Raw genomic sequence first — 121,896 nt, 5'->3', positions numbered from 1 at the left:
TTGCATCTTCACGTAGTGGTTCTGCTGTTCTTTGTGGGGATTAATTAATAAGCTAAGCGCAAGCGAAGGACCCACCCGGTACCATTTTAAAGCTCTGTTCACTATTTAGAAGCTCCACAGGGTTAATGAGATTCATGCGTAACAAGTGAGGACAACGGCAAAGCTTGCGCACACGATTCTTCATAAGCTTTACATGTTAGAGACGAAAGAGGTAATGTTTCTCTAATTTTCTCGCATAACAATAATTGCGAACCTGAAGCAATTAAGCAAATATTTTTTTAATAATAATAGTAATTTCTAAGCAAATTACAAAATCTGACAAAACATACTTATTGTTCGCGTTGATATAATTTCGCGATTTTCTATTGTAATGTTCTTCCAGGGACTGCATACCGGCGTATTTCCACAATGTCTGAAATAGAATATGTAAGATGAGCAGACCTTTGAATTTGTTTTAAATAATATGATAACCCTATTAACAATGTTTTTTGACACCACATTATATAGCTAGTAAGTAAGTTTAAGGCATATAATAGCAATGGCTATAACAGTATAGGTACTTAATAGGAGACTGTTGTGATTGCACAATGAATGAATGATGATGAATGCACACATCAGACTTCTTTAGTATACGTTTATCTGCTTGGCTTTTTGTTTTATTATATACTGAGCGTAGAGAACTTTCCATAACTTCTTCTCTTGCTTTCATTTTTCAACCGACTTCAAAAAAAAGGAGGAGGTTCTCAATTCGGCTGTATTTTTTTTGTTTGTTACTCGATTTCTCAAAGACGCCTGGACCGATTTCAAAAATTCTTTTTTATTTGAAAGGGTATGCTTGTCATTTGGTCCCATTGTCATCAGATCAGGATCTGATGGTGGAAACCCTGAGAAATCGAGGGCATCTCTTGAAAATTGTAGGCGAGCATGGGGTACAAACTTTATATTTATGTGTTTATCTGATGAGACTACAATACTATGGAGGTTTAGGGCAGATCTGATGATGGAGACGACAGAGGATCGAGGGAACTCCTAAACGGCACATCTTAACTACCTCGTGTTTGGGCTTATTTTATTAGTGTTGACAAGATCTTTACACCGAAATGAGTAATGACCAGTGGTCGGAATAGGTAGAGCTATTTTGGCTACTTGCGACATGAGGACATAACATGGATATGCCAAATATTTCCCGGAATCCCGGGAATTCTTGGAATTAAAAAAACATTGTTCAAGTAGTTTTTATAGGAATAAGTAGAAGTATTTTTGTTATTTGCTACATGCGGACATAACATAGATATGCCAAATATTTCCAAAAATTCCGGGAATTATCGAAATTAAAAAAAAAACAACTAAGTACTTTCTTTTGTCAGTGCTTAATTAGAACATTATATTTAAATGGATAATCCACTTTTATTAGTTTACTATAGTAAATAGGAGACATGGAATATAAATAAAATGCGATGATCGAGTTAGATATATTATTTAATTTTCAAAACAGTTGACATTACTGGTTGGTCTGTCTACAACGATATATAAATATACTTAACTAAAGTAGTAAGTAGCAAATAAATTACAAAAATATGCATAAAGAACTTTGTACTATATCATTCGTAAAAATGTAATTATGACATTTTCAGCATTAATAACGCCGTCGTATTGAAAACATTGATAGAGAGTAGGTATTTTCACGACTCGCAGTGACGTGAAGCCGTTTCCTTATGTTAATCTTTAACGATTAGTAACAAAACTTTACGATACACTTTCTATTCCTAGAAGCTCTTGACATGCTCGTAAATGAAAGACTTCACGCTACTGCGCGTGATGAAAATAATTAACTATTTTTTTATTAATTTAATCTTTTTATTAAATTATTCTAAACCGGTAGACGATGATGTTTCATCGTCTACCAATTCTTCGCTGAAAAACCCATCACCATCTACGGAATTGAAATAAATGACCATCAGTTTTTCTATATTATCCATTTTTAATGTATTTCTTTTTACATCCATAATCCATTTATATATGGAAAATGAACGTTCGACATCTGTTGAGGTCATTGGAGCAAATTTGCATTTCAATAAAATTTGGTCATCTGTTTCATTTCTTACAATTTTTTCACTCCATTCTCGTAATATATCTATATCCGGATTTCTTTCTATAACTTTTTCAATTTTATTTTTAATATTTTCTGATGCACACTCATTTATACAAGTTCTGACTGTATCTAATATTAAAAATGAATCACTTAGCGTCAAGTGGTGCTTTTGTAATTCTTTTAAAGCAAACGGTATAACTGAAAAATATTCATCTATATATTGTAACTCGTTTTGTATGTTTTCTTTTTGTAATATGTTTTTCGCGTTTCGGATAGCTATTGCATCAGAGCTGCATAAATGAGACAAAACATCTTTTATTGCATCAAAATGTTTTGCGTAGTATGATGCTGCCTCCAACCAAGTACCCCACCTTGTAATAATTGGTTGTGGAGGTAGTGGTAAGTCAGGGTATTTTCTTTTAAAAATGCGAACACGGCTTGGCGCTTTTAGAAATATTTTTTTTACATTTGATATCAAAATATCCACATCATTATATTCCATTCGAATTTGCTCAGAAACACGATGAAGTGCGTGAGCAAAACATGTTACATGTTTTAATTGTGGTAAATAGCATTTCAATTTTTGCCCTGCAGATATCATATATGCTACACTATCAGTACATAGTATTAAAATATTATCAACTTTTTCTTCAAACGAGTTTTGCCATAGATTTTCAAGACACTGTATTACAAAGTTGGCAATGGTTTGTCCATTAACCACCTCTAACATCTTGCAGGCAATTAAATATGGCCGATTTGAGATATTCTCATGCAATGGTTTTATCAAAAAATGTACAATATTTCTACCTAAAAAATCTGTTGTCTCGTCTAATGATATCCACAATTTTTCAGTTTGATTTTTTTCATAAATTGTTTTGATTTTGTTAGTAAAAACTTTATCTAAATATACTTTTCGTAACAGCGACTCATCGGGTACTTTACGACTAGTACAAGTACAACAACAAACAGTACAGATATATTTCTGAAAAAACTCCTTGAATGCTGGATTTTTCATCTGCGACCAGGGAATATTGCACAGAACCAGAAACTTGATCAGGTCGGAATAAAATTCCTCCGGAGGCCGTTTAAACGTTCCCTTGTGCACGGCTCCTTCGACATGTCTATTGATGTTACATTTTTTCGCCGTTATATGGCTCTCGCACTTCGAGCAATATATTGAACGACTAGCGTGGTCGTATAACAGCTCTGGATATTCGGATATCCACTTTTGTACTGTTTCTTCCTTGATATTTGGCATTTTTGGCTTTTCTTGTTTATCGCCCTAAAACAATAGTAAACAGTTAAAATCTTTCCAATAAATAGTCGAAATAAAAACGGTGTGAAAAATTCACGAAAAATTGTTCCACACACAGTTGCACAATTGCACAGTAAGTATGAGATACATAATTCAAATGCATTTTGTTAGCCGATTAAGACAATCAGATAGAACACTGTCAAGCTCATGTCCGAAAATATTTAGGTAAGAGCAGTCAATAGCCAATGAAAATGGTTATTGTGGGAAAACGCGGTACTTGAAGGGGTGTGCGAGGGGGAGGACTTAGTCCACCTTGTATTGTAATTGACTTAGCTTTTAACACAAGATTATATTAGAAAAAAGCGGTCAGGTGCGTGTCGGATCACCTACAAGGTGTAGGGTAGCGGAAGAGCACAATTTACGTAAACAAGTTCCCTGCTACTCAGGTCACTAACGAAAAATTCCACTTCAAACTTTTGTATATCAAAATTGGCTGTGACAAACAGACGGACAAGGCAAAACTATAAAGCTTCCTTTGGAACTTCGGAAGCCTGAAAAAATATGTATTTAGCAGAGGACAATTACTTTACTTTTTCACTAAATGTCCTTTGTAGATATTATAAAAATAAAAAACACTTACCCAAATGTGGTAGGTAAATCAAATAAACAGTTTCAAATGTATCCAGTCCGCAAAAAACAAATCAAAATTCGTAAATCCAAGCCAAAGTATTCGTGTTAGTAAGATTCCAGAAACCAGTTAACAAGCCAACGTCAAATAAAATAAGGAACACAATAAATCACACGTGCGCACTCTACAAGCCGAAACAAAAGAGTGAGTGAAGCCCGCTGTACCTGTATTTGTATAAGTGAGACAGCTAATACTTTAGACGTTTTAAGATAGAAAGAGACAAAAAATAAGCGACGAAAACAGCGCTTACGACGGGTTGGCAACATGGAGCATAAACATATAATAATAAAAGAGAGATAAATTGGTTTGTTCTTGATGTATCGATAACTTAGTGTAGCAGGAGCTGGTCAGGAAAACTCGTAGACTGATTTGACAATTGTGTATTACATTAATTACAATAAATACGAAATAACAAAATGCGGCGTCACCGCCGTGGTAAAATGAGAAGCGCCGTCTCGCTCGCAGCGGCGCAGGCGAGCGCTCGTGCCCGCCGATCCCGCGCCCCTCCCGCTGCCCGCGTAAACCCGGCGCTAGCACTCCCCTCGCGCTCCCCCTCAGCCGTCGCGTACCTCCAGCCGGTGGCAGCGATATTATCTTTTTCTATTCTGTATTGTGTAGGCATTTAATATTTCCTTGTGCAGTAAAGTATATTTAGTATCGTTTCTAACAGTTTTACTTAATTAATTCATATTTCACGAAGCTACCTCTAACAACGTTCCAGGATCCCTGTGTGTGTTTATAAGTAAGTATATACTGTTTGGGTGCTCACCTACTACCTGCTCATAACTGCCCACTTACCCATATTAACTCACTTAAATCAATCGACAATTTCAAAATCCCGGGATTTCAGAGGCATGTCCATGTTAATATCAATGTTTGCGGTCATTCACCCCAAATAGCTCTACCTATTCCGACCACTGGTAATGACTGCCACTGCAAGGTCCGAGATGCAGATGCAGTACAGTTTAGGGAACTCCTTAATGGTTGATAGCAGCTACATAATGTTTGGGTTTATTTTATTCGTGGTGACAAGAACTTTAAGCTGAGATGGGTTATGACTGCCACAGCAAGGTCAGTGATGCAGGTGCAGTACAGTTTAGGGAACTCCTTAATGGTCGATAGCAGCTACATAGTGTTTAGGCGTATTTTATTCGTATTGATGTACACTTTAAGCTGAGATGGGTAATATTGCAGATTCGACAGTGAAGACGAAAAACAGTTTAAGGATATTCTAAATGGAAATGTTTACCGACGTTTAAGTATTGGAAGGAAGATCTCTTAACCTCGTTATTTCTGCCAACGCCCTGCCGTCGTGTGGTCGATTAAGTAACTTGTTGGCATCCAAATCTGACAAAACTATACCTTCTATACTTCTGACACGACTTAGCGCAAAATACCTCGTATTTGGGCTTATATTCTTTGTATTGATAAGAACTTTCCACTTATATGGATAGTGACAACTATTCGTATCACTAAAAAGCTGTAAATAAAAAACTTTTTACAAAAAAATTAAACCGACTTCCAAAAACACTAAAAAAAAAAAAAAATTTTAGGTGCATCGGCCTAGAAGTCGGTGGCAAAATTAACTTAGTAACATCCATTAGACACCGACTTCTAGGCCGATGCACCTAAAATTATTTTTTTTTTTGCTTTTTAGTGTTTTTGGAAGTCGGTTTAATTTTATTATTTTATCATTAAAATTTTCGATCGTTTTTCTATTTGCAACCTTTAAACGGTATATTTGTTTTCTTGTTTTTTGAATAATTTTACACAACTTTTTATTATTATTGATAGCATTTTCGTACATACGCCGCAACCTTCTAATAGTTAATGCATGCTTTTTGTTCATACATATATTAATAGGTGTTTTAGAGGATGTAGGTTCATTATTCTTAGTTTTGTCCTCTTCAAGGTCAGTCTTTTTCGCTTTCTGTCTTTTTTTCTGTTCTCTCCATTTTTGCCTCTGGTTTACCTTTTCATTTTCTGATAACTCTGTTATTTTTTTATTCTTTAATTTAATTATAGTTAAATCTTTCTTTTTATACTCTTCATACCTTTCGGGGTTTTTTTTAAGTTTTTCCCGATATCTTCTCATTTTTTTCAGCTGGCGTAAGTGGCATCTTTATAGTAAAACATATAATATATGTATACTTGAATATTATGTATTAGTATGATATAATATACAAATACGACGTGAAATACTGACTAATGAGCCTACATCCCAGCAAAATGACAACCACATTATATTACTATAGGTAGAGACTCTTAAAAGCTCGTTTTGTTAAGAATTGTTTATTCATAATAATCGCATTCATCTTCACAATAATGATCATATATTATTGCATATAATGTGCATTGCTGACACCAAAAAAAGTCAACATTTATTAAATTCTTCACTTTAGTGTTATCGTGTATAATAAAGTGGTATGGTTTATGGACCAAAGTTGTAGGAAATCCACAACCAAAACATTTTTCTGCAGTTCGAAAATGAGTGATTACCCACGGCCATAATGACCCTTGCAATAATATAATATCATTTTTAGTTAGGTATTTATCAACGTTTGCAAAAATAACCAGTTTTGTTAAGTACCTGAAAAAAAAATTTTGGATAGGTACTCATGTCAATATTATTGAAATGCATACATTTTTCTAGAACTTGGGTCATTTGAATTATTTCTGAATATATTAGAATTCTTATTCAGAGATACAAAGTGACATGAATATAATGTACCATCTTCCTAAGAATTCCATTCCGAAACTTTTTACTTCCAATTCTACGTTACCTGCGTTTTGGAACAGAAGTATCGGAATTCTACTAGCTAGACTCCATTTTTACAAATTATAAATACAACGGTTTTATTACAAATTGAACAAAATTTTTATTCCGAGATAATTCTTAAAAGACAAATACGCAATTGAATTAGCAACAATAAACTTAGAAAACAATCATTAACAAGTGCTAAGCAAATGTGCACTCACTAATCAATTATTTATCTATTCAAGTTTTCATAACTTCACGCCGAAACGCAAATAAATTACAAGTGTATTAAAATCTAAGAAACATCGGACATAGTCACAAGTCCCAATTATATAAACATTAACTTTTGCCAAACAAACAAAAAATAATAATAATTTACAAGTGTTTGAAATAGACTTTTAGAAAATTGGGCATAGGTTCCCCGAAGTCCTATAATTGTAAACTCTAACTTTTTCCAAAACAAAATACAAAATAATCACAAATGTTTGAAACAAAATTTAAAGGACATCAACCATAAGCCTAAGTGTTTGGGCTTGAACATGAACATAACAATATTGCACTATTTTTGACTTTATTGAGTAGCTTACAGTACATAGAAAACATATATATAGGAAGTTTTGTATCAAATTGTTTAATTAAATAATAAAAAATAAAACTTCAACACTTTAAAATAAATGATTTACTTTTATTCATTTTCATACGTTATTAAAACGTGGTCTAAAAACTGGGCCGGTGGAGTTATATTTTCATACCTGGCCCAGCTTAAATACCATATCACAGACATGATGTGAGCGCAGCAACCTACAGTCCTTCGGCCGACTATGCAATTGCAGCAATAATGCTTGATAGCTTGTATGCCTTGATATTGATCATTATATAATATATATACAAAATATATTTTACGGTCTATATGTCGGCTTTGTAGTTTCCCTCGCAATAATGTGCAATTCTCGACCGAAGGAAATCCTTGTAAAAGGTCACTGGCTCTATCGATGCACACTTCAATGGTATAGGAACCATCATTTCTTATGTGCTCCCCATAATAAGACTTTGCCTGTTTAATCTGATATGTTCCACATGCTAATAACACAAGTTCATCAAATGTTAATCTAGGAAATTGAACAATTTCAATAGTAGCGTTTAAGTTGTAGAATTGTGTCCGTCTTCGATTTAAATTATTTATTTATTTATTTTGCAAAAAATGTATACAGATGCATCCTTAGCCTAGGTATACATTACCCTGTTAGGGCGCAGCAAATTAACTTAAAACTAAATAATTGTATTACAATATTTTCAAAAATAATACTATTTAATTTAATTCTATTAGACTAACATAAAAATACAAATTCCAATATAGATATTTATATATTATAATTATGACTTAAAAATAAATTAGTTACAAGAAATTTATAAGATTATAAGAAATTAACAATGTCTAGAAATCTACTACTTATTGCACAATTTTTATAGGAACGACATAATACTGTTTTGTTTTTAGTCACACTTACATTTAAAACAACAATATTTATTTTCAATTACATAATTACAACAATATTTATTTTCAATTACATAATTTAAAACAACAATATTTATTTTCAATTAAATACATTTAAAACAACAATAATTATTTGCAATTACGTATTCAGCTAATATATTGTTTGTATGCAATTTTTCATTTACCAGATTTACAATTTGTCCTGCATCTGGTCTATCTGATACCCTTTGGTGGAACTTGTTTATCAAGGCGGCAGCTATTTTAAAATCTGTCATAGCATGAGTGGATGCAGTATTAAAAAATTCACTCCTAAATATTTTATAGGACATTTTAAAAATTCCATTTACTGCTTCAACTATCCATCTGCACATTGTCACCGTTCTTGACTTATTAGCTGCCGCTGTTGATAGTTGAGTTTCACCTTGTTGTAGGGATAAGGGAAAGTGAACAGTATAGTTGCACTGTTGCAGTAAAGGGACACAATTCCTGAAACCCCTATCCAGCAAAAAAACATCCCCAGGTTGAAAATAACTTCGTAAAGTACTGTTTTCACTCTGGCCCAAACCTTGTAACCTCGTTTGACTGGTTTCATGGGCATGTACTGTTTGAGTGATGACCTGCCCTTAAATTTGACCATACATTCGTCGATGCTTTGGGATTTTGAAACTGAACATTCCCTCATAAAACGTTCTATCAGAGGGCGTAACTTGAACAATTTATCATATCCTGGTTCACCTCGCATTGCCATTTTAGAATTATCATTTATGTGCAGGCACTCCATCAATTTTTTGTACCTTTTCAATGGCATTACATCAGCTATCGGTTGGACATGATAGAGTGGGTTGGAGGACCAGTATTGAGTTTCATCATGTAAAGGATGTAATGACATCAACATATGTATACCAAGTAGTGCCTTTATTTCGGCTGGAGTTGTATCAGTCCAGTGTTTTGTCTGTTTTTGGTGAGCATATAAATTTGTTTGTTCTGTAATTGTATTTATCACGTCTTTGTCAAAAAATCTTTCAAAATATTCTATGGGTGGTGTGACAATAGAGAAAAAATAATTTGGAGAAATATTCACATCAAACCCATCTTCTTCATATATTTTAGTAATTTCGTTCAGCTGTTCTAAATTCATTTTCTTCCAATCCGTTTCATCACAATCAGAATTATTATCCACGTCATCCATTTCCTCACCATGATCATCATCACTAACGCAAAGTTCCGAGTCATCACGTACAATATCTTGATTTTGTGTTTCTGTAGTGTTCGCCTTCTTACGAAGTTATATTCTTGTATATTCTTGTAATGGTTCTTCATCGCTAGAAGACCAATCTTGATCATCTTCATCGGTGAAAAGCCTATCTATAACAATGGGGTTTTTTTGGTGGGTAACAGTGACAGTTTGTTGATGACTGTTAGTGTTAAGATTAGGACGACTAGCTGATGAGTTCAAAGAGGATTTCGAAGCCGATGATAGTGAAGTTCGGGTGTTATCTTCTTCAGATTCAGACATTTCCAAGTCATCTTCTGACTCAGGTCCATCAGGTATGTTTATCAACTCTACTAAATCGGCGTATTTTAGTGGTGCTGCCCGTTTACGTTTTCGTGGTGACATCTGAAAAAAAAAACAATGAAACGGGCATTGGCAACTATGTGTCCAAGATAAAATAATTCATGGTCATAGGCAACTATTTTGCCACCGGTAGCAGGCAGTGGCAAAGTCAAACATTTGGGTTCCTAAATGGTAGGTCTCTATACAAATTGACAAAATATTATCGTAATAAGTTAAATTAGACTATAAACAAAAGAAATATATAAAAGTACTTACTTTTTACACGGCTAATTTCTAGATTAATTCAGATTTATGTAAAATAACCTAAAAATCGGCCTTATATTTCACGTGCTAGCCAACAAGTGTCAAATATTGTTCCTGTCATTTGCCGGAAGGCCATAAAACTGTTGTCACACATTGCTAAGAGATGGCGTTAGCTGTATTCAATTGCACGTTGCCAACACACTAAAATTATTTTGCTAGAATTTAAAAATATCGCGGTGGCAACTATTTTGCCCGTGCTCGCGAAAGGGTTAAAAAAATATTCAATGTACAGTTTTGACTTCCTATCATTTTATTATATGTATAGATTTCTTTTTCCCCTATACAGCTGTTCACCGGTTAGCCCATTTTGGTTGATGTCCTTTGGACATTGGTTCCCCGAAATATCACTTTTTGTAAAATTATTCTAAGTCTTAGAATTATTTAAAACTAAAAGTCAATGTTCAAAATATCACAAAATTTCTTCTATGTTACTAACTCACTATATTAAAGTTCACTTTTCTTTGAATTTCTAGCAAACGAATAAAAGAAATATAAAAGTTCACTTTTCTTTGGATTTCTTGTAAACAAATAAAAGAAATACGCAACTCACAGTTTATCCGGACACTTCACCGTTTACTTCCTGCACATCACCAAGTTCCTCCAGGGGGTGTTCAACTCCTGGCTCCTCCACGGGCTTCCAATGCCCGGGCACCTCCAGAGAGATAATATCTCCCGGCTCCTGCTGTGACCGCGCCTCTCCTCCAGGGACTTTCAGCTCCCCGGTTCCTCACGGCTCCAACAATGCTGCTGGGCTGTAGGGATGCTCTGGACAGCAATCCACTGTCCAGTAGAGTGTGCAGCTCCGCACAGGCTGTTATAACAGCACACGACGACCACACCGGTGACACCACAATAAGGGTGCTTACATAAAGAAACAGGTTTCCGGTACTGACAAACCTGTACGGGTGGGTACCGATCAGTGCAGGTATAATATTTCAATACAATCCTATTCCCTCACTTACAAAGAAACAGGAAATGGAGAATATAGAAAAAGGTAAGTCGAAAAAATGGTGAATATGGAACAGGTAAGTTAAAAAATTGGTCTCGGTGGGGTGTCATCAAATGACCCGCTGTGGGTGTCAGACAGTCTGAGTGTCAGACTGACGCTCTCCCGTCGCAATGACAGCGTGAAGGAAACCCGACAGTCGTGCTCCGCCGTGCGAGAGCTAGCCGCCTCCTCACACCATTCACTTTCCGCACAGAGGACTGAATTGCTTAGGCAGTTGCATCAGATATTCTATATAGAACAGGTAAGTCACAATTTTTCAAATAATATTAATATTGCACGAAAATAAATTAAAATCTCCTAAAATTACTAATAATTACTAATATTACTTATAATTACTAAGTCAAAAAATTGGAGAATATAAAACAGGTAAGTCAAAAAAATGGTGAAAGTTGAAACAGGTAAACAACCTGTTTCTTTGTCTGTACCGGAAACCTGTTTCTTTATGTAAGCACCCTAACCGACGAACGGTTCACTTCCGACGCGAAGGACCACAATGTATTTGTACTGAGTACCAAGTCACAGTGCGATCGCGGGGATTAGTAGGGAGTAATGATACTGCCAACTACTTAATCTATACTAATATTATAAAGCTGAAGAGTTTGTTTGTTTGTTTGAACGCGCTAATCTCAGGAACTACTGGTCCGATTTAAACAATTATTTCGGTGTTAGATAGCCCATTTATCGAGGAAGGCTATAGGCTACTTTTTATCCGGGTTCGTGCAGAGGTTCCCACGGGATGCGGGTGAAACCGCTGGCAGAAACTAGTCAAATTATATATTTGGTGAACACAAAAAATTATAAATTCCCAACTAGGGTCGTTAAATCGCGGAGAATCTCAACACCGCGATTCAGGATTTGCATAAAAATGCACAACGCCATCTATGTTGACATAATGGAACTAAAATACTTAAACTAACATAGAATCTTGTACAACATGAATCATCTTAAAATTCTTCAAAATTTATTTCTCTTGAACTGGTGGCCGGTTGCAATTCTGATTGTGTCTCAGAAGGTGACAGGGCTATGGACTGTACAGAATTGCCGATTTTTTGCGCAGGTGATGGCATCGTTGGAGAGTCCACATAATTAAAATTTTCATTTTCCTTGTCATCTTGTAAGGTTAACATCCTTATTGGCATTCTACGTGCATGTCTACTGTCCACAATTTCCGGTAATAAACACTTCATGTAAAATTTGACCAGCTTTGACTCCATTTGTGTCTTCCAGAAATTATCGTCCCTTTCGATACGTTCTGTAAGCAAGGGTTCATTTTCTCCACCCCAGATGCCGAGCAGACAAAATCGTCTTTCAGTAACGTGAAGCTGTCCTTGTATTTGATAAAACTAGTTAGATTTTTTATTTATTGTGCTGGTGCAAGTCTTTTTGTCGTATTTTAAAATTTGTATCTTGTTTTGCTGTACTGCACTAGTTAGAATTTTTTTTACGGCAGTTATCATCGCCTACTAATCCGTCTGGAGTGGCTCCAATAAATGGATAACTCCTATCAATGAACAAACCGCAAGGCATAATATATTACTCATATTTTCTTGCTTTTCAAGTTGTTGAAGTGCTTGCCTTTCGTTAAGTATAATTGTGGATCAGTAATCTTCTTTGATTCCCAATAATTTAAAATATTTGTATTAGAAGGAAGCAACGGTCCATTAAGAAAAGCAAGCAAACTAATTTGCAAATTGTCATTATGATTTAAATGTGTAAATCTTGATATCGTTGCCTGAACTGCGTTTACAAAAAAAAATTCAAGGATGGAGGATGAAGTTGATGGTATGGGATCATCTGGAGTTTCGTTTTCTGTTTCTCTTACACTAACGGTCGAGTTTAACCTTGTTTATATTTTCTACTAGCTTCTGCCCGCGACTTCGTCCGCGTAGGGTAGTGACTTCCGGCAGAAAAGTATAGATAGCTATGTCTCGGTCAGCTTTTAACTCCTTTTGTTATTAAGTTAATATATAAGAAGGTAATATTGTTTAGATCACGTTCACATGAGGCTTAAGTACCTGTAGAACGAAAATACTTCAGCGCAAAGCTTCCGGGTAAACTATATTGAAAGTTGACCCGTCCGGCACGTGGACATAAACATTTCTAGAACTGCTAACCCGGGAAAGAGCAACGTATAACTGACCATGCGAGAAACAACTGACACCGAGATCTACTCCAGCAACACGAAAAGTCTGCCCTTGAGCCTTATTAATTGTCATCGCATAACATACCGATACTGGGAATTGCGTCCTTTTAAATTGAAATGGAAAATTATTTGGTATTATGGGTATTCTGGGAATGAAAACGATTTCTCCTGCACCGCAACCTGTTAAAATTTGAGCCTCGATTATATTTTGTTGCAACTGGGTTACTTTTAGTCGAGTTCCATTGCAAAGTTTTGGCGGTCTTAAATTTCGGAGCAGAATAATGGGAATGCCAATTTTCAAACATATTTCATGAGAAGGAAGTCCGGGGATATTTAAAGAATTTAAAAATTCTATCCGGTAATTAGTGGCTTCTTGTTCATCGACCATTCTAATTATTGATCGGTAAACTTTGCTTTGCCCCTGTATATGCGACAGTATCTCGTTATTAATCTCAGATGCCTGGTCATTGCGCGGAGTTAAAATAGATCTTTCTCATAGCCAAGAATTGTCCCTATTTAATATATTTGTTACGTCACCGTAAACCGATGATATAAGATGTGATTGAGATTGCACTATACAACATAGTTCAGGCGTCAGAATAAGTTTTCCTTGGTGTTGTGGATATGTACCTTCACCAATCTTTAATAATGTATCAGAAAATTGACTATCATCCGGGTTATCTCCAGTTCTCACTCGCATGTTTGTAGTTAAATGCAGCGATTGTATATCACGCCACAAATAAGAGCTTTTCAGACATGCTCTAACCTCATCAGCTCGGGTTCCCCGTGGTATTACCGGTAAGATTTGTCGGAAATCACCACAAAATAAAACCGTGACACCGCCCATTGGTCGATCATTTTGTCTTATATCCCTTAAAGTTCTGTCTACCGCTTCTACTCCTTTTCGATGGGCCATCGTACATTCATCCCATATGATTAAATTACACTCGCGTAATACCTTAGCTTTGTCGCTATTTCTTGAAACACTACAGGTTGGACTTTCCGTGCGATCTAAATCAATTGGTATTTTAAACATAGTGTGAGCGGTTTTCCTGGTAGCAATGTTGCAGCTATCCCTGATGAAGCCACTGCAAGAGCAATTTTATGCTGATTTCGAACATAAGCCAATATTAATTTAGTCAAAAAAGTTTTCCCAGTTCCTCCAGGTGCATCTAAAAACCAAATTGTTCCCAAATTATTTTGAACACTCTCGCACACGCGATCATAAACTAAACGTCGTTCTGCAGTCATCATTGGGACACCGTTTTCTAATGTTGTCAGCAGTTCCATTGAGTTGTAACCCATCTCTGCAGAATATTCCCTATTAGTAACCTCTCTGACTGAGGTTGGTGTTGGCAAACCATATTCACAGAGTGATTTACCGCCTACAGCTGCTAAGTCATCCTGAAGAGCTAATAAGCACTGATTTATGGCAAGATCACGGAAATTATCATTAGTTGTGCCTTCATTATTGTTAGATATATTTCTTAGAAAGTCTTCTGCAAATTTTTCTTTATATTTTTCCCATAATTGTGCAGCGTCTGACAAATTACAAAATGTGAGTAATGTTACAAATAAATGACGTAACCGTCGTGGATTATCACTAACACAGGATTCTGCTAAAGCGTCATCCCAATGCTGATCATTTTCAAGCAAATGACGCGCTTGGCAAGCTGCATGATTAGTTGGATAGACAACATCGTCTACTTTTCTCAAATCTATAAATGAGGTTGGTCCTCGCACTGTATGTAGTAATAATCGCAAATAGAAACACTCAGCGTTGTTAGGATGAACGGTATACACTCTACCAAGAACATGTTCTTTGAAAATACCTGACTCGCCACCTACAGGCCTGCCACGGCGTTTTCGATTAAAGACACCTCGTTGCTTATTGTAGGTATAATACGATGGAACTTCCTCATACAATAGAGATTTTGCAAAATCATCGGTTTGGCAAAGTCGAAAGAATGCTAATAAAGTTGTTTGTCTAGGATTCTCTAATCGTTCTGTAACATTTTCGGTGTTGAAATATATACGTTGACCGCCTTCAAGATGAACATCCAGATGGGTCACAGGTGGATATCTTTCGTGAATGTTGAAACTTAAGATTCGCCACACAGCTTCCGAAGAACTTATATATCTGCCTGACTGAAATCTTGTAACTTCATCGTGTTCATCTCTCAACGCAAATGTAGCTTGGTCACTGCCCTTATTAATGTATTTACAAATATATTTTATTGACTCTACACTATTACACATTTCAACATTTATGTGAGCTTGAAATGCTCTAGACAACACAGGCGAATATGGAACGACCCACCTATTATCTAAAATAACCTGTTGTCCAAACACTCGCTTTTCAACAGTAAAACCACCATTGTCTCTTGAACGGCGACGATATGATGGGTATCCATCATGTCCTGTTACAGTTTCATCCACTAAGGCTTTTGGAAATCTTTTAGTACAACGACCGTCTTGCATACATGGAGAATTCCCGTTAAATGCACCACATGGACCATGTATCATATGAGTTTTAATAATTTCGTGTAACTCGGGATCTGTAATCGGATTTGGAATTTCAGCACTGATTAAACTATCTACATCATTAGGTCGAACCTTATCTTTTAACCAAAGCAGGATATGTGCATGAGGTAAACCGCGTTTTTGCCATTCAACACTATACATATAACACAATATTTCTCCAAAAATATCATCTTTGGTGAGTAGATCTATCATTAATTTTAATTTCAAATGAAAAACTCTTGCGATGATATCATGGCGGTCATGCGGTGCCTGACCCTCAAGAAGCTCCCGAGTGATTTCATCCCACTTAGGATTGGTAGTTACAGTAATAAAAAGGTCGAGACGTCCATATTTTCTAACGTAACAAAAAGCATCTTGAGTACGTTCGTGCATGTATCGTGGACCACCAGTAAAAGAAGAGGGTAAAATAACTAAACGGCCCATATTCACTGTATCATTATCTTGCTGCATGGCGTCGCGAAGGTGCACGTATTCTTCAGCGCGCAGCTGCCTTTGATTAGATCGTATATAAACTAATCTTTCGGTTTCAATTTTTGCGTACGTGTCAACAATAAACTGATTGAATAAGCCACGGAAACGTTGAAAGTATACAAACCTATTCCGTCTCACTTGCAAGTGGTAACAATAAAATTGAAGGCATGAAATCTTTTTATTATAATTAGGTTCGCCTGTACGCGGATCAGTTTGGTATAAAGCAAAATTATAACCATCTTCCCCTCGACAGTATATCAAAGGATATTGCAAACTGTCGTAAGCCCTGTGGGTTTCGTAAATGCGTTGCAAACGATTGTCTCTGGTACGGATAACGATATCACGCTTATCACATTCCTGGTCGACCAATACCACAGCAACTTCATTCGTTGATGGAGCATTATAACGCCCAGGGTGTTCCTGAGTTGGACGCCTATCGGCATTTATAACAATTTTATAATTGTTAGCATCATCTCGAGGAAGAACTTCTAATGCCGATTTAAAACTGCATACGTACGAATTAACCTGATGCAACATGTTCTGAAGTTGTGAAATGAGTTCAGTATTTAAATTCGGGAAATATTGATTTCTTACATTCGACTGTTCGTTGTAGTCGGATACAAAATATATTTGAAGGAACTTAGGTTGGTCTTCAGGCAAAAGGGATCCTATCAAATGGTAAACCTGACCTTGTATCTTAAAAGTAGGCATGAAAGGACCTTCTGAAATTTGTTGAGCACCAAAAGATGTCATTTGAAACGCACTATTATAAGTGCGAATATTGTCTAAGAACTGTTTAGATAGCACATGTTCCCCTAAAAGTAGTGATTTCAAAGGTTCCGGTGGGTCTTCAAATGAAGGCAAATTTATTTTACCTCCAGAACAACAGAAACCAGCCGACTCCTTACTCCATTTTGAAGCATTACAAAAAGAACATACTACGTTCATATCGCCTATTACAGAAAATGATCTGTAATCAATTGTGAGGTTATAAGCAAAACCACTTTTATATTTGTCGGACCACGCCACCGAATTTCTAGATTGATCTTCTATGTGTACATCTAAGTTATTAAGACTATGTCGAAATCTATCCGCAGTAAGACGGACCTGTCGCTGTTCATCCGTTTCAAGAGACCGAATATTTTCGATCCTTAATCATTCATTAGACAAATTTATAAATCGTTCTTGTCTCAAAGAATTATAACGTTCGCGTACCGACTCTAGTCGTTGTTCATGCTCATGTTCATCTTCAAGAGATCGAATAATATTATGGTCCACCCTATCATTTGTCAAACGATCTTCATATTGAGTAAAAGTTTCAGATTCTCGAGATAAAATATGACGTTCGCGATCAGCTGAAAGCCGTAATTCCCTCTCAGTGAATGTTTCTGACTCGCGAGACAATGTATGTCGTTCGCGATCAGCTGTAAGCCTTAATTCCCTGTCAGTGAAGGTTTCTGACTCGCGAGACAATGTATGACGTTCGCGGTCAGCTGTAAGACGTAATTCTCGCTCAGTGAAGGTTTCTGACTCGCGAGATAATGTATGTCGTTCGCGATCAGCTGTGAGCCTTAATTCCCTGTGAGTGACAGTTTCTGACTCGCGAGACAGTGTATGACGTTCGCGGTCAGCTGTAAGCCTTAATTCCCTGTCAGTGACGGTTTCCGACTCGCGAGATAATGTATGTCGTTTGCGGTCAGCTGTAAGACGTAATTCTCTGTCAGTAAATGTTTCTGACTCGCGAGGTAATGTATGTCGTTCGCGGTCAGCTGTAAGCCTTAATTCCCTGTCAGTGAAGGTTTCTGACTCGCGAGACAATGTATGACGTTCGCGGTCAGCTGTAAGACGCAATTCTCTGTCAATAAATGTTTCTGACTCGCGAGATAATGTATGTCGTTCGCGGTCAGCTGTGAGCCGCAATTCTCGTTGTGAAGCAGTTTCAGCTTGTCGGATTAACACATGTTGCTCTCGATCGATGGTAAGCCTCAACTCTCGTTGAGAAAGGCTTTGAGACGCCCGTGATGTAGCTCGTCTTGCTCTGTCAGCTGCTAATCGCATCTCTCTCTCTGGAGAGCTTTCATTGGCTCGAGAAGTTGAGGCACTAACTCTCATAGAGTTTAACCGATGAGCTCTTTCCTCTGTCGATTCCTGAGAACGCGCATTTCTCATCCTCTTAGCATCTCTCGAGTTTCGAGATAAAGATGGTCGTTTTTTAGGTGGCATTGTGTATTTTTAATCAACTGCAACTAAAGCTACCTTACACTTACGAAATCTAAGTACCTAGGTACTCAAATAATAAAACTAATCCAAAATAAATCCAAAACTAAAATCTAAAAAAATATATAAATAGTTACCTGAACTAAGTCTAATAGAATGAAATTACCTATCTACTATTTACTTCAACTACTTATAAAAAAAATAAAAATAAACTATTAATAAAATTTTACACTACCAAAATAACTAATATTCGTACCTACTTACTAATTACTTCAACTATAAAGAAATAAACTATTAATAAAATTAAACACTACCGAAATAACTAATATTCGTACCTACTATTTACTTCAACTATAAAGAAATAAAAATTAACTATTAATAAAATTAAACACTACCAAAATAACTAATATTCGTACCTACTATTTACTTCAACTACTTATAAAGAAATAAAAATAAACTATTAATTAATTTTTCAATGGTCAGATAAAGGGACAGATAAGGTTTATTCCACAGTTAGCGAGAATCTCAATTTTTCAATTGACAGATAGGCCCTAACGGTCAGGTAAACTCTCTATCCAGCCGATAAATTTATCTGGCCCTTTACGGGCCAGGTAGCGCGCTAACGGTCAGATAACTCAGATATTTTGTCATTTCTGCAATCACGCGCGTTCGTTTTTGTAGGTTATACTTGTGTTCTTGCTTCCTAAATTATAAAATAATGGATATTTTTGATTCTATCGACGACGAAACAATCGAGGAAGATGATATAGTGCTAAATTATTTAGAGTCAGAGAGAAGAGAAAGAGTTATTAGAGAGAGACCTGATAATATGTCTCTATGGGATGATAAGAAATTTCATAGGAGATTTCGTCTCGAAAAAAGTACTGTGCAATTTTTATTAACCCTCATTGAAAGTAAAATCGCCAACGTAACAAACAGGTAAGAATTATTTTCTATATAAATAATAAAAACGAGATTTTTGTATATTGACTACGATCTAGGTAACATTGAAAGATACCTATATATTATTTTTTTATTTTTCAGAAACAATTCTGTTCCAGCTTTACAACAATTACTTCTGACTTTGCGGTTCTATGCGTGTGGTAGTTTCTACATTACGATAGGTGATTTTGCTGGAATACACAACTCAACTGCGAGCAAAATTATAAGAAAAGTTACTGAAGCAATTGCCTCTCTTCGCCAGGAATTTGTTACATTGCCAGCTAACAGAGAAGAAATATTATTAGTACAGGAAGGATTTTTTAATATTGCCCGATTTCCGAGGGTTATAGCGGCATTGGATTGTACTCACATCAAGATAATTTCACCAGGTGGCAATACTGCAGAAGACTACAGAAATCGAAAAGGTTTCTTCTCATTGAATGTGCAAGCTATGTGTACTAGCGACTTAAAATTTGAAGATATAGTAACACGATGGCCAGGTTCAACACATGACAGTTTGATATTCTCAAACTCTGCAGCAAAGTTTCAGTTTGATACTAATAGATTTCAGAATGGACTGGTCCTAGGTGACAGTGGTTATTTCTTAAATCATTATTTACTAACTCCGTTAAGTGATCCTCGAACAGAAGCCGAAAGACTATATAATGAGTCTCATATTCGTACTCGAAATGTAATTGAGAGATGTTTCGGGGTTTGGAAAAGGAGATTTCCTGTGTTAAGTATAGGAATGCGGTGCCGAATCCCTCTCGCTCAAGACATTATTGTAGCAACAGCAATTTTACATAATCTTGCAAGAATTAGAAATGAAAGCGAACCACCTGTGGATCCTGAAGTCCACATACCACAACAACCACAATTTGAAACTCTCATTGCTGACCAGCCAGGGCCTGCAGTCTCGACAAAGATAGCGATCGCTTAACGACAAAATTCGGTCGATAAGTCCTAACGATCCGATCGTAACGATTTTTGGTAGTCTCTACTGCCAAAACTATCGAGTGTCATCGCAAAGTTACCGAATATTTTCGGTAAGATAACGATTTATCGTTATGTCATAGAATTTCCTTGCGACAGTTTTTGACAGCCCGCTAAGTGATAGCTACTATCGATATCGTTCCTATATTTGTTTATTTTACGTCAGAAAATATTAAATAAATAGTAATTTAATAAATAATGGCTTCTGAATATTTAGCATGGGACTTAGTTGTGCTCGAGCACAGACGCGATGTGCTTATGGGTCGACAAATAGCACGAAACAAGCGAAACGATGAAAATCCCTTGGATTTGGAGGATGGCCAATTTCTTCAAATGTATAGAATTTCAAAGGAAATGTTTCACAGGCTACTAAGTGAACTGCGTCCATCTCTCCAAAGACGACGGCCTTACGGACTTTCTGTGGAGTCCCAAGTAAGTGTCTTTGCGACCTACCGTGCATAAATAATATTTCTATAATATATTTTTTCTTATAACTAAGGTTGAACTTTTTTTAAATTTTCTTCTTATTAGATACTGACGGCACTCCGATTTTACGCATGTGGGTGCTACCAACAACCTGTTGGCTTGCAGTGGGGTTGTAGCATGAGCCAAAAATCTGTTAGCCGAGTCATCCGGGCTGTAACTTCGGCAATAAATGAAAAACTTTTAAGAAAATATATTAAATTTCCAATGACTCAAGGAGAACGCCATGCGGCAAAACAGAAATTTAGAAATGCCCCACAGCCATTCCCAGGGGTAATTGGAGCCATTGATTGCACCCATATAAAAATTTTAGCTCCTAAGACCAATGAGGAGTCTTATGTGAGTGGTCACCATGAGGGCCATTCATTAAATGTGCAAGCTGTAAGTTGACCTTCAGTTCTATAATATCTAAAAATATTGTTTGAAAAATATGTACTTACATATTTAATATATTACAGGTGTGTGACCCTGATCTTATTATTTTAAATATTAATGCTCGATGGCCAGGAGCGAGACATGATGCTCACATATGGGCAAATTCACCGGTGCGCTCAACAATGAAGCGACATTTTGAAAATGGGGACCGCCGTGCTTGGCTGCTTGGTAAATAAATGAACATTATAAATCTGCCTCGAAGAGGTTGCCCATTCGACTTCTGAAATTACTTTGTATTTTTAATCTTTTAGGTGATGATGGATATCCTCTGGAACCGTGGTTAATGACTCCCATAAAACATCAACAGCCTGGCACACCGGAATATAAATATACCGAAGCACACTGCTCAGCTAGGAACATCATAGAAAGATGCTTCGGTGTGCTAAAATCTGTGTTTAGATGTCTATCACACCAACGCCAGTTAATGTACGAACCCTATATGGCTGGCCTAATAATTAACGCATGTGCAGTGCTCCACAATATGCGGATAACATATAAATTACCGGAACCAGAGTCCACCACATCCATGCAGCTGGTGGATAATAGTAGATTCCATGATGATATGTTAGAAGTTACAGGTAACTTATGAACTGATTTTTTATTTTACTATGTATGTATACCTAACACCAATACATTTTATTTTTGTTATGCAGGTTCTGGGCGAGCTGTTGCAGAGCGCATAAGAAGAAGGCTAATTAACACTAGTTTCACATAATTATTATACTTTTTTTCATTTATGTACTGTTTCAAATAAAAAACATTTTATATCATTTATTATTTTTATTTATGTAATTATTTATTGCGTCAGCTATTTTGTTTCCGACTTTTACCAATTGCAGCGTCGCCTCGGCTTGTACCTTGGCTGCCTCAGCCTGCATCTTGGCAGCATCTGCTTGCGCTTGAGCAGCAGTTGCCAGCATCTAAAAAACGTTGGATTTACTGAATGTGTCTTAATGTTCTCTAGCATGCTAGTGTGTATAATAATTAAGAGGAAATTTACACTATAACACACCTTCATTGTAGCAGCATTTGCTTCTGCAACTGCTAGAAATTCTCGTCGAGCTGCACTATATTGCTCAGAAACACTTTGGCGAGGATTCAGATCTGAAAATACCCAAAATTATTGGTATTGTAGGAATTATTGGCTGACCCACCTGCAGAACTAATGTTTTTATTATAAATAAAATTTAAGCTTACTCCTCTTTCTTCTGGGTCTCTGTCGCAGTGGTGGTGTTGATGATGCAACAGTTTCTGTCCTTCTGCCACGTACTGCTGGAATTATCAATTATAACACATTAAATAAAAATCAATGAAAATAAACATAGGTGAGCAAAATAACTGCAACTTACTCATTTGTAGTACTGGCGACTGAGGGGCATCTTGCACTTGTTCTTGGATGGGTGGTGGTGAAGAACCAGCCGTTGCTCTGCTGTCATTGATTGCTAAAATATTTTGTTAATTAATATTTTGGTAACATTAGTGTACAGATGTATACACATAATAAAATATATTATAGCAGTAACCAACTAGTTACTAAAAACTCCAACTTACTTGTTTCAGTCGGTAACAATTCCACAAAATCTCTAGCTGTAATAAAATAAATAGTAACATTAAAATTAAAATAATTATATTTTGAATTGAGTACCTATTAATTTAAAAACTTACCCTGAGAATGAGGTAAGGTGAGAACCTCAGAGATTACCACCCCAGCCTCCATCTCATGTTGTAATAACTGTAAATAACAATAAAAGTATTTTTAGTGTTATCAACATTCAAAGATTGAGAATATTAAATTGTATTGAATACAATAATCACAACTTACATCTTCCTCTGGCATAGCGTCCGGGCAGTCTGTCCCAAAGGAATAATCTGCCCCAACTATTGAAATTATCCGGCTCTCGGCCTCGGTCAGGGGAGCAGTGCTGACGCCTCGGTTGCCGGTACGTTTTTGTTCTTTTTTTAATTTTGCCGCCTTACTGCAAGCGCGGCTTTTTAAGTCTCTCCAAACCTACAATTAGAATAATTAACTCAAGTAAATAATAAAAAAAAACTGACGTGGCATGTACATGCTTATAATTAAAACCAATTCAATCTTTGAAAAAGACTTACCGTCATCCACTGCTCTGGTGTCTTTCTAGACCCGTTAGGGAGATTATTGAGCTCCTCGGCAACCTCCCTCCAGCCCGTTTCGAAATTTTCCCGGCCCTGCAAGCCGGTAAATTTCCGCGTGTGCAAATATGGACGCGCTTCTAATATTGATAGTAGTGCATCAATTTGAGCGGGTGTAACACGAGGGCTACGCAGACGCTTACGCCTGAAACATTAAAGTAGTCATTATGTAAACACAGAATACTTCGGATGTATACAAAGTATTCAATTTAGTAAGTACCAAGAATAGGAATAAAAAATTCTCGTTGTAGATGTACTTACCTGACGCTCAAGCTGCTGGCACCCGGCAGGCCTGCGCCTGTTTCAATGACTTCACCGTCCATGAATAGTAATGAATACACCGTTCTCCTTTATTATTATTATAAATCAAACCAATGTTCAAGTGCACAAACAAACTTGACATTGACAGTTTGTTTATGTTCTATGTCTGTATTGCAAGTACGCAAACTATTAAGATCTTTAATATGTGTTTTCTTAAAAAACGGTATGTTTTACTTACACGGTTCGATGCAAAAAGTTTTAATATGATAAGGTTCATCTATTTTCTTTATAATTGTCAAAGGAAACAAAATTGGTTGTGCAAATCTTGTCTACCATTTCTCCCTATAATACAAGGATTTTTTTTACATGCAACATTTTAATACAAATTCACCGCACTATGAATACGGTTTTCGCTATCGTACCGACACGAATATGTCATGATAATTAGCGATGTTGCCCGCTATCTCGGCTGTCGAGACTTGCGTTTATCGTTACTGTCGTTATGGCAAGCGAATATTTTCGTTAATATTTAGCGACTGTCAGTTTGCGATCGAATCGCTATCTTATGTCGAGACTGCAGGCCCAGGACACCAACACAATAGTACAAGGGACTCTATGTTAGAATATTTTGAAAGTCTAATCAACTAGTAATGATATATTAATAAACACAATTTTATAACTACAATGTGTTCTTTTTATTATACCTCCACTTTACAGTAATCATATTGTTATAATCAAATAATTTGTGGTGAGGTATTCACTGCTTTTGAATAGGATTATTAGAATTTAACAGTCTGGGTTTGTAGTGATAAAAAATGGTCAAAGACTAAAGAGATCCTTGTTTTGTTGAATAGGTAAATGAAAAAAAAAAAACATTTTATAAATCTTTATTTATTATTTCTAAAGGACTTGTTCCATAATTTACACCAGTACGGAGCTTACTTAATAGTACTTCATGCATTTCCTGCTTCCTTCTTTCATCATTATGCAGGTTCTGCATTTTTAATAAGTGTGCCTGTTTGACAAACTCATGCTCTTTTATGGCAATTTCCTTCTGGAGCTTCACTAGCTCTAAGCGAGATTCAGTTAAATGGTCCAGTTTTGCAGTCACTCCAACTTTAGTAATTTTTTGATTACTTTTCAAGTATGGACTAATCTTAGTTTTTAAAGCCTTTGGCTTCCATGAAGACCACTTATTCTCTGAAAATAATGATAAGTTTTAATTAATGTTATTTTATACAATGTAAATAAATGAACTGGAAAATTGATAAAGACATACCTTTTTCAGTTTGATCCACTTCCATATCCTGTATCTCTATAGATTGAAAGTCATCAAAGGCCTTGTCTGAAAACAAATTAATTTACTATTATATTTTATTACACTATTATACTATGTACTTTTTTTTCAATAAATTAAAATACCATTTCCAATTTCACTGTTAACTTTCTCCTTTAAATCCTGTTGCGGGCAAAACTCTTCTTGATCTAAAACAAAAAAATATATTCAGGTCCTTGTTTTTCATTTTACATTAAATAAATATATATAGGTTGAACATTCTGTAAAAAAATCAGTGGCCATCATGTGATCATAAATCTATCAAGGATATGAGTAAAAATCAAACATTTATTCTTTTCCATTCTGCAGCCAGAGATTAATTACAGCACATGTTTAGTTATTTTCTAAAGTTATTTATTATTATTGAATTAGATATTTTACCTAAAGTACACGGAATATCGTCATCACATGGTACAATTACTAAATTATTTTCTAATGATTGCAGTGGCAACGATAGCGGGTCAACTTTAGCAGTCTCTTCCAGTTCTAAAGGTTCTGAAAAAAAAAAACAACAATACACAAACTGCTTAGAAAGATGCTAAAGATAAATGTAGTGCGTTATTACTTTTGTTTTCATAAACACTATATCAATTCCCATGGTAACATCAACAAAAAATATTTTAAAATATTTGACTTCATACCTGGAATTTTGTCGCTGTCATTTCGAGCATCCAGCCCATTGATATTCGAACATATCGCGATAACCCTCTCCTGTATATCTGTAACCTCTGGGGCTGAAGAGGGCCCGCCACCAGTTTTGTACAGCTCTTGCCGATGTTTGGCCAATGTTTTTTTGGTTTCCTTTTTTATGCCTTCATATTTAAGCTTCAGGCTCTTGGTACTCCTCGCTGTAAATCCCGTAGCCGCATTAAATAATGAACTGATTTTTATCCACGCTGCTTCCTTTTCTTTATTGGTTACGGCGTCTGTCTGCTTATTTTCAATTATAGTACGGTGTTTTGCCACCAATTCAGTCAATAATCTTATTTCGCTTTTGTTAAAATTCGTGGAACGTTCACGTTTTACGATATTTTCCATGATTACACACAACACACAAACAGCAAACAATAAATTCGAACGGAAAATAAATATTAACACGAAGACGAGTCGTCAAAGTTTAAGGTTATGTTATGATTCCCTCTAAAATGTGACAACCGCTGTCATTAAGTTGAAAATTGTTTGTCTCTTTCTTAGATCTGTAAATGTTCATAAGCGCGTCTCGCTCACACAGATGTAGTGTGAAGCTAGTCACAAAAAAAGGTCAGGTAGTAAACTGACTGGTAACTATGCTTTGAAAAATTGAAACTCTTTATTGGTTCGTTAAAGAATCAGATAAAGTTATTGATCAGTTAGCTACTTGACGTTTTATCTGGCTCTTGAAAAATCAGCCCTAATAAAATTTTACACTACCAAAATAGAAAATCAAACGAACTTACCTGTAAGTGACGTTCGATGACTATTAAACGATGTGATTCGCCCGAAGAGATTACACTTATTTACTTGTAGTAGCACGGATATGTGCTGCCATCTTACACTACTTTAGAGCAACCATATTTAAAAAAATAATTATGCGCGCTCTAATGTGGGTATCTCATACACGTTTGCCCCTTTGGCCATCGTTAGCCACTATTTCGTGAAAATTTGGGAAGGATCTAAAGGTATTTTGATCAGGGACAGGGAGGGAGTGTAATCTCTTCGGGCGAATCACATCGTTTAATAGTCATCGAACGTCACTTACAGGTAAGTTCGTTTGATTTTCTATTAAACTTCAGTGATTCGCCCTTCGAGATTACACTTATTTACTTGTAGATGTTTAAAGTCTCACGAAATAGGTAAAAAGAGAGGAAACGTTTGGATAGAAAAGTGATAGAAACTACAAAATACATAATCAGATAATGTATTATTGTAATTTAAAAACTTATTTATCAGCATGTAAAGGAAAACAAAGTCATCTTCATTATACGTCGTTGACCGAGGCCATCCTACAAATAGAACGAGCAAAGACATCAGAGGTATCTGCGATCACTTCTCTATTGTAGAACTTTGCGAAGGTTTCAGATCTACCGGTCCAACCTGCGGTTCTTTTTATTATATCTAAGCTCACTCCGAACCTATTGGCGGCAGACGTTGCTGCATGTCTTGTGCTATGTGCACAAAAAATAGACGTGTCTATGCCACTTTCACGAAGGGTGACCTTGATCCAACGACTTAAAGATTGTGAAGTTACATTATTAAACGGTTTCTTAAAACTAATCAATAAGGAATCACAGTTAGATTTTCTCTTTGTTGCTGATACACTTAAATAATGTTCTAAAGTCCTAGCAGGACATATGGAAGGTCTTTCATCGAAATAAGGAAGAATCAATGTTGGCGGCGTACGATTCACCGCCGAGGTTTTGATTTGATCTGTGATGTTAATTACGAACTTTTCATTGTATTTTTTAATGTTAGACAATTTAATTAACGACAATGTCTGTACCCGATGTGCAGTTATTAAGGCCAAAAGTGTTGTCAATTTCTTGGACAGTCTCTCAAACGAAAGGTCTGAATTAGGGTACCAAGCACTTAAGTAATCTAAGACAATAGCCGGATCCCATGTAAAAGTATATCTTGGTTGTGGGGTTCGCAATTTGTATACTCCCTTCATAAACCTCGTTACTTGAGGGTCATTCATAATCACTGCATTTAACACAAGTGACAGTGCTGCTTTATTACTATTAATTGAACCATATTTTTGACCCTCTTGAAAAAGAATAACAAAAAAATCTACCCTCCAGTTTAAAGCCCTTGGAGTTGATCCTTTCGGTTGCAAATTTTTGGGTGGTAACTTCGGCTTAGCAGCCGAAGATTTTAACTCGGAACCTGTTTTTATAATAGCTTTCATAGATTTTAAATTATCTTGAAGATCAGTACCAAATAACATGTGATCACGTTTAAGGTCCTTAACACTATCTTTGATCTCTTTGTTAAGGCACGACAGCAAAAAATTCCTTCTAGTTTGTGTCTCATCATAATGTGCATGACACAAGAGTCTACCGGCATCACTAAGGCATTTTAACATCTGACACTTGAACGTCTCGTCGATGGAAGTAGTTGTCAAAACAGACGTGATTGTATTTGCCAAACTTGTTATGACAACAGACAAAATCTTCTGTTTATCAATCAGAATATCGTCTCTCTTCAAGGCACTTTCATTCACCGCCGCTCTTATTTCAGGATTAAGTGTCGGAGCCTGAGCAACTCTAAGATTATCAGGTACATTATAGGCCTTCAATATCTCATTTTTAGTTTGATCCTTAATACCATTAACTAATATATCAGACCAGCGGCTAGCAATGTCTTTGTGAACATTCACACCGAACTTCTCTTCCCTCACAGGCTCTTCTCCGAGTAAACACAAAATATCAGGTTGTAGGTCTAATTCCTGTATACCTTCCGTAGGCGCATTTTCTAGCGGCGGCGGTATATTTGGCGTGGACGTGGCCACGGGTATAACAACAGAAGTAGGATCAGGTGCGGGAGCAAAAGTTGCCGTCGGTGCGGGCACGGATATACTATTGGTAGCCGAGACGTTTGAATGTGAAGTTTGATTTAATGTAAAATTTACTTCATAAGGGGCTCCTGAAACAATAGTAACAAATTCATGATACAAACTCACGGTTTGTACTCTAGAATTAGGTAGTTATCCGTGTCATCCACATAACTGTAAACATAACTCACGACATAGCCTCCCGGACTATGTTCTAGAGTTTCTGTGCTACCACATATACAGCGATTAACCTTACAGGTTAAACTGAAGTATACTATTGGTTGGTATTAGCCTTGCAGACTAAACTCATAGCACTAGACGGTAAACAAACAAAAAAAAAAAAAAAAAAAAAAAAAAAAAAAACGATTTGTTTGAAAAGTAGGTCAAGGTCACGCTGTCGAAGAGTGTCGTTCGAAATTTAAATATCCATGTATGTACAAACCTCCGTTTTGTGGAGTCTCCTGCGGCGACCCGGGGTATTCGTTATCCGAATATCGATCACGTTCTAAACTTGAAATGGATGCACTGCGGTAACTCCTTTGTTTACGGCGAACTCGAGACATCTTTTTCTCGTATTTTCTGATTTTTCGAGCCAAATACTCTTCTTCGTCGTGGTGTTTTCGTTTTCCCATGATTTAAACACAAAAAACCCACTAAAATATCCAAATAACTAATAACGATAAAAAAATACGTGCGCGATGGCAGCCACACAAAACGTGTATGAGATACCCACATTAGAGCGCGCATAATTATTTTTTTAAATATGGTTGCTCTAAAGTAGTGTAAGATGGCAGCACATATCCGTGCTACTACAAGTAAATAAGTGTAATCTCTTCGGGCGAATCACTGAAGTTTAATAACTAATATTCGTACCTACTTACTAATTACTTCAACTATAAAGAAATAAACTATTAATAAAATTAAACACTACCGAAATAACTAATATTCGTACCTAGTATTTAGGTACTTCAACTACTTATAAAGAAATAAAAATAAACTATTAATAAAATTAAACACTACCAAAATAACAAATATTCGTACCTACTATTTACCTACTTCAACTATAAAGAAATAAAAATAAACTAAGTATTAATAAAATTAAGCACTACCAAAATAACTAATATGCGTACCTACTACTACTTTACTTATAAAGAAATAAAATCTATACTATTAATAATATTTAAACACTACCAAAACCTAATACTACTACCTATTTCATAAAATAACAACAAAACAAATCTAATCTAAAAGTAAACTACATATAAAGACTAAAAGTCGCGCTGATAAGCACGGTTCGTTTATAACAATTATTGTCTGTCAATAAGGTCGAACAGTCCGCACGTCTATTCGCATCAACAGCCAAATATTGTATGAAGCTCGAGCGTTTTTTTTTTTTGGTATGGCATCTCGCAGTTCAGCCTAGGAGGCCGTGTACTGCTTAACCGGACTTTTCCCTGTGGATGCCTAGAATTTAAGGCCTCCAGCCAGGGGCGTAAAACAACTTATAAACTAAGCGACTGCGCTAAGGGTACCCCCTGTGGGGTCGGACCTCGGCTTAGGGCGTCGCTGGGGAGGCAGCAAAGGGACAGGCTGGATCATATGGTCATTATTATTAAATGGGGAATTTAAAGCTACTGGCTCAGCTCGCGGGCTGGCTCGATGAGCAAGGGTCGGGAGGACAGAGAACGGGACGTCGCGGCGGACCTCGGCGGCGAGGTTTGTACGAACGCGGTTTGTGTTTGTGTAGGGTGCTAGTGAGTTTACTACTCTCTTGGAGGACAGTTATCTCATCGTCAGGTTCTAGAAGGGCATGCCTAGGGCGGCGAATCCTACTGATGCGGAAGGGAGTGTAATTACTGGCTGACACGATAAGTGAGTTATCGTGTTTCTCAGCGCGTTCGAAGTACCGTATGGCGGCACGCTTCATATACTGGCGGATGGTGGGGATTTTTAAGTCGAGATGAAGAATCTCATTTCGAACATAATAGGGAGCTCCTGTGATTTTCCGTAAAGCACGGTTTTGAAGGGCCTACATTGTGTGAAGGCGGCGATGGCTTGCCTGTGCGAACACAGGGCAAGCATACATCATGACGGGGCGTATGCACGATACGTAGAGGCGTAACCTGCATTTAAGAGATAATTTGCTCTTTGAATTGAGCAAGAAGTGCAATCTGCCGTACACAAAGGCTGCTCTAGAGCGCACCTTACGTATGTGCTCGGCGAATGAGAGGCGCTGGTCTAAGATTACACCTAGATATTTGGCATGCTCCTTCCAAGGAATCGGCCTACCAAACATGGTGACTGACGGGGGCGCGGGAGGAAGCCTACGGCGAGGGCTCGAAAAGAGTATGGCCTGGCTTTTGTCGGGGTGGAGTTCGATTCTCCATAGCCTAGTCCAGACACCTAGGGTGTTGCAATAGGCTTGGAGACGTCTCACTATGGCGGCTGGGCTGCGGCCTGAGCAGTAGATTGCCGTGTCGTCGGCGAATAGGGCTAATTGAACATGCTTGTTCTTAGGAATATCGCTAGTGTATAGCGTGAAGAGGATGGGGGAGAGTACCGAGCCTTGTGGGACGCCAGCTTTTATAGGGTGGGCCGAAGAAAGAGTGCCGTCTATGCGATAGCGAAAGGTGCGATTCGACAAAAAGTCTCGTAAGATGACGACGAGACGGTCTGGGACACCGAGTTGGTAAAGCTTGTAAATCAAGCCTTTGTGCCAGACTTTGTCGAATGCCTTTGCTATATCGAAGAGAATCGTACCGGTGAGTTGGCCACGTTGGAATCCGTGGCTCACACCTTCCACGATGCGGTGGACTTGTTGGACACAAGAGTGATGGGTTCGAAAACCAAACTGTTCTAATGGAATAAGACTCTTTGCTTCGACGTAATCTTTGAGACGCTTATAGATAAGTATCTCGTAGATCTTGCCGAACACATAGAGTAAACTGATAGGGCGATAGCTGGACGGGTCTGATTTTGGTTTACCGGGTTTGGGAATACCGATTACGGTTGCCTCTTTCCATGCCTGTGGGAACAGGTTATGGGTCATGGCGCAATTGAAGATCGCGGTCATGAGCATTACGAGGGAAGCGGGTAGGATTTTGAAAACTTTATTGGTTATTCTATCTGGGCCCGGAGCTTTACGGGGTTTGAGACGTTTGATGATCTCTGCCACTTCGTCTGGAGTGACGGGAGGCAAGGGATCGTCGGGGTCTTCTTGCGGTGGTAGAAGCTCGCGCGCGGACCCCCCGCCTTTTTATACCTACGCCGCGAAGGACGTCGAGCGCGGCGACCGATACACAAAAATAATCCTTATAGCATGCTCCAGTATTCAAGCGCGATGGCTTAGTAGCGTATTTTAGGCATAACTTTGGCGTTTCTTTACCGATTTACATGATTCTTTTTTTATTGAATAGGGAATAATGTTAACTGTTTTTAATTAGGGGTGAGTGAGAGTGTTGTAAACGTAAGAGCAGACAAATATAATCAGAAAGCTCCGAACTGCTATGCTATCGGGAGTTACACGTGTTATTGTGAGTCAACCATAAAATATAGACATATGCTGTCAAGGAATATTTTTTGTATAATTTTAAGGAGAACATTTCCGTCATACATGATTTCAGTGTAGCTTTAACCATTAAGACTGTACATGCGACGGAAGCTTAAAAAATGGAGAAACTTCTCCCGTTTTCCCAACATTTCCCTTCACTGCTCTGCTCCTATTGATTGTAGCGTGATGAAAAGTATCCTATAACCTGCCCAGGAGTATGAAGAATAAATGTGCCAAGTTTCATTAAAATCCGTCGAGTAGTTTTTGTTTCCATAACGAACATACAGACAGACAGACAGACAAAAATTTTACTGATTGCATTTTTGGCATTAGTATCGATCCCTAATCACCCCCCGATAGTTATTTTTTAATTATATTTCATGTACAGAATTGACCTCTCTACAGATTTATTATAAGTATAGATAGGTACAAGAGTACACAGCAACAATAATTATTTGGGTTCCGTACCCAAAGGGTAAAAACGTAACCCTACTAGCTTTGCTGTCTGTCTGTCCGTCCGTCTGTCACCATGTCCCATGAATCGTAAAAGTCAGATAGTATTAGTAATAGTCAGATTGAAATTTTCACAGGTGTATTTCTGTTGCCTCTATAACAGCAAATACTAAAAACCAAAATAAAATAAAATACAAATTTAAGGGGGCTCCCATACAACAAACGTAATAATTATTGTAGATTACAATTAATATTTTCTCATCAATACTGATAATATTATAACCTCCTCCTTTTTTGATGTCGGTTAATTAAGTAGTCGTCGATTACCGTAATTAATATTTCTTAAAACAGAAAATTGGAATTGTCTACTTATTTTTTTACCTATATTAGCAAATAATAGAGGTTTATTAAATATTTTATGCAAAGTACTTATATGATCTTTATAGCAACAAGTAAAACCTAGTCAATAAAGTATGAATAAATGAATATGTAGTTTTAATTTACTTACCAGTCCTTCATTAAGTCCTTCTTCGGTATTGATTGTGGTATGGCATTTGTAAATAGATGCTAGAAATGCCTCCATGGTATCATAATACAGCCATCCTGGTTTATAAACATCATCCTCTCCTGCACCAGATGTCAATGATTGTTTCTTGCGCCGCAAATGCTGACGAAATGTTGCCATGAGGGAATTTTTCTTACTTTTCAAGTCACTTGAAGGTCTACCCATTTGTACACTTAACCTTTCCCAAGCATCATTCACTTTTTGACTGTTTTTATGATATTTGTCTTTGGGATCCCAAATAATGTTTTCTTTTTGGAAAAGTTCCAAAAATCTAAACGTTTCTTCTTGCGACCACTCCATTTCGGTAATATGCAAGCCACAACCTGCGCGGCACAAGGTTGAAACTCGAATGGAGCGAGCGCGCGAATGTAAAGGCCCCAGTACACGTTGGCCTGTGTTGGGCCAAGCTGTGCAATGCACAAATGTAGGCCACGATCAAATGGTGTTTACACATTTGCGCATGGCTCATTGCTGCCTGGCAAGCCAAATGCGATGGACGTCGAAGTAATTAAGGCTTCGGTTATTTATTTGTACACTACTATACATATTTTTATTATACTACACTACTATATATATTTATATTATACTACACTGCTATATTTACTACTATATTTATTTTTACACGCAACACAAAAGTGTACAATCCTCAGCGGTCGGTGACGAACTAAACATTGGCCGAATGTGTAAACACCACACGCCAAGCTGGGCCAAGATTCCTTTGATGTGTGCCCAAAAAACCGACAACTCGCCGAATGCGCGCCAACCTTGACAAATGTCCGCCAACCTGCACCAATACCCCGTGTACACATTGGTGATGGCGTGTATTGGCCGCACTTGGGCCAACGTGTACTGGGGCCTTAAACACTGCGCTCGCGTACGTTGCGAGGTCCTTTGACTCGTGCCCAAAAAACCGCCTCGGACGCGAGCGCTGCGAGGCGCTAGACGAGACGCGAGGCGAGCCGCAAGTGTCTATTCACACTCTCGTCTCGTGCTTCGGCTCGCGACTCGTCTCGCGACTCGCGCGCGAGTGTAAATGCGGCATAATAATACGACGCTAGAGCATAGTCGAAAAACATCTTAATTACAATACTTTTCATTACCTATCAAGAAGAAGTATTATTTGTCTCCGACAGGAATCACATCCAGCATTGAAGACACCATATTCCGCAGCAAAGTTAAATAACTTTCGCCAGTAAGGCGCCCTTCTATGAAATACGGGCCAACAATGTTGTCGTTGAGAATTCCTGCCCCGACGTTAATGGAAAAGCTGTGTTGGAAAGAGTTCTCCCTAGTTAACATTGGATTGCGTATTGACCACCAGTTAGGGTTGCCAACATTTCATCAGCGAAATCCTAACTAATATTATAAATGTGAAAGTAACTCTGTCTGTCTGTCTGTCTGTCTTTTCTTCACGCCTAAACTAATGGACTGATTTGTGTGAAATTTGGTACAGACGTAGTCTGGAACTTGAGAAAGGACATAGGATAGTTTTTATTACAAAGAAATACAAAAATAAAATTTATTCCGGACATATACCGCCATCTATTGGTCAAACCATAAATCTGCCGCAAGTCACTATTCCACTATTCTATATTGATATTACTTTAAATAAATTTGGTAAGTCATTTTCAGTTTTTTTTTTAAATATACTGCCTTTTTTGGCGTGTGCGTTCGCGCAGCGGAATGTTGTTGAATTTAAAGATTTTAATTATGCAGATAATTAGTGTAAGACGTTCTATAATTGTGTATGGTAAATAAAAATTTGTGTATGCAGCCATTGTGGAGAAATTCACCAAAAACAGATTCCGCTGGGCGACCGTTATCCTGGCGGAACTTTTTTTAATCTATAGACTTTAGAAGAAAAGAGATGTGTCCGAAAATTAGTGTGTATTTGTGTATAATTGATTATGTATGAATGAAATCAGTGCATGCATAAACTTCGGAGAAATTCAAGCTTCCGCTACGCGAACGTTTGGTCATTAGCTAGTTTTCATATAAAGCGCTTACATAGAGAGCTGTAGATTTTTACATACGTTGTTTTGAATTTGTTTATATTTGTTTAAAAACAGATTTAGAAAAAGTCGTAGGGTTTAAAAGATAAAAATATAAACGTAAAATACACTTATTAGGTCTTAGTTCTTAAAGTATGCAGTTTGGGGTCTAGATTTTCACGTTTACACAAACCTTGTAAGAGTCTCCAACATGTTGCCAAGTATCAATGACGTTCCGTTAGTAATTAAAAAGTTATAGGATATTTTATCATGAATAGATCACTGTTTACAAAGCAGTCGATTATCACGACGTTCTAAGGGAATTGCATGGTAAAATGTATGCCAATAATTAGTTTAATCATTCAACTATTCACTTGCAAAATTTCATGTCATTAAATTCAGTAATTAAAGAAAGACAATTATAATACTGACGGAGCATCGAAAACCTACATAATCCGACCAAGTTCGGATAGCTACAAAAAAGCGGCCGTGCCGTATGTCTAAGAAACGTTCTTAACTTGGAAGGTTAGTATATTTATTAATATGGTACAGTTGCGTACACAAGCGTTAGGAAAAAATAAAACAATTGCATTTCTTGAATGAAAAATATTTTTTTAATAATAACGCCACTATCTACGACATTTTAGTTAAAATACGTAACGTTTATTAACGTTATTTTTAATCACGTAGTTAAGTAATTTATGTAAGTAATAATAATAAAAATATTTTTGTACACGGATATTTAAATAGAGAAGTACTTGTTAATTGAAGATTTATTTTTATCGTAGATAGTGGCATTATTATTAAAAAAATATTTTTCAATCAAAAAATACAATTGTTTTATTTTTTCCTAACGCTTGTGTACGCAACTGTACCATATTAATAAATACTAACCTACCAAGTTAAGAACGTTGCTTAGACATATGGCACGGCCGCTTTTTTGTAGCTATCCGAACTTGGTCGGATTATGTAGGGTTTCGATGCTCCGTCAGTATTATAATTGTCTTTCTTTAATTACTGAATTTAATGACATGAAATTTTGCAAGTGAATAGTTGAATGATTAAACTAATTATTGGCATACATTTTACCATGCAATTCCTTTAGAACGTCGTGATAATCGACTGCTTTGTAAACAGTGATCTATTCATGGTAAAATATCCTATAACTTTTTAATTACTAACGGAACATCATTGATACTTGGCAACATGTTGGAGACACTTACAAGGTTTGTGTAAACGTGAAAATCTAGACCCCAAACTGCATACTTTAAGAACTAAGACCTAATAAGTGTATTTTACGTTTATATTTTTATCTTTTAAACCCTACGACTTTTTCTAAATCTGTTTTTTAAACAAATATAAACAAATTCAAAACAACGTATGTAAAAATCTACAGCTCTCTATGTAAGCGCTTTATATGAAAACTAGCTAATGGCCAAACGTTCGCGTAGCGGAAGCTTGAATTTCTCCGAAGTTTATGCATGCACTGATTTCATTCATACATAATCAATTATACACAAATACACACTAATTTTCGGACACATCTCTTTTCTTCTAAAGTCTATGGATTAAAAAAAGTTCCGCCAGGACAACGTTCGCCAACGTTCGCCCAGCGGAATCTGTTTTTGGTGAATTTCTCCACAATGGCTGCATACACAAATTTTTATTTACCATACACAATTATAGGACGTCTTACACTAATTATCTGCATAATTAAAATCTTTAAATTCAACAACATTCCGCTGCGCGAACGCACACACTTTTGGCCTGTAGTTTTGTCAGTAAAGTCATTACAGTCTTTTACTTTAGCAAAGATTTCATTCAATATCGTTATTTCAGAGTACAGGTCGTCCATTTTGATACATAATTTTTCTTGTAAATTTAGAACTTCTAATATTGTCTCAGTCATTAAATGAAACCTCCTTTTTTAAATTTAATTTTTGGATTTTACATAACCAATTGCTATCACCAAAATCAAACCATTTATTAAGATAGTCTAAACATTTATCAATAAATAACAAAAAATTCTTTTGAATTGCATAACTTTCTGTAGGGGATTTTGCTTCTAATGATTGCAACATTTTTTTGGTTTCGTAACCAAAAAAAAATATCTTTTTTACGTTGTTCTAGCGCCGATTTTAAAATTGACATAATATGATACACATCTATGACTGTGATGTTATTGCCTTCAAGTTGTTTATCAGCTTTATGAAAGTTATGTAAAAAATGACTCGCGAAATGCAAAAAGATTAGAACTTTACTGTTTCCATTACTTTTGTTCATCATCAAAATATTTTGAATATGTGTAGGACATTCTTCACCTAAACTAAAAAAATAATCACTCAAAGCCTTCCAATTCAAAAGTATGTTGTCCACGCAAGGAAGCAATGAAAGCCACCTAGTACCAACATGTCGTTTCAGCTCATGCCATTCACCTTCAACAGCAGCAACAAATTTTTTAAGCTCTTCTCTACGGACTGCAGAAATGGAGAAATGGCTGTAGATTTTTAAAATAATATTTTCAATATCAATGCTTAAAAAATTCATTGCATGCTTCACTGTGTTGTGAACTATATGTGCATGACAATTACCTATAACCAAATTAGGAACTACTTGTTCAATATTTTTATAAAGAGAATGGTGAATACCAAAGTCAATTTGGACTGCGTACCCGTTGGACCTCCAAGTTTGGACCTCACTGACTATCATGACCCTTTGGACCTCCTTGTGCCGTTTCGACCTTAAAACTTGGATTTTGCCTATACTTTAGTGCCCATTGGACCCCCTATTAAACAACGTGTTCCGTTGGACCCATTTTTTTACATCTTCGTATGAAAAGCTAAAGTACACAAAAGTGAGACACTTTATCAAAAATAAAACACGATGCAATAAATAAATCAATATGTTTATTCAAAGATATAAAAGCAACAACGTCAGCTTTATAGGTTCAGGGGTTTGGGCCCTGCGTTGGTGACTTAGTGAATGAGTCAGGACTTTGATTTTTATATGTATAGATAAAATCACCTATTCCAATTAGATCACGTATTTACCCGATTATAAATCTTTAAGTTGGTATATTCCTACAGGTTGTACCAGAAGGGTGTGGATAATTGTTAATATAAAATAATGTGTATTATAAGTAAAATATAAATCACAGATCAAATATTAAAATCAGTTTTATCCTAAAGTTAACAGACTGAAGATATAAAAATAATAATTATTATATTATAAATGGTTTAAGATCACAAATTCTAATTACAATTAAATAACAATATTGCCATAAGGTGAGTTTACAAAAATAACATTAAATAAATGTTTAAAAAAAAAAAACATTAAATCACAGATCAATTTATAATCACAGTATGTCTTTAGAATTTACTTAGACTAAATTTGGACCTAAATTAACCTAAGTATGGAAGCTTAGTTAGCCTCCATACTTAGGTTTTACACATAAAAAATAACATCATCAATCTCAAGTCAAGCTCAAGTAACAGAATTTTCAAATAATTTTTTGGAATGACATTAAGTATTGTCAAATGACAAACTTAAAATACATAATATGTAAGCAGCTTCTCTAAGCAATGACCTACATTAATATAATTGTTATCTAATTGCTCTAGAATATAAGCGATTTTTTCATCTTTTTCTATGTACTCTTTGCGCTTATTTAGTATTTGGTGTCCATTTTCTAGTTTTGCTATAGTTAAACTTGTCATTGATGCGTCTGTTTTAATTATGCTCAAAAATTGTAAAATATTTGGCTTTGTATTACCACACAACTTTTTATTAATACTCGAGTGCCATGCTTCCACACTATTAGTTGTACGATGTCTTTCAGAGTTGAAACACCAGATTCTTCGCATGTCTTCTTTTTGCAGCCATTGTTTTGTAAAATAGTCATTAAATTTAACTAAATTTTCATTTTCTTCGGACCAGTCCTCCATAATATAAAACCAACCTTCATCTGTGGCTTGTTCTGGTAATAATGCTAAAGCGGCACATAAAGCAACATGTCGCTTACACGCGCGATTTTTTAAGATGTGCAGACTCTTTGCTTTTTTACTTAAAGCCTGAGTAAAATGAAAAAAACATCCCTTAATGTCCACTTCAGGAAAAACTGACTGAATAGCATTCATTTGCGCAGTTTCAAAATCTGTAGTAAATTTTTCTGGCTTCCAAGATGGATTTTGCGATAGTAATAATTGAAAAATAATTTGATAAGTTTCTTCTTTTTTATCAGTAACCAAAGCATATATCAATGGTTTAATATTTGTGCTTTTTTCGGTGCTACCGAGATCTCCGTGAATACTGTACATTTGTACAAACGGCGGTACTACGCATTTAAACGTCCCATCTGCAAAAAAATGTTTCACCGTTTTCAATTTTTCTCTTGCTTCTTTTGATGAAAATATTAAAATTCTTCGAGCACCTTCTTGATAGTCAGCCATTAAAAAGTCGTTGTATTTTACAGGAACTTTGACATCTGTAACTGTTTTTGGCTTAATATTATCGATGCCAAATTCTTTTCTGCGACTGTTATAGAGTCCATGCTTCACATTATTAAAATTAGGTATCCGAGTCAATAGGTTAAGACCTCTATCCTTCAACCGGTTAACGCCTTCATTATATATTGTTTGCAGAGGAAGAACTCCTTGTCCAGATTCAACTTTCCATGTACTTATTTCTTTCTTTATTTCATTGCCAGCGTGATCACGTACACAATTTTTACTGTGACTGACTTTGTTCATAATCGTATTTCCTTTAATTGTTATAGTGCCGCGACACTTCGATTTATATTTGCAATTCCACCGTGAGGACCCATTTTTATTATCTTTTTTTTTATAGTACTGGTAACCATCATTTAGCAGAATCTCACCACCTCTTTTAGATGTCACGAAACAAAGTTCTTGTGTTTTATCTATATTATTATGTCGACTTGTTGAAGGGACTACTTCTATTTGAGACATTATTCATTAACAATGATTCTTCTTTAATCTGAAACAGGCCATTAAATATTCGTTTTATTTAAGTTATTATTTTACACGAAATAAGTAGTGAGTAAATTTACCACACCATAAAAGACAACTAATTGAGTAAACTCAGCTATAAGAAAAAGAAATAAGACATTAAAAATAAGAAAAACAATTGGACTAAAATCTATAACAATAATTAGGTAACTTCTGAAGAGTGTCCATAAAACAAAGTTCCAAAGAAGACTAAAGTGTATTATTATGATTTTTTTTATTTTAATCATAACCAATGTTACTAATAATGACACATTTTGCACCGGCTAGTCGACGGTCGGCTGGTCGACTAATGCCCGGTTCCTATAAACAGAAAACGATTCGTTTTGCTTACGGACGGTTGTTTTTTGACATAAGCCCCATACATTAAACGTCAAAAGTAACCGTCCGTAAGCAAAACGAATCGTTTTCTGTTTATAGGAACCGGGCATAAGTCGTGTGTGTATGAACAAATTAATTAATGTATAATAATTTGGTGGAATGCTAGCATGACTAATTTTACAAATTCACAGTATGGTAAGTAATAATTGTTCAATAATTAGCAGAGACAAATTAAATATAGAAATAATAGTGACAAAATTATCAGAAAAGAAAACCACGGAAGATTTGAAATATACATCCAAATAAAATCACTTAAACATGCAACAGATAAAGTAATTTAATACTTACCAGGTACTTAATTAAACGTTTCCTTGTTTTCTTATTACTTGTGATTATCACCTTTTACCACACGGAACTTTATTGCGCAAATGCACACACGTCAACAACTTAAAGCTCCAACTAATTGTAATGTAATGCAAAATGTCACTGTTTTGTTTTTGCTGGCCTGCGATCCCTCTAATACTCACCCCGCACCATACTCCCTGCGCCCGTGCGCCGAAGAGAGCGAGGAAAGGTCTAGCTTAGACGCGAGTTTGCCTTGCGTATGTCCAAAAAATGATAATGTTCGATTGTCTATTTTACTTATAAAACATATTACACTTTATATACATAAGTTTCATTGGTGTTTCTACATGAAGGTTACCAACATAATAATAATAGTAATACCGTGTATTTGCTTAGGTACTTGTTTCGTCAATTTTTTTGATTTCCATTTAACAATTTTCAACATAACTGTACCCCTTTCCCAACTAAATAACATTGAACGAACAACAAATGAACACATATTTTTTGAAGGTCCAAAGGGTACTAAAAAAGAGGTCCAACGTTTACTTTTTTACTTGTTTTAATTTTGAAGGTCCAACGGGTACTACAAATGAGGTCCAATAGGCACATTGATTATTTTATTTTGAAGAGGGTCCAAAGGGACCTAAAAATTAGGTCGAACGGGTAACATTTGTAATAGGGTCTAATCTTTGAGGTCCAACGGGTACGCAGTCAAAATTTGCATTGGTATTATCCGCACTCAGACCAGACACTGTATCAAAGGAAAGGTTGTGGTAGGATAGTGAACTGTTTATAGCATCAAACATACCGTTTGCAGATTCATCACAATTTTCGTAAAAGTCTAATAACTTGTTTTGTATCCTATTCTCAATATCAAAATATTGTACAACTAAAGGAAATAATTTAATATTTTTTCTATTACTTGCATCAGTTTGCAAACAAAAATATAAAATTAGGAGCATTTAAGTCATTCAATAAAGTTTGTAATGCATAAGGTCCCAAAACCTCATTAACCAGTGCTTCCATTTTAGTGCGTCCTAATTTTATGTTCAAAGCGGTTTTAGAATCAGCATAAATGATTTTGTTTAATTTTACAGTACAGTCCATGCTGTTATAAGAAAGATTGTGTTTTACAATATGGTAGGTTAAAGCAAGTTCACTGGCTGAAATCTTATCATCACAAGTAAGAGAGGTAGATGAAGAGCCCGTCGAACCAAAAAACCTGTCTAATGTAGAAGTTTTCTTGTAAAGTTCAGTTTTAAGTTTGTGGTGCTTTGTTTCACTATGTTGTTTAATCTGCAATGAATTGTAAGTAAACATTTTAAGTACCACTTATCATGCAAATCAAATCAGTTGGCAATTTCATTGAAAAAAATAAAACAACAGAAGATGCAAGAATTTAACATAACCTAAAAGATCTAACCTGGCCAATGCCACTTTTCCCCACAGAAAATGTTATATTACAATGTTTACATTTCGCATTATAAATATTTTGGGAATCTTCAGTAATCCAGCCATACTCTCTTTCCCACTCCGGTTTAAATTTTTGGAGTCCTTTTGTAATTTTTCGCTTTTTAATTGGCGTTAGCGGCGCACTAGAATTTGACGCACTTTCGTTGTCACTACTACCACTTTCCATACTTAATTTATTTAGGATTTCAACTTTTTAAATGAAATAACAACTCTAAACAATTCTGCCGATATATATGTATAGCAGTCGTTCGTTTGCAGTGTTGCCAGTATGATTTCCCAAAAAAGGATGGTTGGCTTTCTAAAAAGGTACGGTTTTTAACTTCAAGGTACGGTTAGGTCGGGATACTTCTGCAAGAACTAGATCAGTTTTATTTTTCTTCGAGTTGGCTGTCTGCGACCATAGGTTGGAAAAAAAGCGATAGGGAATCGAATGTTCAGAACGATATGGTAAAGTAGAACATTATTACCGATTGCCAATATCGAACAAATTCATTCGTAAATCAATTAGAGAAATGAGGTTATAAATCAATATAGAGTTACGGAAAGGAGTAAAGTCATTATATTCGTTAATGATGCAGTGAATTAAAAATTTTTTTGATAATAATTTATCATAGTAGTACGGTTTTGCTAAAATGTTGAAAAATGCTATAGTCTACTCATATCCTACAGCGAAAACAAGTTGTTTGTCAAAAAAATTATGAAAATAATGTTTTAGGAACTAAGAAAATCCCATCTAAATAATTTGTGTCCATATTTTAGTGTCAAATGTGACAGAAAGTCGAAGAAAGTATGAGTCTCATTATTTTCTATTAGTTTCTCAACAGACTGTAATTGTAAAATAATAATTTGACTTACCACGAGTTTATAAATAAATAACTTGCTAATACATGCTTGAAGCTCCAATAGTTTGGATATGTGTCATTCCGTTTGTAGATATGCTTTGCTTCATTCCAAAATACTTAATACTTAGCCTGCACCCATGCTCAATGCAAGTTAATAGTTTTCATTTCAATCTACAAAATTAGTAATATTTCTCTACAGATAAATATTTATTCATCTCGAAATCATTAGTTTTCAAAATTTACAAAAAAGGTAATTTGATGTTGTATTTAGGTGTTTACTTTATCAGCGAAATCCGTCACTACTGAATCAAATTAATTTTAGTACTTTATCTTCTTATTTAACATAGAAGAGCTGGGTTCAAAATTGTGTATACCACCTTGTTGCTGTATAGATGAACTAATAGCCATTAATGCAGCAATAGTTTCGGTATTGAGACGATTCCGATGTTCAGTCTTTATCAGCTTTAGTTTGCTAAATACTCTTTCCACTGAGGCATTAGAAAAAGGCAGAATTAATAGAAATCCTATCAGGATTTTCAAATTTTTGAATTTTTCTGTACCAGCTATGTCCTTTAATTTAAATACTTTTGTCCAAAAATCAGCAGCTTTCATTTGAATCGATATACTGTCGTCCACACTTGCCAGATCTAATAAACAGTACTCCCGCCATTCGTTTATTAATGCACTTTTATTCAGATATGTGGGGGCTAAAAAAGGAAATCTGTTTAAAATTGAAGTTATCATTTGTGGATCAAACGATTTTATAATTTTTGGTTCGACTATTTGGATTATGTCATATATTGGGTCTGTAAATATAAATCTTTGTTTTATTTGTTCTATTACTTCAACATAAAATGCCAGGCAATCTAGTTTGAATCTTTCCAGGTCCTCTTTTCTAACATCATTTTGAACCTCCTTGAGGCTTGAGTCCACAGAAACACCAAGGTACAAATTTTCCAAAGGCAAGTACAACCTTGGGTTTTTATGTTCGATCTCTAGAGGAGGCGTGTTTTTGACGTGATGTAAATCAATGAAGTTACTTGCAATTGTGCGGATGAGCCCTTCTACGGCAGGTTTCAGTTTATGAAGTAATGGCGATTCAGACTGAAAAGTAATATTGAAGTCATTTAGCAGGTCTAGCACATATGCCATGAACTCGAGATAAAATTTTGTAAACTGGTTACGCAAACTGAAAATGATACTTTCAGTTATTCTGGACGGATCTTCCACTATTTCAAGTCTGAAATAGGCTTCCAGTGCAGGATACTGTTCCAGCGTTCGGTCGACACATGCCTTTAAAGAAAGCCACCGGGTTGTTGCCGGCAAAAGAATCTGATGAATTTGTGTTTGGTAGAAGCGTTGCATTTCTGCAAGCTTCTGTTGTCGGTTGTGGCTGCGGCTGAAATGGGAGCCAATGTTCCGTAACATATCTTCTACTGATTTTGGCAGTTGTAGACAAGCTTTGGAGGCAGCCAAATGAATCATATGGCAAGAGCAGCGGACACACACTATGTTAGGAAGTCTTTCTTTCAATTTGGCGAACACAGAATTATATTCGCCGACCATCACGTTCGTCGTGTCTGAAGAAAATCCCACTAAGTTTTCTAGTGGGATATTTTTAGTTTCAACGCTCTGTATTAATGCGTTATACAAGTCATCAGCCGTACCTGAGGCCATTTCCAGCAAATCGAAGAATTCTGTTTTTATTTTAAATTCTTTGTCACAATATATCACTGTCATCGCACATTGTTTTTTTGTGCCAACATCAGTTGTTTCGTCCATTATTAGGCAAAAGAAATTACCGGGTTGTTTTAAATAATCATGCAAAGTACTTTGAAGACTGGGCCCTAAAATTTGTGTTACAACTGCTGTTGCTTTCGTACGACCCATCTTCATCTTCTGAGCAATTTTCGAATCGGGGCAAATGTCCGCTATTAAGCTAACTAGAGTGTCTGATAAGAGGAATGGTAAATTATTTGTAGCCAGCATTGCAGCAATTTTAAGCTCACCTCTTTTTACTGAGAGATCTTCATCTGATGGTTTTAATGATTCTTTAATATTTGATGTGGATTTAATGGCTTTCATTATTGATTTGTGTTTATCAGTTTCAGAGTGTCGTATCAAGTGCGGCTTGTGGTTGGGTAACGTAGTTTGACAGTATTTGCATTTTGCACTGATTGTGCCTTTAACTGTGTCTGAAACTAGCCACTCTGAAAGTTCTTTAATTTCTAACCATTTCTCGCTAAAAACATATAAATGTTTTTCAGTCTTATCCGATGCTTTTTTAGATTTGGTTGGAATATTTTTTTTATGCTCTTCATTACTTGTTGCTATCTGGATTTCTTCATTTTCGTTACAAGTATCAAGTAAGGCTTGTGGTTTTTTTTTGTTAGATAGATTTGATTCGTCTAGCAAACTGAAGTCGTTGGAAGGATTTGATTCTTGTGGCTGGGTAGGTTTTATTATTATTAGTGCATCAGTACATGAAGGGCCAGGGATACTAGGACTTAAACATTTCTTCTTAGTTGAATGACCAGGTTTAGTAGGCTGGTTACTATTTTGAGAGCTATTATTATCAGGAGGGTCACGTTTTCGCTTCGTTATAAATCTGTCCATTTCCCAACACCTGCGTTTGGACAAAAAACATGCCATCCATCACACACAGCACCATGCAAAGGTACGGTAAGGTACGGATAGTTTAGTTTGAAAGGGAAGGTAAGTTTGCGTAATTCACTAAATAGAAACAATATAATATATAAGCATGTGACGGGTGGCGCCATCTGTTCATGAAAGTTTCTAGGCCAACTAACAATTTAAATAACTAAGATTTTCAATTGTCTTCATTTCTATCTGATACATTGTGCTCTGTGCATTCCGCAAACTTTTACTTCGACCGTTCACGGAGTATATACGTACACCATAATACAATATTAACAATTTTCTTATTAAAAATGTAGGTAAGTATAGGTAGAAAAAAAAGTTATGAAACAAAAAATATTAAAACGAAGTATAATTTATTATTTAATATAATAAGTTCAAATATTAGAATCACATGCATACATACAATTGGCTACTTGACAGCCTTCGAAAAAATATTTAAAAACTTACGTACGTTTATAATAAACCTCTTACAATTATGCTTTTACGAAAAAAAGCGTTATTTAATAGTAAAAAAAGTATTTATTAATTTAAAATTTACGCGAAAACAGCTGGTCACGTGACATTTGATGACGTCGCATTTCAAAAACGTCAATTTCTCGCCAATCAGTGAACGTTGTTTCAAACTAACAGATGACGTTTTGCTTGACATTTTCTGTGAGATGTGACGTCACAAGATGGCCGACCACGTTTCGAATCTTATAATCCACAGATAAAAAGGCAAATCTATTTTGCAAAAATAAAATATTTAAAATTTCTTTTGAAGCGAAATACCTATTGTGTAATTATATTATTTGGTTACAAGCTATCATATTGAACATATTTCATCGTTACAACTGTCAAATAGCCAATTACTTGAATGAATTTATGTGATATACGTAAATGCTCCGAAATTATCCAAATTTGGTTGTTATTTCACAAGATGGCAACCTCAATAAAACATTAAAAAAACAGGACGTACATTTTTCAACATCAAACTTATCTGTTTCGTTTTGACGCTAGTGGTGATTATTATTTTTAAATAATTTATTTAGATGTCAAACATTCGAGGCGATTAAATAAAGTTCTACCTTTGACCATCAGATCGGAACAGATAGTTCATAAAATTTTAAGTTTGTCAGTATCTATTTAATAATAATGGATAAAAGGCAATGAACCACACCTTGGCAGTGGTGATAAGAAAAGAAGTAGGATAATAGCATTGTCATCTAGTCATACAACTTTGCCTTCTTGCAGTGCAAACAAAAAACATGAAAAATGCAAACCATCATCAACATCAACTTACCTTGACTTAACTTTTCTTCCGTCTATAGATTCGTATTGTTTCGTCACACGTCGTACATACTTGTGAGAATGAGTTATCTTTAGTTCGATCTCGGTTCCAGACTGACTATAGACATCGGCGAACGGCGATAGTCCCGCAGACTATATTCTGTTTGCTCTGTTTTTTTTTTTAATTCATCGCTCCTGAGGAAGGAAGGCAAGGAATGTAATCCAAACAGCCAAGTCTTATTTGGATGGAAGAAAAAAGTTTTTTAAACGCAAATTCATAATGTTGACAAAACAGGAGAAGGCGATTTTTTTTTTACCCTTTGTAGTTTGCAGTAAAAAATAAATCACTAATATAGAAAAGGTACGAAAAAGGTACGGTCTACACTGAGGTACGGTTGTGGTACGGTTGTGTGATGAATAGTACGGAAAACCGTACTTTTTGGTACGGTCTGGCAACGCTGTTCGTTTGACGACGTCAAAATTGACGTCAATTTGACATTGACAAGTTCGTTACGGAAGCGTTCGGATACATGGTATCGCCTATCGGGTACTTACTTTAAAGGCGCGTTCTTATTTTTTTTTTTATGAAGGATTTGGTTGTTAGTTTTTTCGGTGTTGAAAATATAGTATTTTTACGTACTATATATTTTTTCAACAGTATATAGTACGCAGACCCGAAATATAGTACAATACCGTAAAATGGGGTGAATAGACACAACTTTCAACTTCTACACTGATTTTCTTACATATTTTGTATGACAGCTGTTATCAAAGAATTGTCAAATTGCGAGTCTCGTTTTAATTTATCAAATAGTTATTCTTTAATCATGTATAAATTTGAGAATTATTCGTGAAATAGGAAAAAGTAGACGGTTTCTATTTACCTTGTAACTGGGGTCAAAAGATACGACAGAGGGGTGAATAGAGAAAAAACGTTAGGGTTGTCAAAATCAACTTTTATTGTACCTATGTAAATACTTATTTAATTTTCAGTAAATAACGATCAATAATAATTGAAGAGTTTAATTTTTGTAATTATAATCATAAGATAGCATTAGCAACATTACAAAAGATTATAAATCTTTATTGTCTGTATCATTTACCTTGTATTATATATTGTTTCAACGGTTTTAGCCAAAGTATTTGCCTAAAACCGGTTGTTTTTCAGTAAATAACGATCAATAATAACTGAAGAGTTTAATTTTTGTAATTATAATCATAAGATAGCATTAGCAACATTACAAAAGATTATAAATCTTTATTGTCTGTATCATTTACCTTGTATTATATATTGTTTCAACGGTTTTAGCCAAAGTATTTGCCTAATCCAGAAATAAAATCATCCTAGAGAGCTAGATAGAACAAGTAAAATAAAATAATAACAATAGGTATTTAAAAGTATGATCCATATTCTAACATAAACAATTAAATGCTTTAATTATAATATATTTGGCAAACAATCTTAGGTTTAACCGTCAAATCCGTAGCGGACCCCGATTGGGGTCTGAACATCAATGTCACCGTAAGCTCGGTTTAGACCCCAATCGGGGTCTGCGAATGAGTCATACACTTTCCTAATTATTTACGCTCATATTTATTTTCTTTCCAATCAAACCGTATTTGTGAGTACTAAATAAAATAACTATATAAATAAATTTAAACTATTTTGACGCATTCAAACCTTTCATATTTAGCATCCCTTTAGTAATATACCTTTTGAAAATCCAATCGTAATTACCGGGAATTCTGATCGAACTCGCCATGTTTGTTTACATTTGTTGTTTTTTTTTAAATTTGAAGACGCATAGACAAGATGGCGACGGTGATAGAAGTTTTGCATCGAATGATCCGATTCGTTAAAATAAAGAATCGATTTAATAATTTTATATTATTTGATATTATAATATTACTAAATTGCACTTTTGTATACTATAATCTGAAAATAAATTAGGAAAAGTAAAATGACTTAATTTATTTTGAAAAAATGCTAGAAAATCAGTGGTAGAAAATACGTTGTAGCCGGAATATTTTTTTTTTCGGTTTTTAGGATTTCTGAAGACCGCAAATTTTGAAGACTTATTTATTTTTTCGGGTGTTTTATGTACAGAATTCCTGTAGTCCTGCCAAACTTAATGGCGGTTCGTTACTTCCGACTTTTTAACTGAGCGGCAAAGCTATTTGACGAGAGCTGTAGTTAGGTGTAGTTATCGCAAAATTTTATGACGATTTTATTGTTTGAAAGGGCAAATAGGTAGTCGGAACTGCTACTCGCTGTTCATCGAAAGCTGGTCCAAGATGGAAGAAAGATGGCCGCCGCTGACTTATTTTTCTTTTCACAAATCTGTCAATACGGGTATCAAATAAATTGCATTGACTAGTAGAACAAGAAAGATTATTTTTGACCGACAAGCTATAAAGAAGCGCGGGGTCGCTACTCCCCGTCATCCGCCTCAGATCCTCAGAAGTCCTGCGGGATCATTAGGATCAAAAATATTAAGTCGATGCCTAGAGGAATGAAGCAATTTTTTTTCGCCACCAAAGGACAATGAGCGTTTTGATCTGCCTCTCCTCTAGCATTAAGTAATACATCAATAGAAAGCTTATGTTATATAAAGTATTTTCTTGTACGGCGGCGATTGTCATTTGTTAGTATTTAGGGAGTTGGACCATGTTTAGTGAAATAATAACTATGTCTAAAATCTACTGTAGCTTCTTAGGTACTGACAATTTGTTAGAGGTATTTAAGTACGAAATGTTCGATTTAAAAAGGCCTTTCCAGTGATATATAATTAATTACTGGAGAAGGAATCTAAGGACTTGAAACTAACTATCGATAAAAAACCTTAAACATGTTCTAACATCTAAAGTACTAAGAATTGGTAAGTAGTATGTAAGTACAAAATGTAACGCTTAAAAAGACCTTTCAAATGATGTATGACTATGCCCAATGTCCTTTACGCCGCGCAATGGTGGCCGAATCATTGTTGTGACTCACGCACACAAAAACCACGGTCTGCTCCGATAAAACTTTCCTGAAAGACCGTTGATGCTATCCCCGCACCCCGCGCGCCATTCCGGCGCGCCATCTGAATTTTATTCGAAATTTAAAATTCAAAGGACTTATGGGACACCCAGTATAAAAATTTTACCTATGCTAAAAACATTCATAAAACTTTAATATTTTTTCTACACAACAAAAACAAATTGAACCTATAATTTAAAATTAAGAAATAAAATTGAAATAAGTTTCTATTAAAAAATATATATAAAATTGGTATTCGATTATTATTAATAATAAACATCCGATTTAGGTATCGAATGCACACCGCTGATTGAAAAAAAAAATGTACTCTGTTCCAAACTCTACTTGACTTTGATCTTGTAAATTGTTCATTTTTATTGTGTATTTTATGTGCTGATTTTTTAGTTATGAATCATAAATAAGTGCACGAAATGTATTGCAACGGATTGAAAATGTTATAAATATGACGTTTGTGTTGTGTTTGAGAAAGTGATGCGATTATTTATTGGTAAGTTTTCACCAAATTTGAAATGCCTAACTTTTCGATAGACTTAGAAACACCGTAATTATTATCTATTTCTGAATTAACTGACCCCATTTGACCTTCGCACGTTGTTGTCAAATAAGTGAGCTCTAAAGTTATAGTTAAAATACTTCTGATCAGGCATTACGGACTTAGAATTTATGTGTTGAAAGTTAGTACAAATTTTTGAGTTCCATGTCGCGATTCAAAATATCCCGCCGAATCAACGGTAAAGTCATATGTCAAAACCTTGTCGAGCAGAGGGGTTAATGCAATCAGTACCTATTTGAGATCAAAAATAACTAATAGGGTAGATGACAGTAAGAAAATATTTGGAAAATTTATGTTTTTTATGGTAGCTAAATATCTAAAAATCTTAAAATTTAATTAAATTGAATAAATAAATCACGATTATTTAATATTTTTTAACTTTAAAATTCCTAAAATACAGTCCTCAGTCACGTGACAACGAACGCCAATGAGAGAGCGTGACGTCATATGTTGCAATACAAAACAACTTGACATTATAGCCCGGTCAAAATAGACATAAAAGTAGTGGTCAAATAACAAAAATTCCCACAGAGCTGATTTTTGGTGGAGAGCTAGATTTGATCATTATAAATAAAATACTAAAAGTCCCCATCGATCCCATGTGTGCGTCAAAAGTTATTCGAGATCAAATGTTAAAATTTTTGGTTTTTTGTGTTTTTTTCGAAAACGGTAAGTTTTATCAAAAAAATACATTAGACCAAAATTGTAGATTATAAAATTTTATACAAAAATGGCATTGACAGTTTTCTCCTAAATGTTACCATTCCTGAGATATCGCGCTTCAAAGTATATTCCACACATGACATGCACACATTTCCACGCCACCTGTGAGGTAGTATACTCGGCGCGTTTTTTTTATCGTGGTTTCCCCTGTAGACCTACTCCACTAACTGTCATGACAATTTTAGGATAGTTTAAGGGAATAATTGCCGTCAAGTTCTAATATGATGTCATTATGGATATTAACTATTGGGTTAACTATTATTGTGATTGTTTTAGATTTATCAGATTCATACAAAAACTCGTGGTGGCCTAGTGGGTAAAGAACCAACCTCTCAAGTATGAGTGGGTTCGATTCCAGGTCAGACAAGTACCAATGCAACTTTTCTAAGTTTGTATGTACTTTCTAATCATATCTTGGACACTAATTACTGTGTTTCTGATGGCATGTTAAACTGTAGGTTCTGGCTGTCATTGAACATTCTTGGCAGTCGTTATGGGTAGTCAGAAGTCAGTAAGTCTGACACCAGTCTAACCAAGGGGTATTGTTACCCGGGTTGCCCGGGTAACTGGGTTAAGGGGGTCAGATAGGGCAGTCGCTCCTTGTAAAGGACTGGTACTTAGCTACATCCGGTTAAACTGGAAGCCGACCTCAACATAGTTGGGAAAAGGGCTCGGAGGATGATTTGATACTACAATCATTTTTGCAATTGCAAAAAATAATGTCAGGAGTTTTTCTGGAGCAAGTGGGAGTAAAGTTTTAATAGGGTCCAGATATTATGTATCAATTTCCAACCCCAGTCTTCTGGATAAAAATGGAAATGTCGAAGGAAAATTAGCATGCGATAATTTTCTACACTTTAAAAGCGGATTGTGCGCGACTTCAGCGGTTGAAAAAATTTTGTTCTGTGTTTAGTAATGCAGAACCATGCCTTAGGACTGCAGTACGCTGATATTTAGGATTTAAAAGTGGGCAATCTAGCCTTAGCGACAAGCCACGTGAAGGTAATTCAAAACCCCATATGACCCAAGATAATATCGAGGCTATGCGGCAGTTAATTGTCGCAGACCAACATGTAACATACCGTAACATGGATCCGTGGGCATTACGATTGTTTTACATTCCCCAAAATTAAGTAAAGTCTTCGTGGTAAACGTTTCAGCACACCTGAAAAAGCTGTTGACTCATACCAATCGGCCAATTTGACTACCCCCACTTCAGAATGGAATAAATATTTCAAGAACTGGGTTTAATGCATGCAAAAGTGCATTAAATATTGCGGAGAATTCTCTGAAAAACAATAAATGGAATTACCCTATTAGATTGTCTATACTTATTTCAAACGACAAAACTTAAAGGCAGCCGTCGTACATACGTGGCTTGTATGTGCATATCATGTGTAGTGTGACTCTTTGAATTGTGATATCTCAGGAATGGTAAGATTTATGAGAAAACTGTTAATGCCATTCTTGTAGAAAATTTTATAATCTACAATTTTGGTCTGATGTATTTTTTTGATAAAACTTACCGTTTTCGAAAAAAACACAAAAAACCAAAAATTTTGACATTTGACCTCGAATAACTTTTGACGCACACATGGGATCGATGGGGACTTTTAGTATTTTATTTATAATGATCAAATCTAGCTCTCCACCAAAAATCAGCTTTGTGGGAATTTTTGTTATTTCAAATGTCTATTTTGACCGGGCTATTAGCTTGACATATTCATTATCATTACGGTCGTAATAATATTGTGGTTTTCATTTGTTTCTCTTACTTTCTTTCGTTTTTCTTACTTAATTATACTATACTAATACTAGAAACTGTTGGTAACGACAATGGAAGCAGGGTTTTTAAAAGCGACTAGCAGTAACTTGCCCCAAGTCGATGTTATTATGTTGGGTGCGTTTTTCGCATATAATACCAATTTTTGCTCTGCCGAATTCCGGAATACCAAAACTTCATTGTAAGTATTTAACAGTACAGCAATATAATAAAACTTTTAACCATTCAACAAAAGTTACAATATAAATATGTAAATTCATTTTGTTTATAGGTTATGTATGTGTATTCTCATGTAAGGAACACTTCTAATAATTTCTTTTTCAGATCATCTCGTGCATCATACGGGGATGATGCAATTAGCTACGTGCAATTAAAACGTGACGGAAAACTTTGCACCATAAAATGTAAAATATGTCCAGAGCATAAAGTGCGCTCCAAACTATACACAGTGACATTAGTTATTGACGAAGAAGAGGACTTGATTTGTTCCTTAGAGTGCCATGTCTGCCTAGCTTCCCATGGCGGTTGCAAGCATGCCATAGCGTTTGTCATGTGGATTCATCGCAGGAGTGAAGAGCCATCATGCACGTCCACTGAGTGTTATTGGAAAAAGTCGAAACTGTCACAAGTTGGTACCAGTCTTAAATGCATAACTGCAAAAGAAATGTCCAAGGGCTGTCCTAGTTTGTCATCGAATTCGAGTGTGCTTGCAAAGTATTTACACGAAGCAAGTAAAAGAAAAATTGAGGACTGTGAATTATTAAAATATCAGCCCAACTCAAACCTTTCAGATAAAGGAATTGCTCCCCTCGTTATACTCACGAAGAGCCTGCTCGATGAGTTCCTTGCTATACCTTTTATATCTCTTGCCACGAAGATCTGGCTTGTATACCCTCGGCATGATGTTTACGGCGCGATGTGGCGTATCTGTTTAAAATAATCATGAAGAAATCTAAGGATAATTAAGTACAAGAAATGATGTAATTCACCTTATGTGAATTAAATAAGATTCGAACACAAAATACTAATCTTCGCTACCGTCACTTACGCGTACCAGTTAAAATTAAACAAGTAAAAGTAAAGTAGAATCTAGAATAGCTTATATTTAAATATATTAAGAGCGCTATTACAAAATCGAATCGCTCAGGTTTAGGTAAATTAGACGATAGCCGGCAGCACTTGCGCGCGTGTGCGTCTAGTGAAATACGCAACGCACACCTGCGGACCGCTACGCGGCACAAACAAACTTGAGACTTTGCCACTTTTTTTCCGAAATAGTTTATTGGTTTTATAGTTTATGAAATATTATTTGTACTGATGAATTTTATAACCTAGAATAGCTCGATTGAGTTACAACAAACAAATAATCGTTTACAATTTTTAAATTATTTAATCGACAACCAAACTTTTCACCATGTTTATCAATTAGGTATAAGTAATTGATTTAGAAAAAAACTAAAATCTATAATTCGTCTTCCATGTATTGTATCTTCATTTTCCTGCAACAATCAAAACTAGGAATGTAAATAGTTTATTAAAACAAATATGTCTGTCGCCAGTGACAAAAAATACTTCTCATATTATTTGTACTTGTATCCGATTGAGTCTGATAATCTGAATTAAATATGTTTTCATTATCCTGCAAGAATCAAAGATATCCAATAATATTATTATGCAACAGCGAAACTAACGACGATGACATTTACGTACATATTTCTATATAACCAACATCAAAAAAAGAGAACCCAATCTATAACATTTTCGCATTAGAATATCATGGGCTAATACTTATGTATATTACATTTGAATCAGATCATTATAATTATAACTAATAAATAAATTAAAAACTCACTAGTATCAAAACGTGTTAGATGCGTAGGTTGCGCTATATTTTTCGAACTCCGGCGAGTTTACGCGGCGCAACAGCGAGCGATACGTCCCTCCTCGGTAAGCGCTTGGCGCTGACTAAAGTTGAACACCGCGCGTCACCAGATTTATATTGATTCTTTGCATTGCAAACAAAAATTAATTATTTTAAAATATTGTTTTTACTTTTAAATAGGCCATTTTATTTCAAGCTTTATAACAATACCACCTTAATTATTAAATATTGTAGCGCGGGGTTTTTGAAAGCCATACGTCTCGCGCCGCGCAGCTAACGGAACGCGGCCGCATCCCCGCGCCCGCTACTACCGCGACACCCGCGACCCTCACCCCGCCGGTCCCCGCGCAGCGGCGCAGCCCGTGACGCGCAAGAGAGCCACCCGACCGCCGTGTGATTCGGACGCGAGATTTGATTTTTTTCCTCCGCGGTGCTCCGCGTTGAGTTTTTTATTGTAAATCCTGATTAAGTTACTTTTGGTTATTCCTACTGTTGTGTACTTGTGTTTTTTTTTTATTATACGAACTATATTTCTAACAACGTGTTTGGACTTGTAACAAACCCTGTGTTATAATGGCGCCCTACTCGTGGCACGAACTTACCTACTGACTGAGTGAGTAACGCGTGCAAGCTGTGAACATTGTGTGATTTGTGCGAACTGTTAAAGTGTGCAACTACGCGTTATCCTATCCAAAATGCCGTTAACGAGGCAGGAAGCACTCCGGCAGCGAAGACGTGATGACGACGCCACGCTCACGGAGGACGAGGACAGCGTCGTGGAGCTTGGTCGCGGGGACGCCGCGAGATCCAGCAGCACGGCACCGACAGCGCCGCACCCCACAATGCAGCCCACGGATCAATTTTTATCCACGCTAATCGAGGCGATTACGCGTGCGCAGATGGAGGCGAACAAAAGCCTCATCACAACGTTGACGTCCACCGGCGAGTTTAGGACATCCACTCCCATCGGGGCCTCTCTTCAACCGAACGCGTGCAGCGGCGACACCGGCGCGAGCAACGGGGGTGCCGCGGCCGCGAGCAGCGGCGACGCAGGCGCGAGCCGCGCCGATGCGCATGCGGGACACGCCGCAGCGCGCGCGGGCCGCGCCGACACGAGCGCGAGCCGCGCCGACGCCGGCACGAGCGGAGCCTCCGCCGCCGGCATCAACTTCGCCAAGTGCACGGCGAGGTTTACCGGAGCCTCCAAGGACGCCGAGGTCCTGGAGGCGTTCCTGGATTCCGTGCAGATATATAAAGAATGCACGGCCATCAGCGACGCTCACGCCCTTCGAGGTCTTCCTATGTTGTTGGAGGGCGAGGCAGCGGTGTGGTGGCGCGGCGTGAAGGCGTCGGTGAGCACATGGTCCGACGCGCTCGCGCGCCTGCGCGATACCTACGGCGTGGCGCAGCCCGCGCATCAGGTACTTCGCGGGATCTACGCCGCCGAGCAACGTGACGACGAGCGTGTTGATTCTTTCATATGCAAAGTGCGTGCATTAATCGCAAAGCTACCATATAAGCTAGATGAACAATTACAAATAGATATGTGTTACGGTTTACTACATAGACGTGTAATTAAGCGTGTAGCCCGCGATAGTATAGTAAGCTTAGATAAGTTATTGTATAGCGCCAGAATCGCGGAGGAAAGTTATTTTAAATTGAAGAAAAATCAAAACAAACATTCGTTATCTAAGATACCTACCGATAACACGGGGATCGAGTCCGAGACCGCGACGCGCAACCATAATAAGACGAAATCGCGTTGTAGGCATTGTCGTTCTTTCGGGCATCTTAGTGATGATTGTCGTCACCGCGATAAGATGACTGGTGATAAGGCGTCAGGTGCGGGGCCAAGCATCGGGCCGCCCTTCGCGAGTAGGTTGCGGTGTTACGGATGTGGTAAGCCGGACGTCGTGAAGTCCCGATGTGACGTATGTAATAATAAAAGTACAAAACCGGTCGAAGCGTCGTTTAATAATTTTAGTGATAACGATTCGAGTTACGTACGCATCAATAACGTCACATCGCGGGAATTATACCCGATGGTAGATATAAATGTTATGGGCCGTCACGGCGTGGCCGTGGTGGATACGGGTGCAACACATAGTCTTGCGAGCCCTTTATTATACCGAGTTTTAGTTGACTCCGGAGTAAGTTTCAGCGACACGAAAAGGTACGTTCACCTTGCTGACGGAACACAAGGGTGGAGGCACTTGTTGTCGGCCGAGGTAAGTATTGTCATTGAAGGTCGTGAAATTGTTTGCCCAATGTTAGTGTTGCCAGGGGCAAACACCAAGACATTACTAGGGGTCGATTTTTTGACCCGGGCGGGAATAATAATTGACGTCGCCCGCCGCGTCTGGACATTCGCGGATGATCCCGATGTCGTTTATAATTTTGTTTACTCGTATGTTCTTAGTGCAAGCGATGCGAATACGCAGCGGCCCGCCTCGTCTGACACGGGGCTGATGTACGCCGCGCCGTCGGAGTTGACGCTGCGCCCGGATGAAGGTTGTAAGTTAACCCCCGAGCAGCGACGTTCGCTCGACTCGTTTATTGATAGTCGTGCGCCGCAGTTCGCGCGCAACGGACCGCCCACGGAATTTGCTACGCATCGGATAAAGGTGAGTCCACACCAAGAACCTATTGCGTGTCCACCGTATAGGATGTCCCAGACCAAAAGAGAGGCCTTGCAGAAGGAGTTGGATAAACTGCTGCAAGACGACGTCATCGAAGAGTGCGAGTCACCCTGGGCATCCAACGTTGTACTGGTAGGTAAGAAGGACGGGAGTCTGAGGTTGTGCATTGATTACCGTAAGCTCAATGCAGTAACAGAGCCAGACCGATACCCGCTCCCACGCATTGAGGATGTCTTGCATGCTGCTAAGACCAGTGAGTACATGACCACGCTAGACCTTCGGTCCGGATATCACCAGGTGAGCGTCTGCGCAGAAGACCAGGACAAAACGGCCTTCACGACGCCGCTTGGAACATTCAGATTCAAACGAATGCCAATGGGCCTACGGAATTCCGGGGCAACTTTTCAAAGGTTGATGGACCGTTTCCGCTCCAACCTAAAGGGGGTTGAGCTGTTTTGTTATTTAGACGATCTGATCGTGCTGTCTCCTGGACCTTTCGAGAGGCACCTGGCAGACCTGGAGGTCGTCTTCGATCGTCTAGCAATGTTTAAGTTAAGGGTAAATAGAGACAAGAGTTTCTTTGCCAAGGAATCTGTTCAGTTTCTGGGGCACATCATCGTGCCAGGTGGTATCCAGGTAGATCCGGATAAAACGGCAGCTATCGATAACATGGCTGTCCCTAGGAACGTTAAGCAGTTGAAATGTTTCTTGCAGACGTCGAGTTGGTACCGACGTTTTATTAACAATTATGCAGAAGTCGCGAGACCTCTCACGAACCTGCTGAAGAAGTCCAGTGTCTGGCAATGGGACGCTGAGCAACAGGAGGCCTTCGAGCGCATCAAGTCTCTTCTTGTGACCGCTCCCATACTGCGTCAGGCTGACGAATCGAAGCCGTACGTACTCTGCACTGATAGTAGTGCGTATTGCCTTGGAGCAGTTCTTATGCAGGGGGAGGGCCAAGACGAGAGGCCGATTGAATATGCGAGCCGACTTCTCACCAGCGCCGAGAGAAATTACTCAACGACCGAGCGCGAGGCCCTCGCTGTCGTATGGGCACTTGGTAAGTTCCGCGGTTACGTTGAGACCGCGAAGATTGTAGTTAGGACAGACCACCAACCCCTACGGTGGCTTATGAGTCAAAGGTCACCCAGCGGCCGACTGGCAAGGTGGGCCCTTACATTACAAGAGTTCGATCTTGTTATCGAATACACTCCCGGTCGTTCGAACGTGGTGGCGGACACACTATCGCGACCCGTTTGTCCGGACGACCCGGATGAATGTGAACTACGCACGACGATTGTGGACATGCCGAAGAGAAGCGGCGCTGATGTCCGCAGCAATCAGCTCCTGGATCCAGAGGTTCGTAAAATCATCGAGGACATGGAGTCCGACGAACCCTCTAGGGGGAGACCATGGTCAGATCGGGGTTACGTGATGTCTGATGGAATCCTTTATAGGTACAGTTTGGAACCAGACGACGGAGAAGACTGCTGTTTGGTTGTTCCAGAGCAGGACCGCAGGCAAGTATTGGTTGACCTTCACGACGCGCCTACAGCCGGTCACTTCGGAGTAGAGCGCACGTTGAGCCGTGTCCGGGCCAGGTACTATTGGCCGGGCATGAGGGCATTCGTGACCAATTACATCAAAGAGTGTGTACCATGCCAACGGTACAGGGTCGACAACCGCAAGCCGGCAGGGTTGCTCCAAACCCCTGCCATGGCAAGGAGGTTCGAAGTAGTTTCGGTGGACCTGTTTGGTCCCCTAGTCGAGACGCCTCGCAAGAACAGGTGGGTACTAATCGTGGAAGACGTTTGCTCGCGATGGGTCGAGCTATTCCCGCTAGAGAGCGCCACCAGCGTCGAGTGCGCACAGACGTTGGCTAATGAGGTGTTTTTGCGGTATGGAGTCCCACGCCGCCTCATTAGCGACAACGGCGTGCAGTTTGTGAGTGAGGTAATGCAGCAGGTGTGCCATGTTCTGGGAATTAGCCAGGCACTCACACCATACTACCACCCTGAGGCTAACCCGATAGAGCGCAAGAACCGGGACCTCAAGTCTCAGCTGGCAATACTTGTCGGTGTAGACCATGCGACCTGGGATCTGCATCTGGCGGCTGTCAGGTTCGCAATGAACTCCGCCGTCACCAGCAGCACAGGATTTTCGCCGGCATACCTGACTTTCGGGAGGGAACTGCGAGCTCCCTCGGACTCTGCGGCAGACATGAGGGCTGTCGTGGAGAGTGATAATTTTGTACCCAGCATTACTCCTTACCTAAAACAGATGGCGGCCACCCTGGATCAGGCCAGGGACACTCACGAGGAGGCTCAAGCCGCGCAGAAGGAGTATGCCGACAAGAAGCGGAGGCCACCGCCGGACTATAAGGTAGGTGACCTCGTCTTGCTAAAGACACAAGGGCCAAACGATGCGGGCCGCGGACAGTCCGCAAAGTTCATCCCGCGCCGTGACGGCCCATATAGGATCGGGACGATCGTAAGCCCCACTACGTACGGCTTAGAGCACATCCAGACCGGGGGGAGCGTTGGGAGGTTCCACGTCTCGAACCTGACGCCTTATCATGGTGAAGTAGAACCGCCGGTCCGCGAAAAACGTAAGCGTGGTAGGCCGCGCAGGTACCTAGACTAGTCCAGCTGTGGGGGCACGCTAGCTGGACTAGAGGGGGAGACTGTAGCGCGGGGTTTTTGAAAGCCATACGTCTCGCGCCGCGCAGCTAACGGAACGCGGCCGCATCCCCGCGCCCGCTACTACCGCGACACCCGCGACCCTCACCCCGCCGGTCCCCGCGCAGCGGCGCAGCCCGTGACGCGCAAGAGAGCCACCCGACCGCCGTGTGATTCGGACGCGAGATTTGATTTTTTTCCTCCGCGGTGCTCCGCGTTGAGTTTTTTATTGTAAATCCTGATTAAGTTACTTTTGGTTATTCCTACTGTTGTGTACTTGTGTTTTTTTTTTATTATACGAACTATATTTCTAACAACGTGTTTGGACTTGTAACAAACCCTGTGTTATAATATTTTTTATTTGAATTTGGATTATACTTTCATAGATAAAAAATATAGTTTTGTACGGAAAATTGTCAGTAACTCTCAGTTTTATAGAATTATTTTTGGTGTATTACTGTATGAATTGTAATAAATTGGTGTAAGCAAGCACAACTACAAGATATAGTTGTATCTTGAACATTTTTATAAATGGTTAAATTGCTATATCCTCGGAGTACTGAAGCATCAAAAGATCCCCAAAAGCAACATTTTATGAAACATCCTTTGCAGAGACAAAGATTTTACTGATGTACGTGGACAAATTAAAATATTTATTGAAAACAGCCCCAAGATAAATGATCAAACTTTCTTAATCTTATTTTTGTTTTTTTTTTGTGACTATATCCAAAGCATAATGACGCATCAAAACTCGTATAAAACTCGAAAATTTGTGATAGCCCTCTTAACGAACATTATAATAAAAATGGGGCATATCGAGAATATGTATTTTTAAGAGTAAGTCTTTCTGCAAATGTACCCACAATTAGGGCATTTTTGGAATGAGGCTAATCGCAAATATACCCTTATACGGTCTTTAATATTTATCTCAGAAATCCAGAAAATGTTAAATTAAATTGACCAAAACCGTTGAAAATAAAAAAATCTAAATTTCAAATTAAAGTGTCACAGAAAAATATTTTAACAATTTTTTTAAAAGAAAACTGTCATACCTTATGAAAAAATGCTCCATTCACAACCTTATGTCATTAGACTTGACGTAAATTTTAGTGTTGCCAGAATAAAGGAAAAATGTTGCAGTTTTATTAATAGTGGGAATAAAGATATTTTAACAGACTATAGAGCAACTAGAACGACCATAATCAAACTCTCAGATTTGTTTCTATACACCCCGCGATTTCTATTCACCCCATTTTACGGTACTATATATTATAAGTACGGTTGGCAACCCTACCACCAGTGTTCATTGAACAATCCGACACGCGTAAACATGCACTCATCTGAGAAGAGGATATTTGCTTCTGTGTTGTCGATTATCCATCTGCACAATGTCATCGTTTGTTCGTAATCCACAGTGGTCAATTCTTGACCTTTTCTGTAGTGGTATGGATGATATTCATACGAACTAATTATTTTCCATGCATAGGACTGGCTGATGTTAAAATGGCGAGCTGCGTCATTTGTACTTCGCCGGGGATCTTCTTCGAAGTAGTCCACGACATCGTCGTACAGATCCTGCGAATACGCCAGTCTTTCACGCCCTTGGCTATGAGCCGGTGCTCGGAATGATCCGTGGTCGAGTAAACGCTGGTAGGCATTTACCACAGTCCGAACGATCGGCTGGCGAGATTTTTTGATTGATCATATATTCTATAATTGTCGTGGTCATATCCAACTAACAACATCTTCACACCATACTTGGCAAACTTCCTTCACTTTTCCTTTGGAACATGTATATAACCAATTGATCGAAATATTCTGATATGTTGTAAGCTAGGTTTTACTCCATGCCACAGTTCAAATGGCGTAACATCTCTCGTCTGGCTTGATGTATTTCTATTCAACAAATATATCGTACAGTTAACAGCTTCTGCCCACAAGTATAAAGGAATATCCTTTGCATATAGCATTTTTCTTGCGGACTCCATGATAGAACGCATCTCTCTTTCTGCTCTCTTTTCTGTTGTGGAGTATACGGAGCAGTACGTTCATACATTAACCCTTTACTCCCCAGAAAAGATGTGAATTCTTGGTTCACATACTCAGTACCATTATTTCCGGATCCGGAAATCTCGCTGAAATCTGTTCTTCACAATGGCATTGTACCTCAGAAAACATTGAAATACTTCACTCTTATGCTTCATAAAGTAAACATGGCGATAGCTTGTAGCTCCATCTTTGAACAACACAAACTACTTCATACCCGATACGGAAGGTTCTTCTATAGGACCGCACACATCGCTGTATACAATTTCACCAGGTTGCGTTGGTTCTCGGGTAGATTTCAAGAAGGGCGTCTTGCTTGCTTTCCATAATGACATGCTTCACAAGCAAAATTCTGATCGCCGACGACCCGAACGTACGACACGGAGCCGCGAGGGAAAGAGATCGTTCTCGTTATTGGTTTCTTATCAGACGGTTAGTCAAAACTGATGAGTTTTGAGACAGCCAGCTCGCTTATTTGTTTTGTTTACGTTTTTCTTATTATTATCGTTACTTTGTTTTTGTTCGTTGTTTATTGTTTTGTTGCAGTTTTATTAGTTTAAGTGTTGTTTGTTTTGTTGAGATTAATAAGTTTAAAATGTCTCCTGGAAATAAAAGAAGTGTTGCGTCTGAGTTTTTTTCGAAAACTGAAAAAAAGCCACTAAAGTAGTGGGTAAATTATGCTCCTGTGAGTATAAATATAGTGGAAATACCACTACTTTACCACCACCACCATTAAAAAAAAACATATTATTCAATATAGTGAAACCGTTGGTGCAAATTTACCCAGAAACGAATGTGCAAGTAGTGAGAGTTAACTTGCCAATGCCAAGTTTGTCCAGCGTTTGTGTGTCGGAGAATCGGGAGGAGAATAATACCGTTGTCGGTTCTGTTCCTGAGCCTCTTCAGCCACCTCAAAAGCGGGCGCGACAGATGCGCTTAACTGCTCCTTATAAAATAAACCAAAAAGCATGTGATGAAGCCTTACTAGATCTAATAACTATCGATATGCAACCCCTACAAATTGTTGAAAATGAGGGTTTTATAAAATATTCAAAAAAATTAAATCCTGATTATGTATTGCCATCGAGATCTCAAATGCTGGAAGAAAAATACAACATATGCAGTTCTAAAATAAAAAAAACTAAAATTACAAGATGTAGAATATATTGCACTAACAACGGACATTTGGAGTTCAGATAGTCAAAAAAGTTATATCAATGTTACTGCTCATTTCATTCAAAGTTCAAAATTACAATCGCTTGTTATATCAACATCTGAACTTGCCGACCAGCATACGTCGATAAATATAGCAAACGCTTTGCGAGCTGTTATAACTGAATGAAACATTTTCGACAAAATAGTTACTATTGTGACTGACAATGCCTCGAGCATGAAAAAGGCAGTAAAAGATTTTTTAAATAAAAGAAATCATTTCTGTGTTGCACACACCATAAATTTAGCCGTCAAAGACTGCATTCAAAGAGAAAATAACGCATTCCCACATTTAAAAAATGGCGATGTGTTACAGGTGATTGCAAAAAGTCGCGCCATCGTTACTAATTTTAAACAGAGTATCAAATCGTGCAATGCACTGAAAGAAATGCAAACCCAAATGAACTTAGAAGTAATAAAACTCGACGTACAAACGAGGCGGAACTCGAGCTTTTATATGTTGCAGAGGTTGTTAAGAACCAAAGTTCCCCTATCTGCAACATTGCCTCTGCTAACATCACCTCCACCAAGCTTGAATGCAGAGGACTGGCTGGTAATAGAAGACTGTGTTACTCTTCTAGAGCCAATGGAAAAAATAACATCTGTGCTATCTGGTTAATCATATCCAACTCTTTCTTCCATCATTCCTGTAGTCAGAGAAATACAAAATGCAATTTGAAATAAATGTCCGAAAACCAAACCTGGTTGACTTGTTCAGCGGTCGCTGCTGGAAGTCATAGATAGAAGATTAAGTGTGTATGAGTCCAACAGAACAGCAGCAAAGGCCACCTTATTGGATCCACGTTTCAAAAAAAAGGTTTTGCTGTAGAGAGCAATGCCGATAATGCGGTCAAGTTTGTTCTGATGATGTGATGTGGCTCTTTCCTCAAAAGGCCATTCCAGACCGCGTACATGGTGACACTCACACATAATATTATTTGATTTATAACATGTTTGGACTTTAAAAGAGATTATGACCCTTGAGTTTGTTTCGGCGTTTCTTCTCAGGGATCAATCAGTTAGGAAATGCCGACCTCAGCGTTCTTAAAATGACGTGGGTACATGAATCGGTCTTATATCATGATGCCTCTGGATCAGTGTTTTTCAATCTGTGGGCCGCGACCCCTAGGGGGGTCGCGAAGCCTTAATCGGGGGGTCGCCAGCTGAAAGAGTCGAGGTTCTTACACAACTAAAACACAATTTTAGTGAGAAGGATGTGCTTGTTTATTTTCCAAAAGTTTATCAAATTGTGGTGCTATTTTTGAAACGTTAATAGAATTCACAATTTTTATAGCCTCCTTGAGCACGTCATTTAAATCAGAAGGTACTACCTTAGCAGCTAGAGCCTGTCGATGAAGAAAACAGTGTGTCCAGGATATGTTTGGCATTATCGTTTTTAATTTTGCAATGAGTGCGCTATTTTTGCCAGTCATAGCTTTAGCGCCATCGCTACAAATAGCGATACATTTTTTCCAATCAATATCGTAGTCGCCAGTGCTTTCTAAAACATATCGTACAAACACTGGCCAGTAGTGTTGGCAGGAAGTGCTTTGCATAATAAGATTTCTTCCGTGATACTATCATCTGCCGCAAAGCGCACAAATACGACAAACTGTGCACAGTCGGAAACATCTGTAGATTCATCAAACTGCAAAGCAAAATGTTGGCTGTTCTTTAATTTTTCAACTACTTGTTCTTGAATATCCTTGGCCATATCGTTTATTCTTCGTGTAATAGTATTGTCAGAAAGTGGTATGTTTTTTAATTTGTTTGCTTCCTGCTTACTGACCGTAATGTCAACCATATCAAGTGCTGCTGGCAAAATAAGATTTTCGGTAATTGTGTGTGGTTTCCCTGCTTTAGCAACTCGATATGCGACTTTGTAGCTAGCTAATAATGCTGACTCGTTGACACTGGATGCCTGAAAATGGCTAAAATATTTATAATACGTAGGGCATAAAGCAGCGCTCAAGGTCAAAATGTTAGGTACGTCTAGCCTGTGATTTATTGTACCTACCCACACAGGTGTTTTTTTTTTCATAAATTAAGTAATTTGTCACAGTTTGTGATTTTATCTATGTAAATAAATAAATAAAGTAAATATATTGGCACAAAGGCTAGAGGGCCATGCTATTAAAAATTTATTAAAAAAAAAAAGTAAATATAAATCAATGTTTATTGTTTATCTTACCTCTGTGTTAATAGTTACTGTATCCGATTTATCATACTTCGGAGACAGAAAGCTATCCATTAACTCATAAGCGAACCAATTAGGCTTAAAAATATCATTTGTTGATGATCCAGATCGACTAGTCACTTATTTTTTTTTTCTGTAAAGGCGATATATGCTCATTAAAGTGACTCTCGCTTTTTTTTAAATCTTCAATTGTGAAATTATTTCCCATATTATGTTGAATGGTTCGCCGTGCATCAGCTACTATTTGTTTTTGTGGTCTTTACGAGTTGCGTCCCATATTATGTATTTTTTTTTTTTTTTTAACGACGTCAAAAATCATCAAATGACCCCTTCCGCTGTGGGTTAGCAGCGGAGAGGGAGTGTCAGACTCTTACTGACTAAAAACCGTCGTGTTCCGTCATAGGCCTTTTATGTACCAGGGTCTGTATCTCTTTCGAACAACCCGCAGCCCCGGCAGGCCTTGGCCCTGCTGGGCCCCGCTGGGGTTGCTGACATCTCTTTGAGGAGCGCGTGGAACAACGCGCGCCGTCGACACGGGTCTGTCGTCTAAGTAGACAGAGGGACGATGAGCCACCCGAACTCACCGTCTACAGACCCACGCCTACGGTGGCCGGGAGTCATCTCGCGACACCCGGCGCCCATGGTGTCTACCTGGTCCAGCGCGGCGGCCGGGATGAGAGGTGCGAACTCTCTGGCGTTCCGCCTCCTCCTTCTCGAGCATGACCGCTTCGCAGAAGGAGGCGACGGCATCCCATTCCCTCTCGCCCGGACCATGGCCTGAACCAGGGCCGGACGCGAGAGGTCGCCGCCGCCCAAAGCCTCGACGAGGAATATTATGGGGTGTGCTTGATATAATTCTAGAAATTGTATCACTTTCTCATTTGTCCATGCCGGTGGCGATTTGCTGGATGAGGAAGCCATTTTTACTCGACGTACGCACTCGCTGCGTGTTGTAGCAGAACTGAGCAAAGCGCCAACGTGTGGACAGATCGCCAACGTTGGCGCGCAGATTCCATTGATAAAACCGACACGAGACGGCCAACTACCAACGCTCGCCCCAACGTTGGGACCAATGCCATTTTCTAGATCCACACGTTGGACGAATAGCGTTGGAACGAGCGTTGGGGCCAACGTGTGGAGCCGGCGTTAACATATTGTTCAGGACCTATAAGACAAGTATTTCTACACCTCAGTTGAAATATTGTCATCTCTGATTTCATTTGTTGGCAATGTACAACCTTTATCTTCTTGAGTGGAATCCTGAGATGTTTGTAAAGAAGTAGCAGCATTTACATCCAGAATTGTCTGTATTCTGAGTCGCTACAATATCCTGGTAAATAAATAAAAATAATGTATTTTGAGAGGCGATGACTTCTATAGACTTTGCAATGAATTTCAGAATGAGAGTTATTATGACAGTGAATTTAAATTTTAAACTTACTGTATTGGTAAAAATTTCTATATATTTTTTTTGATCCAGTTAGTCCCTGATCTATAAACTGAATATCGGAATCGTAGGGATTTTCTAATCAGTCTAATGTAGGTCCAAGTAGCACTTTCACTTGTCCTTGTAGAGGTCCTGGTGGTAGAATATCGGACCTCCCTCCTCCTGCAAAGAAAACCAGTAATTAGTAGGTACTCGTTGCATAGTACTACTTCATATTTTATTAACAAAAGACAATGTCAGAACTTATTTATTTATTTATTTAACACTTTTGTACACATAGAACACAAACAATAATAAATAATAGGAAAAAATTGTACAAGGGCACAGCTTATCTCTAATGAAATTATAAATTAAATTAACTTACCGGTTAATAAGTTTTTTTTTTTCGTCGCAGCTTTGTCTTTCCACGTAGTGCATTTTATATTATCCCAACATGTTTTTATAGATCTAGAGCCAGCGACTGCCAGACCTTCGTTATTTTATAAAGGTTGAAACTTTTTGTGTGCATCTGCCTTACAGTAAAGGCAAGACCGCACATAGCGACACTGCGCGACGCGACACGTAACGACAAAATATTCTTTGTAAAAAATTGTATGAGGTATAACGCACTATGCAGCAGCGGAACTACGCGACGCGACACTCAGCGGCAAAGTTGGGCAACTGACCAAAAGTGTCGCAACCTGTCGCGTCGCGTAGTTCCGCTGCCGTTAAGTGCAATATAGCAAGCGACGCGACACTTCACTTTTTTCAAGTTTTGGTTTAAACGAGAAGTCGTGTTTGAAATGGCTTTCGACGAAGAGAAATTAATTATGTTAGTCAGTCAGTATCCTGAGATATATGATCATCAAAATGAACATTATATGAATTCTCTTAGGAAAAACAACATTTGGAGGGAAATTGGCGAGGAAATGGGAGTATCAAGTAAGTAAATTTCATACATCTTTCTGAGTTGGTACAAGATATTTATTTTCATCAACTTTTTAGTAAGTAATAGTATGGGAAAGCCAATGTGATTTCATTATTTGATTTGATTATTTGATTGATTTCATTAATTGTCATTTAACTGTGTCCCAGGGTAAGGTCTCATTAAATAAGTTTTTAGTGGGAAAGCTTCATCCCCAACTATCACGTGAGGTAGTTTATTTGGCGATCCAGGTAATTCTTTAGGGCCTGGTATATTCAAAGTATTGGATTCCAATGATAATGCTAGTTTTGATCGCGAATATATCCCTGCATCACTATTTTTACCCAGATCACCAACATTCACATATATAAATGTGGGGATCAGGGTTCGTGGAATACTTGCGTAATTCAATAATAACCTTTGAATTTCAATCTATACTATTTATTCGTGTTTTTACTTAAAATCGTTAGGTACATCGACCATCTGTTAACTCTTCCATCTTTAAATTAAATTCTCAAACCCAATCTCTCACTCTCATTCATTCATTCCCTCTTACTCCCACTCATTCGTTTAGAAACGTCCATCATCTTACACACATCTCAATCGTTCAGAAATATTCAATCCCACATAAATTTGTAATTTGCGTCCACTAGAGCAAGTAGTACAATTGAAAAGAATTGTAATTAAAAAATAGTGAGCCACTATTCGGTGGCGCGAAAATTTCTATGTGCTCCCCATCTAGTGCACCAATACAGTTGGGATAGTTCCATTTTTCGTAAAATTCTTTTGCAATGTTCATCCATTTCTGTTCATCTGGAATGGGCATGACTATTTTGGACAACCCTTCCCACAAAGCTACACAAGTAGTATGTACAATTTCTTGCACGGTTGTATAACCCAAACGAAAAGATTTTGCGATGGTCTTGAACGAATGTCCAGTAGCAAGGAACCTGAAATAATGACAAAAATGTTACATTTTCATTTTCAGATATTGTGTGCAAAGAAAAATGGAAATCTTTGAGAGACAGTTATCATCGAAATATTAAAAATCGAAAATCGAAGAGTGGAGCTGGTGCCACAAAAAATAAAAAATGGAAGTTCGATCGTCAAATGGAGTTTTTAATACCATATTTGCATGAGAGGACAACAAAAGATAACTTTGAAAATGCTGACACAAGCGACAATTCTCTCCCAGAGCTAATGGCGAACTCTCCTGAGCCTACTTCATCGGCGTCATCAACGATGCACAAATGTGTTACTGCGAGGAAGAAGAACCAAACACAGCCGACACAACAGCTTTCGGTAGCCAGTGCTCTACAGAATTATTTAGCTTCACGGCCAACACCAACAGCATTGGAATCTGGAGATCCAATTCATTCATTTTTAAAGCTATGGCAGATACCGTCAAAACCTTGCCTCCAGACCTACAGTTCAAGGCAAAAAAAAAGTTTATGAGATTGTATCAGATTTAGAATATGAACACCTAACAAGAAACTCGACATCATTCATGGACCAAACAGAAACAGTAGCAAGAAAATATCCATCTGATGATTTCAGTAAAGAACTTGTAGAACCTCCGTCTAGTTTAGTTTCAGGGTTAAATAAAATAACTTCATCTGAGGCTAAAACACTACAGAATTCTCCAACTCCATCCTTATCGAAGCCAAAGCAACTATTTTCTGTATTAAAACCAAAAACACAAGATTTTCATGTTCAGCCTGCTGATAATTTAAGTCAGGAAACTTTTGTTAGTGTTGCCAACAACGAATCCCAAATTGTTTTGGACAATTCACAAAACAGATTCATATTAACACCTGATGGCTATCTGATTTCGGAAAACGTTATCAGCGAGTATGAGGAACAATAATTAATGAATAATTATGATTATTATGAGATTTGCTGTAAATTTTGTAGTGAGGGTGTTTCGGAAAAATTTCAGCCCCTTCAGCTGGGTTACGGCTCAAGAGGGGGCTGCGAGGCTGCCGTGCACGCGTTATCGACCTATTTAAATTGTGGCAAAGGAGAGGTCATAATGAAGGTTGACATAAAGAATGCCTTTAATTCAGTCAATAGGGACACCTTGCTGGCAGAAACGAAAAAAGAGTTACCCCAAATTTACAGTTTTATTTGGCAATGCTACAGACATCCATCTAAATTACTATATCAGGACAACCTTCTGGAATCTTCTGTTGGCTGTCAGCAGGGTGACCCACTCGGGCCTGTGATTTTCAGTTTAGCCATAAACCCAATAATTCGGCAGCTAAATTCGGAATTCAACGTTTGGTACCTTGATGACGGAACCTTGGGGGGCAAAGTAGATGCAGTACTTGGTGATTTTTCTTTTCTCCAAAACAAATTTCAAGAAATAGGTCTAAATCTAAATTACTCCAAATGCGAACTTTTTGTACCGGAAAATACTGACAGACAAGACACACTTTCAAAATTCAATGCAATAGCCCCGGATATTAAATTAATTGATAAGGACTCTCTTTGTCTCCTTGGTTCCCCAATATATGAAAATTCATTTTCGAATTTTATTCAGGACAAAATACAAAATTTCAATCATATTTCGGAAAGGCTGCTCCAAATTAACATGCACTCAGCCATTACAATCATTAGATATTGTTGTTTTGGCCCAAAATTAACATACTATTTGCGCGCTTCCACTCTATGGAAGCACACAAACCTTTTGGAACAACTTGACAAAATTATCAGACACACATTATCATCAATTTTAAATGTGGCCCTAGACGACCGAGCCTGGGTTCAGGCTACTCTTCCCATTCGCATGGGAGGGCTTGGCGTCCGCAAAATTTCTAGTATAAGTTTACCGGCCTTTATATCCTCCGTCCGTGGTACTGAGAAATTGACCAGGAAAATTCTCCCTTCCACACTGGTCAATTGCGAGGTACCATGCCTGGCTGAGCCTGGCTGCTGAGGCTGTAGAGGCTTGGAAAATCACCTGCCCGAATATTGATCTACCCGTCAACCCATCCTCTCAGAGACAGTGGGATGAGCCGCTCTGCAGAGCTACACGGAATAATCTGATTAATACGTCAATTTCTTCTGCAGAGCGAGCGCGCCTTCTGGCTGTGGGCGAATGGGAGTCGGGTTTATGGCTTCTGGCACTTCCGTCGTTAAACATAGGCACCTTGTTTGACGACACCACTTTCCGGCTAGCTATTTGCTTGCGATTGGGTGCTCCGTGCTGCTCTCCTCACCGCTGCCCATGTGGTGAAGCTGTCAGCAGCCTTGGACACCACGGCTTGTCATGTAGCCGCAGCGCCGGCCGTTTTGCACGGCATGCGAATATCAATGACATAATCCGTCGCGCTCTTGTTGCCGTCGGCGTTCCAGCCATATTAGAACCCAATGGTCTGGCACGCGACGATGGCAAAAGACCAGACGGTATGTCGTTGTTCCCGTGGAAGATGGGTAGGTCTTTAGTATGGGACGCGACCTGTGTCGATACTCTTGCACCATCTCACCTTCCTAGCTCGGCGCGATGTGCTGGTTCCGCTGCTGCGGCTGCAGAGGACCTCAAACGGCGCAAATATAGTACCCTGGTGGGTAACTATACCTTTGAGCCGTTTGGGGTTGAAACCCTCGGGCCGTGGGGTCCAAGTGCTCATCTCCTATATAAGGATATCGCTAAGCGACTTGCTGACACTTCAGGTGACCCAAGGGCTGGTTTTTATTTTGGCCAAAAAGTAAGCATTGCCATCCAACGTGGCAATGCTGCCAGCCTCTTGGGTACACTCCCGGTGGGCAGCGATGAGGAGGAGTTTTTTGATGCAATTTTTTAAATATTTTTATTTATAGTAAGTGTATATATTAGGTAACTAGCTGTTGCCCGCAACTTCGTCTGCGTGGGCAATATAGAATAGTCAAAATACTACTTATCCCGTAGGTGCATTCTTTCACGTGACAGTATAATTAGGATTACCACTTCGCAGTCGCATAGATTCAATGACCAAGGTTGTGTTGTGGATGTGACCATTTATCTAAACAAAAGAAGTAAAGTTTGTGACGTTGTGGAAATCTCTGGATCTAGTCAGCCAATTTGGAAAATTATTACGTATGGTGCGTAAGTAATTTTCACAGGAAATAGCTATAATCTATGTCTATATGCTTTGAGTCTGACAAAGCTGTCATTTGTACATTTTCTGCAGCTGCTGCGACTAATCAGAAGCCAGAAAGTCTGTCAGTCGTCTTGTGTAGTTGACTGGATTGAAGATAGGTAGATAGGTAGTCGCTCCAAGCAAAATATTGGTACTCAAACACTTCGGTGACTGGAAGCCCAACACCAACATAGTTGGGGAATAGCTGGATGGATGATAAAATGAGTCATCATCATCAGCAGACGCATAGGGTAGGATAGTTTCACTACTGGGGAGAAACACTTGTATGACTTGTATGAATTGGGGATTTTCTGTGCACTTACTCACTATGGTAAGGCTGACCCCACATTAGGCGTGCGCGATCCTCGGGCGTGTGAGTAGCGCGGGCGTCGCGAGCGCGCTGCGTGAACGTCGCGTTTTGCTGCCCTGCGGCATGTGTGAAGAGTGCAAGCGACGCGCTCGCGGCGAGCACGCGGCGCTCGAGTTGCGTTCTTACCCCTTCGCCCGCTATCCCCGCCGCCCGCTAAACGCCTTAGCAGTTAAACGTCAAGTCGAGCGCGCTGCAAATGCCGCAGGGCAGCAAAACGCGACGCTCACGCAGTGTGCTCGCGACGCACGCGCTACTCACACGCTCGAGGATCGCGCACGCCTAATGTGGGGTTAGGTCTAAACCGGGAGGGACTCCACCGAAATGTTTGCATTAGTTCACGAATAGGCAAAATGTACGTATCTGTGAGAGTCCACTTCATGTGTTCGTACTTGAAACCTGCAGTTTTGCCAAGATTTTCAAAATGTACGCTCGCAATTTGTCATTTCTTGGTGGAGCCAGCAAATCAAAAGAAACAGCAGTGTTGTATACTGTGCGTCACTACCACACACCGGGAAAATTTCGCTCTTGCGGAGAACGTTTATATACCATATTTTGTGTCACACGTAAATAGGACGACAGTAATCATCCACCGAAATACTTTCAAAGATCTGATGAACGAACAAATCAGACCTGAGTTGGTCACCTGGGGCCAATCAGAGCTCTATGAAGCGATCATACGCTTTGGCTCCTCCTGTTATTGTGGTTTCTGAAAATGTATTCACCTCATTCAACGATGAATGTAATTCTGATGGTACTATTAAGAACACTTGCTTAGCGCAAAAGCTGACGTTGGCAGGCCGACTCTTTTGACTTCTCTAATAGGATACCATTGGTTTTTGTGCAATGCACACCTGCAATGCATGCTGGATTAGGATAGGATATAGGTGGATAGGATTTGCAACAGAGAACAATTCTGTCTTTGTAATTGAATGACATCAAACGTAGTTTTATATAAAAGGTGTCTTTTTAGACTTGGCTCGGGTCTTAGTGAGACTGTTCGTAATCGTGAACAGTGTATTTGCGATCAGAAGTTGAAAGTAAGCATGTCTCTGGTATGCGACGCGTAATTTGTTCGTTTCCAGACGCATAAAGCATTTTACGTGTGTATGGTATTAAATCGAGAAAGCTCCCATTTCTTATCTGCTCTTTGTATCTGGGCTTGTTTTTAAAGCTACAGAAGCCTACATTACCTACCTCACGCTTAGCAGCGCTTGCGAGAGATAGATCTTCCTTTCTTCTAGGATTAAGTTCACATATTTTGCATCAGAAAAAATAATTAAGGTCTACTTAATACTACTCACTCAAAGTAATTTGTTTTAAGACCACCACATTATTTAGTTTAGCTTATCTTCCATTAGTGGAAGATAAGCTAAACTATGTTTATAATAAAATCCTGATATGAACTCCATCTGTAACTTTAAATGATAATTAATTGTTCCACTAAAGTCATCATTTTTGACATAATGTTCAAAAAATAATTTAGATGGCACCGTTTTAAATTTGGCTGAGAACTATTAATTTTCCTTTCATCAAGGTAATAATAATTATAGTTGGATTTTGATGTGGCACGGCAAACTGACAAACACTATTGAAATGTCTATCGAAAAATTACACTACGTGTTAAAATATGGTGAATTACAGAAAATACACAACTCCATCTGTTGAAATAATAATAAAGAATGTATGGTAATTAATTGTCATTTACCACCTCGCTCCTTTGACAAATTTGATGTATTTTTACCACAGATGGAGCTACTTTAACCTTGGCTAAACAAAATTTTTATATTTTTTTTTCTTCCGAAGTTACTTATAAAGGTTTGATTTTCTGTGTAAAGATTAATAATAGGCCGAACAACTAATATAAGTACAACATTCAAATGTACAGTTTTGACAAACAGATTGCGTGTCGTAATATTTTACATCTTGAATTCACAAAATTAATCATATCTTTTGATAGAGTGAATCGATTTCGATGAAACAAAAACTAAGTAATACCCCAAGTTACGTAGAATTTTTGTATATAAGCATTGTCTGCATTGAATTCGTAGATTTTACGTGAATCGCGAACAAACAAACAGATAAACAGATAAACAGACAAACAGACAAAAATGACAAAAATGATGGAAATGGGTTCTGTTAGTTATCCTTTAACATGAAGGCTATTTTTTTTGGCAATTTCTTCAATGTACAAAAATTACTTTTCTACAGATTTATTATATGTATAGATAAGTTAGTTGTATGTTGTATATATATTTATTTGTAAAACTGTGCATTATATTATGTGTCATAATGAATAAATATATTATTAAATAAAAAAATAGTTACCTAATACCTACTAAGATATAAATAAGAAATAAATAAAACATACCTGATTGTAACCATGAGTCTTTCTTCCACATTTATCGCTTTTCGGAAAAATGTATCCTGTTTTTCTATAAGGGGCTTCATAATTTGTAACAAGTCATCAAATCTATTTTGAGACATTCTTAAGTATGTGTGAAACCTTTTCTGATCATTTTTAAGCCGCGGCAAAAGTGTATGATATTCCCCTTCTTCATATCGTGAATACGGAATGTCATGAACCCATATTTTTCTATTCTTTTTTGTTTGCTGTTTTTCCATTCTTTCTTCTTCTTCACAAATCAAAGATACTATTACAATATCCAAGTCACTTTCGTCCACCTTACTCAAAATAACATTCAAATCAGTTTCATCCATCTTCTTTAGAAATTGCCAAGCGAGTGACAGACAAAATTTGCTGCAAACTGTCGCAGCACTGCAGTTCAAGTGCGGTATACCTATAGTGTCGTTACGTGTCGCATCGCTCCACTGCTGCGGAGTGTCGCTTAAGTGCGGTCCTACTACCTTAAGTGTGAACGAAAAACTACTACGGAGTTTGACTGACGGTTACTTTAGAAGATATTTAAAAATAACCTAACCTATCCCAACTTTTATCTTTTGACTGTAATGTCTTAGTTTATATTTAAAATGACATCATTATAGACCACGTTTTTTATGCCAACAATTGTTTATTTCGTGCGGGAGAAAAGATATGACCTAATCTTTAAACAGACTTTGATGTCCTAAGTCTTTTCTCTTGTACGAAATCAACGATTGCTGTCATATAAAAAGTCAATAAAAAGTCCTTATTGATGTAATCTTTAATATAAGAGAGGATACGACTGTCAAAAAAAAATGCTAAGTAGGTAATGTATTTCTTTAATATCTTCCAAAGCAACCGTCAGTCAAACTTCGTAATAGTCTATCGTTTATACCCACTGTAAGGCAGATGTACACACAAAGTTTCAGCCTTTATAAAATAACGAAGGTCTGGCAGTCACTGGCTCTTGGGCTATTAATTGTTCTACGTTTCGGACATAGAATGAACTCAAACAGTTAAATTCTTCCGCTAGTTTCTTCCATCCTTCATTTTTGATCGCAGTGGTTACTGCGTTCGTTTTCTTATTTTCAACTAGATCCTTGTATTTTGTAACTAAATGAACAAGGATTTCCTTTTCATTTGACGAAAAATTCGGTCCGCGTGTTTTCTTTGACATACCTAGTTATTTATCTATACATATAATAAATCTGTAAAAAACTGTGTCTGTACATTGAATATATTAATCTATACATATAATAAATCTGTAAAAAAACTGTGTCTGTACATTGAATATATTAAAAAAATAATAATTGGGTGGGGTTTAGAAACAGTAATGGAGCACAAATCCAAAAAAAAAATCTGTCTGTTTGTCTGTATGTCTGTTTGTTTGTACACGCTAATTTTCCGAACTACTGAACGGATTTCAATGATTTTTTCTTTGTTGTATCAGTATTTAGCCTGGTCAACATATAGGCTATAATTTATCTTCGAAACTTGAAGACCTGATGCAGAACTCCAACAGACCAACCAAACTATAAGAGATACAAAAATGGTGCCATGGAAAAAATTGTTTCATGTGATGAGCATTTTCAGCTGAGATAATAAATTTTAAGATCTGGAACACCTGATGTGGAACCCCAAGAGCCCAGCTTCTCTGTACCATATACAGGTATGACGTTTTAGCAAAAGTTGTTCAATTTGATAAGCACTTTCTATTGACTTATACAAATTGAAGATCTAAAACACCTGATGTGGAACTCCAGGAGCCCAGCTAGACTAAAGCATATAGAAGTATGACGTTTTAGCAAAAGTTGTTCAATTTGATAAGCACTCTCTGTTGACTTATAAAAATTGAAGATGTAAAAAACCAGATGTGGAACTTCAAGAGCAATACTACACTTGAATGTATAGAAATGAATGTTATGAAATAGCCTAGGTATGGTGAATCAAAAAAGTAATAAGTCCGTCTTTTAGATAACCCTCTTTTAGATTTTTTTTTCTCTCTCTCACAAACAAATAATAACGAAGGTACAACAACGCTTGAATTTCGCGTTAAGTCACTGCTTAGTACAAATTTTACATACCTAGACGTGGCGTCACGAGCCCCCACTCTCCGACTTTGTTGCGCTATATCTCATTATTATTTTGTATGTCTCTTCCAGACCTCGGGACTACAGAGTTCCGAATTTTTGGGAGGCAAACGTGGGGCCGAAGCCAACACGCTGGAGCCCTTTTGAGACAATTTTAATGAAATGGTGACACAAAACCGACGATTATCCCTTTATACACTATAGAAATGAACCCAAGGACAATCCCCGGTTCTGTGCTAAACTATTGCTAACTATGGAGGAAAACTACTTGGGCTATTGTGATGGGATATTAGTGGATGACAATGTATTAGGTACATGTAAAAATGGCAGGTGAAGACTCGCCACCTCACTTACTGGGCCCCCGGGAACCAGTCACTGAATAGCAACAAGAGGGCAACAGGGACATGAGCGGCTAAAGGGTGAGGATACCTCGGCGGACTTTAAGCGCAGATTACGCGCTCCCTGTGCTTACCATGAGGCACCTACCCTCCGAGCAGGGCTACTACCCCTGCTCTAGCGACTCCACTCTGGACGGCCAAGCCAAGCCAGAGGCGTGAGACCTACCCCCGTCATGGTTCACTCCGACTGGCCGGAGATGGGGGATAGTATACTCTCCCTGGAGAACTCAGTATATAGCCCCGCGGGGTCGCTACTCCCCGTCATCAGCCTCAGATGTCCTGCGGTGCCTATATCTCATAATTATTGTCGTTATTATCTCAAGAGCCTTTGTCCCAATTATGTTAGGGTCGACTTCCAGTCACGATGCAACTGAGTACCAGTGTTTTACAAGGAGCGACTGCCTATCTGACCTCCACAACCCGGTTACCCGCTCAACCCAACAACCCTTGGTAAGACTTACTGGCTTCTGACTACCCATAACGACTGCCAAGAATGTTCAATGAAAGCCAAAACCTACAGTTTAACATCCCCTCTAAATAACGGTCAATGGTATCCAAAATGTACGTAGAAAGTACATACGAACTTAGAAAAGTTGCATTGGCAGGTACTTGCCAGACCTGGAATCAAAGACGCACGCTCATACTTGAGAAATTGGTTCTCTACCCACTAAACCACCACGACTTCCACTAAGTCACCACGACTTTGTCATCTATTTAATATTTTTTTACGTAATAATACGTGTAATATTTTTGCCACACACAACCTAAATGCGGACTAATTAGAATCACTACTTTTATCGATATGGTCACGTCTATTGCGGTTCAGTTCTCAGAGTTTTGTTTAGTCTGCTGTGCTTTTGCCGTTAAAGTACAAAAATTAAATATATGGAACGTTTCTAATGGTTATGCGTATTCCGTTGTTTTCAAGTCAACGGGCCCTTAAAATTCAATATCAGACTATTCAGATCTTTGATTTTGCTGACCCCGTAGTCGCTGGCATAAGGGACAGGATCCGCGTACGAAGTCGCAGGCAGAAGCTAGTATTCAATAAGAAGCACAATAAACCTAACCACAAACACAATCAAAAAGCACAAATGCTACATAACCTCAACTTAAAATAATAACATGTTTATGATTATTTCGCTCCTCCCACCGAATAATATCGTAATGTGACATAACGATGCGGTTGGTAGAACTAGGTACCTTCTGGGTATCTACCAGAGCTGTAGCTACCAGAGCTGAATGTACCAGAGGTTTCTCTGAAATTAGGTGCTTATAATGACCTTTGCTCACGTGCATTCGCAAAAGACCATGGGGCCATCATGCTCATGCAAAAAACTTTGTGGTATTTCGTTTTCATTGGAACAACGGCAGGAAATATTTTGACACGTTTTATAGACTGAAAGACCATGAACTCCAATGGCAATATATTGTGAGACATGTTCAAGCACAACCTGTAAAATGTATGACCTTAGAAGAAAAAAAAACAGAACACAAACAATTACATATTATTTCAAGAAGGAACAAACTTCTATTCAAGTTTGTAAAGTGTTTTTTTTGAGTACTCTGAAAATTTCAGAACAGGTAGTTTTTACAGCTTTAGAAAAAAATTGGCAGGATGAGAGCTTAATAGACAAAAGAGGAACTCATAACAACAGGCCTCAAAAGATGTCCGAAGCTACAAAAAAGAGTATAATGACACATATTGAACTATTTCCATCTGTTGAATCTCATCATACACACAAGAGATCCAAGCGACAATATTTATGTGCAGAACTAAACATTTCCAAAATGTATCGACTCTACACCCTGTGGTTTCCGAATCAAGACTATACACAAGAACAAATTGCATGTCAATACGAATCAATATTTAATACTCAATATAACTACTCATTTTTAAACCAAAGAAAGATTTATGTGGAACGTGTTCTTTGTATGAACAAGCTGACGAATTAAAAAGGCTACATTGGAAGAAAAATATCAACAGCATTTACTACGAAAGACTGTACGTCAAATAAAAGAAGAAGAAAAAGCGACAGCAGATAAGGATAATACGACAGTAGCTGGTAAACTGGTCACAGTCGAAACGAGGGTGACAGCATGAATTCGTTGATTGAACGAGCAATGAAAAACAAAGTTTTATATACACCTGACCAAGTGTATGGTGTAATAATGAATGCCAAAATTACTGAGATGACTGATTACATGAGAGAAATATAATTTAACCCTTAAAGTCGCAATTTTTTTATTTCATGTAAAATAAATAAAGGACATTGTTCAATTTTGGCCTAAGAACCGATGTAAATATAAATTATACTATAATTTTCATTTATTTTTATATTGCTTGAAACATATTTTAGTATTCCACGGACACTTCAAATAAATAAATTCCAAATAAAAAGTTGGGTCACAATTATTGATGCCTTATAAAATGTTTCCGTCAGCCAGTGCTGCCAGTTTCGGAAGTTTTCGCGATTTCGGTAAATACGGATCGAATTGAGAACCTCCTTTCCGAAGTCGGTTATTAAAATTAGTTGGTAACACTTTATTCATTTAAAAACCTAAACTGACTAGCTAGAAAAAAACTAGTATTCTATTCTTTTTTAAGCGAAATCGCGAATTTCTAGCTTGGCATTCGAGTATTATAGTTTTCGTAATTGGCAACACTGGTGTACTTCAGTCAGTTTGATTGCTTTGCGACTATCGTTTCTTTTGTGATTTTCTATGCGTTTCATGGTTTTATTCTAACAATTTTGGCTTGATTACGGACTCCGATTAGATTGCGTACTTGGTAGACTCGGCTGTGTGTAAAGGACTGGATTTTCCTGGCATTTTCGGATATTGCTCTGTCTGTGATCGAATTTAGTTGTATTATAATTACAACAATGGATGAAGAATATAGTTTATATTGTGTAAATTGTGGATCTGCTGGAGGTTCTTTGGTATTAGAAAACGAAGATATACTTCGTTGCATACAACAATGGACTGTTCCCCGTATGGTAAGTGGTCTACGAAAGTGTTTTTCTAATTTTGATAAGAATGTTACTACCTACTTATGTTTTCATAAGCACACAATTTCTCGGTTTTCAAATCAATTGCCACAATTGCAAGTTACTTGACATTTACTAATGTTTTATTGTATTTATTTATTACAGGTTGAAGCTCATGACCTTATATGTACGACGTGTTGGTCTGAAGCAGTCGAGCATAATAAGATGCAATGCACTGTTGGACGCAATTGTGTACTTTGTAAGAAGCTCCTACCATCAGGCATTACTGTTGCAATTGTATCGTTGAGCGTAGAACAGTGGGCTGTTGTGCCCACATAATGACTATTATCTGGTACTTAAGCTGGGCGAGATACCAAAATTCAATTGAACCCCCTGCTCAGTTCTTAGATAATATATTATTGAGGAATATTGATGATTAAAAACCTTTAATTGAATATAAATATTGTTTTTATTGCACATCCTCGAAAACCTCTTTCATTGTTATTGGTAAACCTTACTTTAACTGTTAAATTATTTTGTGTGGTAATGACATTTTTAGTATGGTCTGTGCCTTCTTGGTAATAGACCGCGGGTTCGATTCCCGCCTTATGGCATGTAGATAGCTAGGTAACTGTCTAATATAAAAGTAGTAACAATCATTTAAATAAATAATTCTCTATCGTAATAATATCGATAGGTATTTTATGAATTGTGGTGAATGGAACTCTTCCATTTTGGATACTTATGCGTTTTATCACAAATCCAAAGTGGATTCACTATATATTTAGAAACGTAACGTTGAAAGCAAAAGCGTTTAGGTAGTTGTTTTTCATAAAAAATCTAAGCATTTATGAAAACTAGCCACACGCCCCGTCTTCGCACGGTGGCAATGTAAAACCTTGATGTAAACCTTCCTCTTGACCTACTCTATCTATTAAAAAAAATCGCACCCAAATCCATTGCGCAGTTTTAAAGATCTAAGCATTCATAGGGACAGACAGAAAATGCAACTTTATAAAATGATAATTGTCAAAGAATTATCTTAAACTTGATTAGGTAATATCTTTTTTCCTAGTATCTAGTAGAGTAGTCTTTTCCTAGATCTAGAAAAGAACATATAGAGCTGTACATAGTATTGTTGATATTTTGTATAGTGTAGTTTGATAATACTAGATACTCTGATATTTCACGCAAGCTTGGTTATTTTTTATTTATAACCTCAAAATATTAACTTTTTTCGTAATTATTTTAGTTTTCTGAAGTGTCCGTTCGTGAAAACTTATTTCATAGGATTCCATATAATTTTAAGAGTTAATAGAAGTCACTTTCCATTCGAACGGTTCTTAGGCAGAACATGTATGGAGCCGGAACAATGTCCTTTTGTTAGTTATAGCAATAAAAAACACAATAAAATATTGAAAAAAATATTTATTGAAAAAAGGTATTCTTTTTCGCAAAAAAACATTGTGTTGTTTAAAAACTACAATTCGCGTTCAATAGGGCAACACGAAGTATGGCAACCAACAGAAAGAAATTATTTATTTTTTATTCATTGTGGTATTTAAAAAAACAGCTTTTTGATTTTGTGTCACATAAAGAAACCCCACATTTCATACATTTTCTATAAGTGAATCCAGAACAACCGGGGTATTTGCACCTTTCTTGCTTTTCAGTCCAAACAGCCCAATGTGATATTATATAGATATAGATATAATGTGATATTTGATCCATTCGGAAATCTTTAGATGGCGCCGCTTGAACCTGGCCTTTACGTCTTTTCTGCTCAATTTCAGTCTGTAAAGTAGAACTTGCTGGTCGACCACGTTTTCCACCGTTATTTATAGGAATACCAACCCGACAAAGTGAATCTGCTAATTCTAGCCTAAACTCACATAGATTTAGGAGTTTGGATGAAGTCACTATATATTATATGGTTGACTCTTCGAGGTACCATACGGGATAGTCTTATAACAGTGTTTGCAGCCTCTCCCAAGTCTGGTTCATTTGATGAAGCCACATCAGTTTTGCCACGACCAGTATAAATTTCAAATCTATGGGCATAACCATATATACTACATATAAGAAAGAGCTTGATACCCCACTTGTGTGACTTATTTGGCATGTACTGCTTCATGTAATGACTCATCTTTGTCGAGCACATTTGCTCATCAATAGACAGTCTCTGCTCCATGGGTATCAAGCCAAATCGTTCGTTGAGATTATCTACAAGAGGTCTAACAAGGTAAAGCTTATCATAATCAGAATGTGTATTGGGTAAATTTTTATCTTTGTTATTGAAATGAATTATGGAACACATTTTCTCAAATTTCTTTGAAGGCATTGTATTTTTTATGAGATCATAGCCAAATTTGTTATTCCAGTACAGTTTTCTATTTGGATAATGGATTACAGAGTTATATATCAGAATACCTATTTTGTAAAGGTCATTTTCATCTATGTGTTCAGGATTTGATACTTGCTTCTGAGTAGAATATAAATTACTTTCCTCAACAATCTTTGTCACGAGTGAATGTCGAAATACGAAACGAAAAAAATCTAAAGGGGACTGACATTCTAGTACGTCAGAGGGCATTTGAGTATTTCCCTTGGATACAAGATCCTCATCACTGGTAATAAGATTCCTTTTTCGCCATATAAGAGGTCTTGATTGATTACGTCCACTACTAGAAGTGTTACCCTGAGTTTCGTCACTAATGAGGGGGGGATCGGAAATTTCGTCGTCACCAAAGTAAAGCGGGGTCTTCATCATTTCGATCTTCAGACGTAACAGGAAAAACAAGGCTTTCTCCAACAATTTCATTGTTTTCTTCCTCAAGGATGGTGTCTTCAAGGTCTTGTTGAATTTCCCGCGCAGACCGGTAATAGTTTACTTCATCTTCAGCTTCAGAGTCTGAAGAATCTCTTTTTGCGATAAGCCAGCCATACTGTAAAAAATAAAAATTCGTTTTACTCTTCCAGTCATACTTTACATCATGCGCAGAAGGCGCAATGTTGTTTTTACACTACACAAAAATAAATAACTTTTTAATACAATTTAATTTTTCGATTATATTATTTCTAAAATAAAACCGCAAAACAAACATTTAGACTACAATAATCAAAAATAATATTGAACTTACCTCGAAAACTAAAACTTTTATTCACAATATAATTTGCACAAAAACCTTCACACTTTTTCTTTACCCGCCAAAATTTTGACAGCCGAAAAAAGTAATAAAAAAATATAAAATTATCAAAGTTGCCAGTCGTAATAAATATTTAGAGGTTCAAGGTACTAGTATTTATGGTTAAATCGATAATAGGTAATTTAATAGGTATGTAATATCGATTAAAATATTGCGTAGTTTAGAAACTACATTGCGACTTTAAGGGTTAATAGAAATGGGACAAAGTGATTTTTACATCATTAAAGACCTTATCACTGGGAAAAACTGGAAAAACTACAGACACTCAAGGCTCTAAAATCGCATGGACTAAAATTGTAGAAGTAAAGGTCTGAAATTCCAATCCCAATATAGTACAATTTAAATATAATTATAATGGATAATCACGACAATCATATAAGCATAGAATCATTAAACTTCGCTAAAGGGAATGGTATAAATCTTTTGACAATACCTCACGTCTCATAAAACACAGCCTTTAGATAGAACAGTTTTGGGACCACTGAAAGCCTATTATGATACTGCTTGTAGCGATTGGATGGACCAAAATCCTGCCAAAACTATAACGATTTATGATATATCGGAATTATTTGGGAAAGCATTTCCAAAAGCTTTTATACCTCAGAATATTCTGAGTGGATTTCGAGTAACTGGGATGTATCCCTCGTATGTTACGGACTGGACTTTAGTTACTTTTTATTTTTTTTTATTAAAAAGGACTTGAGTTAATTTTTTATTAAAAAAAAAAACCAACTCAAAGAAATAATAGAAAACGTTGCTTGTTTGTAATGAATGGGCTCAAAAACTAGAGGAACGGTTTAAAAAAATCTTTCACCATTCGAAAGCTACATTAGCCACGAGTAACAAAGGCTATATAACATCACATTATGTCCAACGAGAACGGGGTAGTATCCTAAAGCGCGAATTATATACCTTCAAATAAGCTTAGTTTATTTCTTTTTTGTCTTTTGTACACTTCTTTGAAATTAGGAATATTTTTGTGTGCGTAATGTAAGCGAACATTCATGAATTTATCTTTAATTGCCCTGTAACGTTTAGATGTAGTGGTAGGTAGACTAGTAGGTGTAGAAAAAAACAAATTTATTAATTTGGTATAAGTTATATATTACAAAAGATCGGCAGAGCCGGGAGTGAGTTCATAATATCGAGCACGCGTTAAGTTCTGGCCCGCTATAGAAAACCACTATCCTGTATAGTCAGGCAGCTCGGCAGCGGTCAGGCGGGGTAGGTGTGCAGCACGCTAGTAGATGCCGGTCGCGCAGGTAGATGCAGGACGACGTAGATAGGCGCGGCACGTAGGTAGGCACAGGCACGTAGGTAGACGCACTTTAGGTAGGTGCACTGGAGGTAGTCCGGTACTTGAACCCTGGAATGTCCGTTATGTTCCGTCTTAGTTACGGTCCGGTTATATTCCAGCCACGACTACGACATCCCGATTTCCACTTACTCACTACCTAACTAAATGGAAAGCAGTAATCAAGCACTAAATAGCATCGAAATGAGGCAGCCTAGGCAGTGTGACAAATTATAATTCAGCTAACAAAATGTAATCTAAATGCAAGTGATGAGGATGAAAGTATTTGCATGATTTAAAAAGCAAAGCACTAATTTAAATGAAGTTAATGAAGAATTAATAAATAGGTAGACAATATAAGAAATTATTTAAAAAGAAGAATGTGGGAAAAATAATTGTAGGGTGTGGCCCATAGATTATACACTAATACTGGTATAGATACGCCACTCTGGGAGCCAAAGTTCAGAAAACTATATTTCCCCACTCGCTAGATGGCGCGCAAACTGGGTAACAGCGCTATAGGTGGCGCTAGTAGTACCAGAGTTATTAATTTGTCATTTTTAATAAAAAATCATTAAATGATCAAAAATACAACAATAATTATGAACTGAACTAAACTTAAAGTAAATAGTTGTATTTTCAATCATTTAATGATTTATTTAACGATCCAGGGCTGAAAAAATTAAATAAAAACAAACTAAGTTATTATTTTCTTTTATTTTTTTCTCTTATTATAATAATCAAATGCTTGCTTTTTGATTTGGTCATTCCTATCAAAACATCTAATTTTTCCATTTAATAATCTATTTACCCCCAAACACCAACTATGTACAATCAATTTAATTGAAAGATTAATAATGAAATCAATCAAATCACCTTTATGTTTCCTACAAGTTATTATATTAAAATCACGTGCACAATCAATGTAAAACTTGATTTCATCCTTTAAAAATTTTGATGTTGGGTTATTTCGAAGACATGCAACAATCACATAATACATATTATTCATTAAATCTATAAATTTGTCACTTGGGTGAAATAATGATCTTTTTGTATAATCAATTTCATAATTAAACGATTCCAAATCAGCACTAGATCTACACAATTATTCACACAATTAGTACAACTTTTGAAAACTTTTGTCTTTGATTTCTTAATTACATACCCTGTTACATATTTTTTCGATTCAGCATGCAATAGAGAATCATTCTTTTTTATTTCTGTCATCACATTAAGCAAGGAATCAATGTTACATGCAGAATCAACAGTATTTGAATCAGCCCGATTGCTTCCGATTAGACATGATAATGATTGCATAACTGAATTATAATCTTCCTGCAATTGGCACCTGCAGAATGTGGTGAATTATAATTATTAACAATCAATGTTTTATATGCATTAATAAATCGATAGCAATTTGGATTTATATTTCTGACACCATTGCTTCTAATACTACTAAAAAAGTTTTCTAATGGATCTTGATTAAAATTTCTTGTGATTAAATTTGTTATTTTATAATTGGATGATAAATACTCCCACATTTCCTTAAAAGTTTTTATATTAAGTATCCAATTCTTTAGTGAAGGAATCATCTCATATTTAATTTGATCAATACCATTTTTTTTTACTGATTGATTTAAATCTAATTGATTCTAATGTAGGAAGTAAATCATCCCATAGTTGGAAGTGAGGGGAATTCTTTTTCACACAACTCTTGTACAATTTTGAATCATCTTGATAGGAATTAAAAATTTAAAAGAATCAAATAATTTATCGAATATTAAAAGAAAATCAGCGGTTCCCTCGCATTCTGCCGGCAAAATTCCATGTTCTGAAAAAAAAAAAACTATTATTATAAAGAGGAAAGATTGTATTTTTGCATGTGTGTATGTATGATTGTAATTTTGCCGTTCCGTTATTGGCTACTAGGACTTCACACTACTCAAAAATGAAAAATATACTACTGCTCAAAGTACGAGGTTGCAAAAGGTCGAATTCAGAATAGCAGAGATTTTAAAGTTAATTCAAATGTTAACAAAATGCACTTACTTCCTGAAAACCGAAGCGCTGATGAAACTCTTTGGCTAAATACTTGCGCAGCTAATTTAACCTTCATTTTTTTAATTTTTCTTTATTTATGTGACTTTCAGTCAACTTATTAACTAGACGAATTTCATCATCACCAACATCAATGGCCAGTAACATTTTCAGGTGTTCCCATTTTGCCCATCTCTCTTGTCCATTAAGCATAAATTTTGCGTCTTTATTCAATAAATTATTTCTGGCACCCTTTAATAAGTGGGGCGTATCGAATAATGGAAAGATTTTTGTTTTATCAACCTCAAAAAACGTTGTTTGCGTTGATTTCCCTTCAACAGCATATTTTTTTTTGTGTTTCTTCCCTTAAGAGCCCTCGCACATTACGGCCACCAGTCGCCGCCACTAAACGCGACCACCAGTAGTTCGGCTAGACCACTACACGCCGCCACCAGTGGCAGCCACTAGTGGCCGCATCAAGCCACCAGTGGCTGCCACTTGCGTCAGACACTAGCTGCAAGTATCTCGACAGAGGTAGACGTGTGTTGCCCAAGAATGGACGCACTCTTGATTTCGCTATTGTTGCTTATTATTCTAAAACGTAGAAAACGGCGCCGAATTCAGAACCATCGACGACCAATTCATCGGCGTCACTGGGTACATCCAATTCTGACATCACGCAATAAAAATGGACAGCACAAATTGCTGTTCGAAGAGTTAAAATGTTATCCAGATAAGTTCTTCAAGTATTTTAGAATGAGCGTGAACTCATTCAATGAATTACTTAGCGTTTTGCACGATGACCTCAAACATCAAGATACACGCATGAGAAAAAGCATCTCTCCAACAGAAAGGCTGGCTATAACTTTAAGGTAAGTATCATTCATTCGTATCATTTTGCTTCTATTAGTTTGCGACTCACGTGGATTCTAGAACGTAAAACAAACAATTAAAAAAGCCAAATTGAAATAGAAATTATTTATTAATGAGAATTGAAAAATCGCAAACTAAATCAAGTTACATATCGCAGATATACAGTTTTTATAACAAATACACATTTACTTTTACATAGTCAGTTGTCAAAAAGATGTTCATTTATATCATCTGACAAAACAGAATTCATAGTATTATCAGATGCAGATGGCGAGCTAACGGAAAAGTCATGCTCAAAATTTGATTGATATCCCATAGAAGGTGGACGCGAAGCCGATTGATATCCCAAAGCAGATGGACGCGGAGTCGGTTGATAACCCGAAGTAGATGGTTGCATAGTATGGTATGAGCGTGGTTCCTGAAATGATGATGTGAAATATCCATGTTGTTGATTCTGTGATGTTCGCATATACTGTTTATATTTTTTTAGTACCATCAATACATCGGTTTGAGCATCCAATTTAAATTCATTGGGTATTTGTTTAAAGTGCGGGACCAAGGACAAAGCAAAGTTATGGTCAGCGTCTTCTTCATGCTTGTTAGAATGACGAGATTGTAATTGTTCTGAAATACTAACAAGTATATCAGTTTCTGCTTGAATGTCTTCATTATTTGTCTTGTTCTTTTTTGGCCTTTTTCTCTCAGTCGCATCGTGTACCTCGTTCGGTAATGGGCTGGGATCACGTCGTGTGTCAGCCAAGTTTTTTAAAAAAGATAGTTGTTGATAATATATATACGGCTTGCGACTCGATGATGCAGATCCACTTTTAACGCTCATTTGTTTAGAGTGTTCTCTTTTGAAACAGTCACGAAGGCTTTTCCATTTTCGCTGCAACTGGGATGCTGAAACATAAAAATAACATAATCAAAGGTTTCTAATCTGTTCTTTTTGTTGCAGGTACCTTGCTACTGGTTGTTCATTTGGTGATTTTGAATTAGTATATCGATGTGGTGCGTCAACTGCGAGATTGATTGTAAAAGAAACATGTAAATTGATCTATGCATCACTTCAAGATATCTGCGTACCACAACCAACTGAAGAGATGTGGAGTAAAATAGCTAAGGGGTTTGAAGAATATGCTAACTTTCCAAATTGCTGTGGTGCAATTGATGGAAAACATATAAGGATTATTAAGCCTCAAGATAGCGGATCCTTATATTATAATTATAAACACTATTTTTCCATCGTACTTCTAGCTATCTGTGACGTGAATTATAAGTTCACATTTATTGATGTCGGCTCTTATGGGAAAGCTTCAGATTCGACTATCTACAAAGAATCGAAATTATTCAAAAAATTGGAAGACCAATCCCTGAATTTACCTGCACCAAAAGCAATTTCTAGTAGTTCTGGTCCTGTAAACTACTGTTTTGTTGGTGATGAAGCTTTTGGTCTTGCAGAACACATGTTGAGACCTTATTCAGGAAAACACTTGAATATTGAAAAAAGAATTTTCAACTATAGGCTTTCTCGAGCCAGGCGTCATATCGAGTGTGCCTTTGGGATATTAGTGAATAAGTGGAGAATACTACATCGACCATTGAATGTGTCAATAGATTTCGCCGAAGACATCGTGAAGGCCTGTTGTATACTACACAACTTTGTTCGTCAGAGAGATGGATTTAATTTCCATCATACATTGACTGTACCAGGACTTCACGATATCGATAACGCCCACGTGCAATCTCGTCGTTCATTAAACACCAGAGATATATTGAAAGATTATTTTATTAGCAACGAGGGAGCTGTACCTTGGCAAAATAATAAAATATAATAAATATATAATAATAATGTAAAATAAAATTGTCCAAAAACTTACCTGCTTTGTTTTTTTCCGCTACATTTTTTTCACTAAAATTTGGAATAAATTTTAGGCACAATTCCTCCCAAGCTTCAGTTTTCTTACCCCTGTCGCTATACAAATCTGACTTTAAATCCCAAATAGCGGGTCGCTCTTCGACATCGGAAATAAAAGCGTCTACATCAAAATGAGGAATCGGATCCGTGGACATCATGCACGTGCATTCAGTACGCAGCTTACAACAAGACTAGACCCGGGAGACGGGATTGGGGAGCGGCGCGCAGGGGTGGGAAGAAGCCGGCAACTGTGGCCGTGTATGCGCACGAGTCGAACGACAAAACGCAGCCACAAGTAGCGAGCGCGCTCGACTCTCGCAGCTTGTGGCTCGGACGCGGCCACTCAAGCGCTCAGTGTGCGCCGATTCTATATAAAATGTATGAAGAAACGCGTCCGCAGGTTGTGGCGGCCACTAGTGGCTGAAGCGTGGCCGCCACTAAGTGGCCAGTGTGCGGGGGCTCTAATTCCCTTATCACTGCAACATTTGTAGGACATTGGTCACATATTGTTGAAACCACCTTTAAACCTGTACTATTTATACTTTTGATGGTTTCTATTAATAAATCTTTTAATTCCTGCTTTTTTATTCCACTTTTTGTGAATGTAAATAGTATGGGTTGTTTTGTTTTACTTTTAATGCCCTTTATCATAAAAACCAGGGCACGATCCGCAATGTCCTTTGTTTTTTTACAAAGTCATTTCATTTAAAAAGTCATTATAAACCATCCCAGGCGCTAATGACACTTCATCAGATAATAAATTAACTAATCTTGTTTCTGCTGGCATGTGCTGCAATTGCTTTTTTTAAATTTTCTAATATTTCAGCATTGATGCCAGGTTTCATTTGGAATAAACTCATTATGAATATATTGAATTTTTTGCAAACAACGTTTTGAAGGTAATATAAACATTTTTTTCAAAAGGTTATACGCTTTAGGACTTTGCTTGTAGATGGACAAGGCCATTATTTTTTCATTTCTGGTGTATCGTCTTCCTCTCGGTTTCTTAGTGCCTTTTAACTGCAACTTGATAAAAATTTGTGCTGCATCAGGTAATTTCTCTATGGTTGCAAGAAATGATTTTGACAAAGTCAATTTTTTCGCAAGGCGAATTTTTTTTGATTGCATTTTGCACTTTTGGCGCATTTCATGTAGTTTTCGCGTGAGCTTTTTGATTGCATTCGATTCTCGCTTCTTAAAGCATTTTTCAGTGGCTGAAATAACCAATAATTCTAATATTAGTTTTATATAAGACGTTGGTAATAAAATCATTAAAGTATGCTTTATAATAAAAACTATAGAGGGGCAGCGTGTCATGTAGGGTTCTACAGAAGTGGGGAAGTTTTACACACCATACTGAGATAGATTTTGAGATTATTCATTATTGGAAATTAAAAGCCATCATCCTCCGAGCCTTTCCACAATCATGTTGGGGTCGGCTTCCAGTCTAACCGGATTCAGCTGAGTACCAGTGCTTTACAAGAAGCGACTGCCTATCTGACCTTCTCAACCCAATTACCCGGGCAACCCAATACCCCTTGGATATACTGGTGTTAGATTTACTGGCTTCTGACTACCCGTAACGGCTGCCAAGGATGTTCAATGACAGTCGGGACCTACAGTTTAACGTGCCATCCGAAACACGGTCCATGGTGTCTAAGATATACTTAGAAAGTACATACCAACTTAGAAAAGTTGCATTGGTACTTGCCTGACCTGGAATCGAACTCGCGCCCTCATACTTGAGAGGTTGGTCCTTTACCCACTAGGCCACCACAACTTTTTTATTGGAAATTAAAAACCAATTTTCAAAAACAATCACTACTGACCTCTTGATGAAATTGATGCTGATGCTGGTTCATCTCCAACAAGATATTGCTCAGCCAATGGCATAGTCATTTGTGGACTTTGTGTCAATGGCACATTTATTTGTGGATTTTGTGTCAAGTCTGTAAATAAAATATTTGCATATTAGAATAGACAACAATATTGAAACACTAGCTGCCGCCAGCTGTTTAAACGGTGTCCCATCGGAACTACTATGCACACCCAGATAAAAAGGTAGCCTGTAGCCTTCCCCGCTAAATGAGCTATCTAACACTGGGAGATTTTTTAAAACTCAGACCAGTAGTTATTGAGATAAGCGTGTTCAAGCAAACAAACAAACACTTCAGCTTGATTCTTCGTGTCGATGACATGTCATATATTGAGACTACACTATGTCAGCCCAATATGCCGCCTCAGCGAGAGCACGATTCAGCTTGATGATGTTAATGTATAAATTATCAACACTTTTCACAATAAAGTTAAATATTTATGGTAGTTTCTGATCACGGAGTCCCAAAACTGGTCATAGAACTCTTTAATTAACCAAACAAAAATGTTCATATGGTTATCGAGTTTGTTGAATGTTTTATACTGACCTCTAAATGGAGTTGATGCTGATGCCTCTCCAAAAACAAATTGCTCAGCCAATGGCATAGTTACTTGTACAGTTTGTGACAAGTCTGTAAATAAAATATTTATAGATAAGAAAAACAATTATCATAAATAAAAAAATTTACTCACTTTGCTACATAAATAATATAGATATATCACTTGAGATTAAAGAAAAATTGTGAATTTAAAATCATATATTTTTTAAAATCTTAATATCATGTCATGAAATGTTAAGTCTTAAATGTTTATGAAAATATATATGTACATAAATTATTTTGATGAGCTATTTTGGTATTTCAAGCTTGTTTGATAAATAATGGAGCCGGAAAGTGGCCATAGTAACAGTAGTAAATTTAGTACTGAACAGCTAAGTATATAAACATACAAATTTTTTACATGTATACATAAAATTTTACTATAGTTGTTTTGTCTTTTGTTCTAAACAAAAAAGTAAACCAGAAATTAGTAAAAATACATACCCAAATTCAATGTAGGTATTGCATTTCTGGTCAAAAGTTTACTCGGTGATTTATAATATTCTTCAAAATGTCTGTGGCATATACGAACAGAATTATATATGTAATTATTTCCTCTCTCTTGGGTTGCGATGCTGAGTACAGACTTCCACTGATTAAACCTCTCCGTGTGAGGATATTCGGTTGGAGTGTACGTAACGGGACACTGAGGAAAAAAGACAGAAATTTTTTGCAAATTTTTTTTTTTTTTTTTATTTTGTTTATTTTCTCGATTCTATCGTATAGAACACCAAAAAATAAGGCGAAAAGCATCTGGGTGATTTTTGTCTCCGACCAACCGTTTGTCGTAAAAACGATGTCGAAGGGATTCCATTATAAAGGCACCAGGGACTTGGATAATAAAAAACATTTTTTTTTATTTCTCTCAAATCGTTGTTTTCTCGATTCTATCGTATAGAACACCTAAAAATAAGGCGAAAAGCATCTGGGTGATTTTTGTCTCCGACCAACCGTTTGTCGTAAAAACGATGGCGAAAAGCATCTGGGTGATTTTTGTCTCCGACCAACCGTTTGTCGTAAAAACGATGTCGAAGGTGCGAATGGATGGAATGGATGAATGTTACAAAATGCAATATGTACAGGAGATTTTAGGGGCTTTGCAAGAGCGAGCGAAGGAGCTCAGGGCTTGGGGACTTGCTAGCGACAGGATCGACGCGGTGAATATCCCGTATAAATCGACGAAACCGGGCGGCATCCGAATTAAGATTTCGCAAAATATTTTTGCGGTACATGAACTCGCCCATGTACCATTTTAAACGCCGTTGGCTCCTGCAGGTGCGGCAATGGCGTTTCAGTTCTAGCCACTGGCGCTCTATTGTATTCGTGTGAATTTTTACGTTCACATTAGGAGCGCCAGTAGCGACTGGTTCCCCTAAACTAGGATGAACTGGAATGTCAACAGTGCCGGCAACAAAATTTGTGCTGTGGTTAACCACATAATGGCCACCCATATTGAGCCGTAAGTCGATTCCTCGATAAGCCCTGTGCATATCCGACATAATGAATGTCCCTGGTCGTACATTTGCTACCACTATGGGATCAAGTGTTTGGCGAGTTTTGTCGGGAATTAGCTCGACGTGAATTTTTTTTGTTAGGCGGCTGATGCATCCAAACGCCCATGTTTGACGTTGTAAAAGTCGACCTCTGTGGTACTTATTTGAATATAAATGGGTCTCATCGACTTCTACAACGTCATTAGAACCGCCTAACATTTGACGGTCATGAGCCTCCGCCACCTCACACACTTCTCGCAAGTAGTGGTATACTTGTACAGCAGTTTTGCGAGATACACCCACATCCCTAGCCGCCTGCGAAACCTTATCATTTCTAAAGAAATGTAAAATTAGTCTCAGTGTACTGAGCACTGAGACTTTAGACTTATCAAAAAAAGTGTTACTTGTTGGCGACACTGTTTTGTTGCAGCCCTGCCGGCGACATCTCCATCTAAAATTGATTTTGTAATCGGAGCGCTGTTCTACATTCATCATTTGCCTGCAGTTCGGACAGCGAGCAACCCTATTAGGTAGCAACAACCAAGAACGAGCAGCTTCAACTGCTCTTTCTTCGTTGCTGATAACAGCAGCGTAATTCCAAATATTATTACTTGTACGAGTTCTGCGGAGATGTGGCGAAAACTTCATAGTGTTTATGAACAGAAAACTGAGACCAGTGTGCACATTATACAGCAGAGATTTTTTTTTTTTTTCTTAACCTAAACAACTAAAGTCCAAAGGATCAAACCTTGAAGATAAAAAGATAAGAATACAAGGGAGCACTTAATACTATATATCTAAAATATCAAATCTAGATCTAATAAGGCTTGTTTACTTACTACTAAAGTCACTATTCTTTTTGAGTATGGGTACTATAGTTCGGCCATTCAGAGAATGCGTTCCTGACACGTCGCGATTGAACTGACGACGTAACTTTGCAATGGCGTTGCAGTTACGATAAAAATATTTTTGCTGGTTGTTTACCGTTTTAACAATTGAGGAGCATTAAAACAACATTATTATATCAATAATCAATGAATGTAGTTACGTCGTCAGTTCAATCGCGACGTGTCAGGAACGCATTCTCTGAATGGCCGAACTATAGGGCATGCAATTTCGGTAAAACAAAAATTACCGGTAAAAATTCGGTAATAAAAATATTTTTACCGGTAAACCGGTAAAACGGTAATTTTTGTAATTTTTTTAAAATGTGATATTATAACAATAAGATTGGGTAGTCTTAAAGCAAAAACTAAATAAATATGCAAAGTATAAGGTGGTAAACGTTTTTTGTGTCGTGGGCCGTAACAAAAAACATGTCAGTACCATCCGTACGCGATGTCGCCGACAAAATGCAAGAGAAACGGCTGCGATGGTACGGACATGTAAAAAGGAGTGACACCTGAGGACATCGGCAGTGTGAATGTGATACTCAATCTCAATATACCCGGTCAAAGGGGCAAAGGCAGGCCGAAACCGTGGTGGTTGAATGTCGTAACATGAAAATCTGCGAACTCGAAGAGGAAGATGTCTATTCAGGAGGATAGAGCGAAGTGGAAGAAGGAAGATACGGAAAGCCGACCCCGTCACAAGACGGGATAAACGCTAAGAATTACCGTAAAATATATATTTTTCATTGAAGGGAAAGCCCTTTTTTATGGTAAATCATCAAATGACAGACTCTTTCTATCTAAAACCCATGTTTTTAGTAGGCGTTTTATGAACCAGGGTAGCAGCAACTCTTTCGAACAATCCCGCGGCCCCGGCAGGCCTTGGCCCTGCTGGGCCCCACTGGGTTTGCTGACATCTCCCTGAGAAGCCCGTGGAACAACGTGCGCCGCTGACACGGGTCTGTTGTCTATGCAGACGGTGGAACGATGAGCCACCCGAACTCACCGCCCACAGACCGACGCCTACGGTGGCCGGGAGTCGTCTCTCGACCCTTGGCGCCCGTGGTGTCTTCCTGGTCCACTACAGCGGCTGGGATGAGAGGTGCTACTCGCAGTCGCTCCGCCGTCTCCTTCTCGAGCATGACTGCTTCGCAGAAGGGGCGACGGCTTCCCATTCCCTCTAGCTCCGGACCATGGCTTGAACCAGGGAAGGACGCGAAAGGTCAACTGCCTATTGCCTCGACGACAACACGGCGGTACCCTTCCCAGGCAGTGCACACCTGGACTGTATGCTCCACCGTGTCCTCAGAGCTGTCCGCATGGTGGTGAAGTAAAAGCCCTTGCTCAGTAAGGTCATAAAGTAGGTAAAATAAGCATTAGCTACATTTGTACCTAGTATGAGCTGACAGCTATGAGGAAAAACAGAATAACCGAATGAATACAATTTGTTTAGATTTTATAAATTAAGATGAGAAAAAAGATTTGTATCTAACCTAGAGATAGTTAAGGACACACAAGTTTACCTTTCTAAAAAACAGCAACTTTAGCACTCTTACAATACGTAATGTATGCAACATTACATTATATTCGGGCTACATAACAAAGATTTGACGTTAAATGAACAATTGCTATATTTTATCAGAAAAACGTAAAAACCGGTAAATTACCGGTTTCATATTATTTTTACCGGTAATTTAAAACTCGCAAAAATGGGCGATTTACCGGTAAAAACGAAACCGGTTAACCGGTATTGCATGCCCTAATGGGTACCCTCTCAAGATGATCGTATTGGAGAAAGTTCCATATTCCTTATTCGTTCCAGTAATTTTTCATTTCTAGTATGGTTTCTTTTAACTTTTAGATTTTTAATGAATGTAGTGAGATTCACAAATGATTAGTAGGTTATCCAAGCCAGTATAGGAATGCCAATTATGAAGATTATCTTTATTAGAAGTGACGTTTTCTCAGCTTCTCTTAATAAGAAAGTTGATCGGTCTGATTCTTCTTTTGCTTGAGTAATCATGGAATCTAGCTCCCTCTGTAGTTCTAGTAACTTGTGATTATCTTCATTTAAGTTCCGATTCTGGTTAAGTGTTGTTTTTACTATTTTACTGAGATCATATGTGGGGTCTGAAGCTTGTAGAAATAAGTCGCTCATCTCTCTTTTGAACCTATGACCTAACTTTAACCCTTGAGTACACAGTTTATTATATGACAAATCAGGGATACTATCGAGTATAGAATCAGATTCACACATAATATAACCTCTTACTTGACATGACTCTGGATCCATTAGCAAGGGGTTTGGAATTTTACCCTGATAGTCTAAAGGGGGGTAGGCAAGGTAGAGGGATTTTCTAGGTGAAGTATAACAGGTCTTATTCTTGATTATTTTAGGTTCCCATTCTACAAAGTTTAAGATTTGGAACTTTGAATCGACTCTTGGGACTGACACTGTTATGACTAATTGGTTATTCTCCTCATCAATAGCCTTGAGATTTAATTGCAGATGAGGACTTATAGATCCGATATCATTCAGTAGAGGCCCAGGAAGCTTTTTCTCTAACCATGAACGTTGTAGTTCGAGAGATATCAGATTAGAGGGAAGATTTCCTTGTAACAGGAGTAGTAAACCATTATTGATTTGTTGTATATACGATCCAAAAATTCAATTTCATCTGTGAAATAGGTATCATTTTTGTTATAGGTCAGTTGGGCAGCCTGAAGAAACTAATATGAACACTGCCGCAGCAACAAATCTGATACTTGAGGATTCAAACGAAAATAGGTACCTATATCTTTTTTTCCCGGGTGGTAAAAATCAATCCCACCTAAAGAAATATGTAATGCAATGCTTAATTACTCGGATGTGTAAGACAAACTTATAAGACTTACCATATTTATGTTCTCTTTTTTAGAGAAACTGAAGACACAGAAGACTCCCTCATCGTAGAAGAAGTGCTCAAAGATGAATTTCAACCTATTTCGGGACGGCGAATTATCGACATAAATTATGTTTTACAGGAGTTACAAGAAAAAGCTCGTCATAACGGTTTATTTAACTGCACATTAGGTAACTTCCGTTTAATTAGTGAAAAACGACGAGGACTTGTATCAGTATGTCGTTTTGAATGCAATATTTGCAAACAAATTTGCTTGATTAACTCGGAAGACCAAAACGACAAAGAACAAGTGAATATAAACATAGCCGCCACTACTGGGATTGTGGCTTCCGGTATCGGCTTTTCCCAATTTGAGGAACTTTGCTCAGCTATGAATATTCCAGTTTTCTGTTCAAAATACTGTTCGAAATTGGAGGAAGAAGTGTTTGAAAAATGGTATAAGACTGCAAGTGCTACCATGGAAGCTGCAGCTCAAATGGAGAAAGAGATCGCTATCGCAGAAGGTCGAATTAAGAACAGCTACCCTATGATTGATGTTTGCGTTGACGGTTCATGGTGTGCTAGATCTTACGGCACTAACTATAAAGCGTCATCAGGCACAGCAGTCATAATCGGCAGAAAAACAGGTCAAGTTCTTTATATTGGAATAAAAAATAAATATTGCTTGGTATGCGCTCGAGCTGAGCACAAAAATATCTCACCAAAGCAACACAAATGTTTTAAAAATTATGAAGGTTCTTCAAGCTCCATGGAGACGGAAATAATTGTAGAAGATTTCAAATCGTCGATCACAATGTATGGCATCATATACGAGCGAATGATAGACGATGGAGATGCATCTACTTATGCTGCAGTCCTCAAAGCCAGACCATATGAGACCGAAAATGTGACCGTCGAAAAAATTGAATGTCGGAACCACGTACTAAGAGACTTCTGTAAAAAACTACGTAATCTGATTACAGACACAAAATATGTTTTAGTGCACCGTAAAATGCTCAATAATGTCAAAATTTTGACGATGCGGAAATCGATAGTACAATGTATTAGACATCACAAAACCTCTGAAGGTCCTCGCAATGTAGCAATATCAAATCTTCATAGGGATATTATTAACTGTGTAGCACATGCTTTCGGCGACCATAGAATGTGCCAAGAATATTATTGCAATAAAGATAGAAATGACAACGAAGAGCTCAAAAAGATCCAGAATTCCACATTCATTTTCCGAATAAACGCGATTGTTTCAAGCGTTGCTGCAAAATCACGCAGCTTAATCGAAGACGTTGACACAAACACTGTTGAGTGTTTTAATAGCGTTATCGCTAAATTCATTGGTGGAAAACGAATCAATTTTTCATTAAAAGGAGGTTATCAAGGGAGGTGCACAGCAGCTGTTCTTTCGTTTAACAGCCAATCGGGACTTTCAGCCGTACAAAAAGCTTTTTTAAACAAAAGTCCTAAAGGCAGGGTCAAAATTATTGAAAGACGGAGAGCTCAAAAACGAAAGCTAAACTTCGAGCATCCCGTAAAAAAAGTACGGAAATTAAAAGACGGCAATCAGAAGCAACATGACTATGGTCCAGCGAGCACAGCACCAGATATGTCTCCACATGAACTAAAGAAAGCTGAAGAAGAGTTCTTAAATAATTTAAAAATGCTTACTTCTGATAGGCAGGCTATCGAAAGGGCTACAGTTTTGCAACGAGATAGCAGTGAATGGTTGGAGATACGGAAAAACCTAATCACCGCATCAAATTTTGGGCAAATTTGTAAAAGAAAAATTAGTATGAATACTGCTCCTTTGGTGAAAAACATATTATACCAAAAAAAATTGACATGTGTAACTGCTGTTGCACACGGAATAGAGCACGAAAGGCAAGCACTTCAACAGCTTGAAAAGCAAGAAAATATAACTATTATGCCTTGCGGTTTATTCATTGACAGGAGTTATCCATTTATTGGAGCCACTCCTGACGGATTAGTAGGCGATGATACGCTAATTGAAATCAAGTGTCCTTTAAATGCCGTAAAAAAAGGTTTAACTAGTGCAGTACAGCAAAATAAAATACAAATTTTAAAATACAACAAAAAGACATGCACCAGTACAATAAATAAAAAATCTAACTGGTTTTACCAAATTCAAGGACAGCTTCACGTTGCTGAAAGACGATTTTGTCTGCTCGGAATCTGGGGTGGAGAAAATGAACCCTTGCTTACAGAACGTATAGAAAGGGACGATAATTTCTGGAAGACACAAATGGAGTCAAAGCTGGTAAAATTTTATATGAAGTGCTTATTACCGGAAATTGTGGACAGTAGACATGCACGTGGAATGCCAATAAGGATGTTAACCTTAAAAGATGAAAAGGAAAATGAAAATTTTAATTATGTGGACTCTCCAACGATGCCATCACCTGCGCAAGAAATCGGCAATTCTGTACAGTCCATAGCCCTGTCACCTTCTGAGACACAATCAGAATTGCAACCGGCCACCAGTTCAAGACAAATAAATTTTGAAGAATTTTAAGATGATGAATGTACTACATGAATAATAATTTTGACATATTTGATGATAACCATTAAGCTTGAGATACAAAGTTGATAATATTAGCGTTGTTCTGTTAAAAAATATGCGAGTTTTGAAAGTCTCCATTTAAATATCGAGTTATTTTTTTTAATTTTTCGTATTTCTTCTTTTAGCGACAACAGAGATACACAATCGCTATTACTACAAATTATAATAAAACGAGTTTTTAATTAATCAATTCTTTTATTTTATTTCGAAAATAAATCAATAACGCCCGCTTGCACAAGCCCGGTGACTAACTCTGAGTTTAAAGGATAACTCGGGTTTGTGCAAGTGGGCGTCAGACCCACACGTAATAAGTTGACGTACTGCCTGCTTATCTGTAATGTGACACTCCCCGCGACGTTAGCGCACGGCTCGCTTTGCGGTAAACGCAGGCAACTCTTGGTAGCGTTTAATACCTATTTCGCTTGGCCTACACGCCCTTAACATGTTGACATTAGATACCACTTTGTTAAAGACTTGATCAAAAATAATAAAATTGATATTCAGTACATTAATACTTGTGAACAATTGGCAGACATGCTAACAAAGTCGTTAAGTAAGGAGTTGTTAATTAAGTTTTTAACACAATGTAATGTCAAATGGTAAGCTAAGAAGTAGAGATGTTTATTTGGTAATGTTTTAAGTTTTGTGTTAACGTTAATGTTATTTGTTTAAAATGTATAAACATTGAGAAGGGGTGTTATGAATATGGCAATGTTTATTTGAAATGTTTAAGTTGGCTACATGTTGTTAATATGTCAATGTTGGTATAGGACCTCTCCCGTTCTACTGTTTTAAAAAGCAATACGTTGTACAATTATATTTTACAATAAAAGACAAGTTAGTCCACCGAGCAAGTCCTGTTTAATTTCAAAAACATCAGGTTATGGGCCCAGGCACGGCCATAACAGCTTGATGTAGATTAATTGTGGTGGCAGTAAAAGTAAAATCGACGAGAAGAAAAAAAGTGAGGTTGTCACTTTTGCGGCATCGGCTGACGGCTCGGCCATTGCGGAACAGCGGAACATCGTCGAGAAGGAGTACTTGTTCTTAGTTGGGAGAGGACAAGGTAAAAATGACGGAAGGAAATAACAATAACGTCAATGTGATCAAGTTAGAAGGAGCCAGAAATTGGAATATATGGAAATTCCAAACAACAGTACAATTGAGGGGCCATGGATGGTTAAATATCGTGGAGGGAAAGCAATTGAAGCCCGAAGTTGCCGCTGAGATACCGGCATGGGAGTCCAAAGATGCCAAAGCACAAACGTTACTGGTAACACGAATGTCAGAAGAGGCAATGCTACATATTATTACTTGTACGAGTTCTGCGGAGATGTGGCGAAAACTTCATAGTGTTTATGAACAGAAAACTGAGACCAGTGTGCACATTATACAGCAGAGATTTTTTCAATATAAGTTCGAAAGAGGAGTCGACATGTCTGTTTTCTTATCTAAGATACAAGAACTACAAAACCAATTGAAACAGATGGGTGAAGAAATCTCAGATAAATTTGTAATCACGAAGGTGTTGATGTCGTTACCAGACGAATATAAACATTTCATTACGGCCTGGGAGTCGGCGCCGGATGACAAACAAACGTTTGAAAATTTAGTGGCCAGACTACTGATTGAAGAAGAGCGAGTAAAGGAAAGGAACGAAGGAGCACAGCAAGCAACACCGTCTGCATTCTTTGTGAAGAATAAAGGACCAGGACCGTCAAGAGTTTTCAAATTTGGTAAAAGCGGACAGTATAATACCGAAAGTAAAAGCAACAATAAAACTAACAGTGAAGGGAACATGAGTAATAATAATAACTGTTTTTATTGTGGGAAGTTTGGACACTTTAAAGCTCAGTGTCGTTTTCGAAAACAAAGAATGTCAAGAAGTGAAAACAAAACGAATAGTAATGCGTTCGTGGTGTCTAATCTGTCGCATCAACTGCAAAAATCTAAGTGGCTGGTGGATTCTGGTGCTACTGAACATATGTGTAGAGACCGTGCATTGTTTACATCATTTTCAAATACTTCGCCAAAACCTGTAATCATCGGTAATGGAGCAGTGATAAATGCGATTGGCTATGGACAGATAGCAGTTCAAGTGTCAAACGGAAATGAATGGATTGACACAGTCATAGACAATGTCTTGTATGTTCCTGAACTAAAAACGAACCTGTTTTCGGTAAATCGCGCCACAGACAAAGGTTATGTTATAGTGACAGATGACAGTTCATGCAAATTTTACAAGTCAAATAAAATTTGCGCTGTTGCGGAAAGAGTTGGAAATTCCTTTTACTTGGATTTACGCTATAATAGTAATGGTGAAACTGCGAGTACTGCAGAACTAGCGTGGAACGATTTAAACGAGTGGCACAGAAGATTGGCGCACCAAAACTTTACCTACGTCAAAGATATTTTGCGGAAAAACAACATTGTGGTTAAACAAACATCCAACCCGATGTGTGAGAGTTGCTTGGTCGGGAAAATTCATAGATTGCCATTCAATAGAAGCGAATTCAAGAGTACCAGGACATGTGAGTTAATTCATGTTGATACATGCGGTCCCATGGAGGAACCGTCAGTTGGTGGGTCAAGGTACTTTGTTTTGCTAACAGATGACTATTCGAATTTCAGAAGTGTGTATTTTGTGAAGACAAAAGATAGGATCAAGTATATAATTGAGGATTTTATAAATAAAGCCGAGAATAAGGCCGCTGCCTCGAATTTTGCGGGCAGCGGGGCGGCAGCGGCGGCGGCGCGTTCGGTCACCGTTTTGAATGGAGCTCACCGCTCGTTGCCCGCTCCCGCGCCGCTGTATTCGAGGGCCGGTCCATTTGATTATACGCATAAGATCCTGCCGCTCCCGCGCCGCCGCCGCTGCCGCCCCGCTGCCCGCAAAATTCGAGGCAGCGGCCTAATACTGGAAACAAGGTGAAGACAGTCAGAAGTGATAACGGCCTGGAGTTTGTGAACAGGTATGTGAAGGAAATGTTTACAAGACGTGGAATAACACACCAAACTACAGTACCATACACTCCAGAGCAAAATGGAAAGGCAGAGAGAGAAAATAGAACATTGGTGGAAGCGGCCAGGACAATGATACATGAGAGAAATTTACCAAAGAAATTATGGGCCGAAGCCATAAATACTGCAGTGTTCGTGTTGAACAGGACTGGGAAGAGTCACGAGGATGGGCGATCTCCATATGAGGTATGGACTGGAAAAACATATAATATCATGGAGTTGAGAGCTTTTGGTACAGAAGTACATGTACACATACCAAAAGAGAAGAGACTGAAGTGGGATCCGAAGGGAGAGAGGGGATTGATGGTCGGATATGAGGAGAATGTGAAAGGTTACCGTATTTACTATCCTGAAAAGGATGTAGTAGAAACAAAAAGGGACATTGTATTCTTACAGCAAGAAGAAAAGGAGAAACCTCTAGTGAAGAAAGGTGAAGGGCAAACTGTGGTGTCCTTAGACCTTGAAGAGGACACAGGGCAGGAGAATAGTCCCGATATTGATGAGGTAACAACCCACAACCACAACGAGGTAGAGACATCCCACATGAGTAGTGACTTAGCAGACAACTCTGAAGATGACAGTGACTACTTGCCATGCAGTGAAGAAGAACAGTTATTGGAAGATATTGTTTTACCTGTAGAAAGGAGCAAGCGTGAGCGTAAAAAAACTGATTTCTACAAGTGTAATAACGTACAATTAGAGCAAAGTGAGTGTGATCCCATCACATATAGAGAGGCCATGAGCCGAAGTGATGCTAGTGAGTGGAGTGCAGCTATTGCTAGGGAACTTCATGCCCGTTTTCACCAACGAATACCTAAATTTAGGGAGCATTTACGGAACACTTAATAAGAATTTCATTTTCACCAAAGCCTAGGTGTCAATTATAACCTTAAAATTTCACTTAAACCTGGGAGCCCGATTGATGCCTGCTTAAACCACTCCTATCATTATCATGACAGAATACAAACATATTTTGAACCGTTTCTGGTGATGGATAGTGAAATGAAACGTAAACTTTTAGAAAGTTTAGAAGCTGTGGAGGTTGTGGATATGTAAAATAATATTCATTAGAAGACCACGTACCCATCTTACGTGAAAGAGCAGATGACTGAGAAATAAGTACGATGATCATGACTTTTTTATAAGATTATAGGTTATCACTTGCTATGAATGCACTTGCTAGGTCGTGATGTCGCTGAATTATTCAAAAATAGGAAGTCCTGCATGTCCATAAATACACAGACCATAACAGATGCAAATCTGATAATCACTGATGTAGTTTCGCGGTGGCCGGGAGAACTATAGGCCTATTCAGACCTAAGCGGTATTCGCTACCGTTTACGGCAGGGAAAACCCTGTGGGTATGCGGTAATATGACTGTTCAGACCTAAGCGGTATTCGCTACCACCTGCGACAGAGAAAACCCAGTGGGTATGCGATAATATTACTGTTGATGTTCGGGATGTATGCCGCTGCTGCCGCGCGGTATGTACTTCTACCCACAGCGGCAGTAAATATCGCTCAGGTCGCTCTAGCCGCGGTATAGTTATCGGCACGGATATTGAGCCCTGACCTTCACCTGCGCAGAAGCCAGTGCGCAAAGCGATCCCCATTCTTTCGCCGAGAGCTCAATATCCGTGCCGGTAACTATACTTGATACTAAATACCTGAACGAAACCCGCGCGGTATCTACCTCTACCCACAGCGGCAGCGAATATCGCTCAGGTTTGAATAGGCCTTAAATACCAAAACTGCAGTAGATACCAATGATTCGAAAATGGTGAATATGGAGGAGCCTATCTCCTAGGTGATAGGGATACCCTCTGGAGGTAAGAAGTAGGCTAACATTGAACATAATAAATTATGTAAATTAAAACAAAGATAGTAAACAAATATTTTAATATTATAGTCCTCATATGATGTACCAAACATTATCATCATCCTCCTGCACCAATTCAATTTGGGGTGGGCTGGGCGCAGCATGTTTTTACACGTCTTTCCAATTTCTCGCACCACCTGCAACTAAATAAATATAATAAATCTATAATTTTAACCCCATACTTAAATCCATCAACTCATGGAGAACAAAAATACAATGAAGCCCACAGTAAAACAAGGAACACAGTTGAACGGCAATATCTTAATACACTATATTATTATACACAGATTTATTCACATTTACCTGTAAACGGTTCCTGTCGCCTTAAAACTATTTTTTGTGACTGGATCCAAGCTTTGTTTTTGGCTTCGTTCGTGGTCCCATCCGTTTTTTGTTTAATATTGTGTCTCTATGAGACGTCAGCAATTTCACTAGCTTGTCTTTTTCTTCTGTAAGAAAGGTTTATCCTCGTTTTCTCTTCTCTGCCAAAATAAACTTATCTATTCAACAATAATAAACCCAAAATTAACCTCACTCTATGTACACATACACATCAGTCAATTTGACAAACGCGCGAATGACATAGGTAAAAATTCACCTATAGAAAACCTCTTTACTGTTTTATTGCAAAAAACATAGCGTAATGTAGTTTAAGTTAAATTAAAATAACATCACAAGAAAAAAAACTCACAGACTTTAGTAATATATACTCGATAGACGTTTGTTTCTTAATAAGTACAGAAAAATCATTTTATCGATAAAATATCGACTTTGCATTATCGTTTGTAGAACTAGTAATCTGTCACTTACTTAAGGGATCCATGTATAAGTGTGGTGAATATGAATTTAGGTAGGTGTCTAATTGGGAGGGGTCCTTATTAAAAGTAGCATTTAGATAGGGAAACGGTAAGAGGTTGTTGGTGAAAACGGGCATCAGACTCTGAGTGACAACAATACATGGGAAGTGTGTAAATTACCTGTAGGTGCTAAGCCTGTAAGTAGCAAATGGGTTTTTAAAATAAAAAATGTAAATAATGTCAAAGGGTATAAGGCTAGGCTTGTTGCTAGGGGGTTTGAACAACAAGATATAATCAACTTAAGTGACATTTATGCTCCAGTTGCTAAGCTAGCAACTTTTAGATTGTTTGTAGTAATTGCAACAAAATATAATTTACCTATACACCAGATGGATGTCACTGGAGCTTTTCTATATGGTGATATTAAAGAAAATGTATATGTAAGGTTACCAGAAGGGGCATACTCAGGAGAAAATAATATTGTAAAGTTAAACAAGTCACTGTACGGGTTGAAAAGTTCACCTAAAGTTTGGAATATTAAAGTGTAACCATCTGCGACGACAAGCTCGCGTGGGACCGCCGGAGCCGTCACAGAAAACCTTTGGATTGCATGTCCCTTTTTTGACATACACAATTTTTTTAACCCTCGACTACGCTTACGTATGTATGGCTTTCACAGGGGAAGACACACACACACACACACACACACACACACACACGCTTCCTTGTCTATTCAAGGAAATCACGGATCTTGCTTTTCGGAATTTCAACCTTGTCTCAAGGTCAATGACTATGAGGACAAGGTCAGTGACATAATTAGAATCGCGAATGTTACTTAAAAATTTTTGACCTTGACTTCAAGGTCATTGATCTTGACCTCAAGATCAAGGACTATGAAGACAAGGTCAGTGACCTTAATAGAATCGCGGATATTACTTAAAAATTTTGACCTTGACCTCAAGGTCAAGGACCACGAGGACAAGGTCAGTTACCTAACTAGAATCGGGAATTTTACATAAGAAATTGACCTTGAGGTCAAGGTCACTGACCTTGAATGACCTTGAGGTGCACCATGGTGTTTCCCCACCCTTCTACTCCCACATCCCACCGGGTCCCGAAGGCTTGATTAGGCGATAGATTTTGGTGAAATTTTTCTAAGTCTTTTTTTCATAGTGTCCCGTTTCGTATCCACTGACCGTTTCGCATAGTGTGGCGTGATCATTAATTTCGAGATCATTCGGAGCATTCGCGCCCCATTGGTAACTAGGCGTTTTCTGTTCTTCCCGCTTCTGATATAAGCTAGGGTATGATCTAGCTTTCATCAGAAATAAAACGTCAATTCGTATCACAATAACTTCTTGTATTCACTTTTAAAACACAATTTTTAATAACAATCGTAAGAAAACATAGTTTATCAGTGCACGAAGAAAACGCGCGCTCTATCTGTCAAAATCTTCATAGGGTTGTCATCACGGTGGCAGCAGTGTTGCCCGTATAAAATAAAAGGATCTATAGTTCGGCCATTCAGAGAATGCGTTCCTGACACGTCGCGATTGAACTGACGACGTAACTTTGCAATGGCGTTGCAGTTACGATAAAAATATTTTTGCTGGTTGTTTACCGTTTTAACAATTGAGGAGCATTAAAACAACATTATTATATCAATAATCAATGAATGTTATAATTCAGTCAGTTCAATCGCGACGTGTCAGGAACGCATTCTCTGAATGGCCGAACTATAACACATAGTAAGTAGGGGCCGATATCACTGAGCCTATTGGACTCCAAGCAAGCAAAAAATATTCCGGAAATATCATAATAATGATGATGTTATGCATCTCTAAATGGTAATTTGCGAGGGTAACGCAGATCTATCATCAGCTGTGGCAAAACACATCGGTGGTAAAAGATATCCAATTTAGACATTTTGTCTTTTTTTTCCGACGTCAAAAATCATCAAATGACCCCTCCCGCTGTGTGTTAGCAGCGGTGAGGGAGTGTCAGACTGACTAAAAACCGTCGTGTTCCGTCATAGGCCTTTTATGTACCAGGGCCGCGGTATCTCTTTCGAACAACCCGCAGCCCTAGACATTTTGTCTGGCGTCCAAAACTCATCATCTCTTTCAATGACATCAATTTCGATGCCATTTGGCGTCCAAACAACAAAGTAACAAAATTTTCTTTTAGTCAGCCTTCAGTTGGCCTAGCACTTGAAAATAATAATTATGCGTTTTTTTAATTTAATTCCATTAGCAGTCTCTAAACAAAATTTAATTTTTTGTTGCCGTACTGCTTCTAGCGGTGAAAGAGCTGCTGCAGACGACGAGCACTTTGTTTCTACAAGTCCGTCTGTCCCTAATAGGCCGTCTGGACTTGCACCAAGGTATAGTTTATCCATACATACGAATAAACCACATGGTGTTATTTTTTTCCAATTTTATTTTCTAAATCTGCAATTGCAGTTCCTTCATGTGCCCTACCGTATCTCGTTCGTTGCATCGTTACCAGCAAATGTAGAATATAACATATTTTTTAATGTTGCAGCACACGGTGTAGAATTTTTCAATTTACATATTTCGCCGAACAAAGATGCGGTTTTTCGTTTTTTGCGCTTTACAACCCACAAATATGAATTGAACTGCGTGACCGTTTTTTTTTCTAATTCATGTATTTCGTTTTCATGTCACTTTAATGAAATGAGAAAATCATTTTTCTTCTCAATCTTTTTCAATAATATTAAGTATCATATCGGGCTCTTGCTCTGTTACCTCACCGTAATGTTTATCGGCCGCTGTGAAGCGCTTAGCTCTTTTGGCTTCACGTGCTTTGTATAATGCACTCCTAGTTCGTTGCTTTACTAATTTACTTTTCATTTTATTTATATATTTTTCCGTATAAGGATATGAAGTTTCAGGACATATTGCCCTTTGAACTTTACTCAAAAAACTATAATATGTAAGGTTGTGTATAAATAAATAAATAATATTTTGTATTATAGTGCCCTACTGCAGAAAAACAACTAACTTCGTATGTCCCTCTTCCTGTGAAATTTACCCTTTTGCCTGCAAGGAACTTTGCTATTATACTATTAAATTGTTCTGCAGGATTGTTTGTTTGTTTTAGAAGCAAGCTTTCCGCATTTTGTATAAGCCACCCAAGATTTTCAAAAATATCGTTCCACAATCCGCTAGATTTGAGTTGTGTAACAAGGTTTTCTTCACCTACTAACCTTTTACAGTAATATGGCTTACAACTGTCATGCAATCCAAATACGTGGCATGGCCCATTTCGTATATCTTCTACAAGCACGCTAAGCTTGTCTACTGTAGTGGCCTCAAGCTCTTGGCGTGTGCTACTGCCCCAGTAACTGCGTTGTGTAAACGTCGTATTCTACTTAGAAGCGAAGAACGTCGTATTTTACGTAAAGGCACAGGTACAAAGCCAACTTTATTGTGTTTTTGTTCCAGTTTTTCTTAATTTATTAGAATCATTTCGTAATAAATGATTGGACCATACACCATTGCGGCCCTAAGGGCGTTCATGACGCTACTATCTGCATCACCAATTATCTTCGTGAACATAACTCCGTGCATCTTCATGCTTGCTTTGAATCCATCTAGAATGGCCGACGTCTCCATTTCGGTAGATGACCCAAACCAATTTTTAACACACGTATGTGTTGGTGTAAACGATTTTTTATTTCGAGCCATAGCACATACGCTACAAGAAGAATTTTTGACCCCAATGTACAGAATTTTCTTTGTCCGGTGACCTATTATGCAACCCACATCAGAAAGTGAATTAAAATTTGTGCCGTAGCTGCGTTTAGCCCATGAGCCGTCTGTTATGACGGTCACACATGGTACACCTTGCGTGACATCATTAGCTTCTAAAGCAAGGCGCCTTTTTTCTGCACCTGCTTCTAACATAAGCTGCAAAGCTAAGCCTTTTTGAATTACAGCTAACTTTTTATTATATTTAGAATAATATGTTTCGCTCATATTAGGCGTATTTAAACTTGCACATACTTCGTCAAGCTGGCTCCATCCATTGCCAGTTTGAAATATACCCTCTATGGCATTTAAATTTATCGGAATGTCTTTTTTTTTCTTTATTATAGTCCTGAGAGTAAATATTTTCTATTTTGTTACATAATTTACATTTAAAAATAAATTGTGGGTAAAACCCAATTATTTTTTCCTTTATAATGCTGAAAATTGCATTCGAATGGTACATGTCTGATATTTTGCAATTGTTGAAATAAGTATGCAATATTTATTATTCTGTTTCTTTCTAAATTTGCACAATCAGTAATGCCACAATTTTCGGTATCGAGATATATTGAAGACTTCTGTATCATACTCAGATTCACTGGATTTATTTTGTTCATATGTCGCTGACATCGATTTTTTCTGTGAAGTCCTATAAACGCATATAACTCAATCAGAATACGTAAAACCTAATAAATTGTATTTTACTCTAGTTGCTCACAGTGATTTTATACTTACACTAGCTGACCCGGCAGACTTCGTACTGCCTCATCGATAATTAAAAGACCTAATCTTTTGTATAAAATGATTTTAAAACGAACAAATCGAATCCGTATTAACCCTTTGTCGGCACAATAATCAATTGCCGGATCATAGTGGAATGCAGCTCGTTCAGAATCACAGGAGCACTGCGTCTGCGGATTCGCTCAATTTCATTATGTCTAGCTTGCTGTTGTTGTGTTTGTTGTGCACGAACTCGTTGCATTCTGAGCCTATCTCACACATTGTCACTCACTAAAGAACGCAGTTCTGACATAGCAATACGACTATTTTCTTGGTCTGTCTGTCTCTGGTCATCAGTGCGGTTAGCACGTGAGGTAGCTCTTCGCACATTTGATTGACTACGACGACCTAAGTTAGGTCGTCTTCTCCTCATAAGTAATTAATCAAAGTGAGACAATTTCCCGCTCATTTAGCAGTAAAGTGTCACTATCACAAAGGATCACCAAAGTAAAGAAAGTGCTCGCGCACGTAGCCACAAAGATAGGAGGATGCACTCATAGATATCGTAACTCGTAACACGTGCTCTGAAATGCGACGAGGTGATCTATAAAAAGAACATCCTTACTTATAAACGTGAATTAAACTAAATGTAAAAGTGACTTCAGTATCGCTCAGGTGCAAAGGATTATCATAAACAGTATTGATAAGAGACTAAAAGGTCACATAATTAATTGCAACAGTGCACGTGAAATGTACGTAAAATTATGTGAAATATTCGAAGGTTCTGAGCAAAGAAACAAAGATCCTTATTACAAGGGTTTTTCACATATAAAAAACAAGACAGTCAATCGCTTTCGCAATTAATAAGCGAAATAGAAAACTTACAATTTCGTATAAATCAGCTAGGAACAAAAATAGATCATGAAATGGTCATATCCAAAATACTAAGCTGTTTACCAAATAAATTAAACTATTATATAACTTCTTGGGAATGCATGGCAGACGATAAGAAAACCCTTCAAAACTTAACAAACAGACTTCTGGCTGAAGAAAATCGTATGTAGAAAACAAAAGAAAGTGACAAGCAGCTAGCATTTCAAGCTACATCTTCAAAAAAAAAGTTTAATGCAATAAAATGTTTCAAATGTAACAAAACAGGGCACATAAAGAAAGACTGTTGAGCCTGTAGTATCTGTAAAAGGGACAACCATGAAGATAAAGAATAAACAGTGCTCAATCTGAAAAAAAAATAATAATCACAGAGAAGAAAATTGTTTTTTCAAAAATAAAATAAAAATAAGAATGAGAATGAAGGAAAAAGTAACAAAAGAATAGAAAAGGCATTTTTTACAAACGGTGAAATACAAGAACCAAAAAAGAAAGAATTTGTTGTAGATTCTGGGTGTACTGCACACATGACCAAAAGTGTAGACATACTAAAATTATTTGAATGTAAACCATCATCTGTTTTGACTGCAAATGAAAAAACAATAGAGGTGAAAGGGACTGGTAAAGTCATTGGCAATAAAGGATATTATAAGCCGATTTCCAAAAGTTATAGGTCCTAAAACTTTTGGAAATCGGCTTATGTTGTAAAAATTGTTAACAGTGGTTTTTCGCTCATCTTCATTTCTTGGCATATAAATAAAGTAGGTTCTTAGTTTTGCTAGCTCCTTGCTGACGGTGTGAATTGCTCGACATGCTGTTGATTTGTGCACTCCTTTAGAATCTCCCACACATCCGAGAAATGATCCAGATGCGTAAAACTCTAGGGTTAATAAGACTTGGTCTGAAGTTGTAATTGCTTCGTTTCTGAAAAATGTGAATGAACATAGATCATTAGTTGCTTCCTAGTACCTAATGTGTATATTAATATTAAAACTTTACTCATCTCCTGGTCAAACGTTTGAGACGAGAATCTAATAAATTTACAAGCACTTTAGCACAATTCTTCGACACCCTAAAGCGTGCTCTAAAATCGACTTCCTCCCATAAATAACAATCAGTTCGAGGGCGAAAATTTCTCTGCCTTTGTCGTACAACTTGTCCAAATATGAATTCGTCATCAGAAGAACTGTCCTCGTTAGTTAAATATGAAAGAACATGCTCTGATCCCATTTTAACGTTATTTACAAAGAAATATTTTGTTGATAACCTCAAAACTGTAAGCGTCAACTTCAAATTTTACTAACGTTAAAATTTTACCGACCCCGACGGTTACTTTGACCGTCGTAAAGAAATTTGACCTCTCGTTAAACTAACTGGTAGTCGAACAACGCTTTTTAAATTTAACCCCGTAAAGGACAATGGGCAAATTTGTATGGAGCCTGGGCTATCAGCGGCCAGCGATGATTTTATGATTTATTGATCTTATTTAGTCTTGTTATTACTGTGTAGAAGTATTATCCCCGTGGGGTATTTCAAACCCCCAAAAAAGACGTTTTTGTTCTCATAAGTTTTCAGTACTTTGATTCAGTAAGAACACCTTTGTTTAATGTAGTAATGGTGAAGGATGGTAACATAACAGTTCTAGATGATCTAAAAAGTGTTTTCAAGTACCTTTCGAGAGTTCTCCTGCTCATTTGAGAAAGCGTGGCAAGTCTTTCGTTACTCTCACCATTCCGCAACTTCATCAAGTAAATGGCAAGAGCTGTTTTCGAGTACAGACCAGATAAGCCAGACGTTTGCTCTAATATGCAAAAAAAATGTTGTCGTGTAAAACCCAATTGAATCTGAACTTCATTGTTATCTATTCCTTCGACATTCTCGAAATCAAGAAGTTGTTTTGTTGCTGCAGCTACTTTCATAAGGTCCATCATTTGCAAAAAATAAGTACTATGAAAATCATGCCTGAGATTTGGGCTATCAATGACATTTTCCCAGTCATTGGATCCCAGATGGATTTCACATACTCTCGCTTCTTTAGGTATAAATAGACTGGAATCCATCAGCAGAGATATTCGTATGTTTTGTGGGATTTGGAAGCGTGTTACATTAGTGCATCTTTCAAATAAACAGCACACTGCGCGGTGTTCGGTACTCTTCGATCTGCAGTTCACATACGTGTCTGGCGGCAGGGTTCGCATTGACAGCACCTTGACTTCTCTGCCAGCATGGCCGGCAAATGTATTCGATACCGTTATATTGAATCTAGAAACATAATATGTTTCTATATATTATATTGCTATTACTAGCAAGTAAAATGATTTATTGAACATTCTTGGCAGTCGTTACAAGTAGTCAGAAGCCAGTAAGTCTGACGCCAGTCTAACCAAGGGGTATCGGGTTGCCCGGGTTACTGGGTTGAGGAGGTCAGATCAGTCGCTTCTTGTAAAAGCACTGGTACTCAGCTGAATCCGGTGAGACTGGAAGCCGACCCCAATATATATAGTTGGGAAAAAGGCTCGGAGGATGATGACTAGCAAGTAAAATGATTTATATTTTTGTCATTAATTATAATAAAAACTTACTTGAAGTGGAGCAATTGCTTCAATTCTAAACATGTTTTTTTCATGAAATGCAGCGTACCTACCTCTTATGTAGTACGACTGCCAGGGATGTTTAATGACAGCCAGGACCTACAGTTTAACGTGCCGTCCGAAACACAGTCATTGGTGTCCAAGATATATTTAGAAAGTAGGTACATATATAACTAGACAAGTTGCATTGGTATTTTCCTGATCTGGAATCGAACTAATGCACTCATACTTGAGAGGTTGGTTATTTACCCACTAGGCCACCACGACTTTTATACGTTTTTTTTTTGTTATATATATAAGAAACTAATAAAATGCATTTTTGTTTCTAGCTATTTGATCCTCTTACTCCACGAGTAAAGGAATCAATGTAAAAAAACGGGTATAATTTAGGCGGTCACCAAAAATATTTTTAAGACTAAGCAGAGGCACCAAATAAAATAAACAACTCCAAAAAAAATAAATTGACTTTATTAAAAGGGCACTAAAGTATATAATATTATGATCCAAAAAAAATAAAATAACATCAGAAAAATCGCAAATGTCGCACTCATATTATTTTTGGTTCCCAAAATGGATTAATGGTCACCAAATTCTATCCAACTAAAAGATTAATATTATATACCACCAAAAATCAAAGTTAGTGACGAAAACGAATCGCTGCAAAACCGACTCCACGTAGTCTTGTCTGCCCTACCCCTAGAGTGCAATTCAAAACCGCGTAGGCGCGGAGGGGCGAGGCGGCCTGCGAGCTGAGGCGCAGGTAGTTTTAAGGCTCGCCACTGCGGCTGAGGCTGGCCGGCGGAGCCGGCCAGCAAGCCGAAGCTGCGGTGGTGAGCGTGAAAACCATCTGCGACGATAAGCTCGCATGGGACCGCCGGAGCCCTGCAGCGCCGGAGCCGTGACAGAAGCCATGCTTGCTGCATGTTGCGTGCTTACATTTTAAACGCACTGAGTTACACACAAATTCATATAACAATAAATAAGCGACGTACGTTTGGGTATCCTAGTATATTAATTGGTATTTGGGAAATATTCTAGCGATCGTTAGCTTTTTTAGTCTAACAAAAATGACCAAATTAGGAGTCATGGTATTACATAATTGGTAACATCTAAGTAGTGACAATATATAATATTTGGTCTAAAGTGTATTTTAAAGGCGTCCATATATTTTTTTAGTAGTCAATAATATGAAAAAATGGTTTTATCTAATAATATTTTTGGAAACGTTATTTGGTGACCATTTATCCATTTTGGTAACCGTTTAGAATTTTTTTGGTTGTAAAATAGGTACTTTTTGGGTGGTGTTTAAACACAAGCCTAAAAAAACTTCTTCGAAATCGTATTTCTGGTCGTCAAGCAGTAAGCATCAGCCTAGTATCAGAGCAGAAGTTTTAAGTCTCATAAAAGCGCGGAATAAACCAAAAATTAAAAGCCTGCGAATAATTAAGCGACTTTGCTCCATATAATTTTGTTGCACTAAAATGCAAATATCCTTTTTCCTAAATGTCTCACGGGGTAACGCCCATTTGATACCAGTTTCATGCCTGGCCGCCGATAGCCCAGAAACGCCCATTGTCCTTTTACTTTAACTACAATTTAACCCTAACCTTGACGTAACCGAGCTTCGAACAACCGGGCCTGAGAGTACAAATACCATCAAATGTTTGACAGAAAGTTAGTGGTCAACTTTTATATGGGAAAATGGAATAGTCGTCTTATTCTATCTTACTCGCAATTTTTCCTTATTTGCTACCGTTTAGACCTACCGTGGACTACGACAAACATTTTAAAACCAAAATCAGCTCAATCGGCCCAGCCGTTCTCGAGTTTTAATCAGACTTACGAACAAAAATTCATTTTTATTTATATAGATTAATAAAATTGCTCTTTTAAATTAATTTGAGGAACTTGTGTAGTGGGAACTACAGGTAATTTATTAATCTTAGAAGTAGAGCTACTATCTACCTTATGTACAGATGAAGCTCCAGATTTATTAACATTTTGTAAAATTTTATTTTCAGGTTTGGTTGTAATTATGTTATTATTTACAACATGTTTTGTTTTTTTATTTACATTTTCAGTTATAGTTGGAAAATTCTGTTCATATTTCTTTGTGTCAACAACATTTGAGTAAGTAATTTTATTGCGCTTTTCTAACATTTTTGAATTTTAATAGGACAAGATCTAGATACAGCCAAATGGGCTCCCCTGCAGTTGGCACAGCAGAGCTCATTAGGCTTGTCACATTCTGTGTATAAGTGCTCTCCAGCGCAACATACAACGTTGCTTACCATTACAAACTCTAGCCGAGTGATTAAACTTAAAACAGCGGTAACATTGCTGCAGAGGCGGAACATAATCAAATAACCTATACGAGAATAGATCATACTGTACACTATCAGGGAGATTATTAGACAAGAGGTCAAACTAACAGTTTGTAGAGGAACTCGTTGCTGCCCAACCTTCTTTGTAAAACGTCGTATTGCAATAATTTCAAAGTGAGAGGAAAGCTTGGAGTATAATTCCTTGGTGGAGATGTTAGTAGGTACAAAACGGATTACTCCTGTTTTCTCTATTTGGGCTGCCGGTATAAATGCTTTTAAATTGTACTTTTCCAAAAAAACAGAGTTGACTATAAAGTTGTTAGCTGTGTTCGCCAATTTAAATACAACAACAATCTTATTCGCGTTGACTCTCTGCGGAGTCACCACTGCCTTTATTTCTGTTGTGAATACAGGAATTAATTTTAAGCAGTGCACAAAAAAAAACTGGTGGTCCAGAATCATTGACAGAACATCATCAGTAAAAAATTTTTTTTCATTCTTTTGTCCGCCCTAAAATCAGCAAAATATGGATACCAACTATTCTTACGCGCGCCGAGTAGCGCTCGCGTCAGTAAACCGGTTTCGCGTTGCCGGCGTGCCTACTATGACGACTGCCACCGTACAATCCGTTACAAAATAAACATCTTTCGATATCAATAACTTTTCTTTTTTGTACTAAAACACGACAAAATAAAAATATACGTATCTATAAAACTTATTTAACTATAAGTTGACAAAGTTTGCGCACTGGATAAAGTTCATTCCTGTATATGATTCAGGTAAATCGGACTCTTGTTTCCAATTCGCTCTTTTTATCCTGAGACTCAACATAAACATTAAACTCAGTATTGGTTGAATGTTAATGTTGGTGGCGACTATGGCCCCCATTCCGGCGAGGACAAGTGCAGGCGCGGCGGCGGTGGTGGCTGCGAGGGGCTCACGACATCAGCACGCGAGCCGTTCGTCTCGCGTGCACCTATATATTTTCTTAAGGCTGATTTTTCAATCATCAGTTAACTTCTATCTGAGGAATAAATATGGCGGTTTGACATATTTTCCATACAAAAGCTGTCAAAACGTCAAACAAATTCCTCAGATAACAGCTATCTGGCGATTGAAAAATCAGCCCTTAGGCATCGTTCAGACCAAACGTATTGTCGGCTGCTGACTGTGAGCGCGCGTTACGCAGTTTATTGCTTTTCCATATATATTGAAATTGTCGTTCACACCGAACCGACTATACGCTATTACGTCGTTTGTTGTCGCTGACTCTCAGTGGCCGATTATTTTACTACGCGACTATGCACGGCGGACGCGGATTGGCTACGCGGACGCAGTTGCCGAATAGCGCCGCTCCGCCGCGCCCGCACCGCCGCGCGCCTCGGCCGCAATACACTCGAGAAACAAACTTCAATGAGGACAGACGTGACACGTGACACCTCGCGACGTTCGACACCGAAAAGTTTATTGCAGAAGTACATTCTAGAGAATGTATTTGGAATGCGAATTCAGAAGAATTTAGTGATAGAAACTTACGAAGATGCGCTTGGGAAGACATAGCATCTGTTATGTATGAAGATTGGGGGGTTCAAATACTGACCTCTTTTATGTGTAGAATAGTCAGCTGCTCAGCGTACGCATCTATATAGTGTGAACCTACACGAGCCTATTCTTTTGTTCACACATGTAGCGCATCGTACGCTATAGCTTATTGTCGGCTTGGTGAGTACGGGTACTGCAGATTGAGTCGACGTTCACACTGGGGCAGACAGTGAGTATACTCACAGTCAGCGGCGGACAATACGTTTGGTGTGAACAATCCCTTAGTTGATCAATATGCCTTTTAAAGTTTACATTGTATTGTTCAACGAATATCTCGAACATCCGATTACCTATTTGTCTAATTATTTTGCCTAAAGTCCATATTTCCTTTCTAGCTGTGTACCATTTTAACCATACTCTATCCCCAATGCTAATTCTACATTTTGTTTTTAAATTTTCATTGTTTTTATCATATGTAATTGTAATTATCTTTGAGCAATAAGTCCAATCTGGATGTTATATTTCGACCAAGCATAAGCTTTGCTGGGCACTATTCAAATAAAAATTCTTATAATTTTTCGTTAGTTAAATTTTGCGAAATTTTATCGCTTATGATACATTTTATCATTTTCTTGCCTGTTTTTACAGAATATTCTGCCTGTCCGTTACTGCAAGGATGATGAAGATTGGAGATGTCACATATCGGATTCGAAGGGGCTGTCTCCACGAGCGAGAGAATCGCGACGAGTCCGCCCTTATAACGTCGGATAATCTCCACGAACGAGCGATAATTCCGCCGCGTATCGTCGCGAGTTGTTACGGAATCGCGGCGACTCGTAACGGTATCGCCGCGTTTCCTTGACGTTGCGAAAGAAGGACTTCAGTTACGTGCCAGACGAGAGCGGAATAAGTAGTGTCTCAGTCGATAATATAATTCTTTATTATGGACTAGCTGTTGCCCGCAACTTCGTCTGCGTGGGCAATATAGAATCGTCAAAATACTACTTATCCCGTAGGTGCATTCTTTCACGTGACAGTATAATTAGGATTAGCACTTAGCAGTCGCATAGATTCATTGATCAAGGTTGTGTTGTGGATGTGACCATTTATCTAAACAAAAGAAGTAAAGTTTGTGACGTTGTTTAGCCAATTTGGAAATTATTACGTATGGTGCGTAAGTAATTTTCACAGGAAACAGCTATAATCTATGTCTACATGCTTTGAGTCTGACAAAGCTGTCATTTGTACATTTTCTGCAGCTGCTGCGACTAATCAGAAGCCAGAAAGTCTGTCAGTCTTACCATGGATATCGTCTTGTGTAGTTGACTGGATTGAAGATAGGTAGATAGGTAGTCGCTCCAAGCAAAATATTGGTACTTAAACAGATTCGGTGACTGGAAGCCAACACCAACATAGTTGGGGAATAGCTGGATGAATGACGACATGAGTCATCATCATCAGCAGGCGCATAGGGTAGGATAGTTTCACTTACTCACTATGGTAAGGCTGACCCCACATTAGGCGTGCGCGATCCTCGGGCGTGTGAGTAGCGCGGGCGTCGCGAGCGCGCTGCGTGAACGTCGCGTTTTGCTGCCCTGCAGCATGTGTGAAGAGTGCAAGCGACGCGCTCGCGGCGAGCACGCGGCGAGCACGCGGCGCTCGAGTTGCGTTCTTACCCCTTCGCCCGCTATCCCCGCCGCCCGCTAAACGCCTTAGCAGTTAAACGTCAAGGAGAGCACACGCCCGAGGATCGCACGCCTAATGTGGGGGAGGCCTAAGCCGGGACTCCACCGAAATGTTTGCATTAGTTCACGAATAGGCAAAATGTACGTTTCTGTGAGAGTCCACTTCATGTGTTCGTACTTGAAACCTGCAGTTTTGCCAAGATTTTCAGAATATACGCTCGCAATTTGTCATTTCTTGGTGGAGCCAGCAAATCAAAAGAAACATAAGTGTTGTATACTGTGCGTCACTACCGCACACCGGGAAAATTTCGCTCTTGCGGAGGACGTTTATATACCATATTTTGTGTCACACGTAAACAGGACGACAGTATCCATCGAAACACTTTCAGAGATCTGATGAACGAACAAATCAGACCTGACTTGGTCACCTGGGGCCAATCAGAGCTCTATGAAGCGATCATACGCTTTGGCTCCTACTGTTATTGTGGTTTCTGAAAATTTATTCACCTCATTCAACGATGAATGTAATTCTGATGGTACTATTAAGAACACTTGCTTAGCGCAGAAGCTGACGTTGGCAGGTCAACTCTTTTGACTTCTCGAATAGGATACCATTGGTTTTTGTGCAATGCACACCTGCAATGCATTCTGGATTAGGATAGGATATAGGTGGATAGGATTTGCAACAGAGAACAATTCTGTCTTTGTGATTAAATGACATCAAACGTAGTTTTATATAAAAGGTGTTTTTTAGGGTTTTTAGACTTGGCTCGGGTCTTACTGAGACTGTTCGTAATCGTGAACAGTGTATTTGCGATCAGAAGTTGAAAGTAAGCATGTGTCTGGTATGCGACGCGTAATTTGTGCGTTTTCAGACGCATAAAGCATTTTACGTGTGTATGGTATTAAATAGAGAGAGCTCCCATTTTTTATCTGCACTTTGTATCCGGGCTTGTTTTTAAAGCTACAGAATCCTACATTACCTACCTCACGCTTAGCAGCGCTTGCGAGAGATAGATTCTCATTTCTTCTAGGATTAAGTTTACATATTTTGCATCAGAAAAAATAATTAAGGTCTACTTAATACTACTCACTCAAAGTAATTTGTTTTAAGGCCACCACATTAGTGGAAGATAAGCTAAACTATGTTTATGAAAAAATCCTGATATGAACTCCATCTGTAACTTTAAATGATAATTAATTGTTCCACTAAAGTCATCATTTTTGACATAATGTTCAAAAAATAATTTAGATGGCACCGTTTTAAATTTGGCTGAGAGCTATTAATTTTCTTTTCATCAAGGTAATAATTATAGTTGGATTTTGATGTGGCACGGCAAACTGACAAACACTATTGAAATGTCTATCGAAAAATTACACTACGTGTTAAAATATGGTGAATTACGGAAAATACACAACTCCATCTGTTGAAATAATAATCCTCTATAAAGAATGTATGGTAATATTGTCATTTACCACCTCGCTCCTTTGACAAATTTGATGTATTTTATTTACCACAGATGGAGCTACTTTAACCTTGGCTAAACAAAATTTTCATATTTTTTTTTCTTCCGAAGTTACTTATAAAGGTGTGATTTTCTGTGTAAAGATTAATAATAGGCCGATCAACTAATATAAGTACAACATTCAAATGTACAGTTTTGACAAATAGATTGCGTGTCGTAATATTTTACATCTTGAATTCACAAAATTAATCATATCTTTTGATAGAGTGAATCGATTTCGATGAAACAAAAACTAAGTAATACCCCAAGTTACGTAGAATTTTTGTATATAAGCATTGTCTGCATTTAATTCGTAGATTTTACGTGAATCGCGAACAAACAAACAGATAAACAGACAAACAGACAAAAATGATGGAAATGGGTTCTGTTAGTTATCCTTTAACATGCTGGCTATTTTTTTTGTCAATTTCTTCAATGTACAAAAATTACTTTTCTACAGATCTGAGGGCACGGCAGTGCCCCAGCCAAGACTCGAGCAAAGCGGGCACGGCCGTACCATCTTTTCTCGAAGCGTTTCGCGGCTATTTCAGCCCCCTGTATCTTCCATGTGAACAAAGCTAGGAGTTTAGGTTTTCGATGACCAAGAGTAACTATTAGAACAAGCTCAGTCTCAAAATTACAAGACATTTGAATAAATAGTTTACGAGTTATGAGCGATCGAAGTTACACGATTTTGTCACTGACTCACTGACCGATCATCAAAAGTCTAAGGTACTTCTAGCAAACTGAGAACCTTCAAATTTGGCACCAACACAGGTTATCAGCTACATATAAAGGGAAAATTATAAAAACCTTAAAACTTAATAAAAAAATCGGAAACAAATTTATATTTGCGGTT

At 37.7% G+C, this 121,896-nt stretch overlaps 17 protein-coding genes and 2 long non-coding RNA genes across 19 annotated transcripts; 6 read left to right on the top strand and 13 right to left on the bottom strand.

Annotated features, from left to right (window-relative positions):
- Positions 1–1,461: 1,461 nt before the first annotated feature.
- LOC124635764 lies at positions 1,462–4,958 on the bottom strand. The gene is made up of 2 exons (XM_047171716.1): positions 3,988–4,958; positions 1,462–3,374 (listed from the first exon to the last, which is right to left on the bottom strand). The coding sequence occupies exon 2, from the start codon at positions 3,348–3,350 to the stop codon at positions 1,866–1,868; it is 1,485 nt and encodes a 494-aa protein (XP_047027672.1). The 5' UTR covers positions 3,351–3,374; positions 3,988–4,958; the 3' UTR covers positions 1,462–1,865.
- A 14,076-nt stretch (positions 4,959–19,034) lies between these two features.
- On the top strand, positions 19,035–24,519 carry LOC124635673 (putative nuclease HARBI1). Its single transcript, XM_047171617.1, has 3 exons — positions 19,035–19,490; positions 19,596–20,398; positions 24,421–24,519. The coding sequence occupies exons 1-3, from the start codon at positions 19,270–19,272 to the stop codon at positions 24,480–24,482; spliced, it is 1,086 nt and encodes a 361-aa protein (XP_047027573.1). The 5' UTR covers positions 19,035–19,269; the 3' UTR covers positions 24,483–24,519.
- Positions 20,405–22,174, top strand: LOC124635672 (putative nuclease HARBI1). The gene is made up of 5 exons (XM_047171616.1): positions 20,405–20,918; positions 21,018–21,350; positions 21,428–21,572; positions 21,656–21,982; positions 22,058–22,174. The coding sequence occupies exons 1-5, from the start codon at positions 20,685–20,687 to the stop codon at positions 22,117–22,119; spliced, it is 1,101 nt and encodes a 366-aa protein (XP_047027572.1). The 5' UTR covers positions 20,405–20,684; the 3' UTR covers positions 22,120–22,174.
- On the bottom strand, positions 22,170–24,416 carry LOC124635674. Its single transcript, XM_047171618.1, has 9 exons — positions 23,835–24,416; positions 23,514–23,718; positions 23,227–23,412; positions 23,070–23,136; positions 22,956–22,991; positions 22,754–22,846; positions 22,602–22,676; positions 22,417–22,508; positions 22,170–22,324 (listed from the first exon to the last, which is right to left on the bottom strand). The coding sequence occupies exons 1-9, from the start codon at positions 23,894–23,896 to the stop codon at positions 22,172–22,174; spliced, it is 969 nt and encodes a 322-aa protein (XP_047027574.1). The 5' UTR covers positions 23,897–24,416; the 3' UTR covers positions 22,170–22,171.
- Positions 24,520–24,705: 186 nt separating the features above from the next.
- Positions 24,706–26,550, bottom strand: LOC124635675. The gene is made up of 5 exons (XM_047171619.1): positions 25,812–26,550; positions 25,552–25,665; positions 25,257–25,319; positions 25,114–25,179; positions 24,706–25,034 (listed from the first exon to the last, which is right to left on the bottom strand). The coding sequence occupies exons 1-5, from the start codon at positions 26,206–26,208 to the stop codon at positions 24,712–24,714; spliced, it is 963 nt and encodes a 320-aa protein (XP_047027575.1). The 5' UTR covers positions 26,209–26,550; the 3' UTR covers positions 24,706–24,711.
- Positions 26,551–27,552: 1,002 nt separating this feature from the next.
- Positions 27,553–29,495, bottom strand: LOC124636046. Its single transcript, XM_047172000.1, has 3 exons — positions 29,142–29,495; positions 27,941–28,791; positions 27,553–27,576 (listed from the first exon to the last, which is right to left on the bottom strand). The coding sequence occupies exons 1-3, from the start codon at positions 29,329–29,331 to the stop codon at positions 27,553–27,555; spliced, it is 1,065 nt and encodes a 354-aa protein (XP_047027956.1). The 5' UTR covers positions 29,332–29,495.
- Positions 29,496–38,147: 8,652 nt separating this feature from the next.
- Positions 38,148–41,664, bottom strand: LOC124635772. Its single transcript, XM_047171727.1, has 2 exons — positions 40,952–41,664; positions 38,148–40,253 (listed from the first exon to the last, which is right to left on the bottom strand). Exon 2 carries the CDS (start codon positions 40,223–40,225, stop codon positions 38,804–38,806), a length of 1,422 nt encoding a protein of 473 aa, XP_047027683.1. The 5' UTR covers positions 40,226–40,253; positions 40,952–41,664; the 3' UTR covers positions 38,148–38,803.
- Positions 41,665–41,722: 58 nt separating this feature from the next.
- Positions 41,723–42,661, bottom strand: LOC124635773. The gene is made up of 2 exons (XR_006985055.1): positions 42,372–42,661; positions 41,723–42,244 (listed from the first exon to the last, which is right to left on the bottom strand). It is a non-coding gene; the product is annotated as an uncharacterized LOC124635773 (long non-coding RNA).
- Positions 42,662–42,681: 20 nt separating this feature from the next.
- LOC124635771 lies at positions 42,682–47,567 on the bottom strand. Its single transcript, XM_047171726.1, has 2 exons — positions 47,207–47,567; positions 42,682–45,889 (listed from the first exon to the last, which is right to left on the bottom strand). The coding sequence occupies exon 2, from the start codon at positions 45,877–45,879 to the stop codon at positions 43,582–43,584; it is 2,298 nt and encodes a 765-aa protein (XP_047027682.1). The 5' UTR covers positions 45,880–45,889; positions 47,207–47,567; the 3' UTR covers positions 42,682–43,581.
- A 5,676-nt stretch (positions 47,568–53,243) lies between these two features.
- Positions 53,244–54,475, top strand: LOC124636099. Its single transcript, XM_047172049.1, has 2 exons — positions 53,244–53,476; positions 53,620–54,475. The coding sequence occupies exons 1-2, from the start codon at positions 53,349–53,351 to the stop codon at positions 54,233–54,235; spliced, it is 744 nt and encodes a 247-aa protein (XP_047028005.1). The 5' UTR covers positions 53,244–53,348; the 3' UTR covers positions 54,236–54,475.
- A 1,397-nt stretch (positions 54,476–55,872) lies between these two features.
- LOC124636045 lies at positions 55,873–61,160 on the top strand. Its single transcript, XM_047171999.1, has 2 exons — positions 55,873–59,433; positions 60,037–61,160. The coding sequence occupies exons 1-2, from the start codon at positions 55,873–55,875 to the stop codon at positions 60,457–60,459; spliced, it is 3,984 nt and encodes a 1,327-aa protein (XP_047027955.1). The 3' UTR covers positions 60,460–61,160.
- Positions 61,161–64,952: 3,792 nt separating this feature from the next.
- LOC124636102 (protein FAM200A-like) lies at positions 64,953–66,339 on the bottom strand. The gene is made up of 2 exons (XM_047172052.1): positions 65,944–66,339; positions 64,953–65,673 (listed from the first exon to the last, which is right to left on the bottom strand). The coding sequence occupies exons 1-2, from the start codon at positions 66,001–66,003 to the stop codon at positions 65,254–65,256; spliced, it is 480 nt and encodes a 159-aa protein (XP_047028008.1). The 5' UTR covers positions 66,004–66,339; the 3' UTR covers positions 64,953–65,253.
- Positions 66,340–68,074: 1,735 nt separating this feature from the next.
- On the top strand, positions 68,075–70,597 carry LOC124636101. Its single transcript, XM_047172051.1, has 2 exons — positions 68,075–68,317; positions 69,289–70,597. Exons 1-2 carry the CDS (start codon positions 68,179–68,181, stop codon positions 69,753–69,755), a joined length of 606 nt encoding a protein of 201 aa, XP_047028007.1. The 5' UTR covers positions 68,075–68,178; the 3' UTR covers positions 69,756–70,597.
- On the bottom strand, positions 68,758–75,858 carry LOC124636100. Its single transcript, XM_047172050.1, has 2 exons — positions 75,160–75,858; positions 68,758–69,250 (listed from the first exon to the last, which is right to left on the bottom strand). Exons 1-2 carry the CDS (start codon positions 75,507–75,509, stop codon positions 68,950–68,952), a joined length of 651 nt encoding a protein of 216 aa, XP_047028006.1. The 5' UTR covers positions 75,510–75,858; the 3' UTR covers positions 68,758–68,949.
- Positions 75,859–85,847: 9,989 nt separating this feature from the next.
- On the bottom strand, positions 85,848–87,339 carry LOC124636103. The gene is made up of 2 exons (XR_006985098.1): positions 87,199–87,339; positions 85,848–86,980 (listed from the first exon to the last, which is right to left on the bottom strand). It is a non-coding gene; the product is annotated as an uncharacterized LOC124636103 (long non-coding RNA).
- A 237-nt stretch (positions 87,340–87,576) lies between these two features.
- On the top strand, positions 87,577–89,938 carry LOC124636096 (protein ALP1-like). The gene is made up of 2 exons (XM_047172046.1): positions 87,577–88,058; positions 89,018–89,938. Exons 1-2 carry the CDS (start codon positions 87,742–87,744, stop codon positions 89,892–89,894), a joined length of 1,194 nt encoding a protein of 397 aa, XP_047028002.1. The 5' UTR covers positions 87,577–87,741; the 3' UTR covers positions 89,895–89,938.
- Positions 88,150–90,435, bottom strand: LOC124636098. The gene is made up of 2 exons (XM_047172048.1): positions 89,940–90,435; positions 88,150–88,962 (listed from the first exon to the last, which is right to left on the bottom strand). Exons 1-2 carry the CDS (start codon positions 90,133–90,135, stop codon positions 88,259–88,261), a joined length of 900 nt encoding a protein of 299 aa, XP_047028004.1. The 5' UTR covers positions 90,136–90,435; the 3' UTR covers positions 88,150–88,258.
- A 364-nt stretch (positions 90,436–90,799) lies between these two features.
- Positions 90,800–93,026, bottom strand: LOC124636044. Its single transcript, XM_047171998.1, has 4 exons — positions 92,896–93,026; positions 92,401–92,484; positions 91,807–91,926; positions 90,800–91,191 (listed from the first exon to the last, which is right to left on the bottom strand). Exons 2-4 carry the CDS (start codon positions 92,456–92,458, stop codon positions 90,800–90,802), a joined length of 570 nt encoding a protein of 189 aa, XP_047027954.1. The 5' UTR covers positions 92,459–92,484; positions 92,896–93,026.
- Positions 93,027–93,081: 55 nt separating this feature from the next.
- LOC124636097 lies at positions 93,082–94,868 on the bottom strand. Its single transcript, XM_047172047.1, has one exon. It carries the CDS (start codon positions 94,590–94,592, stop codon positions 93,540–93,542), a length of 1,053 nt encoding a protein of 350 aa, XP_047028003.1. The 5' UTR covers positions 94,593–94,868; the 3' UTR covers positions 93,082–93,539.
- Positions 94,869–121,896: the final 27,028 nt, after the last annotated feature.

This window comes from Helicoverpa zea, chromosome 13 (assembly GCF_022581195.2).
Source record: "Helicoverpa zea isolate HzStark_Cry1AcR chromosome 13, ilHelZeax1.1, whole genome shotgun sequence".
Taxonomy (NCBI): domain Eukaryota; kingdom Metazoa; phylum Arthropoda; class Insecta; order Lepidoptera; family Noctuidae; genus Helicoverpa; species Helicoverpa zea.
The sequence above is the reverse complement of the archived record's forward strand: the minus strand, read 5'-3'. Positions and strand labels throughout refer to the sequence as shown.

What these genes read in the sequence shown, in the direction of transcription:
- LOC124635764 (XM_047171716.1), bottom strand. Translation starts at nt 3,350, where the DNA reads ATGCCAAATATCAAGGAAGAAACAGTACAAAAGTGGATATCCGAATAT.
- LOC124635673 (XM_047171617.1), top strand. Translation starts at nt 19,270, where the DNA reads ATGGATATTTTTGATTCTATCGACGACGAAACAATCGAGGAAGATGAT. An exon ending in ATCGCCAACGTAACAAACAG is followed by an intron (nt 19,491 to 19,595) that starts GTAAGAATTATT and finishes TTTATTTTTCAG; the next exon opens with AAACAATTCTGTTCCAGCTT. An exon ending in TCTCATTGCTGACCAGCCAG is followed by an intron (nt 20,399 to 24,420) that starts GGCCTGCAGTCT and finishes CTGCAGGCCCAG; the next exon opens with GACACCAACACAATAGTACA.
- LOC124635672 (XM_047171616.1), top strand. Translation starts at nt 20,685, where the DNA reads ATGGCTTCTGAATATTTAGCATGGGACTTAGTTGTGCTCGAGCACAGA. An exon ending in GACTTTCTGTGGAGTCCCAA is followed by an intron (nt 20,919 to 21,017) that starts GTAAGTGTCTTT and finishes TCTTCTTATTAG; the next exon opens with ATACTGACGGCACTCCGATT. An exon ending in TGATATGTTAGAAGTTACAG is followed by an intron (nt 21,983 to 22,057) that starts GTAACTTATGAA and finishes TTTGTTATGCAG; the next exon opens with GTTCTGGGCGAGCTGTTGCA.
- LOC124635674 (XM_047171618.1), bottom strand. Translation starts at nt 23,896, where the DNA reads ATGGACGGTGAAGTCATTGAAACAGGCGCAGGCCTGCCGGGTGCCAGC. An exon ending in GCCAGCAGCTTGAGCGTCAG is followed by an intron (nt 23,719 to 23,834) that starts GTAAGTACATCT and finishes TTAATGTTTCAG; the next exon opens with GCGTAAGCGTCTGCGTAGCC. An exon ending in CAAATGCTGCTACAATGAAG is followed by an intron (nt 22,325 to 22,416) that starts GTGTGTTATAGT and finishes AACGTTTTTTAG; the next exon opens with ATGCTGGCAACTGCTGCTCA.
- LOC124635675 (XM_047171619.1), bottom strand. Translation starts at nt 26,208, where the DNA reads ATGGAAAATATCGTAAAACGTGAACGTTCCACGAATTTTAACAAAAGC. An exon ending in CGATATTCCGTGTACTTTAG is followed by an intron (nt 25,320 to 25,551) that starts GTAAAATATCTA and finishes TTTTTGTTTTAG; the next exon opens with ATCAAGAAGAGTTTTGCCCG. An exon ending in TAACAGTGAAATTGGAAATG is followed by an intron (nt 25,180 to 25,256) that starts GTATTTTAATTT and finishes ATTTGTTTTCAG; the next exon opens with ACAAGGCCTTTGATGACTTT.
- LOC124636046 (XM_047172000.1), bottom strand. Translation starts at nt 29,331, where the DNA reads ATGGGAAAACGAAAACACCACGACGAAGAAGAGTATTTGGCTCGAAAA. An exon ending in GGAGACTCCACAAAACGGAG is followed by an intron (nt 28,792 to 29,141) that starts GTTTGTACATAC and finishes CTATTGTTTCAG; the next exon opens with GAGCCCCTTATGAAGTAAAT. An exon ending in CAAGGGCTTTAAACTGGAGG is followed by an intron (nt 27,577 to 27,940) that starts GTAGATTTTTTT and finishes TTAACATCACAG; the next exon opens with ATCAAATCAAAACCTCGGCG.
- LOC124635772 (XM_047171727.1), bottom strand. Translation starts at nt 40,225, where the DNA reads ATGTCTCAAATAGAAGTAGTCCCTTCAACAAGTCGACATAATAATATA.
- LOC124635771 (XM_047171726.1), bottom strand. Translation starts at nt 45,879, where the DNA reads ATGGACAGATTTATAACGAAGCGAAAACGTGACCCTCCTGATAATAAT.
- LOC124636099 (XM_047172049.1), top strand. Translation starts at nt 53,349, where the DNA reads ATGGAAGCAGGGTTTTTAAAAGCGACTAGCAGTAACTTGCCCCAAGTC. An exon ending in CGGAATACCAAAACTTCATT is followed by an intron (nt 53,477 to 53,619) that starts GTAAGTATTTAA and finishes TTTCTTTTTCAG; the next exon opens with ATCATCTCGTGCATCATACG.
- LOC124636045 (XM_047171999.1), top strand. Translation starts at nt 55,873, where the DNA reads ATGCCGTTAACGAGGCAGGAAGCACTCCGGCAGCGAAGACGTGATGAC. An exon ending in CCAGGTACTATTGGCCGGGC is followed by an intron (nt 59,434 to 60,036) that starts ATGAGGGCATTC and finishes TCTGCGGCAGAC; the next exon opens with ATGAGGGCTGTCGTGGAGAG.
- LOC124636102 (XM_047172052.1), bottom strand. Translation starts at nt 66,003, where the DNA reads ATGGATAGCTTTCTGTCTCCGAAGTATGATAAATCGGATACAGTAACT. An exon ending in CAGTAACTATTAACACAGAG is followed by an intron (nt 65,674 to 65,943) that starts GTAAGATAAACA and finishes AGCCATTTTCAG; the next exon opens with GCATCCAGTGTCAACGAGTC.
- LOC124636101 (XM_047172051.1), top strand. Translation starts at nt 68,179, where the DNA reads ATGGCTTTCGACGAAGAGAAATTAATTATGTTAGTCAGTCAGTATCCT. An exon ending in CGAGGAAATGGGAGTATCAA is followed by an intron (nt 68,318 to 69,288) that starts GTAAGTAAATTT and finishes TTTCATTTTCAG; the next exon opens with ATATTGTGTGCAAAGAAAAA.
- LOC124636100 (XM_047172050.1), bottom strand. Translation starts at nt 75,509, where the DNA reads ATGGATGAAACTGATTTGAATGTTATTTTGAGTAAGGTGGACGAAAGT. An exon ending in AGACTCATGGTTACAATCAG is followed by an intron (nt 69,251 to 75,159) that starts GTATGTTTTATT and finishes TCATTATTTCAG; the next exon opens with GTTCCTTGCTACTGGACATT.
- LOC124636096 (XM_047172046.1), top strand. Translation starts at nt 87,742, where the DNA reads ATGGACGCACTCTTGATTTCGCTATTGTTGCTTATTATTCTAAAACGT. An exon ending in AGGCTGGCTATAACTTTAAG is followed by an intron (nt 88,059 to 89,017) that starts GTAAGTATCATT and finishes TTTTTGTTGCAG; the next exon opens with GTACCTTGCTACTGGTTGTT.
- LOC124636098 (XM_047172048.1), bottom strand. Translation starts at nt 90,135, where the DNA reads ATGATGTCCACGGATCCGATTCCTCATTTTGATGTAGACGCTTTTATT. An exon ending in AGCGGAAAAAAACAAAGCAG is followed by an intron (nt 88,963 to 89,939) that starts GTAAGTTTTTGG and finishes TTTATGTTTCAG; the next exon opens with CATCCCAGTTGCAGCGAAAA.
- LOC124636044 (XM_047171998.1), bottom strand. Translation starts at nt 92,458, where the DNA reads ATGCCATTGGCTGAGCAATTTGTTTTTGGAGAGGCATCAGCATCAACT. An exon ending in AGCATCAACTCCATTTAGAG is followed by an intron (nt 91,927 to 92,400) that starts GTCAGTATAAAA and finishes TTTTATTTACAG; the next exon opens with ACTTGACACAAAATCCACAA. An exon ending in AGCATCAATTTCATCAAGAG is followed by an intron (nt 91,192 to 91,806) that starts GTCAGTAGTGAT and finishes TGGTTATTTCAG; the next exon opens with CCACTGAAAAATGCTTTAAG.
- LOC124636097 (XM_047172047.1), bottom strand. Translation starts at nt 94,592, where the DNA reads ATGAAGTTTTCGCCACATCTCCGCAGAACTCGTACAAGTAATAATATT.